This window comes from Haemaphysalis longicornis, unplaced genomic scaffold (genome assembly GCF_048455015.1).
Source record: "Haemaphysalis longicornis isolate Haplotype H1 unplaced genomic scaffold, Haemaphysalis longicornis Haplotype H1 scaffold_10, whole genome shotgun sequence".
Taxonomy (NCBI): domain Eukaryota; kingdom Metazoa; phylum Arthropoda; class Arachnida; order Ixodida; family Ixodidae; genus Haemaphysalis; species Haemaphysalis longicornis.
Genome location: NW_027526204.1, coordinates 74,044,244 through 74,188,422, shown reverse-complemented (window position 1 = coordinate 74,188,422; position 144,179 = coordinate 74,044,244). Strand labels below are relative to the sequence as shown.

The 144,179-nt window shown below is 47.5% G+C and overlaps 3 protein-coding genes across 5 annotated transcripts in view; 2 read left to right on the top strand and 1 right to left on the bottom strand.

Annotated features, from left to right (window-relative positions):
- Window positions 1–8,448: 8,448 nt before the first annotated feature.
- On the bottom strand, window positions 8,449–16,747 carry LOC144158771 (uncharacterized). The gene has a single exon (XM_077689910.1). It carries the CDS (start codon window positions 13,993–13,995, stop codon window positions 13,525–13,527), a length of 471 nt encoding a protein of 156 aa, XP_077546036.1. The 5' UTR covers window positions 13,996–16,747; the 3' UTR covers window positions 8,449–13,524.
- Window positions 16,748–71,067: 54,320 nt separating this feature from the next.
- Window positions 71,068–122,353, top strand: LOC144158769 (uncharacterized). 3 transcript variants are annotated; one of them, XM_077689908.1, is made up of 11 exons: window positions 71,068–71,384; window positions 78,402–78,536; window positions 83,746–83,808; window positions 87,402–87,470; window positions 91,903–91,965; window positions 93,075–93,180; window positions 98,499–98,651; window positions 105,451–105,720; window positions 110,301–110,477; window positions 116,014–116,100; window positions 122,107–122,353. In XM_077689908.1, the coding sequence occupies exons 1-11, from the start codon at window positions 71,204–71,206 to the stop codon at window positions 122,279–122,281; spliced, it is 1,479 nt and encodes a 492-aa protein (XP_077546034.1). In that variant the 5' UTR covers window positions 71,068–71,203; the 3' UTR covers window positions 122,282–122,353. The 3 variants fall into 3 exon arrangements, with proteins under 3 accessions (XP_077546034.1, XP_077546032.1, XP_077546033.1); XM_077689906.1 differs by having other exon boundaries at window positions 83,746–83,820; window positions 87,390–87,470; XM_077689907.1 differs by having other exon boundaries at window positions 87,390–87,470; window positions 122,107–122,352.
- A 19,431-nt stretch (window positions 122,354–141,784) lies between these two features.
- Window positions 141,785–144,179, top strand: part of LOC144158767 (uncharacterized) — a 4,694-nt gene continuing 2,299 nt past the window's right edge. Inside the window, exons 1-2 of the mRNA XM_077689905.1 lie at window positions 141,785–142,177; window positions 144,107–144,179. The exon at window positions 144,107–144,179 is cut by the window's right edge and continues 2,299 nt beyond it. Of these exons, the coding sequence (XP_077546031.1) occupies window positions 144,170–144,179 (10 nt within the window). The 5' untranslated portion in view covers window positions 141,785–142,177; window positions 144,107–144,169. The remainder of the gene's footprint in view (window positions 142,178–144,106) is intronic.

The following is a 144,179-nucleotide window of genomic DNA, read 5'->3' as shown; positions in this document are numbered from 1 at the left end:
GTTGCGGACGGACTGCGGACGCTACATGTTAGTTAAAGAAATGCTCTGCATTTAAAAAAAGGTGAAGTGCCTTCCTTGCAAAAAGGTCCCCCCTCTCCCCTCTTCTACATATTGATTAAGAGCCTTTGTGATCTCATGGACGGTGACAACACGGCTCTTCTCCCAGACGACAGATTAGAGTGCCACAGTAACTGTGCCAGGTTCCATTCAATCTGTTTGCACACTGGTCTGTTTGGTTGATGTACGAGTATGCTAGTATTACCTCAACTGAAGGAAGTTTCGTCAGCTTCCTTTACGAAATGCTAAGGGAACATTTGTTTTATTCACTATTGATGTTTATTGTTGTTTTTTTTTTGTAGCGTAAGCTATAATGGCTGAGGTTGAGCAGTTTCGCGTGTGCCGTCAAGGGCCGTTCTGCGCAAGCGCGAGGAGCAGTGGGTAGGTTTGGATGAAATCGGATCGGATCGGATTGGATTGGCTTGGATTAAATTGGATTGTGTTAGATTGACATCCAATCCAATTGGAGTACGGGTGTGTAGAGTAGTGGGTCTGCACCTTCGCCGGTCTGCGCATTCCAGAGAAGTGACGTCATAGCCGCGGCAGACGCACTGGCGCCGGCGCGTGCCTAGCTGTGCGCCTCTGTTGCGCAGTAGCCAAGTCTGACGCTGCGCCGGAGCCGCTTGATAGCCGTTTCGCGTGGCTCCTTGAGAGACGTGCTGCGCATACGCGAGGAGCTGACTGGAATGGACTGGATTGGATTGGATTAGACTGGATCGGAAGTCGTTTTAGCAGCAGTAAGCATGATTAATCAGCTAATCCCAGACAACCAGGAAACCTAAGAATAACCAGCTGAACCTTAAGCTCACGCTACGTATATCCTGGCATAGCCGAGCTAAGCCACTGCTAATTTTTCCAAAAACAGTGGACGCATGCATGAGCTGGCAAATTTGGTATGCTCCGAGCATTATCGTGAGGACGAAAGAGGACCAACTCGGACATTCTTGCAGGCAAGCTCGATTGGTCTCGTCCTGGGCTTGGCTCCTTTGCTTTGCGCTTACACCTGCCAATGAACCCGGAGAACGTGCGCAACAGTGGTGTTCTATTGGTGGCTATACGCCACCTATAGATTCGGACATGCGTGCTAGGTAGGCCAGTTATATGCTAAAGAAGGGCTCCGGCTCAGGCTAGTTAATATTCTGCATTTGTAGATTTAATATTTGTAACTTCCACCGCAAGTTAAGTGCCCGAGGGTGAAATATATAGGACCAAAAAGGTACACAAAAGGTAAGCATAGAAGACCAACTTGGGGCCACTCGACACGTGCCAGTCAAAAACATCAGGAGTTCGTATTTAAGAACGCTACTTCTTTTTCCGACGAGGCTATGTGTGTCACAGACACACCTGAAATTCCTAGCAACCTTTTAGTCACCTATACTACCTCGCGCGTTCGTTGGTCCAAAGTGTGAAACAATATGGCGGAATTTTTAATGTACAGAGCATACAAACGGATTAACCGCAGTAATTTGAAATGTGCCCAATATTTCCTTTTTGCACGTTGTTTTGATTCTCGAATATCCTAGAGTTGACGCACCGTGCCGTCTGTCCTACATGTACTTTTTCACAGGCCATCGGAACACAGTAGACGAACTCCACTATCACAGTCGACGTACTTCTCTTGGTGCCTCATGCTACAGCCCCTCTTGGCTTTTTTTTTCGACTGGACATTTAGCTTTACAGAGCCGCTCAACTTCAGTGGTGCAGACAAGATGACCCGTATTCCACCTTTCTGCAATATTTTCATTAGCCTATCTGTGGCTACATGCAGGTGCGGTGGAACCGCAGTCTCACCAAGCTAATTACCTACATGATGACAAATTACAACTTTAATTAGACCGAACTAGGCTTCAGTACCTCATTCAACTACATTCCAGCAACGAATTGTTTTTTACGGGAAAAAACTGGGGAAGTGCTTAAAAGCTTTTAAACTTCCGCAACAGTGATGAGTTATGGACAGGAGTGATGTCATATGTGCCAACGCTAAAACCTTTCCAGTCTGTTAACGGCACGTTAGCATTTAAGTGATGCAATAAACAGAATTCGAAGCACACGTTTCATGTGCCTCATTTAATATCTCCATTATTTGTTCAGAGTTTGCGATATAATTAGTGTCATCATCGGAATACAACCACCTTTTTAATGAAGCAAAATTGTATTTTGTCTTCTTGGCCCTGGCCTCAGCCAGGAACCTGTGCCTCTACATCCCTCTGCACACGGTAAACACAGGACTTCACCAGGGCGCTTTTGAAGCACGTTCTCGCTAAGAGCACTTCACTAATTTGTTGTGGGCAGGCTTCTACAGCAAAAGGGGGCCCGGCTACAATCGTTCAGCCATGCGTTTTTGCTATAATTTAGGTGTACGATCACCAATCACTCAAACAAGGTTCTGTGACGTCATTAAGAAATTGTTGGAATGTGGCTATGGCGTTGCCAGGGTTTTACCTGTCTTCTTTAATATCTCCATTATTTGTTCAGAGTTGGCGATGATTGGTGTCATTGTTATCGGGTCACAACCGCCTTTTTAATGAACTAAAATTCTATTCTGTCTTCATGGCCTGGTCTCAGCCGAGGAACCTGAGCCTCTACAGCCCTCGGCACAAGGTGAACACAGGACATCTCCAGGGCGTTACTGAATCACATGATCGCTAGGAGTACTTCACTAATTTCGTGTGGGCAGACCTCTACAGCAACAGAAGCTTCTGGCTGTAAGTGGCATAACTCCAACAACGTGGTGGTCCATAAGCATGAGACTCATGTCGAAAAACTTCAATGTGTTTCAGGAACTTTATGCGTTATTTAAATCAGGTTCAGGCACTCTTGGAGCCCTCCAAGTGTTGATGCATCTGTAAAGCTAGACACCTCCCTCCGCAGCACAACCATCAAATCATAAACAAACCTGTACAGTTTGATGACATTTGTGGACAAACAGATACCCCAGCCAATTCTTGTCACTGCCACTTCCAAGGCTGAAAGCCATTATTCCATTCTGGGTTGTGCACTTCTTAAAGCGCTTTCTTATGGAAGGTGTGGGCATGCAGCAATGCCTGATAAACAACTTTTTCTTCTCAGCTAGCAAAAGCTTTAAAGCTGGCCTTTTAAATTAAATTTCTGAGCTCATTCTGCCCACAGATTGTGTGTGCAAAATTAAACCATTTGAGCAGCATAGAAAAAATATGAGTGCCCAAGCGACAATGGTTGTCTTAGGTTTGCGGGGACATCATGGTTTATCGTTTTTATTGGTTCACACAACGTCTTAAACAAACTTCCGAAGATACGAGAAAATGAGGTATGGTGCTCAGTATAGAATAACACAAACATGAAACACGCAACAGCAGTGGATGACATCCAGAGCCTATCCAATAAAAAGGTTCAAAAGCTGTGAAAAATAGTAAAAGTGTACACAAGTGTTTGCTACCATGGCCTTATCTGGGAGTCTGAGATCGCCGAGTTGTCAGCCGAATAAAGCAAGGATATGCAGTTTAAAACGGAACACAAAACACTCGAACAAAACTTTTCACGAAGGATTACACAGAGAGACAAAAAACATTTAAACCATGGAAAGAAACTTCTTTGAAGCTCGCAAGGGTATCACAATACGAAAAGCTACAACCTATTCATGCATCAGATGCAAAGATAGAACTTTAGTATTTGTAGACCACTAACCTTTACCTGCATAATCACTAAATGCATTTGTGACACTTCCCATTTAAAAACAGAAATGTGAAAATATATAAGCCAGTATAACAAGAGCCGTAGACAAATGACAAGAGTGTGCAGAAACTAGATATGTTCTTGAGATCGTGCTGCGGGAAATGTTCGAAGTGTACGAAAAACACAAGCAATAAGGGGTACAACTACATTAGATTAGCTCCAACTACGAACGAAAGCAGCCCAGATTCACCTCTTGCAAATAATATCATGGATCTGAAAAAATTATTTTAAGCTTACTTTTCTTTGCATTGTTAAATACCCAGTCAAAGAAATCACTCAAGGGACAAAAAGGGCGTTAACCGATAAACCCCTGCAAAGCAGTAAAAGAAAGTTATCTGGGCAAGTTTGACCAAAACAACAAAATTCATTCGTATCACTACAATGATTGAAGTAGCTAAAAAATGCAAGACTGTAGAATATATTTTGGTACGTACTAACGGAAAGTGCTATAGAATACACTTCCAGTTGGGCAACAAGAAACAGCTTTTTTGTTTTTGCTGAAAGAACTTAATTTCCCAATGAATTAAACCCAGAATGCTTTTTATTAACAAGAACCAATAAACATGTGCACTTATCAATAAACTGACTCCTTCTGGATGCATAAATTTACATTCTGACCATTTGATTCAAACATTTGCCCTGGCATACACACTGAAGGTAAGAAAATGATTGACAGTGTGCATCAAAACTCTGGAAGTTTGCACGAAAAATCTCTCCTGTGGTATTAGATGCAGGAACAGAACTCTTAAACACGTTGGGATATTTTGCAAAAAGTGAAAGGCTGGTTGTTGAGTAGAAAACGGTTGTTGTGAGAGCAGCAAACAAACAGCACAGCACGTGATACGCCGAAACAATAAACACAGCAGTTGAATATGGATATAGGTAAAGTAACAGCAGTGCATTTAGAGTATGCATAGATGAATTAGGAAACTTGCACCTGCTTGCTTAATGTACGCCCTGCTCTTCAAATAACTGCCATCCTACTTTTCCACCTAAGTCTGCCTTTCCAGTACATACATCACTAAGCAGAATGCAACAATTACAATTGAAATGTACCGTGTGCCCATATATTGGTGTCACAGACATATATTCGTACCTCAGACAATTATTTTTGTACAAGGGCAAGTTCTAGCCAGGCAAGGAAGCGGATATGTAAAGCATTCTATGCCATGAGTAGTATGCATTTGCATTGTCTGTCTGCTACTGAGAAACATCACATGCACTGTTGATAACACCTAATCACACATTATACCCTCTGTGACAAGAAAACTGCACAACCAAGGTATCTGTATGGACGACGCCATTGCAGATGTATTACCATGAATGCTCTCTTAAAGGGACACTGAAAGCAAAATCCGAGTTGCTCTAGATCGATACATTAGCTCATGGAGAACATGAATGTACCCCCTTACATGAAGCTTTTCTAAAATAAGGCGGAAAGTAGTGAAACTATCAAAACGGGTGTTGCCACCCTGGCTATACCACACCATGTACACCGGAAGTGCTTTAAAATTGCTTACCAAATATTTTAACAATACACCTTCAGAAGTTTATAAATGGAAGTTTTTGTAGTGTCACATTTTAACATGGAAGAACAAAGAGAAAGCTAACAACAATATCATGAAACCACAGCTGCTGGAGCGCGCAGATACCCCAAACGCCAACAAGTTCGTTTCCGTTTTAGTGCAATACATTTTGCAGCGCTCGGCCAGATACTTGCGGAACATTGTACTGTACTGTAGAAGAGCCGCATTTATTATGACTCTCGCCGCTTTTTCTGAATAAAGAAAACAAGGGAACACTTTTAACAGCAGGGATGTTTATGCTTCAGCATGATCTGTTGACAATCGGAAAAAATACCGCGAAAAAACACCTCCCGTGCGATGGCCTGGCACGACCTTCGCCCAGCCGCGTAGGCGGAGCCAAACCTCGCATAGCTGTGACATGGCGCACGCCAGCATGGCTCGATCATCAAGCGCAATCTGCCCAACATTCGTATGATCTCTCATGTGCTCTTCTCCTCGCCAGTTCACGTGCGTTTGCGCCTGAAGTGGGAAGCACATTACAGCTCGCTCTACAGATGCTGAGTTCGCGAAGACGGTTGTTGCCAATGAAGCCGGTTGCCGCCGGTTCTAGCATGTGCTAATGCGGTCCACTTTATGAGATAGGTGAAAGCCTGTGGACAAAACGATGTGGGCCTGCCAGTCAAGAACTTTAAGCAGTAAGTTCGGAAAAATCATGTGAGGTGCAACAGCCACGTTTCTGACGAAAAGAGAGGGGTCGCCAGCTCTGCTCTTTCTCCAGCTGTGCACCAGTAGTGTAGGCGGTGGCAATTTTTTTTCACAAAGGTTAGTATTTCTAAGTGTAGACAACAGCTGGCATGCACAATGTCTTCCACAGCTACCGGTGGCTGGTACTACTTATCCACACTTCCGGGGTGGTTCCACTATGGGAAGAGCCAAGGGTGAACTACGCACGAGCAGTCGGTTCGACGCCACCATTCACATGGCTTAAAAATGACAACATGCTTTTTTTGAACAAAGCATACAGCACTGATCACGGACGCCATAAAGAAATATTTTGTTTAGTGGTAGAAAACAGCAAAAGACATACTTCAGAAAAGCACAACTAATTTGAATGAAACCTAGAGGAAACTAGCGAAACTGCTCGTTATATAGTAGCATTGTATTCCGTTTCTTCCACACCTCTATACGAAACTGCTGCTTGCTTGCTCCCGGTTAACTGCGACGCAAAGTGTGACGGCAGCAGCCACTGTTTGTACGACGAAATTGCTGCAAGAAAAATGCGGAAAGGAAGTGCATTGTTTGATTTCTGATTTCTCAGCAATTAAGGCATCGTTTGGCACCAAATCAATGCTAAAGTGGCTTTCGGAAAATCATTCTTTTGTTTGAAAACCAACTTGCTGGTTGCCTTCAGTGTCCCTTTAATACCCAACCACTCCATTATTACAGTACAGCATGCAACTATAAGAAAAGCGTCATTATTGACTCAATCAGGTCACATGAAACTGCATTACATGACAAAAAGAAAGGCATGTCTTAAAAAGTCACATTAAAAGACTCTTGGGTAGTTTTCCCCATTTGAAAGAGAAACCAGGGCCCATTCAACGAAGGAACTCTTCCTACGGTGACGAGGACTGGAGGAACTTGTTCATTTCACATATTTTTCATCTCTACTTGTCAAGTCCTTGTTTGTGGAGTAGATTGAGTGCCGAACATCTCTAGGCCCAGAATGCTGCTGGTTCTGAAATTTTTTTTTCGGTGAAGCATTCTTCGACAGCCTTTACTCTACATTTCAGAGCTGTCAAGAACTACAGTCAACAAAGCCTTGCCCACAAATCTGGCGGAGCAAGCATGCGGCAAACATTTCAGCAGGCCACCACATTCATAGAAGCACTCGTGCATCACAGAGAACCCCATCGAAAGGGTCACCACACTCTGTGGGAGCTAGACTTCAGCAAATGTTTCTCCAGAAGCATTTTAGGGCACCCACCTCAGCCTCCCCAAAACTTTTGTCACCAGCACATGTCAATGTATGCTCAGGGTTCCAGGGAGTCGCAAAAATTTCCAGCAGGACAGAAGATCCAGCAAACACCACTTGCTGAACATGCTAGGTGAAAGTGTCAGCCACTACCTTTGCCATCCACTGCCCTTGTCACAAAGTTCTCGTGTGTTATGATAGCTATAGCAGTAGAACACATCCAGGTCATTTTCATATCACCTTGAAGTACTGTTGGACAGGAGCTGCATTGGGCCTCTTCTTTGTTACATGTCCAGTTGATGTCCACTTGATGTCCACAGCAGCCTTACACTAAACCTCATCAAGCTCTAGCAGGACACAATCCTTGCGAACAGTGAATGATTCTGCAAGGTCAAGTGGGTCACTAAGTGTAGACTGCAGCCATACACGTCTGCACACCTCTCAGGGTGAAACACCAGCCCCCAAACTTGATAAAACATTTCTCAGGAACACAAACAGTGGCAAATGGCTGCGAAGCATCCGGAAGATCTCTGGACGCCTTCTAAAAAGAGTTCCCCTGGGCGGTCACAACACCGTGCTGTTGGACGTGCTTGACATAAGTGCTCTTCCACGAGAAAGTCATCTGGCAGAACTGGCACCGGTAGGGTTTGTCACCCGTGTGCCTCCGCATGTGGCCGATGAGCGTGTTCTTCTGGTTGAACGCCATCGGGCAGAAGGGGCAGGCGAAAGGTCGGTCGCCGGTGTGGATTCGCACGTGCCGCTTCAGGTGCCACATGTCCGCAAAGGCCTTGCCGCAGTGCGAGCACTTGAAAGGACGGTTGCCACCCACATGGGACACTGCTCCATCACGGTGGTGAAGCGGGTGGTGACGCCGGTGCACCACTTGGCCATTGGCTTGCGAGTTGGTCACAATTTCCAGCCACCCGGATTCATCCACGATTCCATTCCCGGGGTCGAGTTCCGGATCTGTTGGGAGAAGGCGAACATGGGGATGAGTCGGTAAGAGCTCTAAATTGTTTTTCAGCTGAAATATCGCCAGCACTGCCCCACCATGGTTAACAGATGGCAAAACCAGGGGGCATCCTGACAACAGATACAATGCAGTGCTAGCACTCTCTCCTGTTTCATTTCGTTTGCTTTGAACTTTACTGTGCACACACAGTGCACACTGATGCCCCATTGACTGGGCCTTTACTGCACATTTGGAGTTCCACCACCATGTAGTCTTGTGAGTTCGCAAATAATAGCAGGTATAGCAAGTGAAGTAAAGTTATAAGTATTCAGAAGGAAATTTTTGCTTCTAGACTTCTGCAAGAACCCTGGGTCATTTATAAGGCCTAATAAACAGTTTGTTTTACCTTGAACATTTATGTTTTACAATACTCCCCCATAAATTTGTTTTCATGGGGCCTGTTTCACTTTGTTACTGATAAAAGGCTCAAAATGGCCCCCAAAATGTTAACCACCCAGTTTAATTGCATTTGTGTACCACTAAGTTCAGTCGCTTCTGTGTTCAGTTGGATTATGACGACATTGGACTTTACTGGCAGCCGACCTTTCTTAGGCAGCCCTAAAAACAGTTCCACAATTGTTTACGACCACATATTAAACGGAACAAATTGTTTTTATGTCATCGATGCTTCCAGATTCATCAGAAAATATTCTTCTGTACATCACACGGTGCACAACAAAAAATGCTCACGATCGCGCCAATTACACAATTACAACGAAAATTTACCACCCAAATCCAGTTAGGGCAGGTATTAGAGCTGTGCACGGGCCAAAAATTTGGGCCCGGGCCCGGTGCTTATTGCAATAGGCCCGGCCCGACCCGACGAAGAAGGCCGACGGGCCGTCTTGGCCCAGCCCGAGACCTCATCCCTATGGTCCAGGCCTGGCCTGGCCCGGCTGCGTGGTTCCAACCCAAATACCGTAGGGGCCCGCGCCTGATTGGGGCACGTTTGGAAGCAAAAACTACCTCAAGGCTGTAAGATGCATCGTAAGGGAACTGATAACAGGCAAAACGAACATTAAACGGGCAAAACAACCCCAATTAAACATACCAAGTCCTGATCCGTGCTTTTACTGCGTCAGCAACATGTAGTTTCTGTGATATCATAGAAAACTTTAGTACTCCTTCACTGTGCCAGGCCAGCCCGGGCCGTCAGGACGGCCCGGCCCGTCCAAAGCATTTACATTTCGGCCCGAGTCCGGCCCGGGCCCGGGTGAGAAGTAAGTCGGGTGGCCCGAGTCCGGCCCATGGGCCGGGCCAGGCCCGGGCTTTTGGGTAAGCCCGAGCCCGTGCACACCTCTAGCAGGTATTCATCAATCTTGTAAAGCAACATTACAAAACATTTTTTTGAAAAAACAAGCCAAGCAAAACGAGAAGAATTCTTGCACAGATAAGCTAATTTAGATAAAGATATTTCAGCACCAGTTGATGCAGAGACGTTTATTTTGTCTCCTTGTGTTGTTTTTGTACATCGCCACCCACTCCAAGCCTGGCTTTGAAATGGGAGCAGTAGCACATTCACAAGTAATGAACAAATAAAACGAATACCCACAAAAGCCTGTCCTTTCACAGAGAAAAATGAACAGAGAATACCAGTATTGAAATGCCCTTAGATAAAGCTGCATAAAAATAAATTATCAGAAATGCATAATTACAATTTTGAAGATTTCTGGCAACCGTAATGAAAGCCTCCCAAAAAGGCTGAGATAGAAGAAAACGAGCTGTAGGCCTAGCACTAACAAGCACAAAGGCATTCATGTTAGGTTGTCCAGAGCACTGGTTATCTCACCGGAGTAAATATTACAGGTTGTGAACTATGGGGCACTTCTCAACCATAGAAACATAGATGATGCAGAAATCTAAAAAATATTGCTGCAAACACCACTGTGTTTGAATAACTGTAAAATGAATTGCATAAGCGAACACCACCCTTCAATTGAGAGCACATTAGCTGCTTCGATAGGAACATGCAGTTAAACCTGCGGTGGGCTCAAGAACAGTTAATTATATAGGTATTGGCTTCCTGAATTTCGGTACCGATCAGAGTGGATCTACAATAAAAAACATGTAGTACAAATACAGACGCAACAAAATACGCCATCAAACAAAACTATTAGTCAAAAAGTGGCCTTCAAACAATACTCTGTCACAGAAGGAAAACTATCCAACTAGCAATGAATAAACAATTCCACACAAAAAAAAACAATACTAACCACCAAGAAGGCTTAACTCAAGCTAATAATGGTCTTGTAAAATGATGTGCATAAATATGTGTGGAATGTATATTGAAATTAGGATAAACATGGGCCATAATCATTCATTGCTAGCACTTTGTATAGATAATAAAATGTGCATGGATGGGATGCTTGTAATGTGTGCCAAGTCATCCTTCACTCAGTCACAAAAAATTATGAAGCTGCTCTGAGCACAACCACACTCTAGGGCATTCAGCTTTAGGTCGTCCCAATACGAACCACCTTTGTGGGGGCAAGATATATTAAAAACAGCATATGAATTGTAGTGTTTGCATACAAGGAGTATATGGCTTTAAAGGTTTTCTAGAAAATGACAACCACAAACAGGCCCACAAAACACCACTGACAACAGTAGAGCCCTTTGGCTCAAGAAACCTGGATTAGGAATTACGAATACAATACATTTTTTTCTTAAAGAAGTGACCAATATAATTGCACGTACATTGCTGTTATACACCAATTTCCTCATACGACCATCGTTGGAAAAACAAATTCGCCACAAACATTTTTTTCCAGCTGTAAGGTACAACAACGTCATTAAATATTAATGCCGGAGATTGCCAAAAGGGGGAAGAAAACACAAAACAATTAAAATAGTTTCACTGATGCAAATGCTATCAAAGCACAAAATCTGTCCACAAAGACCTAATACACCCATAGCAATGGTGACTACACCAAAGCGTCATGTCAGCATTTTCAGGGTGCTATTGTCCATTATTTACACCCTCTTTACATGGGGAAACATGCATTCCTACAACTAATTCTTTAGTACTAAGGCAAATTAGTTGTTAATTTAAAGTACCTTGAATACAGCACAAATGAACTACCTACTTTTATGCACAATTTGATCAAACAGTTAGTGCAACACGTGGAGCTGCATACACATACAACACACAGGGACTAGCAAGTGAGCATCTCATCTCTCCTCCAAATGTCACCAAATGCCAGTTGAGATTACCCAAGCCGTGTATTGTGCACAACTAGAGATTTGCAGAGAAAGTAGACATTTGCTCCCTCTCGAAATGAAAACCTTGTTTGTATGCAACAGAAATCATTCATTATTGGCCTCCATCCACACTAAAAGTTATATGCAGTGAGACTAACTGAACACCTAAGAATTAGCACGGTCCCTTAACCGTTCGTGGTTCTTAGTCATGCTCCGTGTGGCAATCTAAGCTCAGTCACCACTGACTTTTTCCCCATTTGAATTGCACGCACTTTGCCTTACTCTGCCGAATGTACCATCTCATAGACACTGAAAAAAATATTTCCTTGTGTTTGTGCTTTTGTAAACTATACGGCAGCACATCAGCGCTTTAGAGTAAATATGTTCCGGCCTAGTGCGGTTCTGTTTACACACCGCTGGCCGCAAAGAATGCCACAAATCATATTGAGTGTTCCTGTGAGAAAAGTTACGTACATTTCAGCTCAAGTGTACATTGTTATAGCAAGGATAAGAACCACATGATTCTATCGAATGATGGAGACAGGGAAATGGTGTTTTTCGAGAAAATGTGTCATCGAAATCGCGGACTGCACCCAGGGAAATACTTTAAGCACTTTCCCACGCTTTTCAAATATTGCTAGAACACTTAAACAGGTAGATTAAAACCAAAAATATAGATTCCATCATGTGCTTTTTGCACAACCATAGTTAGCTTTCAAGGTGCCATAAACGGATGAAATTGTTTTGTATTGAAACGGCTGCAAATAGGGTAAATGTTTTAAACTCTTCCCTATGACACTTGAGTTTAAAACAAAAAATTGTTGTATAGGCACAGTAGAACAAGCTAACTAGTGCATAGAAGCAGTTGCTTCAATGTTTAATAAGGTCACAATTTCAATAAGGGCAATACAGTTAACTGGTATAGTAGATGTACAAGAACAAAATAGAAACTAATCCTGCTAATTTTTAAATATAAATATGAACCATTACAGAAGGCAGGAGCTCCCAGGAAGCAGCAGAAACTGTTTGTTTCAGAAATCCAGAACACAAACCCCGTTGCGGGTTTTAAATGCTCACAAGCGAATGAAAAGTACCTCTTGAAAAATGTATGATAAGAATTGACTCAACATATCATTGTGACCGGTTATTACATTTCAAAAAGCAATCCCCGTAGCTAGCTCAATTCGTGCTATCAAAGAAGATCAATACCTCCAACTTCATCTATTTTAATCTTCTAAAATCAACTCCAATTAGTTCTCCAACAATAGTGGCTGGGCAACATTGAACAGATGTGTTCCGGTAGCGACCTGCCTACTGATCCTAGGCCTAGGCTTCGCATATTTACCCACAACTGGCTACCCACTGCACATGTGTATGTATGTCCAGTTTTGTATGCCGCATGATACGCTTTTAAAGCCTTGTTATGATGTACATTCATAGCAGTGTGCTGTGCTGATGGAAGCAGGTGGTGCACAATTTCGTTTTAAGGCTGATAAGGTATTCGTATCAGCTACTTTGTAGACACAAGGGTAAAAGCTTTGCAGCCCTCCACTTTATACAGGGAAGCACGAAATCTTGGCCATCACATAGTTTACCGAAAAGGGCGTACGGCCCTCCCTTGCATTATTCCTGGCAGGTGATGCACTCAAAAGCACCTTAACTTGCAATTTGCATATCTCAGGTGAGGAAAGGGGCCATGTGGACGTATTCACAGAACAATGTACCCTTCGTAAACTGTTGTTCTCTGGCAATGGGCCTGTCATCTACCAAACCTCTGATCACTTGATCCAGAACATCACCAGTGGATTGAAAAATACACATTCTTACTGTAGAATCACAGAAAAGACTTTGCCAGGAAGGAGCAATGAAAAAGCTGGTTCCAACTGCTTAACCAGCCACAACAAACCAGAAGAAGCGTGAGGATGCATTGGGAGTGCAGAAGACCAACAAAACACACCATTTCCCAACGGTACCAACGGCTGCTCTGAGCTTTGCGGCACATCATCAGAATACCAGCAGTGCAGAAGTAAGCGTGTGTGGCACTACTGCCCCGCAGTGTTCTGCAGCGCCAGACCGTGCTGCTGCTGTAGGTGCTTCACGAGGGCGCTCTTCCAGGAGAAGACCATGTGGCAGAGGTTGCACTGGAAGGGCTTGTCGCCCGTGTGTCGCCGTAGGTGTCCCGCCAGGGTGCTTTTCTGGTTGAAGGCCATGGGGCATACGGGGCAGCGGAAGGGCCGGTCTCCCGTGTGGATGCGCACGTGCCGCCCCAGGTGCCACTGCTGCGCGAATGCCTTGCTGCAGAAGGGGCACTTGTGGCGGCCGCTCCCACCACTAACACCACCACCTTGTCGGACGTCTGAATGATGGTGCGGGAGCGAGTTGAGGAGGCGACGCCTGGCCAGCCCCAACGCAGTAGCACTGTTGCTTTTGTGTGATGAGATGGGTACGTGGTGGGTGCCGTCTAGAGAAGCTGCTACCCCATACGCTGGAAGAAAAGAGAATGGAAAGCTCATTCGGGGTGAAATGCCCAAAATTCATTATGGTGTATAAGAGACGGCACTAGACATTAGAGTTTTAGCAGTCCACCTGTTCTGTCGTTTACATGGTTACTGTGTTGACCGGGACCTGCCTGGGCACTTCCGCATTCGTCGCGGTAGGGTGGATTAGTTCCACAGACAGGCCCTCGCCATGGCCGTGCATTCGTCACGGTGGGGTGCGCCTCGTCGCTCTTTCCGCGATCGTAGGCGCAGTCGGGTGCCGGTTAACCCATTAACCACGTAAACGACGGAGCAGACGGACTGCTAAAACTCTCCATTAGTTTAGTAGGCAATGTTCATGCCAAGGAATAAAACATTTAAAAAATGCAATGATAAAGCTCGTTTTAGGTTAGGCCTCACTGAAGTGCTTGAATGGGATGTAAGCGCAGCTTTCAGTTTAATTTCAAGTACTGTTTGTCACTTAGGAACCAAGGCCACTACAAAACAACTTCAAAAAGGCCCCCTAACCTAAGCTGGTAAAACTGACTCTTTGCTCTCCAAATGAGCTTATATACTTTTTACTTCTAAGCTGTCGGTATACATTGTTAGATATAATGAAGCTCAGATTGTATTATGCTTCACAAGTTCTTGCCGTCATCATGACACATTCACTAAAGCACACTTTGAGGCCACCTAAATGTACTGCACACCACACATTATTTGAGAGATAGTGGAGCTGGTTGAGTGACTAGGTCATCATGCAAATATGGCCTACGAAGCACGAGTATCGTTTGTGTGAACTCCAGAAATGCATTGAAATGCAATTCAATATTTCTGGGATATGGTTTAGATTCTTGGATTCCACAAACTACTCTAAATGCGAATTCTTGTCATGAGAAATGGCAAATCCTGATGCATACAGTAACTACAAATTTCAAATGTCACTGAAATGATCTTCGAATCTACAAAAACAAGTTGAAATAAAGGTAAGAGCAATGTCCTAACCACACAAGCATTTGTGTGTATCGTCAAAATGACTTTCTCAAGTAAAAAGTTCATTGAGAAGATTCACTTCATCAGACTCTTTGAGGACATCATAAATCTAACAAGACTCTCCCATACGTCTACAATTAGGCTTCTCCACAAACACTTCCATATATTATGTGGCCAACAGCACATTTAGATGGCACAAGACATTGTCAGACACGGTAGAAGAAATAAAGCATTCAATTTGTAATTTTTAACACCACATATTTTCAGTTTGATGGTGTTAGTACCAAGAAATATAACCAAGGCGCTATCATTTTTGCAAAGCTATAGACAAAACTAAATTGTGCTCCAAAAATGTCTTTCCACGGAAGTGCTTTGAGGACAAGTAGTTTATAATTGACGAAATGTATAGATGAGTAATTTATGTGCGGTTTCAACTATTTAGTAATTTAGCAATTGTTCCCTTTTCTATAGGTCTCAGTCAAATTCCTTTCCATGGTCATTCAGCCATTGCTAAAACTTGTATTATTGTAAGTAAATATATATAAAGGGCAACCCAAGCCATTCATTAAATCATTCATAAAGCTTTAACTGCAGCAACAATTTAGCAAGTGGGTAAAATGGCATCATACCAGTTACTATACTGATCTCAAAAACAGCAGAACTTTGTAGATAGGACCAGTGAGGTTTCATAGTCTGAAAAACTTATTGTCGCTTTACACGTGGGATACAAGGCATCGAACTCAGACCTGCCTATGTTCAAAATGAAGGAATAATAGCACTGGCATTACTCCAGTAACAAATATCTAAGAATTTCCTAGTCATCTTTTGTGGCACGACATTCCCAAAACTGCCTTCTTGGCCCCAGCGTAAAGTGGAATCCACCAGTAAATACAAGTGTGTTTGAGTGAGTGTAGCAAACTTTGAATTCTAAAAAACGAATATGCTCCAACCACAAAATGCTGAAACTGTTAGGACAGTCATTAAAAATAATTTAAACACGGCTTCACAAAGTACATTCACAAGTCTGCAGCCTTGAATAATTGTGACTATTCATGGGTGTCCATGGTGGGAACGAAGGAGCAGCTGCTTTCCCTCAACAACACACAGGCGAACTGAATGTGTTTTCTTCAGAAAAGATTTTAAATTATTTTAATTAGTACATCTGTGTTGCCTATTAACTGGCACTTATTCTGCACACACGCAGAGAAATTTCTGTAGACACCATTTTTACTATTTCAGTCAGTCGCCAGACAGCAGCCGAAACAAGTGCACTAATATTTTGCCATGTTCCAACTACATGCTGTAATTTAAGTACAGCAAGCTAATTTTTTACCTCCATGTTTACCAAGCATATCATTCAACAAAGGCATTTTTATGATCATGTGTCTCCCCATTGCAACAGCAATATGAGAGGCAAGGTAAAAATAGACAAACTTCCATTTTATACATAGGGAAACATCAAAGAAACAAGAATTACCTGGAACAATGTAAAACATGCACAATTTGTATAATTTTGAATGCCAACAAGGTTCACAATAAAGGTACTGAAATTTCCCTCGAAACCACTTCCATAGAACAATTTGAAGCAATAACAATAGCCTGTAGCACTCACAGCTGAAAACACTGAGGAAAACAGTACCTAATAAGTACCTTCAGGCTACAAGATGTTCAGTCAACCACTCAAACTGCTAATACAACCAATTTGAACTCTACGATGCTACAAGTACAGTGTGAAACAATATTGTTCAGAAAAGGGGAAACCAGCGAGCAGAACGCAGGACAAGAAGAGGCACACACACAACACCGCTGGAGTTGTGGAGAGGAGGCACACACACAACACACAGCGGTGTTGTGTGTGTGCCTCCTCTTCTTGTCCTGCGTTCTGCTCGCTGGTTTCCCCTTTTCTGAACATTATGAACCAACTAGCCCAGCCATTCACTCTCTTGAAACAATATTGCACCATTGCACCTTTAGTGCTACATTGCACAGCATTCTCTTAAGACTAACCTAGCAAATTCGTGAAAACTACAACAGTTAAGGTATTTATGACAACTTTTGGATGTCCTGCGAACCCACAATTTCACAAACACTACCACATGCCATCTGAGCTTAAAGAACAACTTTTATCCCTAAATACAAGCACACTTTCCCTTTAGTTCTGGACCTGTAGTGCTAGAGGGGTAACAAACATTACCGTATGCTGGCATACAGGGTTTGACTGCCTTTACTGTCCTGCTTGATTTGTTTTAATGAGTAAAAATACCACCTCACTCAAAAGGGCATCTTCACCGAACTCCTCGCTGTGGGTGTGCCTCAGTTTCCCAACATCTGGGATTTTGGTGATGGCCACATTGCATCTACTGCTTCACGCTTGTCGACGCACAGATGATCTAGCATGACTGCATGACGCACTTTTTTGCAATGACTACATTGCCCTTTCAGAAATGACTGAAAATCCCAACCATGTAGGCATGTACCTTAAAATAAAAGAATCGTGCTGTGGGAGCACTAATAGCTTATATACTGCAATGTTCAGCTGCTTCTTTTAGTTCCTACCACTTTTCTCGAAATCCAGTACTCCCCCCCCCCCCTTGCACCTTCAATAATGGGATGAAGGAACACCGACCCCTGGAGACACAGGATAGTTAGTGACTGTCAAATTGAACCCTCTGCTTGAATGCCTTGCAACACTGTCCGCACTCCAACTATCACCAGATCATACGAGTCAGTCAGTGGCTGCAGCGGTTGTAAGTGGTAATCAAGTCACTGTTGCCACAGAACTTGGCAGAGAAGCACGGGGCAGCCATCAGTGATGAGGACCCTGCCTTGGTCTTCCCCAGCCTTGGTCTTCCCCAGCAAGTCCATGTAATATCCTGAAATCATCACCGCAGGCAGCATTGAGCAGCCAAGTAAGGACGAACACATGCAGTCTTTTCTTTCCTGAATAGGTCGTTAAGTATACAAGGTAAACAGCAGACGCTTAAGCTCCATTTCTATTTGCCCTAAGACATGACAGGAGAAAGCATCAGACAATAACATTAAACTTTTTCTTTACTGAATATTACCTTCCTGCGCAATCACAGGTTTTCCCACTGAATTCAATCCAATCGCCAGCCTATTTATTCCATGCGCCAGCCAATTTAATCCAAGTGCCAACGTTTTTGATGCGGTCAGCAAGCAAATTAATCTGGCTGTCAGAAGGTTCTTCAGGAGTGTTTTTGCGAAATTAGGCACAGCTTTGCGGACTTCGTTGCACGTGGTGTGGTGAAAACGTGGTAGTTCTTCATCCACTATGTGCAAAATATCTTATGCGCACAGTTTCATGGACATTTGCTAACAACCGCAGACCAGAAGAGTGGCCTTTGATCCTCAGGTTCCGTGTGGTGATCGTCTGCGAGATCGTCAGAAGTATCGTCTGCTCGCTTATTGTTACGCCAGCAGACCTTTTAGCGTATTGTTACGTGAGCACACGATGCTTCTGACGCGAGCAGGCGATAATTGTGATGCGAGCAGACGGCATTATAATTTGCAAATAATACTTAATTCCTGAGTGCTGTCAGGCGTACCAAAGAAAATTATGCTAGGGGGGAATTCGAAAAGAGCTGCTAATGGTGCAAAGAGGACTCATCTTCTCTCCATGTATAGTTCTTGTTCTTGAAGCCCTGTTGCAAATTTTAATGTTTTTTCAGCAAAACTCAATGGCACCATGCTTAAAAGTAAATTTACAGAAAGTTTTCATAAGAATTCCGCATCAACTTGAGTGTTTCAATTTAATGTGAGCCAAATCCAAACTTATCACCCCAACATTTCTCAAATTCACGGCTTAATTTTTAATTAGTTGCGGCCATAATCTTCCCTTGCTGATATGTAAAATATATAATAGCTTTGACGGGGTCGCATTTAGGTCCAGTATCAAACTTGTGCTTGTTTCTCAGATTTGCGCTAGGTGGATCTGGCTCATTTCGAAAAAGAACGCCCCATTTGTTTTTGCATTGATTCAAAACAAATGCTGTCGCGCCTTTGCAGATAATTACTTACGCATACACTGGACTGTGCACTGGACCACTGAAATGCGCATTCCTCTGGCAGCGCTGTTCATCAGCATGGCTCTGCAACTTGAAGACAGTGCCACGAAGCAATGCCCTCGGGATCAATGGCAAGCGAGGAAATAATGCCTTCTGAAATATTTTAAGGACAGTCTAGCCTCCAGTCCTGATCACCCTCTGTGTGATTGCGCATTCAAGAGAATGTACTTGGCCACAACGCCATCACCACGAACATCATATTCATCACCACCCTGAAAGGGCAACTGCACTCAAGGTTTAAACCTCTTCAAAGTTTATATCCCTATAATCTGCCTAAAAAGACTGCAAGGTACAAAATATGACAGCTTAAATACATGCATGCAGGGTGCAAACTATTATCAAAAATTGGCGATTTTGAAACGGAAATTGAGGACAGCCGGCCTTTACGGCCAGGCTGAAGTGATGTTGCAGCCGGCAAGCAAGCGGCTGGCTTGACGGAGCAAATTTCAGCATAGCAGCTTTGCAAACGCAGCAGCCCTAGAGGAGCATGCCCAGCGGAGCTTGGTCAGTTCTCCTAGCTGCCCGGAGGACCAAGCACCCACCCGGCCACAACGTCACTTCCACTTCATGGCTGTTTGCGCCATCAGCCGGAAGGAGCAGCGACGCCTGCAACGGAGCTATTGTAAACGTTTCCAACTGATTAACAAAACAAGGCATTGCATGGGGCTACCGGTCACGTCCCAGTTAGTTTGGTGGTACGTACTGTATGCTCAAAATAAATTTGACCGAAGGAAAAATTGAGAACAGTTGGCCTTGAAGATGGTCCCACTCATTTTTAGGATGAGTAGCTGCTACCTCTGGCAGCACATCACAGAGGTAATTAAATTGAGTTGGGCTAAGTTTTCATTGATGCCACAGTGGGTCATTTTCTCTATGAGATAAATGCAGATGACTATAAAAATGTTAGCCTGTAAATGTGTTAGTGTTTGCACAGTCCCAACTACTAATAAAGTTGGCATCTTTTAATAAAAGGAATGCAGTAATCGTTAATACTTAAGTTTTATATGAAATCTTAGTATTGTTTGATACAATGTTTAATAAGTAGTCGTAGGCGCAACATAATGAGAAGTAGGGGACACATATCTTTTCTTCTAAGGCCACGACAACACAAAATCTGTGAACCGGAGCTCCTAATAGCAGCATATTCTCTATACACTCCACAGCTACCTTGTATCAGTTGCAATGAGAGAATTTCTTTTATTATTGCAAAAAAAAATATGTTGTGGTGAAGAAACATTGGGGTGCTGGCACTCGTCACAACACTGGCTTCTTCACACTGCTCTGCCCTTTGCAGTAAAACAAGAGTTCCTCGTTTGGAAAAAATTGTTTCACCGTTTCACCAATTTTTATACGGGAGTGTATGGCGATTCATTCACCGGATGCAACCTGTGATACTGCTTTCATGCGTATTGATGCAGTTTCCCAAATGACGCCCACAACCCCTGAAATACGCGTGAAGGGTGTCACACAAGCATCACAAAGCACGACACTTAGTGCTCTCCGCGCATTCCTGAAAGAAAGAATATTGTAAAGCGTCTGTAAATGTAGCCAAGCTGACTCACTGGTGGATGCAGTGAAACTAGTGTAGCATTAAAACGCACACCTTACCTTTGCCTACAAGCGTCAGATACAAGACTATAAACATGCCTTTCGCTGCGAAAGCTCCCGCTTACGTTGGTTGAATGCATGATTAAATATAGCTGCTGTTAAAACCTTATAGTCTTCGTGACAATATGGCTCTCCAGAGACGTTATAGTTCATCCATTCAAAGAAATCATGTACTGTAACTATATTAGTCATTTTGCCAGGGCTGAAGTGACGCTAAGAGACAGATTGCATTTCTGACACAACGACTAAAACGCCCCAGAGCTATCTCTACCCTACCCTATGCGAGTGCATAGGGTAGGATGGTGATAACAGGTGGTGATAATAGGATAGTGATGGCATAGAGTAGGGTGCAACAACCGTGCAACATATTCACTTAAAGTCCACTCGGTCAAATTAGCTTTCACAGCAGGCAGCATGGCAAATTTTTGTCTGGTTGCAGTATTGGGTACAGTGTTTTTTTTTTTTGACAAAATGGTCGCCGCTGGTAGGACAAATTGTAGTGACCAACGTCAACCGATGAATGAGGGTTAAGCTGTGTTTTAAAAGCTATCATTCTAGCTCCCACTGGTTAAAGGGACACTGAAGTGATTTGTAAACAATGCGGGATTACGAGCGCAAAGTGTAGTCCGGAGTCCCTGGGCCCTGTTTCGACCACTCTGTGCGCGTTTAAGCGAATTTATTTAGTAGAAAAATCAATTCGAAAATGCTGTCCTCCTCTCTTTACGCTCGCCCATTTTCTGTGGCGTTTTCGCGTGACGTCAGCAGGAGAGGAGCTGACAATTGGCTGTGCTACTGCACGGCTCGCCGACCTTCCGTGACCGAGTCAGTCGGCCCACCGTTTAGTCCGCCGGCCGCCGACGGGTCGTCGCAATTCGTTCGATCAGTTGAAACTAAGCCACAACACGTTTGGGAATGGAAGAATGCGCCTTTCTTTACTTCGTTAGTTTGTACACTGTATCTAGCTCCAAGTCAAGGTCGCTCCACACAAGCGCTGCACAAGCGCACATGCGACGCTTCGCTGACTGGTACGCCAGTAGGAAAATATAAGGCCTCTTGAAGGGGGAGAAGAGTGAGCGAAGTCAATATAGGTACTAAGGAAATAAAATCAACAGATATTTTTACCGTACAGCGTAAAACTAGGGTGCGGGAAGCACTTTTTTGCGCTGGGCGAACAAGCAGAGCGGTCAGCAGCACGACTACGCATCTGCGAACGCTTCCCCGTGTACGAAATGCAATTGCTACACGTGAGCTATCTGGAAACTCAGGGGACGCTTACTGCACGAGCGCAATACAACAAATAGTCACCTAAGCTCCTTGAAATACTAAAACTAAATAAAAGTGTAAACTGGTTATACATTATATACCTTATCTTTTCCATCGCCGCCAGCGGCCCCTTGTGGCCTAGTCGTCTGGGGTGCTAGGTATGTCATCGCAAGTGTTTTGCCAGTCACAAGTTCGAATCGCCGCGGGTACATGCTTTTTTTTTATGAGTTAACTTTTTTGTTTTTCGCCGATGTTTTCTATACTGAGTTCACCTTTTTTTGGGCCGCAACGTTCATTGCTCCACGAACTAGTCTACAGAACTCGCGCAGGCTGGCACTGCCACGCTAGCGAGTTCTCGTTGGCGTGCTTTTGCCATAAGCACCGACTGCTTGCGGGGCAATGGGCACAGGCCAGAATCAACAGACCCTTGGCCTGGTGCGAACACGCTTTTTACGATACAGGCATGAGCGAGGCAAGCTCTAAATATGGGGGAAAAGCGCATGCAATGTGCACTGCGTAGGCCTCAGATAGTGAAGGCTACGATTCCAAGCCGTCCTGGGAGGCTTATCTTATGCATTTTACAGCCGACAACATGGCAGAAGCGCGGTACTACGATAACTGGGATATTGAGAATGCCCATCCAACGACGCCATCGAATGTCAAACATGTTGTTTTAAAGACCGAAACCGAAACCGAAACTTGTTTGATTGCTAACCTTGGGCATCGTCCAATCACGGCGCCCCCTCCTCCCAACGTCACAGCTTAGTTTGTGCGGCCGCCGCAAACCGCGCATGGTAGTTTTTCTTCTTTAGCGCTTTGTAAAATAATTACCGATTTGTCAACCGGATAAACGATGAAAAGTTTGCTAATTTGAACAGTCTACACAGTGCAAGCAAAAACGGGAGCTTGACAAATTCACTTCAGTGTCCCTTTAACTATACACTGCTGCAAATTTCAATATGAAACAATGATTCTCTTGGGTGTGCATCATAGCCCCAACACATATTTTTGTTTTATGGAATCACATCAATTATTTGTGGTATTGTGTTGTGGTATTCACATGCAACGTAAGATCAAGCTCGTAAGTTATAAAGCATTCAGTATACCCCGATGAGAATGTTTTAAAAGCAGGCAGGCCTGACCCACAGCCACGTCAAAACATTCCTTCTGCTGTTTCATCTGGGGTGTCACAATAACTCCACGCACTTGTCTACAGCAGCAAACCTGCATAATGCCAGCACCACACATCTCAACTCTCGGTCTCAACGCCAGCCTCTCCCGATTTCTTTTATAGGATGGAAGGTTTCATTTATTCGGCAATTATCCTTGCAATGCCCCATTTACACAACTTTAAAAATAACAGGTTCGTTCTCGCATATAGTTCAAACAATTTCATTTTTCGTGTGAAAGCATGCATGGCGGTAAGCAGGTGTAGATTGTTGTCACTGGCTTACCAAAGGTAGAGCAGTGTCACCCGCCGCAGCTCTCGACCGAGACTCACCCACATATAGGGGTGTGCACCCCGCCAAAGGTAGCAGCAGGAGCTCCTATTCAGCAGGCAACTGCAAGAAAAAAATAACGGAACTATATGAACAGTCCTTACTCTGAAACATACAAGCTTCATTTAGACATAGCAGTCCGAAAATGTTCTAAAGCAAGTAGCACTTGCACAGGACAAAACATCAAATAGGCAAACTCTTCACAGTTCTAAACCACATATTTTCATGATTCACATGTAGGTCATAGTATTAAAAATTGCCAAGCTTTGACAGTGCCTCGCATGCATACCAAATTACTAAGAGATGTGACTGATATATTGCAAAATGTATGGAATGTGTTGCAAAAACGATGCAGTTTACTAAGATTGCCAAAACGGTGGCTCAACCACCACGGTAGCTCAGAGGTTAAGGCATTGCGCTGCTGAGAACAAGGTCGCGGGTTCGATTCCCGGCCACGGCGGGCGCTTTTCTGGTGGAGGCGAAAAGCAAAAACGCCCGTTTGCACGAGATTTCGGCGCACGTTAAAGATCCCCAGGTGGGCAAAATTAACCCGGAGCCCTCCACTACGGCGCGCCTCACCGCCTGCGTTGCGTCGGCGAGTTCAACCCCACAATCAATCAATCAAAACAGTGGCTCAAACATAAACCTGGCGTCAGTTTTGTAGGAAACATATACTCTTTTGAAGAAGAGAACCTCAGGTTATGCCTCATTCAGCAACTTTATTTTCTACCTTCAAGAGAAACAAAGAACGCAATTGGTTTCAGTCCCTTAGCAACGAACTAATGCTTCATTATTTCTTTCATTTTTCTCAAGCAGCTTTACGTCTCAGCTCAACTTCCCCACCAGAGGTACGGCGCTTAAGTGGTATAACCTGACAACGAAAAAAACAATGATATATACAGCTCAGCCGTCTGAAAGATTGCCTCTTCAGAACACTCGCCCATATATTGTAACGCAAACTGGCACGACGCTCGTACTGCCCCGATCGTTCTGCGCTTGCCACAACCCTCGCTCATTTTGCTGCTTCAAACATGATCACAGAGGATGCAAAAAAAATGCGCGCCAATCGACTCTGTGAAGGAGGTTGGAAGGCGACACTGTAAAGAACACTCACAACGATTACCCATGCGACGTCATTTAAATTCACAAACTTGCCTGTAAAAAGAGTAAAACCGGAGACAAGTGAAAAGCACTTAACCACACCCTTTATTACTTGAGTGATTGATTATAGGGTTTAACGCGCCGACGCAGCACAGGCGATGAGGCGCACCGTAGTGGAGGGCTCTCGTATACACGGGCGTTTTTGCTTTTCCTCTCCATCAGAAAAGCGGCCGCCGCGGCCTGGAATCGAACCAGCGACCTCGTGCTCAGCAGCGTAACGCCTTAGCCACTGAGAAAGAGAGAGAAGGCTCTTTATTAGAAAAGACAGCCGAGATGTTTGCCGGAATTGCGACACCGACATGCTACTCGGCGGGGGAAGGGGGAGGGGAAAAGAAAAGGCCCCGTGATTACAGAGCAGAAGAAAGAGGAAGAAAGAGAAGAAATAAAAGAAGACAGAAAAATAACAAGAAAATGACACTCAGTTTGTGAGTAGTGGAATTACAAAGTCTGTCTTCTAAACTCTAAATCACTGCGGTGACGCCAATCTCGTCCAGATAGTCGAACAACGCCTCCAGTACTTTGCGTTGAGCTGGTGAAGATGGCCATGGACCAAGAAGTACTTTCAAGGAGCCACCGCGGAGTGTCCTTTATTACTTCGAAAATATATTATTTGCTAAGGTTAAATAAATGAATGATCCATGCATGGTGATTGGGTGAGTTGTATTGGTGAAGCGCACAAGTGGAAACTATTTTTTTATCAAATTAAAGGAAGCTCAAACCCGGTGCTAGACGATCTCACTTCTCCGTCTCTGTCGCCGCCGACGGAGGAGACGAGATCGGTGGTAGAGACGAAGTAAGATGTTATGTGTTGGTGTGAGCTTCCTTTAATTTTTACTAATTTCTAGCGCATGCGCAAGGTGCGCGCACGGCCCACGTCCCGTGGGCGCAGCGCACAGCGGCGCGAGAGGTCGCGTGACGCTATCACATGGCTTTCCGCAAAAATGCAGGGGGTAAACCCGCAGATGTGCTCGGTGAGTCGCGCAGCGAGAGCCGTCGCAATCGCGGAACCAGTGGTCCGCGACTTCATTGTGCACAAGGGGCATACCGCAGCGGCGGTAGACAGCCTCACCGCAGCCGCAGTCTTCCAGGAAGTGGACCCTCACTTTCCCCATCGTCCCCTTCAAAGGGCGGCCGCGGACGATGTTGAAGCAGCGGGCTTCGAGGCCTAGTATCAGCTTCTTGAAGATCACGGTGACGCGAGTGTCGGTCTTCGGGTCGCAGAAGCCGCCGTCTCTGGACGGACAGGGACTGCTGTTCCGAGAGACCTCCTTGTAGCAGACATCGCACAGAACGTGCCCGCATCCTAGCTTTCTCGTCTCGGGAGACATGATATCGCGGACGCTGCAGGAGAACGCCTTCCCTGGGCGTTTTGAACCGAAGGCGAAGGACATGCGGTCCAAACAGCCGCCGAAGCCGGCCAGCGTAACGGGCCTGCTCGTACACGCGGAGTTGGCAGTGAGTCGCCACTTCCGTTCACGATGACTTTTCTACAGATGGGTCGCGGTTGCAAAGTTAGTGCGGGGTGATTCGCTGCGCACGAGCGCACACGAGTGAACGATGGAAGCCGTGCAACCCGCTTTAAATAAGGTAGACGCGAAAAAGATGCGCCTATTTGGGCGCAGAGGTTTTCACTGACGTCACGTCACCGGATCCACAGAGGGCTCGCAAGATGTCAGTCACTGTGTGAGGCTAGAGAAAGAAACTTTTCGCCCCTTGAAGATTAGCAATCGCACACGATGCTCAGCACGGGAAACGAAAAGATCGCCTGAATTCCGAGTACCATGAGAGCAACCCCGCTGTGTGATTCATAGTCTCTAATGAGAAGGGACAAAATCGCACGAAGAGCTTAAGTCGCGTATGCTTCTCGCATGGAACGGCCTAGCGCACGTACACGCGCGCGCATGGTACAGCAACGTTATTTGCAATTCAATCCGCGGTCGAAAGCATAACGTCACCGCTTACAAAACTTAGCAGGCGCGAAAGTGTATCGCCATATCACAAAGATGACGCGCTTTCGCTCCCTGCAAAATCAATGTCCCAACGCGTTGCACACTTTCGATTCATCGGGCCCTGCATACCTTTATTATGCGATAGCAGCTTTGGTCAGCTAAAGTTTCTGCCACCTTGGATAACCGAGAAAAAAAATGTAACATCCCTTCCTCAAGAAAGTTGAGAGAAGCGCAAATGCCAAAAGTGCATCGGACATCCGCCGAAAATGCGTTCAATCGATCGTGAAAAATTCAAAGACCCAAATCTCAAACGAAAAAAAAAAGCAGTACCCTTGTAGTCAGTGAAAACGGATGACCTGAGAAGGTGCACGCCCTCCATCGAGGGCACGAAACAAAATGCACTTGTTTGCAATTTATGGCTGACCATACTTCCTAAATTACCTTAATGAAATTCGGAAAGTCCCGAGCTTTATCCTAAAACACAAACGTGCAGCCGTCTCTTTCCCTACCGCATCGTAGGCATATTAGTGTGTGTAATACGCCAATTCAATCCACTCTACCACTGAGGACACCGGACCCGACACATTGGGCTGTTCGACGGTCGCGTTTAAACCTTACGCCAACACGACGGACATCATCAGTAAGGGCAAGAAACCTTTAGCAGCGCGTGCCCCCACTCCCCTTCCCTCCACTTCCAACCACTGCACGTATAAACCGGCAAACCGTAATGAGCGGGTGTTTAAAAGTGAAAGACACTGTCAAACACGTCGCTCCTTTAGGCTGAACAAGTGATGTTGGCCCACGTCGGCGTTCCAAGCGGGCCAACTCCTGTTCATCCTGGAGGGATTCGCAGCTAATAGACCAGCTGGAACTTGAAGCGGCAACCACGGTGGCGGCGACTTTCCGATGTTTTTGCGCCCATTCACGCTTCTGTTCGGCTTGACGCTTCTTCAGTTTATGCGCTTCTCCCTCCAAGCGAACGACATGCGTCAGTCCCATAGCGAATTAACACCTCGAAGGCGTTGACCTTTATTCTAGCAGGCACACACGTGGGTGTCCCTTAAAGGGACCCTGCAACACTTGCCATCGACTACTAGTAATGTATTTTGGGATAAAGTCTATTGTCCCAGAAATCTCATCCCGCAAGAATTATGAAAATCCCTTCACAATTAACGAAACTACGCGCGATGAGAAATCGCGCATAATCGTTCCCTCTCCACTCGACCGCGGACAACGCGACAAAAGCTCCGCGCTCTCTCCCGGAGAGGGGGGCGGCTCGCGGCGTTCTCTTCGGCGGCCTTCGATGTATCAGATGCCGGGGAGTTTTCTCCTTTTCTCCGCAACGCGGAGGGGCCAATTTCCGGTCTGGTGCCACAAAAAAAACAGGCATGGGTGCCTGCTCGCAAGTGCGCGCTCGGGCTGGTAGGGCGTTTTTGAAGCAATAAACGTTTGTAGTCGAGTGGTCCCGTTGAAAGGGAAGTATTGAGCTCATCACTCAAGCTCCCCGCGCACTCAAAACACAAAAGAAACGGCAAAACTGTGTCTACAGGTTCAGGCATAGAAGAGGTTCGTACACAGCGATGACGACGACGGAAATGGGAGAATCTAGCCGCGAAGTTGACCAGTGACAGCCGATCGGGCAGCCATGACCTATGTGACGACCCTTAGGCCATACCAGGGGTTGCATAATGAGGACAACTGAAGAGAGAGTGGTTGGTTTTTCCGCGTCTTTCACATCGACTTGCGCGCTCACCGCTTCACGTGCACGTGTAATATTTGGCTCAGGTACTCCTGGCAGTGCAATCTAAACGTCGCGCAGGTTTACCTTCAATGCTCAGAGTGTTGCAGGGTCCCTTTAAAGGGACCCAGAAAAGCCTTCTGTAAACGTTACAAAAGGCCTGTATTGTCGCGTAGCACTAATACAGTCAAACCCGTTTATAGCGAACTGCAATATGCACCGCGATTAGTTCGATATATCCAATAATTCGATATAGCCGAACCCGCCCATAACGAGCTTATTGTTACGAGTTCGCAATCCGCGGGAACCCCCACCCCCTCCCCAACTCCGCCATCCACGTACGCAGAAACGAACACAATACAGTAGCGATTACCAGACCAAAATAATCTATTTATTGCAAGTATCAAAGCTACTTTCCGCCTTAACTGACCAGGTTGCAAAAAAAAACGAAGATTTTTGTTTTCACTTTCGTTTTGGCGGCTTCAACTAGCATAGCATTCTCTACACGAAACATTATTTGCACCAGTTCGAGTCCGTGTCCTCAAAAATCTAAGAAGCATTGGCGGAGCACATCGACTGCCGAAAGCGCTTCATTATAAGCGTCGAACCGATTTCACTGGCGACATCATCGGGAACGTTGGCGAGCTCTTCCCACAGTTCACCGATGCTGCTGTCTTGGTCCGCACTCACTGACTGGGCGGGTTCCGTCGCGAGTCCCGCGCATCAGAAACAGTTCCGGAAAGTATTGGGCGTCACGTCGCTCCGTGCGAGGCGCAATGTATCAGTCGCGGCTCTTGCTCCGTGGTCGCAGCCAATCCACATCTCAATCGCCGCTCCGAGATCATGCATTTCGGCGGCCATACTAGGCGCCCAGAGTTCGATATATCGGATGTGAACTTCGTTATAAGGAATATGTTTCCCATGTATTTCCGTAACTGAATTATTTTTGTTCGATATATAGCATAATTTGCTCTATCCGGGTTCATTATAACCGGGTTTAACTGTATAGCGATGCAATGCCGTCGGAATTATTGATCTACATTCAGTATTAGCTGCGCCGAAAGCAATTAAATGCACCTCTCCCCGCTTGCCGATCGACTCCTCCTCCTCCCTCTCTGCTTCCTTCAAAGAAGCTGGAAACACTGGGAATAGCCATGTGACATCGCGACGCTCGACTTCCGTTGTGCACTAGCTACATTCCTGCGCCTAGGCACGCTTCAATCGCTGCGGACCCGCCTTTGCTGCCTTTGCCTCGGGAGTCGGGATCGCGCAGGAAGGAGGAATCAGCCGGAAGCCAATGGCAGTGACGCCGCCGGCGGCCGACCTCGCCGGCGATTGGACGAAACAGGGGGCGCCTTCGCCGTTGCGTCAGCCGCGGTCGCCGTTGCGTCAACCGCGGTCGGCTCGCTGCGGCGTCGCGCTCATCGGCTGAGAAAGGCGATCTTCAAAAAGTGTTTACAAATTATCCGTACAACGTATGGGGATCACATTTGGCTCAAAAATGCCCCGTTATGTGTTCTACGAACTGAATGCATTTGACTGACACCTTCACAGAGATTTTCGGGGTCCCTTTAATTGCGCGCACGAGGTCGCGGGTTCGATTCCCGGTCGCGGCGGCTGCTTTTCTGATGGAGGCGAAAAGCAAAAACGCCCATGTGTACGACATTTCGGCGTACGTTAAAGATCCCGAGGGGGTCAAAATTAATCCGCAGCCCTCCACAACGGCGCGCCTCATCGCCTGCGTTGCGTCGGCGCGTTAAACCCCACAATCAATCAATCAATCAATCAACCCTTAATTTCGCTGCCCAGTCGGAGGCATCTTATTGTCCCTGCAACACACCAACCCAGACCCAAACCGCTCGATTGCGGAGGACAGCTGAGAGGGCGCATTGAGCCATGAGACTCCCACGTTTAAATCTCCCACCACCACAACTGGTATGTCATCGGTAGCAGCATTAAGCCCTGCTGTGCGTGCATGCCCCCTCCCTCCAACGCCAACCCGTGCCCGCCTAAACCGGAAACCGGGATTGCGCACATAATTAGGTGTGAAATATACCGCCAAAGGGCGAGAGAAAGACTGTATATGCGGCAAGACTAAGAGCACTAATTCTTCCGCCAGAAGAGTTATGACCAGCCCGTCAACAAGGGCCGCCGACGCGACAACGTCGCTCGGAATGGCTTTCAAGCTAGACAAGAATTATGTGCTCACGCTGTTGTTCCGACGGGGCAAGTAGCTTTCAACAGGCACAGACCGGCAGTTTGTGGGGCGAAGTGGAATTTGAGGCGGCAATGGCTGCGGCTACATTCTTGGCGGCGGCGGTGTCGGCGGCTTTCGGGAGTTTTTACGCCCATTCACGCTGCTGATGATCCTCCGCAATAATCTGATAATGGAGCAACGGTCGCTGTCAGCCGACTGCGCAACTTGTGAATGAAGCATCGGTGGTGGCGAGGGGAATAACCATGTGATAACCGTTGGGAAAGGACGTCGGCGATGGCGAGGAGGAGCCCTGAAGCGGCGCCGTGCAACTTCGCCGGAATGAAAACGGATTGGGGGGGAGGCGGGGCGTTGAGACATCATATACTGCTGCGCAGTAAAACGAAACCATGCGACGATTTTTCGCGCACTAAGAGAAACGACTTAAATGTATAGCGATACGTGGTTAGTGAGGCAAAGGTACACTCTTGTACCCCCTCTGTCTTAATTGTCGACGTGTGTATACTGTCTAGTCTACAACCGTTTCTTTTTGGCGACTTTCGAGTAACCGTTTTGACACAATACGAGCCCCGTTTCACGCACGTTCCGGGTGTCCAGAAACCTTATCAGAGCTTTCCGGTCAACCGACCGGACTATGGAGAAATGCATTAGCTGTTTGACAGGACGCCATCAATCCCAGTAAGAAAGCTTTCGCTCTTAAACGGTTCCTTGAGGAGCGACACGGGTCATTTGCATGACGTCACTACAGCCATTTCGCGTACACTGCACTCTCCTCTGTTTGAAAAAAGTGCGGCTTTCAATCGCGTCCGCGTGCACCAACATGACAGCTACAGGAACATGACTGCATGCAAACTAGGGGCTTCGTAATAGAATAAAAACACCAGGTTAAAGACCGCGCTGCTAGGCAACGTAAAGCCACGCGGAAAACAGATTTGGAGCTGCGGCTGGGTGCGAGTGCGCTGTTGGGCAGTCTATCCAAAGCACGTCCCCCGCTGAACCCGAAGGGTGTGCAAAAGCCGCGATTACTGGTAGCGCGAAAGTTCAAGGTGCATTTGCGGCGTTGAATTGGGCAATATTTTCGCATTCACAAGTGATAATTGCTTAATAGTCCTCAGTTTTTTTCAGTGGCCTCGCACAGGTGCGTGCCCGCGTAATTACGAGGCAGGGAGAATAGATGTCGAAGCAGAGGTTTGAAACGTAAAAACTTTATTTGCGCATGCATAATGTAGAGCTAGATACACAACCTTAATGTTTCGGAAAGGCCGCATGCACGAAATAAACGTACAAATACGAAAAATGAATTAACGTGGCCCCACATTATACTACACATTTCGATTATTACGCTCAACGCACTCAATCCGATCGCTTCGCTCAAGGGCGACAGCATTCATTCTAGCCTCACGCAAAAGTGCAGCCTGTCAGCGTCCAGTCGCTGCTCGACCACTTGCCAGTCAACCTTGGTCGTGCACGCGACCACGCTCCAGCCGTCTCCTTCCGGCGCCCCCTCAGGCAACGCGTACGTCGGAAGCGGGTGCTCTTCGCTGCTGCCTGCTCTGCACAAAGACAGGACGAGCGTTCCGTCAAGGAGGGGTTGTGCTTTGGTCTCCTGTTCTGGAGATCTGCGCCCGTTCTTCGCCCTTTCGTGGTCGTCGCCCTCCTGTAGCAGAATTTGGAACAAGAGCACTACGTCACCGTTCCGCTTCTTGCTGTAGGTATACGCAAGCTTCAAGTAATGTTCACCCAGCCGTAGCGCGCCGTCGTCGTTCGAGTTGCTACCATCCTCCACACCTTTCGCCTCGTCTTTGCGCCAGTACTGCGAAATATACAATGTTCCGCGACCGGACAGTACGTCCCGCCGATTAGACGACGACGCGTTCCGTGGAGGCGAAAGGGCCTTGTCCTGCGGCAAGTCTTGAGAAAACGATGTGGGCTGTGCAGAAGATGGCGAGGCCTCGTGATGTAGGGTCACGCTCCCGTTACTCGCTGCCACCGAAGACGTGTCCTCTTCCGTGAGAGTATTTGGCTCACTCTCGTTTCGTATGGTCATGCTCCCGTCGCTAGCAGCCAACAAAGAAGTGTCCTTTTCAGTGAGAGTATTCGGCTCACTCCCGTTTCGGGCGGCGCTGGAGACAAGCAGAGCGCGGAAACGCTCCTCGATGATCTTCTCGAGCGCGGACAGACGGCGCTGGGAGGCGGAGCTATCCCCGTTTTCTACAGACGATGCCGGCGGGACCAAAGGAACGTGCTCTACGCATCCGCTAAAGATGTGCTCCGCCAGAAGCCTCTGCAGGACGTCCTTGGAACAGTTGAGACAGGTAACCTTGTGGTGATTGCAACCATCCGGGAAGTGCAGCTCCAATTCGCGGAGCGTGCCCGTAAAAGGGCAACCGAACGGGAAGTTGAAGCAGCGGGCCTCAACGCGCGATACGGCGACGGCTCCGTGGGCCTTTTCTTCCGGTTCTACCAAGTCCTTCGCGAAAGTGACCTTGTCGAAAGGACACACGTTCCCTCGGAGCAAAACTTCACTCCTGCAGACTCTGCAAGCCTGGTGACCGCAGGGCAGGGGCAAGGGGGTCGCTGAGACGACGTTGCAGAAGACGCAGGACAACTCTTTGGGTGGCGGTTCCAGAAGCACGATGGGTCTCCAGTCAAGTGTTTCGCCGAACCCGGACAGGCAGTAAGTCTTCATACTGACTGCTACGCAACGGGCACTGAACGAAAGCAAACACGGGAGCCGATCTGCGAGTAGAGCACTTTCGATGCGCAGGTCGCCCCTATTATCAGATCGGTGACGTCGCGGCCGCGGCGTTTATATCACACGTGGGTGCTGGAGCGCATGCGCGTTTCCTACTCTCGTACACGTGATGGTGGTATATGTGGCCCGGCACAATTCGCCTTATCGGATTAACCGCTGACCTGGTATTTAAAGGCTTTGGATAAACTTCCACTCTTATCGTAGCAAAAAACCCGCCTATCTTGCTCTGCATCGGCCCGCAACCCAAACATTAGCATACGCTGCAGCCACTGGTGCAATAACTTACGCAGCCCAATCGTACGACCTCAACAAAACGGCCATGAACACGCTTCAAAATCTACACAGAGCCACCCTTCGCATCATCAGCGGGCTAGTTTGGAAAACTTAGAAGCTGCAGTTGCTCTTCCCCCTCGGAAAATATAACTCAAGAACACGTAAATGAATCCCGTCATAAACGCTCAATAACTCATCCAGGTGCCTCTATCATCGCCTCTATCATCGTCAAGCCACTACAACCACACCACATCCCACCTCCTCTGGCTCACTGGAGCCGCCCTTCTGTCCCGGATTCTGCGGCCGCCCCGTCCGCGCTGCCCGCATCAACGATCTCCGAAACAGTAAACACCCCCACGAAATCGACATTTACACCGACGCAAGCTTTCCTCCTCCACTAGTTGGCACCGCATGGACATCACCTGACCTCCGCTTTATACAAGGCGAACGACACCTTAATATTCCACGTGCTACCATCCTGGAGGCGGACTCCATGCTATCATCCAAGCCATAGACTACCTCATGCTTGACTTTCACTCCTCCGTGCCTTCCCAGATACCCACCGTGACAGACTCTTTCGAAGCCCTGCAGATTCTCAAAAATGTCTTACATCACGCAATACCATCGCCAACAAAATCCTTCATTAGATCTCCATCCTGAAATCCAGCAGCATTCATGTTCGCATCGACTGGTCACCTGGACACGAGAAGTCATCACCGGGGAACCACGCACCCCACTTGGCTGCTCGGGTGTGCAGCCAAGTGGGCTAGCCCTCCGCAAGCCGCTAGTCCTCCGGTGCTACCAGACTTGGCTTCTCCACTTTCTGGGACATTACCACCAGCGGTACAGACTCTACGTTACAAAAAGGAAAAAAGAAAGGCCGCCTCAAGGCCCTCACTACAAACTGCTTTTTATCCGCTCTGCCCTCGCTCCCAAGATCAACCGAAATATCCATAAACAAATATTTTGCCAATGCTAGCCTTACCCAGAGACTTTCCATAAATGGTACACCCCATCTCTGCCTCCTCGATGTACCTTCTGCGCCTCCCCCACGCCCGCAAATCTCTAGCACCTAACTTGGCACTCCCCGAAATTCGCGCGCTACAGAAGCTTCAAACCTCCTCCATATACATCCACATTGACCCTCGTGCACTGGAACCCTCCACGATGCCTTTGCCCACTTTTCTCTAAAAAGCGGTCTAGCGCGAGCAGTTTTCAGTTGTGAGCCTGCTCTCCTCACCCCACGCGGCCTCTCCAGCCTTCTCAAGGGGCCCACCTGTTTTAGATCGAGCTGTCCGCCTTTAAAGGGACACTGAAGTAAATTTGTCAAGCTTCCGTTTTTGCTTGCACTGCGTAGACTGGCTCAAATTAGCACACTTTTCATCGTTTATCCGGTTTACAATCAGTAATTATTTTACAAAGCACGAAAGAAGGAAAACTACCATGCGCGGTTTGCGGTGGCCGCACCAACTAAGCTGTGACGTTGGGAGGAGGGGGCACCGTGATCGCACGATGCCCAAGGTTAGCAATCAAACAAGTTTCGGTTTCGGTTTTCGTTCTGTAAAACAACATGTTTGACATCCGATGGCGTCGTTGGATGGGCATTCTCAATATCCCAGTAATCGTAGTACCGCGCTTCTGCCATGTTGTCGGCTGTAAAATGCATAAGATAAGCCTCCCAGGACGGCTTGGAATCGTAGCATTCACTAGCCGACGCCTACGCACTGCATGAACGCCCCCCGCGTCCCCGCAGACGCACAAATGCATGCGCTTCTCCCATATTTGGAGCTTGCCTCACTCATGCCTGTATCGTAAAAAGCGTGTTCGCACCACGCCAAGGGTCTGTTGATTCTGGCCTGTGCCCACTACCTGCAAGCAGTCGGTGCTTATTGCAACAGCACGCCAACGAGAACTCGCTAGCGCGCCAGTGCCAGGCTGCGCGAGTTCTGCAGACTAGTTCGTGGAGCAGTGAACGTTGCGGCCAAAAAAAAAGGTGAACTCAGTATAGAAAACATCGGCGAAAAACAAAAAAGTTACCTTAAAAAAAAAAAAAAAGCTTGCACCCGCGGGGATTCGAACTTGTGACGGGCAAAACACTTGTGGTGATATACCTAGCGCGCCAGAACACACGGCCACGGGCGAGAGCGCTGCTGTGAATGTAAATATAAGGTATATAATGTATAACCAGTTTACACTTTTATTTAGTTTTAGTATTTCAAGCAGCTTAGGTGACTACTTGTTGTATTGCGCTCGTGCAGTAAGCGTCCCCCGAGTTTCCACAATAACTCACGTCTAGCAATTGCATTTCTTAGACGGAAAAGCGTTCGCAGATGCGTAGTCGTGCTGCTGACCGCTGTGCTTGTTCGCCCAGCGCAAAAAAGTGCTTCCCGCACCCTAGTTTACTCTGTACGGTAAAAATCTCAGTTGATTTTATTTCCTTAGTACCTATATTGACTTCGCTAACTCTTCTACCCCTTCAAGAGGCCTTAAAGGGACACTGAAGTGATATGTAAACATTGCGGGATTACTAGCGCAAATTGTAGTCCGGAGTCCCCAGGCCATGTTTCGACCACTCTAGGCGCGTTTACGCGATTTTATTTAGTAGAAAAACTAATTCGAAAACGTTGTCCTCCTCTCTTTACGCTCGCCCATTTTCTGTGGCGTTTTCGTGTGACGTCAGGAGGGGATGAGCTGGCAATTGGCTGCGCCACGGCTGCGCTACTGCACGGCTCCCCGGCCGACAGAGTCAGTCGGCCCAGCGTTTCGTCCGCCGGCCGCCGGCGGGTCGTCGCAATCAAGGAGGTTAAAAAAAATTGCTTGGTCGCAATTCGTTCGCTTAGTTGAAACGAAGCCAGGACACGTTTGTGAATGGAAGAATGTGCCTTTCTTTACTTGGTTTGTTTGTACACTATCTAGCTCCAAGTCAAGGTCGCTTCACACAAGCGCTGCACATGCGACGCTTCGCTGACTGGTACGCCAGTAGGAAAATATAAGGCCTCTTGAAGGCGGGAGAAGAGTCAGCGAAGTCAATATAGGTACTAAGCAAATAAAATCAACTGATATTTTTACCGTACAGCGTAAAACTAGGGCGCGGGAAGCACTTTTTTGCGCTGGGCGAACAAGCACAGCGGTCAGCAGCACGACTACGCATCTGCGAACGCATTTCCGTCTACGAAATGCAATTGCTAGACGTGAGCTACTGTGGAAACTCGGGCGACGCTTACTGCACGATCGCAGTACAACAAATAGTCACCTAAGCGGCTTGAAATGCCAAAACTAAATAAAAGTGTAAACCGGTTATACAATATATACCCTATATTAGCAAGGCTTTCGCGTCCCGCTCCGTAGCCTAGCAGTTTGGGGCGCTAGGAATTCACCGTCAATGTTTTGCGAGTCACGAGTTCGAATCCCCGCGGGTACGTGCTTTTTTTTTTTTTTTTGTAAGCTAACTTTTTTGTTTTCCGCCGATGTTTTCTATATTGAGTTCACCTTTTTTGGGGCCGCAACGTTCATGGCTACACGAACTAGTTCACAAAACGCGCGCAGGCTGGCACTGGCGCGCTAGCGAGTTCTCGTTGGCGTGCTGTTGCCATAAGCACCGACTGCTTGCAGGCAGTGGGCACAGGCCAGAATGAACAGACCCTTGGCCTGGTGCGAGCACGCTTTTTACGATACAGGCATGAGGGAGGCAAGCTCCAAATATGGGGGAAAAGCGCATGACATTTGGGTGTCTGCGGGTACGCGGAGGGCGTTCATGCACTGCGTAGGTCTCGGCTAGTGAATGCTACGACTACAAGCCGTCCTGGGAGGCTTATCTTGTGCATTTTACAGCCGACAACATGGCAGAAGCGCGGTACGATGATTACTGAGAGATTGAGAATGCCCATCCAACAAAGCCATTGGTTATGTTTTACAGAACCGAAACCGAAACTTGTGTGATTGCTAACCTTGGGCATCGTCCAATCACGGCGCCCCTCCTCTCAACGTCACAGCCTTAGTTGGTGCGGCCGCCGCAAACCGCGCATGGTAGTTTTTCTTCTTTCGTGCTTTGAAAATAATTACCGATTTGTCAACCGGATAAACGATGAAAAGTGTGCTAATTTGAGCCAGTCTACGCAGTGCAAGCAAAAACGGGAGCTTGACAAATTCACTTCAGTGTCCCTTTAAATTTTCCTACTGGCGTACCAGTCAGCGAAGCGTCGCATGTGCTCTTGTGTGAAGCGACCTTGACTTGGAGCTAGATACAGAGTACAAACTAACGAAGTAAAGAAAGGCACATTCTTCCATTCACAAACGTGTTGTGGCTTCGTTCCAACTGATCGAGCGAATTGCCATGACCCGTCGGCGGCCGACGGACTAAACGTTGGGCCGACTGACTCGGTCGCGGAAGGTCGCCGAGCCGTGCAGTAGCGCAGCCAATTGCCAGCGCCTCTCCTGCTGACGTCACACGAAAACGCCAAAGAAAATGGGCGAGAGTGCAGAGAGGAGGACAGCATTTTCGAATTGATTTTTATACTAAATAAATTCGCGTAAACACGCTCAGAGTGGTTGAAACAGGGCCTAGGGACTCCGGACTACAGTTTGCGCTCGTAATCCCGCATTGTTTACAAATCACTTCAGTGTCCCTTTAAGATACATCAGACTACAAACACCCCACCTTCTACTCCCGTTCCCCCCCCCCCCTTGACGTAGAGCCCTTGTGCCACAGTAAAGGCTACATCCTCTTCCTCATTTTTTATTTTAAACATTTGTTGCCCCCAGGCCACAAACCACAAAACGAAATAGCGCATCAACGTTCGTTCCAGATGTCAATGTTGTTTATCTCACCTTGACGTCACTCGCTTTCAGTAATACCTACCCCTGTTTATTTCCTGACTATAGCGGCCCGGTGTAGAAGCAGTGACTCAATAGCTTGACAAAAACTATACGGACGCGTACTTTGTAAAAGCGCGTGAAAAAAAAAGGGAACATTATACCATGGAGTAAGATAAATCTTGCTCCGTGCATTGTACCGATAAACCCTGCTTCAATCATTATGTACATTTACCTGCCCTCGCAAACTCGAAAAAGAACAGCAACAACACACGCGAAAGTGTACAGTTGCAAAAAATTACTTGAAAGAAATCGCTGGGGTTGGCACTTTCAAACCAACAGCAAAAAACGCAAAACGGCACAAATATGCTTGCTACACTTTATTAGGGCTAAGAAGTATACGCACGAAAGTAACGTGAACCACGAAATAAAATATTGGGTATTCGTAATATTCTGAAAAACATGGATTTTCGCAGACAAATCAAGTAGGAGGGAAAGACGATTCGCTAAAGTATGCACGATATGTATGTTTTTTCTATGGGTTAGCACACTCCAAGTGTCTATATTGCCGCGTAATTCTGTCGGTTAGAACATTCCACTTATCCATTTCTGCCTGTGAATATTTGTATTCATTGTTCTAGCAGTCTCGTCAGGCAAGCATGTGCTGCCTTTTAGTTTGCGCCCGAAAACAAATAAACCGACGACACTCGCACGTTTGAGCTCCCTTCACCACGTATTCCTCTCAAAATTCGCAGCACGAGTGGAATTGACGAATGATTCAAGTTATTGTATTGGCAAGGGCTTTCAAATAAACTCAGAAATCATGGCCGCTTGCAAACAAACCCCATGCCCATGCAGTTGCCGGGGGAGACAGAAGTATTGTCCAGGAGGTATCTAAGCCGCCGAATTTATATCGAAATTTATCCGTATCAGAAAGCGTAAAGACGACAGTCATTTGCGCACAAGGCAGAACAATCGGGGCCCTGAACAGCTTTCGATGATGACGACCAGCGCCGGCGATCTTTACTCGACCTCGACAGCGACGCACAGGGAGCCGCTCGACAGGAACCCGCGTGCCTTGAGGTCACGCAGTTCCAACTCCTTCGTTGGCGACCAGAAGTCCCAACGACCCAAGTGGGCATGCGGCGGCGTCGGCACGGAGTCCGGGTTGGGGACCAAGGGTAGGCGCATGTTCCCCGACTCGTCCCACGGGTGCACCAGTACCAGGTTCACCACGGTGGACAGCGACCAGTCGGCGATCCTCTGCCAGGTGCCGCCGCACACGCACAGCGCGAAGCTGGCGAGCACCACTCCGTCCTGGTCGCGACGAAGCCTCCCGTGGATCCTGAAGCAACAGTCGGCCATGGGAAAGCTGTCACTCCGCAGGACCACTTCCTCCCCGCAAATCAGCCTGGACTCGACGTCTTCCAGGCCAGTCACGTAGCAGAACGCGAACCCGCGCGGTACAGTGCTGGCCGCAGTCTTGCTTCGTGGTGGTCCCGGGGTCGGCTTCACGGTGGTCGGCGTGCTAGAAGCTCCGGAAGTGGACGGCTGCTGCTCCTTGCTCGTAGCCGCGGTGGACAAGGCCTTGTCGGCATTGCTGATCGCCGAGTCTACCTTCCCCATAAAGTGCTCCTCCTCCGAGGGAACTTTCGAGACGCCCTCCGTTCTCTCCGTCGCCTTCGCCATTTTGTGCTCACAAGGTTTGGCCTTGCTGCTGCTGTGTACCAACGAGTTTTCACGTGACGGCTCTCTGCTGGAGCCACTCGAAACTGAGCGAACGGAACTTCCGGCGTCATCCTGCAAGTAATCCTTTATCATAGCGACAAGCTGATCTTTTCCCACTGCCGCCGCGGAAACGGTTTCAGCGGAAGAGGCTTTGGGTACGCTAGAAGATTTCTTGCCTCTCTTCTTCCTCCTCCTCCTCCTCCTCCTCGAACGGCTGGAGGAACTACCACCGGAGAAGCCGGACGAGTTGTCGCGAGACGATCCGCCGGATGCTGCAGCCTCCGACTCGAGATTCAACGGCGTTGACTTGCGGACCACAGCGGGCATGCCGGCCGGGCTGCCGGAGCAGTGCTGCAGGTTATGGTCAAGCGCCTCCGTCTGTGGCATGGTCATTTCACATTGCGGACACTGGACTTCTCCCAGGCGGCACTGTTCCAGGAAGTGGTGCTTCAGTTTGGACAGCTTATTCACGAAAGTGCAGCCGCGAGCGGAGTTCGGACAGCGGACCCGTAGCTCCTTGAGGCCGGCTCCACTCGAACCAAGGGACTCGACCGCATCACTCAGGAACGGGCGGCGGTCCACGGGGCAGATCCGTTCTCGCTGGGTGATCTTCTCGTAGCAAGCCGGGCAGAATACGTGACAGCAAGGGAGGATCTTCTCTAAGAACCCCGGAATCACGCCGCAGAGCGTGCACACTAAGGCTTGGGGAATTTCGTCGACGAATTCCAGCGGGCGCCAGTCCAGGGATTCGTCGACACCCACGAGTTGCCGCTTGGTGGAACTCATTGGCGGAAGGCGATGATAACCAGCGAGGCTGGCCGGACTGCGGCGGCTGAAGTCAAGCAATACAGCTTCGAAGCGGCGTTCCACCGTTCTGGGCGCGAGCTGCTGGGGTGGCGACACGTGGTGATGGCGGCGCTATGCGCATCTGATGCGTCATAGAGATTGACCATGGAAAAATTGCACATAATGGAAGAACAGAGATTGGGTGGTCCGCATTTATAGACCGAAATTTGTACTTAACCGTCGGTCAGGAGCCTCTAATTACTGGTGCCGGTCGTGACTATGCTGACTTGACGGGTTTAATTTTTTTTATTCGAACCATTTCTTTCATGGCGTATTTTATTTATTTCCTATCGCAAAATTCAAGCATGCTTTTAAAATGATGATGATAAATTCTTTTATTAGGAAGTGGAGGACCCAAGGTCGCTGGAGGGGGGAAGAGGGGGAATAGGGAGAGAGGTACACGCCCACTAAATCACGCTCGCCAGGCAACTATAAAATAAAACTGGAAATATTAGTTATGTAGTGATGTTTTGCCTCAAATATGCCTGAAGTTTTCTTTTTGCCCAACAACATTGAAACTATGAGCATTGCCACCGGATTTAGTGTTTTGGAAATGTGCCTATTTAAACGTCTCGCTCACGCATTCTTTTAGGTTTTCTATGGGAGTGCGGACAAACCCCCGGCCTACCCCCCAACCCTTCCCCCTCTTACGAGCAGTGGGTGGCCTGCCTGAAAAAGAAAAGTCCGGACCCTGGAACCCAGCGCATACTGGTCAAGAGTGCCTGGACTGCCAAGCGTGGACAGGGCATCCCTACAGTTCCTCCATACAGCTCCCGCAGGGAGCTAAGAGTTGCGCGACCCTTTTCCACGCGCCGCCGTGATGACATCACTCCGGTTATCCATGCCGCGCAGAGAAGCCCCCACTGCGGCTGCGCCGCAGCCGCCGATGCGGGTGGCACCACGCCCCGCCCAGGAACAGCAGCAGCAGCAGCCGCGTGAGCGACATCGCAGGAATCCAGCGTTAACTCTATGATCCAGCGTAACCGCCGTAAGGCGCCGCCGACGGAAGCGCCCCCACCGCGCGTCGGCCACCGTTGGAAGCGTGGCGGCGAGGCTCCTACACCCGCGACGGGCGGCTTTCCCGCACCAATCCGGATAACAAGATGGCGGGCGGTCGCGCAACTCTTAGCTCCATGCGGGAGCTATATAGAGGAACTCTATAGGCATCCCGGACTAGGGACGCCCCACACCGGGCAGGTGCCCTAACAACACCACCGGTGCTCGTGAAATAAACATTTATTTCTCCTCCTACCGCCAACTGAATTGAGGGACAGACAGACAGACAGATAGGCAGCCGAAAGTTTTCGCGCTTGAGTGGCCTAATACTAGACTTATTAAACAAAATATTGGGCGATTTCTACATCATTAAAGGGAAACTCTGACAAACGCAAAAGGACGACACACAAGAAGGTGCAAACAGTATCAGCGTTGTGTCTGTTTACCTTCTTGTGTTCCGTCGTTTTGCGCTAATTTTCACTTTAAGAAAAACTGTATGATTTGATTTGTGGTCAATTGCTTCAATTTATATAGGAACGGAGGAGTAACGACGTTACTTTTTCACAGTAACTGCAACAGAGTTACCTTTTTGGCTCAGGAAACTGTAACTGCAACACTGTTACTTTTCGCTGGTAACGTGCCCATGACTGGTTCTCTGTTTGTTTGGGTGGGTCGAGGTTTAAATGAACGTTGTCGTCTGCGATCGTCTGCTCTGATGGTCTGCGATTCTGACGGGCCAAGCCAGCTGTCAGAAAATGCTTTTAACTTTCGCAAAAGCCCTCAAAGACACATTCTTAACCATGCCATTATTCTTTTTTAAAAAAAATTACCAGAACAGTCCGTAAATGCTGTATCCATACGGCGAAACATTTTCACCGCGGTCAATCCATAACCAACCGACGCTACTAGATGAACTGCGTCGTTGTGGTTAACGCATTAGACACGCGTACGGCCTCCAGCGATTTGCATTGACGCTGTCGTCTGTTTCGCCTATAGTGTATGTAGGAAACTCTATGGCGCCCCTAACCTGCTTACTCAAGCCATCTTGGTTGTTTTGCACATTGTTGCCAGACTGCGCCACGAACACTAGAGTATAACCGAAGCCGCGCCCTAAGTGTAACCAACCAGCCGTCTTCTACCATGTAGCACCACGGTGCAACCAAATTCCCAAACGCCCTTCTAACGAAGGAGCAGTGAACTGAATGATATATCTTTGAAGGTGAACATTTTGACAGACTTCTGTCTGGTTGGGAAGTTACTGAACTGAGATTTAATTATGCTCCAACCAATACATAGACAAAAACCCGACGTTTCGAAGCCCGCTCGGCTTCTTCTTCAGGGGTGACTATACAAAACGCAGCTGCAGCGTGGCCCCAGTCACCCCTGAAGAAGAAGCCGAGCGGGCTTCGAAACGTCGGGTTTTTGTCTATGCATTGGTTGGAGCATAATTAAATCTCAGTTCAATGATATATGGTATTTAAGGTGTGAGGCCAAGTGATGGGGTAATTAGTTTTTAAAAAAGATAAACAATGCAGATTTTTGGTCTTCATTATAAAGCAAACTTTTTTTAGGCTCATTAGAGCCTTATAAAGATGTCCTATTTTTGTTTATATTTTTATATGAAAATTGTATTAAACGTGGGTCTCACGCCAACACTCACGTCTAATTACTCTCCATGAAAACACACAATTTTTGGTAGTGTTATAGGGGAGGCTTTGGCCTGTGCAACGAACCAAAAGTAATAAGATCGGATGAATCCCCGAAGCATAGAGTGATGAAATAATAAAAAAATTGAACGTTTCAATTGGGTGTGCCTTGGTGTAAAAGGTAGCCATATCAAAACCTGTGGCTCCATTTTATATCTTGAGGTTCATTGCATACCCAATAATGTGAGGAAGAATCGTGCCAAGTTTCACTAAAAAATACTCATTCGGAAAAAAGTTATGAATGTTATGAATGAAAAAAATGTTATGAATAAAAATAATTTATGAATAAAAGTTATGAATAAAGTTATGAATAAAGTTACGAATAAAAAAGTTATGAATGAATCGCCAAAAAAATAGGTTCTGAGAAAATCAATAAAAAATATTTCAAGCAAGAGCAGCGCTCACATAAGATGATCAGAAGAGCTAAAATTCCCCACAATTGTAGCTACTTCCTTCTTGGATATTGCTCGTGTCTGATTTTGCTCGTATGGCACCTCGCCCTTTTTTTTTTTTTTTTTTTTTTTGTCTAGCATGCTTTGCAGTAACACTGCTCTGACGGGATGCCTTTGCGATGCACTGCCGATCGTTCGTTTTTGGCATTCGGTTTTTCATTTTGTGAGTCTTTGCACTGTAATATTCCCCATACTTTGGCTGCCAGTAAGAAAAAGTCAGCGACACAGAGTAAGCACATTCACCAAACAATCCGGAGCTCCTTTGACGCGCGCACGAAGGCTCCACAACGCATGTATAACAGATTGCGAAACATCACGCATCTGCCTGGTCAGATGTTTAATTTTAACTGATAAATAAAGTGTTGAAAACACTATTAGGCCATCATTACATTTTTGTACGTGATGCGATTGTGAAATAAGAAGCTAAGAACTCCAAAACAGAGAAATGTTTTGTAGCCCACAGAAATCTGGCAGTTTCAGTTTCGGTTTCGGAGATGACTAGTGGGCGCGCATTTTTTTATGTATCTTTTGAAATAAACTGTGTAGGAGGAAACTTTCTTCGGTAAAATGATGCCCAATAAAGTCCACATCTAACAAAAGCGGAAAACAAGAAATTGACATTTGGAAACATTTTGCGATTTCGTGATTGGCCTAATGAAACTGGCGAGATTAGGCCAGCAAGGCGTCTCGCTTGCAACGCCCGAACGCTGCGAAGGAAACGATGACTCGACCAGGGGCCCAACACGTTGCTCATTTGTGGTCTCGCAAAGAGCAGTTGGCTTAAAGGAGCCATAAAGACAAAATACAAATTGGGTTTATTAGAAAGACTGCTTAGTCCCGATAACAACGATACCAATATCATCGCAATCTTCGAACAAATAACGGAGATATGTGATAAAACGCGTGAAGCAGTCGCGACCCCCTAGCTAATTTCCCGCAACTTTTCTATGACGTCACAGAACCTTGTTTGTGCGATTTGCGGCCGCCTAACTGACCTGTCGCGACGACACATGACTGGACGTCTGTAATGGCGCCTCCAGTTCCATTTGACCGCATCACCTGAATGCTAACGTGCAGTTAACGCACTGAAAATTATGTTCTGTTGTTGGCCCGTATGACGTCATTCTTGCTCATAACACGTCACTGTGGCGCAAAATTTGAAAGTTTTTAAATACTTGCTTTTTTTTGTTAAAAAACCATCTTTGGTGGCTGTAATGGAGCTGAGTGAGATACTGAATCCTAGTTCTTTCAAATTAAACGAAGTTGTATTTTCTCTTCATGGCTCCTTTAACTCCAACTCGGATATCTCGAAATATCGGTTAAGTCGAAACTTTTTTTCGACATTCATTTACCTCCAATAGGCGTATGTATCTGGCCTCCTATATCTCGAAACTTTTTTTTTTTTTTTTTTCAGGGGACCGCGGATATCTCGAAATGTTGACAGAGAGGACACAAGGCTAAACAGACAGCTGATAAGGTATCCGTTCTAACGCTTAGCTCCTACTACGCGCCGAACGCGGTCGTGAATGGCAAATTTACGCTGGCGAGGCCGATGTTCCCGTTTACGGGACTGCTATTCGACGCCTACATCATTGAGAGAGTTGTGGACAATGAAGCTGACAATGACGAAGAGGAGCCTCGAGAAGTGCCTACAACGACAGGAACAACACATACAGGGTGTCCGAGCTATCATGCACCAAGATTTAAAAAAAGAGCAATGGCGTAACTCGAAGAAAACCTAGTGCATAACGTTTGCAGTACTGTGGAGAAGCGGACAGTAATGTTTTTCGTTAATGAGACTTAACTAATTAATGGTAATTAATCATCTAACTTTATAATTACTGTCCTAATCTCTAAAGTGTGAATGAGGCACTTGTAGGTACCCACGAGGGGCATCTAACTGCGGTATTTTCAGCGACGAACTAATTGCGTACTCATTTATTCTGACTGATAACGAAAACCCGCGAAATATGAAAAATACCACGTGACGCCGCTTCCGCGCGCATTGAAAAGCAGCTTCCCCAAATAAGCTGATTGAAAGCAACTGCTTCGCCTGCCACCCGTCCGAAGAGACAGCGCATCACCTTGATAATGACATGCATGGAAGGAGCAGCAACAGCAAGGTTCGCGGGGCGCGTGTGCAGATAAGACACAAACTTGGTCGCGATTTCTTCTTTCTTTCTATTGTTTATTTATTCTGGCTAACTCAGAGGCAGCCTGTTTGAGGGCATTGCTTTACGATGCGCGCGGAGGCGCCGTCACGTGGTATTTTTCATATTTCGCGGGTTTTCTTTATAAGTCAGGATAAATGAGTACACAATTAGTGAAAATTGCGCAGTTAGATGGTCCTCGTGGGTAACTACCAGTGCCTCATTGACACTTTAGTGATAAGGGCAGTAATTATCGGGTTTGATGATTAATTACAATTAATTAATTAGTCTCATTAACGGAAAAAATGCTGTTCTCTTCTCTACAGTACTGCAAACATTATGCACTAGGTTTTCTTCGAAATACGCCATTGCTCTTTTTTTTTAAATCGTGGTGCATGATAGCTGGGACACCCCGTATAATGCGCCTGCTTCGCAACACGGTAGAATGTAGCGGCGGCGGAGGCCAACAGTACGATGGAAAGCGCAGCTCGAGAACCCATTTCTGGGATTAGATGCGAACGCAAAACCGGCGAGCATCACACAGCGCTTCCTTCCGAAACAATGAAAATTCTTTTTTCCTGCGAACTTTTCTGCCTTGATTACGAAAGCTCCCCTTGCAGTGGATCATTTCTAACCGGCATTAGCTCTTATTTCAGCGACATCGCCACAAACTTTCCGCATTTCGCTAAAATCGAAACTCCGCTTATCTCTAAATTTTCAGCGGGTTTCACGGCTTCGAGTTAACGAGGGATTACTGTGCAGTTGTTTACTTCAATGTTTCTTGCGTTATATTTGTTATACAGTTAAACCTGAATGTAACGAACCTCTATGTCACCAATTCCTGGATTTAACGAAGATTTTCAATTCACCGTTGCCAGCTCCATTGAAACTTATGTTTTGGCGACCTCTGTGTAACGAAGTCGTTGCGACGGCTAACCTGGACATAACGAATCCGATACGCTAATGAGTAATTGTTTTTTTTGGCACTTTTCCCGAAAAATTCGGCTAATTTAGCGAATTTTGCCCGCACCGCAAACATCGCGGTGAGTGCGATGTCGATTGCAGGCCTGTCTATCGGCGTGTAATCGGGCGTCTCGGCTGCTATCTGCGGTGTCGGTTCGTCGATGATGCTTTCTGCTGCCAGAAAACGAAAAGATTTGTCTTTCCAAGACAAACTCGCTTTTTTTTTAGTGTAAGCTACACTGGTTGTGGTTGAGCAGTTTCGCGTGGACCCTGAAGGGCCGTGCTGCGCCCGTGCGGGGAGCATTGGATTGGATTTGATTAAATTGAATTCCAATCCGATTGGAGTACGGGTGTGTAGAGAACTGGGCCTGCGCATTCGCCGGTCTGCGCATTCTAGAGGAGTGACGTCATAGCCGCGGCAGACGCACTGGCGCCGGCGCGTGCCGAGCTGTGCGCCTCCGTTGCGCAGTAGCCAAGTCTGACGCTGCGCCGGAGCCGCTTGATAGCCGTTTCGCGTGGCTCCTGGAGAGCCCCGTGCTGCGCATGCGCGAGGAGCAGTGACTGGACTGGACTGGATTGTATTGGATTTGACTGGATTGAATTGCTGAACCTTAGCTCACGCTACGTATATCCTGGCATAGCCGAGCTAGGCCACTTCTAATTTTTAATGCGCCGTCTCTGCCGGCGAGAAAGAAGAGCGTCGCCGCCCGGTACAGTATCCCAGCTACACCACCCCCATACCGATTAATTTTGAGTTCAGAAAAGAGCATCAAGTTCTTGAAAAGTTATCCTTTTAGCATGAGTTTGGTCCTTGAAACGCGTTAACGCACCGCTAAAGTGTCAAAAGCAAAAGTGATACTTAACGTATGTTTGTGAATGCAGGGCTAAGTGACCTTGCTTCTTTAAAGTGTCATGTAGTGGCAAAGCTCTGTAGTGGGGAAAGCACGCGGGAAAGCATAAGGCGGAGATCACGTTTTTCACTCTTCAATAAATTTTTGAAGGGCGAGTTCACCGTCACTGATGCCTAGAATTTTGGTTTCGTTTCTACTGCATTCACGCGAACCTTAACTCGAAACCTGCGTGTAAGGAAAACCTGCATGTAACCAAAAATTGCGCGAGTTTTTGTCAACGTCGTCATATCCAGGTTTACCTGCATTTGTTAACATTTGTTCATTTCCACATTTCTCTATCCGCTATACTTCTACTTACGTCGACAAAACAAAATTGCAAGCAGTGATAGCAATTTTGCCACAATTCTTGGAACGTGCGAATAAACATTTATGAAATATATTATTTCCCTTGTTCGTGACAATAATAGTTCTGTATTGTCAGTTAATAGTTATAAAGTTCAGTTAATAGTTATGCATATTACCAGTTAGTTATGTATTTGTTACATATTCTTACAAATTATATGGAGGAGGTCGAGGTGCAATCTCAGCCCCCCTCCCCTCCCGCAAAAAAAATTCTGGCTGGCTCAGTGGCTAATGCGTTGGGCTGCTGAGCACGAGGACCCGGGTTCGATTCCCGGCCGCGGCGGCCGCTTTTCTGATGAAGGCAGAAAGCAAAAAAAGCCCGTGTGTTCGAGATTTCGGCGCAGCACGTTAAAGATCCCCATGTGGTCAAAATTAATCCGGATCCCTCCACTACGCCGCGCCTCATCGAGCTGCGTTGCGTCGCCGCGTTAAACCCTACAATCAATCAATCAAAAAAAAATTTCCCGCATTTCCCCGAGGGGAAGAATGTGCAAGTGCGAATGCAGGAGTTGAATTTGCGCGGTTCGGTAATGTTTGCGAAAGAGAGATCACACACACACACACAACTACAAAGAAAGGAAGATGCATTTATTCACAGACACCTATTTGTGTTGTCGTTGTACTTGATTGCTAGAGCGGATCTCAGCTTTGAAATTTCGTGTCAGTACTCCTTTAAGCGGGTGCATTAGCTCTTCTCACGCCCGATTCCTGGCCAATCCCCCACGAGGGTATGTGCCATGCACAGACACCTATTTGTGTTGTCGTTGTACTTGATTGCTAGAGCGGATCTCAGCTTTGAAATTTCGTGTCAGTACTCCTTTAAGCGGGTGCATTAGCTCTTCTCACGCCCGATTCCTGGCCAATCCCCCACGTGGGTATGTGCCATGCACAGACACCTATTTGTGTTGTCGTTGTACGTGATTGCTAGAGCGGATCTCAGCTTTGAAATTTCGTGTCAGTACTCCTTTAAGCGGGTGCATTAGCCCTTCTCACGCCCGATTCTTGGCCAATCCCCCACGTGGGTATGTGCCATGTCAGCGGCCAGGCAGCGCGCGGCCATCTCCCCCCGTTGCCAAGGAAGACGAGGAGATTCCTGGCAAATCCCCCACGTGGGTATGTGCCATGTCAGCGGCCAGGCAGCGCGCGCCCATCTCCCCCCGTTGCCAAGGAAGACGAGGAGCGCGCGCACCCGCAGCTGTTGCTATGTGGACGGACGGCGGTCAACGGAATTCAGGGTCGCTTATAAAGTGCATTCGCACTTAAAAAATTTCCAACTACGCCCCTGCCCACTAAGTCGCAACAATAAATCAAATTTTATTTGGCAGTGGCTCGTTAAAAATGTCGCCTTCAGCCGAGCGACGATAAGACACTCACGGATTCAATTTTCCGTTAAAGGTGTTAAACTGTTTATTAATCGCACAAGACCATGACGTCGCCTCACATTTGGCGATAGCTCTAATAGTTAACGCACCAATCGTTTTCGCGCAGACGTACAGAGATTTCCTTGTTGACATAGGAACGAAAATGCTACCCAGTAAGTGTTTAAGCCCCCGAATTTATATCCGAATTTATCCATACATCATCAAACATGCCGGCGACGCTCCTTCGCGCACAAGGCAGATCGGCGCCTTGAGCAGACCTTCACGGAGATGACCGACGCCGGCGATCGTCACTCGACCTCGACAGCGACGCACAGGGAGCCGCTCGACAGGAACCCGCGCGCTTTGACGTCACCCAGCTTCAGCTCGCTCGTCGGCGACCAGAAGTCCCAACGACCCAAGTGGGCTCCCGGAGGCACCGGCACGGAGTCCGGGTTGGGGACCAGCGGCAGGCGCACGTTCCGCGACTGGTCCCACGGATGCACCAGCACCAGGTTCGTTGCGGTGGACAGGGACCACTCGGCGATCTTCTGCCAGGTGCCGCCGCACACGCAGAGCGCGAAGCTGGCGAGCACCTCCCCGTCCTTGTCGCGGCGCAGCCTCGCGTGGATCCTGAAGGAACCGTCGGTCATGGGAAAGCTATCGCTCCGCAAGACCACCTCCTCCCCGCAGGCGAGCCGGGACTGGGCGTCTTCGATAGCAGTCAGGTAGGCGAACGCGAACCCGGCCGGTACGGCGGTGGCCGCGGTCTTGCTTCGGGGTGACCCCGGAGAACAGCTCCGCGGTGACCGCGCGGTCAGCTTCACTGCGGTTGGCGTCGTACTACAAGCTCCGGTACTGGACGGCGACTGCTGCTTGCTCGCAGACGCGATGGACAAGGCCGGCGGAGCGCTGTTGACTACCGAAGCTCCAGCACTGACCGGAGGCTGCTGCTTTCCCGTAGACGCGACGGACAAGGCCGGCGGAGCGCTGTTGACCCCGGAGTCCACTTTCCTCGCAAATTGGTCTTTTTGTGACGGAACCTTGGGGACGCCGGTGTCCGTGCTCTTCGGCGACTTGGAGCTCTTCTTCCGGTTCGACTTGGCATCGCTGCTGGTCTTTATTAGCGAGCTTTCATGCGACGGGGTTCTGCTGGAGCCACCCGAACCTGAACGGGTGGAACTTCCGGCGTCGTGGTACTTGAGCAGGGCGACAAGCGGATGTTTCGCAGCTGCGGCAGTCGAGGCGGTTTCGGCGGAAGACACCGTGCGCACGAAGGAAGATTTGGTGCCGCTATGCGTCTTCTTTCGACGGCTGCCGGAGCTACCACGGGAGCTGCTGGAGGAGTTCTCGCGAGACGGCCCGGCGGATGTCGCCGCCACCACCCCGAAATCGAACGACGTTGACTTACGGAGCCCACCGGACATGGCGGCCGACCTCCCGGAGCAGCGGCCGAGGTAGTGGTCGACAGCCTCCCCCTGAGGCATCTCTGTTTCGCACCGAGGACACTGGACTTCTCCCAAGCGGCACTCTTCCAGGAAGTGATGCTGGAGCTTGTACACCTTACCGATGAACGTGCAACCACGGGGAGAGTTGGGACAGAGAACCCGCAGTTCCCTGAGGCCGGCTCGGCTCGAGTCCAGGGTCTCGACTTTTTCCCTCTGGAACGCGCCGCCGTCCACGGGACAGATCCGCTCTCGCCCGGCGATCTTCTCATAGCAGGCCGGGCAGAATACGTGGCAGCAGGCGAGGATTCTCTTCGGGGACGCCGCCATGACGCCACACGTCGTGCATACGAACGCTTCGGGAATTTCGTCGACAAATTCCAGCGGGCGCCAGTCCAGGAATTCGTCGACGCCCGTCAGCTGTCGCTTGGTGGAACTCATTGGCGGAAGGCGATGACGACCAGCGAGGCTGGCTGAACTGCGGCGGCAGAAGTCGAGCGAATAGACCTTCGATGTGGCGCCGTTCCACCGCCTCGCTCGAGCTGCTCGGGTGGCGGCGCGTGAGGGTGCCGTGCGCGCACTGCACACTCGTCGTTCAAAGGGATTGGTCAAGGCAAAATAGCAGCTATCAGTGGCGTCGCCAGAAATGTCTCTGGGGGTGTTATGCGCCAACGGTAAAATAAAAACAATAAAAATAAAGAGCGACTGCGCCGGACTCCAAACAATACATTAGCAGAAAAATTCATAACGCAAACGGGCAGCGACTAAAATAGAACGGTGATGATGATGATAACTTTATTTTGCCCAAAAGTGGGTGAAAGGAGGAAAGGGAAGTTGGAACTTTCCTAAATCCCTCCCCCTCAGACTCAGATGGCGGCCTGCAACCATTGGACGACCAGTTGGACGACCTTGACCTGTATTTCGGGGTCGGAGCAAAGCAAACAGGTCTCCCACTGCTCCGCACTGGTGATTCGAAGGCATGCTCGCATAATTCGTGGCTGAGCATCACAAGCCCAAATCACGTTGCCTGCTTTACCTCCCACATCGTGACTCAACAACCCGGCAACTTATAATGATGAACATGCACACATGATAATTATAATGGTTATATACAGGTGAGAGATTGACCATAAAGGTGCACGGTGGATGGGCATTGTCTAGCGTAGTTCGACGACGCACTGAAATCGAAGAGTGCGCGAGTAAGCATACACCGAAGACTAGTAGTACACGACGTTGAAAACAGCATTGCATTTGGTCAACGGCCACAGAAAAATAGTGTCAATAAACCGGACCCCGCATCATTTATTACTCTGTTGTTGCTTTTTTTATAAATTTCCCCAACACATCATCCGATTTGCGTTCAAATTTACGCAGTCGTGTTACCGCAAAAAGCATCCACGACCTCTTCCAATCCAGTTCATAAAACACGACGGAGCATAGAGGAAAGAAGTGAGAACGAGCTAGTAAAGCGTGAAGTGGTGGCGGCTGAAGGGCTGAAGCATGTTCGCATGTATTCCTGCGCAATGTAAAAAAAAATGGCATTTTGGATGTCGCTTAGTCCCCGTTCTAGCAGTCAACAACCGATGGGCTAGCAGATCCGGCGTTGAGCAAAAATCATCTTGATTACCCAACTATGCATTTCTTTTTCAAAAGGGCAGTTTAAACTTGGAACTTTAGCATGCAAAGTAAGCATGCTGTTTGACACAAAGCGCGAATACATAGTCAAAGGCTGCTGAGCGGCATGTGTAATGGAATTTAGTCCCCAATGAAACTGATTCTCTGAGCGGCGCCTGCGTCCGGAAGGCTACGTAAAGTAGACATTAGGTGGCGTTGGCTAACGCCGAAGACCGAACAGGAATTCACGCAAAGATCTATCAGGTGCAGAAAGAGAACGCAGTGAGTTCTTAAGAAATCTGCGGGGAGAATATGCTAAACATAGGGAATTTCTGAACCGAGAAATGGGAATTTTCCTCCCCCGTACGGAACATCACTGCACTAGTTCACAGTGCGCGTCGTCGTGTATCGCAGGGAGGAACAAGCCCCATGCAGTTATACACATCTGCCTAATTGGAATTGCGAAGTACTTGCCGTTATACTTTGATGTTTCTCGTTATGCTGACGATATCTGAAAATTATGTAAACGATCCACTCGATCGATCGAGTCTGTTCAGGAAGCGATTCCTTGAACTGGGTGTTTTCTTTTAAGTGCGAATGCACTTCTTAAGCGAGCCTGAATCGTCCGCCGCCGTCGTCCGCATAGCAACAGCTGCGGGTGCGCGCGCTCCTCGTCTTCCCTAGCAACGGGGGGAGATGGGCGCGCGCTACTCTCCTCCTCCTCTCTCCGCTCAGTGACTGCGGGTGTTGGGCGCCTCCTCTCCACTTCGGGCGGGAGAGCTCTCGCTCGCGTAGCGGGCGCTCCGCATTCCGACGCGTGAGGTCGCTCGTGTAGCCCTCGCCGTAACGGCGGGCGCTACTCTCCGCCTCCTCTCTCCGCTCAGTGACTGCGGGTGTTGGGCGCCTCCTCTCCACTCCAAGATCACGATATCCACCGTAATCGCGCAATCAACAACCGTGCATTCGCACTTACACACTCTCCCCCTCGGGGAAGTGCGAGGGAATTTTTTTTCGGGATAAAAGTCATTCATAAAGATGCTTCATGTACGGTTCACTAGGTTATCATTCGGCTGCCGCTTGCGAATTCATTACCGCTACCAGATCCTTACCCTGATCTACGCTCGCGACACGGTGTTTAGGAATAAAAGGTCATTTTCGCAGCCACTGCCATATGCGCATCAGAACTGTGCCTGTGTTTCTGTGGAGAAACTATTTAGCAGCTCTACGCCGTGGGGCAAATGGCGCAGAGCGGCAAAGGGTAGCTGCCTTGCGGCACTGAAATCTATGGTCCACTATTCCTCTCCCAAGCATGCGTGCACAGACAAATCCACGTCACATCATTGATATCCACGAAAACGCCATCCGGCGTCCACCATCTTTAATTCACTTTACGTTTTCGGCAGGGATACGCCAATGTGGGGACTAAATATTTTGGCATATAACTCGCTTGCTGGCTGCAGCATTCGCTGAAAAACCTTACTGCTTTGTCCACTTCAGGACGAGGGTCCTTCCATCAGACCTCCAACCAAACCGGTTCTGCGCTGCCCAGTCTATGGTTCCCTATTCGGTCACTACATCGAGTCAATGGTCTTCGATGATGATGATTAGAGCCCCCCCCCCCCACTTTGTATTGGGACGTCGGTTGTCACCAACCGACTTGCCTGCGTTATTCTACTTGTTTGCCCTACCCTTCTCTAACTTAATGGGTTATCTCCCCCCCCAGTTTTAAACTCCCATCGCTTCCTGCCCTTGCACCCCTGTTTACCTCCCCCCTTCTGATTCTATTTCTGTATATCACTCATCCTACGTCCCACTCTCTACCCTACTTTTCTTCCACCACCACTCCAGCCCCCTCTTCGTCACCTCTATGGCCCTGAAGTTGAGGCTCCCCCTCACATCAAATCCCAAAGCCTCCGTCAACGACACTTCCCCATCGCGGTCGTATCTCTGTGCAGTCTATGACAATATGCCCTACGGTTTCCCGATCCCTGCCGCAGCATACACAAGTTTCGTCCTGTTGCCTGTAGTTAGCCGTGTATGCCTGTGTTCTCAGACACCCCGCCCGTGCTTCAAAAAGCAATGCACTGCCTCAGTGACCGGCGGCACTGCTATAAGCGCTGCCTGTCGGTAGCCACTCCGTCACTCTGTTGGTCCACCGGATGTCATTTCGTGGCACTACACCAGCCCAAGTCAATTTCTTTCTCTTCCCAAAGGGCCCAAGGAGGACTTCCCAAAGGGCCCAAGTCCTGGTGCGTAAAAAATTACTCCCACCTCCCCTCGCGGGAACCCCTGTTTAGATGCGACGCATAGGGGGTTCCGTTGTTGTTTCCGTTAGGTTGATTCTCCCATCGCGTGAAACGTGCCGTGAACCCCCTGCCGCGGCTATGACGCAACACAATCCACTTTAATCCAATCCAAGCCAAAACAATCGAATCCAATCCAATGACCCTTGCGAGAGAGTGTTCGCTATCGGAGAGGAGAGGGGGTGAGCGGCGGAGAGCGCAGCTCGCGCGGCGAGGAGAATGGAGGAGGGGTGTGGACGGACAACAACAACGCCGTATGGAGGGACAAGGCGAGTGAATGAGATGCAGTCGCATCTAATAAGAGCCCGGAGCCGTTCTTACGGAGGACGTGCTCGCAAAGTGGCGGGCGTACGTTCCCCGCCGCTCAAGACACATGAGAGCGAGAGTAAAACACGTCTTATTCCCGGCCAGGCTTAGTACAGACGGTTGAGCCGCGGAAGCGCAGCTCTATAGGCCCGAGCCCTGTCGACCAGGGCGCACTGGGACTGGGCGTTCGAGCGCGCTAAGGGGAAGAGGAAGCAGGGCGGGGCAGTGCCAAATGGCATAGTCCCCAGATCTGGTATGCCAGATGTTAGTAGTCCCCGCAGTGTGGACAAGCGGGGTGGCGATATGTGGGTGAGGATGTCTCGAGTGGAGAGGGAATGGGTAGAACCCCCCCGACAACTAAAGGGGATTACCATCGTGACCCGCTCCTCGCGTCACGCGCCAACGACGCCCACAATGCACCACATGCTGTGGGAGTGCTAGGAGCTCGCGGCGGAAAGACATTCCAATCTTCTGTCGAACATCAAGACCTCCCCATGCTTTTTTCTTTTAAGACGTTATCCGTAGAATTCGCTACCCGCTCCTCACATGGCCCTTAAAGCCCACGATGCACAAACACTGAGAAGAATACAAACAAACACATTCCCACACAAAACAAGGCTGGCGTTTATGTTCCCAGACAGATTTAGTGAGGACTGCTTTCAATGTAACAAAAAAGCCAACCTTTTCCACACCATACGGAACTGCCCAGTAATATGGCAAACCGTGAACAATACGCCTCATTCACTAGAAAAGTGGGAGGCGACTTGGCCTGCGAGGCCTTGGAAGACCTGCGCCAGCTGATCGACAGCGCCTGGGCCGGGGCACAAGCTTTCTGAGGCCCTGGAACGGGGCCTCTATGCACGTTTCTCCCTTTAATCCCTTCCCCAACCTCAATGAAGTTGTAGTGAACGTAATTGATCAATACCCTCCAGGGCAACGCCTCCTCTGGGCCGGACTCAACCAAAAGAGACTGTCATGTCGCTGTGGTCTTTCGCAAGTACCGTGGGGCCACACGAGATGATGTAGATGTCCTCACATCTTACACCGCCTCCCAGCCTTAACTACAAAACTTGAGTCACCCCTTATAAATAAACTAATGAATTAATAATAATAATAATAATAATAATAATAACAAATTGAGTAATAGTGTGCTCAACCGAGTAAAATTTGAAACTAATACGAGAACTTTACAACCTCGCGTTGTTCGGGCTGTTTGAGTTCGTCGGACAAAATTGACACCCCATTTCCCTCAAGCCAACCGACGTCCTTCACCCTTCAGGCGATGTAGGTTACCAAGAACGCACTGACAGCTACTCCCCGACGCGAAGTCGCGCCAGCGTCTAAACGTCTCTCAAGCATTTCATTTCGTCTTCTTTCTTCGTTCCTTTTGAAAGGTCCATTAAAGCGGCCGGCCCGCCGGTGGATGCCGGACGGCAGTGCGGAACGCACGGGCGACAACAAAAAGAACCAGACCACGTCCTCTGCGCACACACATGCACGCTCTCAAAAGGGCGCGCGCCGGCTACGCTGCGCCGCTTCCGACAGGCATCACGAACTTCGCTTCCTCGTCCGTCGACGTGAGCGCTGATGATCTCCCCTCCTTCCACGACCGGCAAAGGAAAAAAGAATCGACAGGCTCCGCGCCGTCCTGCGCCCTAAACCTTTCTTTTTTGTATGAGCGCCGACCATTTTTCTTTTTTCTTTTGAGCAAGGCGCTCCTTTAAACTACATTTCGCAGCGTAAATAACGATCTTCTAGCTTCTTTCTCACTGGCCGCGGCGGACTCTACTTCAGTTGCGCCTTTTCTGAAATTAAATTAAACGTGATGAGCGAAATCTGGCGCGAAGGAGGAAGATAGCAGTGACATCCGTTCGCTTTATGTCTCTCCGACGCTTACCTTTCCGGTGAAGCCGTTCGCGCACCCGCCGAGTGTCTTTGTTGTCCGTCGGGAGAACGCTGGAAACGCTCCGGGGCACTCTCACAAGGCACGGGAAGTGGAGACGCACAAGCTTTTTGGGCGACGTAGACGTAGAAAAGCACAGAAAACGACGCGCGGGGACGCAAGCCGACGAGGCACCAAAATATTATTCGCGTTCAAGTTGACGGGAGACGCGCAGGAGAAACAAAAACAAAAACAAAGTGTGCGCGAACGCTTGTTGCCAGACGAAGTTACTGGCGCCCGCCAGATGACCCAGGTAAACGTTTTGCGTAAAAGCGTTAGCTTGGAAACCAGTAGCGAACTTTGAGCCTCAATTTATAGAAAGTATAGTTTCTTTTGCTTTAAACAAGGCTTAACGTAAAACTGTTTTTCAAATGTAACAAAAAACTAACGAATAAGAAACCGAAACTTGTTTTCGTTTTTGCTCGCGCGATTGTAGATGTAAGCGCAGGTCGGGAACTTTGACCTTTTTTTTTATGTGCCTTGCCAAAATAAGTAAGTTTGCGATGTGCTGAACAAGGAAACGAGCGTAATTCTCCGAGAGACAGCGCGGTTACACCAGTTACCTGCAGTAAGGCTTTTTTTCCGTTCGACGAACAATGGAATATTCGCTTCGCACAGATACGACGCGGCGGGTGTGCGCACCACAGAGTTGTGCACAGTCATTCTCCTATCATATACGGCACGATCTGATATCTAAATTCACTGGGTTCCAGTTCCGTAGCATTCGATGATCCTAATATTTATTATTTATTTTAACGAAACCGTGCACATATGCACACTACCGTGCATAGCGTCCAGGGTTTGCGGTGAAGCACACCTCGCGATAATGGGGAGACATGGAGGAAGGAATTCTTTTTTCCATGTTGGGAGGTGCCAGCCGGATGGTGGCCAGTGTTATGAGGGATTTTAAACTTGGCGATAATCTAACTGGCTTTTTCTTTTTGGACATTCCCAAAAAATTTGAGTGGTGCTATACAAAGATTTGCCGGCTTTAGAGTGGCCTAAGAACAGTATTCAGTGGTTATTTATCGACTAACCCTATCGTGTACCGTTTTGTACGAGGCATCAATTCGCTAGTAAGCTAAAATCATGGTTTGATATAACTTTAATTAATCTTTGAGTAAAAAAATTACTGATGCCACTACCTAAGCATGTCTGCATTCACAATGCCATTAACAAGCCAGTGGAATTTATAAACGAGCACTTTGGTAAGAACTTAACGGGCTCAGGTTTAATTGAAGGAAATCAACTGAAACTTTCATCGCAACAAATTACGCTTTCTTTTTCAGACAAGTTTATTGTCTCAAATCAAAAACCTCAACGTAGAAGCAAGAATAACACTCAACGTTTTCAACAGGATGCACATGTTTTTATTCGAAACGAAACCAGTACTGTTATGAACACATTGAAAGACGTCATGAGATAATTAGGTCACATCATGTATACCTCTGACAAGAAAGTTGCAGCAATTTGAAGGCAACTGCACATGGCATAGTAAAAATAAATGGAATAAACTCAAGTACATGAAGCTGACAACTGGCTACCAAAAAACTAGAAACAAAACAAACTAAGTGTGTCATTCTTCTTAAGTAACAAGTGTTTTATAAGCAGTTTAAAAAAAAAAAAGAAAAAGTAATCGAGATTCCTGAGGTTGCTATCCTTGGAAAAATTAGATCTATCTTGTTTTTAAATGTCAGGAATGTGAGAGTATACTATGGCGGGAAGTGAAACAACATAAACACACATGCACGTTATGATGCAATCACAGACCATGACAAAGGCTGTTGATCAAATAGGTGCAGATCACAGGGGTGTGCAGGCCTTAGCAGCAGAATACGAGTGCGTTTTCACATTGTTGAAACAGCTGTTTCTTTTTTTTTACGGAACATGTATAGCAATAATTTGCATAATCAGTAAGTTAGGGTGAACAACTTCGGGCTTTTAGTTCTGAGGACAAACAAAATGAGAGGGCCTCCAACATCTAGCTGCACTATGAAATGCTTCGCAATCCCGGTGGTATAGTTTCCACTTACCTAGCTACACCTATTTCCAATGGCATATGGAAAACGGTAGCATGTAAACAGTAGCATGCTTAACAATAACATGACCACAGCAACAAGCTTCGCAAAGGCATGAAGATTTCACATTAACACAGTGTGGCTAATAATCCCTAATAGCCATGATCAGGTACGCTTGTCTCATTATTATCGCTGCAAGTAGATTATACTTTCCAAAAAGGAGGGGCCCTGAAATCATTATTAAAATTTTCACATTAGATAAATACAATTAATTAATGCAAAATTAATGCAGATCTCATCACAGAAGACAAATCAATATCAACTAACTCCCACCCCAAACTTAGACACATGGGATACTTCCAATAAAACTGTGTTCTGAATACACACAGAGCAGCAGCAGTGGCAAATAATACTGGCACTATGCCCATGAAAATGAAACGCACATATGCATTAAGCACAATGAGATGCATGAAAGAAAAAAAAAAGAGTGCGCTCGGAAAGTTTGATTGATTGATTGATTGATTGTAGGGTTTAACGCACCGATGCAACGCAGCGATGAGGCGCGCCATAGTAGAGGGCTGTTCCGGATTAATTTTGACCACCGGGGGATCTCGTACACACGGGCGTTTTTGCTTTTCGCCTCCATCGGAAAAGCGGCTGCCGTGGCCGGGAATCGAACCCGCGACCTCGTGCTCAGCAGTGCAACGCCTTAGCCACTAAGTCAGCGCGGCCAGTCACTCGGAAAGTTTGAACCCACCACAACGTTACTTCAGGACACACAAACCTTCTTACCCTTTCTAAACTACACTTTGTTGTTGAATACATTCTCTAACATTCTGCCGCATCAACATGAAGTTCACGCAAACCTGCACACCTATAGCAAACGCTTGCCAAGCGGTTTGAACAAAGAACACGCTAACACTGATCCAAGAACCCACATTAAGTCGTCCGCAGTAGCCATGCGACTTGGCTTATCACATATCGTCTCTGACGACGGCAAACTTCTTACACACATCCCCACACACATGTCGGCACCACTTCTTCACAGTCACAGTTCACTGGACATGTCAAGAAAAGACTACTTCATACCTGAATCTGATAAGACGTGTCTTTTTGCATTTTTGCGACACGAATGCAGACAAAGTTCCAACCATGCTCACTCGACACGCCTACATAAAATCCACACCGTAGCTTTGCTGTTTGTCATACAGGCACCCTTCAAGGTGCCAAAGAATTGAGTGAACCTGATGTCCTGCCGCAACATGACCTCACACTTCATCAGCTTTGTGGTTCTAGAACATTTCAGTGCTGCACAGTGTTCCAAACTGAAATAGCATTGACGAGCACCATTTGGACACTCCAGAATCTTAAACTATGTATAGTTGTACATATATTGATTGTTTCTACAACAAAAACTTTAGCTGCTAGCTGTGCAACCTACCCCCCCCCCTTCCCTTCCACCCCTTCCACCCAATCCTTGCTTCTTACCACCACACTTTTCGTATTCTTCAAACAGTGCTAAAATGACGGCAACAAAGAAAGAAAGACGACAAATACGACACGATACTATGCAAAAACAGCAATTAAACAACCAGAAAAGTGGTGGAAGCTTTCCACGTTAAGAAATTGGAAAAGGGCTGCATAAGCCACCCATCCTTATCACCGCCAGATAAGGAAGTTAGTTTGGTGGTGTCGGGGTTGTGAGAGGGAAACGGCGAGCGAAAAATCTTGCAGCTGTTTTTATCGATGCACAGAGTCATTGCAAATGACCCGATGTATGTGTATAAAGTGTCGTTTCCCTTTGAATAAATTTTAGTTGATATTTGGTGCCTGTGCTTCGTCTTTCTTTCTTTGTCCCCGTCATTTTAGCGCTGCTAGAAGAATGAAACAATGCCAACTAGCTCGACATTCGTTACTACTTCTTTTTAAAACACAAAGCTTCCCCAATTCACCCACCTCTTTTCTCACTAACCTTCCTCTGACAAAAAAAGTGACGCATTCCTCGACGAGAAACGATGCACAGGCTGGTGAATACCAGTAAGGGAATTGAGAAGGAGAACAGTAAGGTTGTGCTGACGAGCACATCAGAAAATGCAACATGGGGTGAGGTGCTCAACAAGCATGAGCAAGAGTGCGACTGGTGACATGAGGCCACGGTGGCCTCATGTCACCACCCGCCATGGTGGCTCAGTGGCTAAGGCGTTGTGCTGCTGAGCACGAGGTCACGGGTTCAATTCCCGGCCGCGGCTGCCTCTTGTCTGATAGAGGTGAAAAGCAAAAATGCTTGTGTACAAGATTTATGCACACGTTAAAGGTCCCCAGGTGGTCAAAATTAATCCGAAGCCCTCCACTACGGCGCACCTCATCGCCTGCGCTGCATCGGCGCGTTAAACCCTACAATCACATGAATCAAATCAACTCATGGTGAATGAACGAGGGTGATGAAAAGTGCAAAGAGTCCGGCGAAAACTATCCCAACGCCAGTTTCATGTCACGGCACTGTAAGCTGTTCTGCCCCTTTCCCCCCCTCCATGTTCCTCTCATCCTGCTACTACTCTCCAATTTGACACCTCACGGCGTCGCTATTGTGTCGCCGCACGTGTGCTCGGAGGTTGTCCTTGCGCGAGAATTTGCTGGGGCAGAGGGGGCAGCGGAAGGCCTCCGAGTTGCGGTGCTTCGTCTTGTAGTGCCTCACCAAATTCTGCTCACTGGAGAATTTGCCGGGGCAGAGGAAGCACTCTACCGGTGAGCCTGGCGCGCCTATGTGGCACTGCATGTGCAAGAGTAGCCGCTCGTGCCACCCAAACACCACATTGCACAGCTCGCACTCAAACCGGATCGGATTGTCTTGGATTAGAGCCTGCTGCTGGTGCTGCTGGTGCCGGTGGTCAGACATCAGTACCATGCTGCGGCTCGTGAAGTCACACTGATCACACTGGATTGGCACACTGGATTGATCCGGCTCGGCTGTGGCTGCGGCTTCGTGCTTGACTTCGGCTGCGTCTTGGCTTGTTGTGTTGGGAGCTGCTTCTGGGGTTACCGGGCTGGGGTCTTCGAAACTGTAGCTGGCTTTGTTGAGGCATGGGATGAAAAGAGGGAATGAAACCGTTTAATTAAACATTCAAAGTCTGTTATCAGTTGGAAGAGCTCTTTTGATGTTCAGCCAGTTCTTGCAAAACTGCTTTGATAGACTTCATTTTCTGCTTGATTCTGCTTAACGCAAGGAATTTTTGTGGTTCCGTGGAAAGAACATTATCAAGGGATTGGTAAACATAACAGTAAATCGAAGAAAAAGGAACCAGAGAAATAGTACGTCATGACTGCCTCGAGTGAAAATAGAACAATTTACAATGTTATTCCAGCAACTGCACTTGAAGTGTTGCAAACTACTATGAGCCCACAGGCATGCTCAACTATACCAGTCTACCACACATTTAAGCAGCAACACTCACAAAGAACAATGGCACAAAGAAAAAAGACATCTACAGGCACAAAAAGAAACTCGACTCTTCAAGCAGTGTTTGTCGCAGTGCATTCGTTAAACTGCACGCACTACATCGCCCACATTGAAGCATGAAAATTTCACGGTGTTAAGATGTTGCAACAATACAAAAGCCCATATCATTACACACACTCGAAAACCGCTTGATCACGCTCCATTCAAAGCACATCACACAATGTTGCAACCCAAATCATGTTATGGCGGACTGGTAAGCATAGGAGTCTGAAAGAAAACTACCAAGAAGTGGCTAGCTTAGTTCAAATAATTAGAAAAGCCTAAAATGATCAGTTCCCATGAGCTTTGTAGTGAATCATAGAAGCTTTCCTTCTCTCCTTTGACCTACACTTCGAGCGTTGACGACAGTACACTAGGAAAGTGCTTCGTCCTCTCAGAAAATTCTCAATTCAAAAGACGCCGCTTTATCGTCAGTCATATCGTCATACCAAGATTACCAAAGCAGGAACAAGGACGATCTGCAAATTACCCGCTCTCATCCTCCACCAAAGCTCTATAATTTGCCTTCTTCTCTGCGCCTTTCAGCCTTTGTTTTGTAACGCTGCGAACTGAAATTAGTTCATGACAACAACTAAAAGTTCTGGTTGCAGCAGACGTGCAAGAACCACAGGGACCAGATGTGCGTGAAGAACACGACGACCAGACAGAAAAAAAAGAGTCCGGCGAAAACTACCACAACTCCAGTTTCACGTCACGCCACTATAAGCTGTTCTGCCCCTTTCCCCTCCCCCCTTGTGTTTCTCTCATCCTGCTACTACTCTCCAATTTGATACCTCGCGCCGTCGCTACCGTGTCGTCGCACGTGCACTCGGAGGGTGTCCTTGCGCGAGAATTTGCTGGGGCAGAGGGGGCAGCGGAAGGCCTCTGAGTTGCGGTGCTTCGTCTTGTAGTGCCTCACCAAATTCTGCTCACTGGAGAATTTGCCGGGGCAGAGGTAGCACTCGACCGGCGAGCCTGGTGCGCCTATGTGGCACTGCATGTGCAAGAGTAGCCGCTCGTGCCACCGAAACACCACATTGCACAACTCGCACTCAAACCGGATCGGATTTTCTTGGATTAGAGCCTGCTGCTGGTGCCGGTGGTCAGACATCAGTACCATGCTGCGGCTCGTGAAGTCACACTGATCACACTGGATTGGCACACTGGATTGATACGGCTCGGCTGTGGCTGCGGCTTCGTGCTTGACTTTGGCTGCGTTTTGGCTTGTTGTGTTGGGAGCTGTTTCTGGGGTTCCCGGGCGGGGGTCTTCGAAACTGTAGCTGGCTTTGTTGAGGCATGGGATGAAAAGAGGAAATGAAAATTAAACATTGAACGTTTGTTACCAGCTGAAGCAGCTCTTTCAACGTTCACCCAGTTCTTGTAAAACTGCTTTGATAGACGTGATTTTATGCTTAAAACAAGAAATTTTTGCGGTTCCATGGAAGAAACATTATTAAGAGACTGGTAAACATCCCAGTAAATCAAAGAAAAAGTAACCAGAGAAATAGTACATCATGACCGCCTAGAGTGAAAACGGAACAATTTACAATGTTATCTTGGCAACTGCACTTGAAGTGTTGCCCACTAAATCCACAGGCATAGTCAACCATTAATTACGATATACCAGTCTAGCAGACATTTAGTAACAACACTCACAAATAACAACGGCACAAAAGACATCTACAGGCATGAAGCCACATTTTATCTGTCGCATTCTTGGACTGACAAAGAAAAAAAGCAAAGTGTTTGTTGCAGTGCGTTCCTTAAACTGCATGCGCTACATCACCCACATCTCATGTATGAAACTTTCATGGTGTTGAGATACTGTAACAATCAAACAATGCACAACACAAAAGCCCATGTTTTTACACGCTCAAAAACCGTTTGATCACACTCCCCTGAGAGCACATCATGAATGTTGCAACACAAGCAGTGCTATGGCAGACTGGTAAACACAGGAGTCTGAAAGAAAACTACCAAAAAGTGGCTAGCTTAGTTCAAATCCTTAGAGGAGCCATGAAGACAAAATACATTTGCGTTATTCGAAAGATTCCGTGTTTTTATAGTGCCCCCAGCGCTTGTCCGAATGCAAATGATGCTTTATTCACCGAGAAATTAATTCTTTAAGTTAAAATTTTGATTTCACCACTAAATCGCATGTTTTCGTGGTCTGCAATGACATCACCGGAACCGACCGCTCTGCAACTAATCAGGAAGCCTTGTTTACCACGAGTGAACATAGGTGGCACCACCATACCGTGGCAAGCGGTTTTCTGCCTTTGGTTAGTTTGTGACCGTATTTAAACCTGGCTTGTTTTTGTTCAGGAAGAAAATAATCGTTTCGTGAAACACAGTGTTCGCTCGACAAATACGGTCGCGTAAGACATCGTCGCTTGCATCAATCGGCCAGTGTCGTCTGAGACAACCCAAAAGCCCCGCAGTCCTGTGCAGCTAAACCAAGCATACTGCACACAGTACCAACAGCAGTACGCATCGGCACTTCTATGTTTACGTGTGCTTTCGTAACTTCCCCTGTTTGTCCCACCATTCTTACGGCTTTATAAAGAATGTGCCCTAAATTTAAGCGCAAATGGCTCGTTCGGCAAGCTTATAAGCTCTGCGTAATTTGCGTTTGCTTTTGCCGCCCTCCGCCACTCGTAGAGCTGTCACATGTGACATCATTGGTTCTGTTGCGGGAAATGAGCTAGTGGGTCGCATGGCCATTCCCTTTTTTCCTCATTATGTAGCTTATTTGAGCGAAGTTTACAATAAAAGTGGTGTCAGTATGATTCTAACGAGGCAATCTTTTGAATGAACCAAAGTTGTGTTTTCTCTTCACGGCTCCTTCAAAAAAGCCTAAAATCATCAGTTCTTATGAGCTTTGCAATGCACTGTAGAAGCTTTCCTTCTCTCCTCCAAGCCGAAATAGTACGGTTTCAAACGTGAAAAGCGGCGCAATGCACAGAAACCATCACTTTCGTTTCAGCTGCACCAATCAAAAAGCATAAGAACAAGAAAAACAGCGAATTTCTAAACATATAATGCACGTCCATAAAAAAATGGCCGAGAGACAATTCCCATGCGTTGAGGTGCAAAATGTCTGGATTTTCACACACCAGTTGGCTCTGAAAAAGAAGTAATAAAAGCAACATCAGATACCGAATACTCCAAAATTCGACCAAGTTGCCCAGAGTCGAATCTTGCATTTTTTTTTTATTCGACAAAATTGTAAGTCCAAGGAGCTCTTTGTAAAGTTCAACTTCTGCCAACTCTGATGTAACTTTCACTGTTTTGCAAGGGTCAAAGCAAACCAACGCTAGCCGCATAAAGAAAAAAAAAGAAGAAAAAACGGGAGTAAGAGCAACAGAAAACAAATTTCAGACAAAGAGAAACATTACAATTGCGTAAATCATGCGTGTTGATTTCGAATTAAGGATAGTTTAGCAAACGTGAGCACAATTCCGTTAAAAAAATTGCAGTTCAATGGGCCAATCATAAGAGGCCATGACAACGACCCTCCTGCCAAGTAATGCTATTCCTCCTTTCCTGTAACAGGGGCCCTGAAAACAAAATACAACATTGTCTAATTTGAAAGAACTGGGCTTCAATACGTTCCTTAGCCCTAATCCAGCCACGAAAGGCATTTTTTAAACGAAAAAAAGACGCCTGTTAAGAAAAATAATCTTTTTAACAATCTTTTTAATAAACAATATTCTTTTATAGAAATAAACATTTTAATAAGACATTTTTAATAGAAAGACATCTTTTAATAGACGAAAATTCAAAAAGCATTGAAAAACTTCCAAATTTCACGCTAAAGTGACCTTTTATGGGCAGGAGTGACCTCAGATGGGCCGGCACTAAAGACATAATTTTCAGAGTGTTAACTGCACGTTAGCATTCAAGTGATGTGATCAAATGGAACTAGAGTCTTCACTACAATCGTCCAGTCATGTGTCTTGATTGATTGATTGTGGGGGTTTAACGCGCCGACGCAACGCAGGCGATGAGGCGCGCCGTAGTGGAGGGCTCCGGATTAATTTTGACCACCTGGGGATCTTTAACGTGCGCCGAAATCTCGTACACACGGGCGTTTTTGCTTTTCGCCTCCATCAGAAAAGCGGCCGCCGCGGCCGGGAATCGAACCCGCGACCTCGTGCTCAGCAGCGCAACGCCTTAGCCACTGAGCCACCGCGGCGGGTCAGTCATGTGTCTTATACCCCTGCTCCACTGGTGTCTGAACGTCATTCGAGCCGAATGTCATTCAACTCAAATGAGGGGCGTCGAATGCCAAATACACCGAGCTCTGCTACAATTTCGATGGCATTTGAAAGCTTTAACAATCGCTCACCGTGATGCATAGCACGACTCCTATCGAGTTCTGTTTTCACACAATAATGCAACCATTAAATTTAGCAGCAGTCTTTGACGACAATAAAATGACATAAATAGCGTAAGCTCTGACATGGTTTTTTCTTAATTCTGAATCGCAAGTGAGGTTTTTTTGTGCTGTCTGGCCACACTGGTTTGTCGCTCGCTGGCACTGGTATGGAGAGTAAGGAATTATGTAGATATCGTGATTTAAGTGAAAGAGAAGTAAACAAAGTCCCACAATTAAGAATATTTTGTTTGTTTTATGCACGCCAGTGTTGTATTTGTTTATGCTGACTTGGAGTGCTGTGCGCGAGGGTGATAGAAATGGCATTCGAGAGCCCCAAACGTCTCTCTGGGTGTTCGTTTGATGCGAATGTCATTTCAGCTGAGTGGCATTTCAAAACCCAGTGGAGCAGCACAACATCGCAGTTGAGTCAAATGACATTCGGACACTAGTGTAGCAGGGGTATTAGCGTTCCGTTAGTTCGCCGGCCAATATTCTGTGACGTCATAGAAAAGTTGCCAGAAAGTGGCCCACTGATTCACACGCTTCCTTTTAATATCGGTTTTAAGTATGCGAAAGAATTGGTTCCATTCTTGTTGGGACAAAGCAATCTTTCTAATGAACCAAACTTGTAGTTTGTCTTCATGGCCCCTTTAAAGCGAGGCATCTAAAGTCCTCCCCCCAAGATGGGAAAATGTCAAGTGCACTTCAAGCATACAAGAAAGCACTGCAATATTTCCTTCTGGCCACATCGACGATAAACATGGCAACTGACACTGAACATTCTGGCCCACGTATCGTCCACAGCTCAGCCATATAAAACAGGGGGCTAAATAAAGTTATCATCATCACAGGGGGCTCTATTGCAATCTTGTAAGCCCGAAAGGTAGAATTTGGCAGACTGCAAACACATTTAACCAGTACAAACTCGCGTGCACAGACGCAAAGTTTATGTTAACCATGAAGTAAGTGGAAATTGAAATTATAGGGAGTTAGACAGCACCAAATTACAATGCAAACTAATGTGTCGTCACTGCAGTAGCTAGTAAGGCACAAAGCAGAGTGCACAATTCTACCGTCTTTGTCTGTGCTTTACATACAAGCTTACACAGTAAAACAGTGAATTGAATAAGCCCAGCTACACAGCACATTCACAAACAAGAGTTTGCTGCTGGAAAAGGCCTTTTTTGTTGGCTAGAGTGGTGTTGCCGGAGGTAGAACGCTAGAATTGGGTGTCCACATTAATGAAGACCAGCGAGGGTTGTCGACTCTGTAGAGGGAAGAGTTGGGCTACTTAGTGATCACATAAGGCAGTAAAACAGCACAGTTAAGACACAGGCGGAAGTCATGTGATACACATTCTGCACGTACCGTACACTTCTTATGACACTCGTTATCAAACTCCTTATCACAACCCTTGTCCAATTCCTCTCCCTTGCTCCACTCACCAAGCTCCATCCAGAACTTTATCGTGCTCTTGTGCAACTTCTAGGTGGACCCCTCACCAAAATTTCAATGTGGCACTCATTATCAAACTACCGCATCTATTCGAATATAAGGCGAGGTTTTTTTCCAAAATCCGTAGTCTCAAAGCCATACCCCGCCTTATATTCAAAGCTTAGTATATGCATATGGCAATTTTTTTAACTCTCTAAAGTGCACCCTCGCCATATAATTGTGACCGCCTCATAATCGAATTAAAAACGGTATACTCATCCCCCTCCTAGCTGAGCTTGAATCTACAACTCCTATGGAACCCCACATCACACTCCTTATCTCCTCGTCATCTGTGCATTTATGTTTGGACGGCTGATGTCTGCATGACGAAGTGTCAAAGCTGAGATGTGTTATCTACTCGTCACGAGTGATCCAGACAGACCTCTGGAAGCTCACGTTGCTTCTCGTGCCTTGAAGATGCATTTTTCAACTTACAGTCGCTTGTTTGCCGGCTTTGTTGAGATCATTTACTAGATGCTGTGCACCGTATTATTGATAAGAGCATCTAAGTTGGAAAGTTGGCTGTTGCAATTCAGACTTGCAGAAAAAGCACATGAACAGTACCGAAGAAAAATGACCAGATGAAGCACTGTTCTGTCACTGCGCTGTTTCCGCAAGTTCGAAATGTGCCAACCAGCCAATATTTCCACGTAGCAGACGTTTCACATTTCACACACTCGACGAGTTCCTTTCTAGGGAAGGTTCTATCGCTGCTTTGTGACGACTATGTCCCCATTTCCAATTCGTGATTGCAGCTTGCACTGTGGCAGTGCAAGCTTGCACTGTCCAATCAGAACGCTCAAGACGTGCTCTCGACCAATGATGTCAAAACAATGCAACAACTAAAGGTTTCTATATCCCTAACTGTAAACGATTCCTGAAACTCTGGCTTGCTTAAAAGACCCCATGAAGAATTCTGGAATTCTTCGTTTTTTGCAAAACAGGCTTTCAAGGTAAGTTACTGAGTGGTGGGCTACGCTCTTAATTCCCATTAAGGCAGATTGCTTGCTCCCATTTTCACAACTTAAATAATTTTATGTGGATGATTTTACAATATTCATGTTCTTCAGCTACAAGTACGACAGAAATAATAACTTAGTTCGCTTGCAGTTGAAACCACCCTTTGCCTGGTAAACGCATATTCGGTCTACGACAAGTTTATCATAGCACGTAGCACTCTCCCAAAGCATTTGCGAGTGCTGCACGCGGGACCTCCTCAATGTGGTGACAGTGCGGGCGCTGCAGATGAATGTCCATACTCTCTCCATGCACAGTTCCGCACCCACATACTCCTGCACAGTAACTAAAAAAGGCATTTAACAATGTTGAACTGGTCCAGCAGGCGAGTGACCATACGTCCTATGGATGTCAAATTTGTGTTAGAAAGACCTATGAGCTAAGATTCAACAAGAACAAAAACCCACGCGAAATCTCCCAGTACTACAAAAGGAAAAGACCACTGCACTACGCGGATGAGCCGTACGCATTGACTGCTCAAATTGTCAAGAGGGCATGCAAACTATGTCATGCTGTTATGTTTTGCAAAATGAAACGTAACTGGAGAAGGATCTGCAGCGGCGGCACATAACTTCAATAAACAAAATTACGCACATTTCTCAGACCTGACAGATAAGAACAAGAACTTACCGACGGCAGCGCCTAAGAAACTAAAGGTAACGCTAACAGAAACGTCGGATAGGTTACAGCGTCGTTCGGAGTGACATCCTGTACGGTTCTGTAGATCGTGCTTGCTCGTACACTTCGAGCGTTGACGACAGTACGCTAGTGAAGTGCTTCGTTCTTTCAGAAAATTGTCAATTCAAAAGACGCCGCTTTACCGTCAGTCATTGCGTCATACCAAGATTACCAAAACAAGACCCATAGAGTTTCTTACAGTATACTTACTAAGAAACTCTATGACAAGACCAAGGACGATCTGCAAATTACCCGCTCTCACCCTCCACCAAAGCTCTATAATTTGCATTCTTGTCTGCGCCTTTCAGACTTTGTTTTGCAACGCTGCGAACGGAAATTAGCTCATGACAACAACCAAAAGTTATGGTTGCAGCAGACGCGCAAGAACAACCACCACAGGCACCATTGGGCTCAAGAGAACACGACGTACAAACAAAAAGCTGTTTTTGACTGGGGACATTGCTTATAAAGTTTCTATATTTATTTAGTTTTTACCACACAAATAAAACACCGTTTCGGCTTCTGTGGCTGTTTTACGTATTTATGTTTTTATGATGAAAACTCCAGAAATGTGGCTATGGCAGCAGCTGTGGCTTCTTAAAAGGTCACGTGATCATTGTGTAGGCAGTCATTGTGGGCAAACAAGTAGCAGAATTTGCCACCGCGGGACATCAATTAGCAAACTTTCCAGAGTTCTTTGAGAGTTCGTTGTTGTTAAATGTAGCCACAACACTCGCGTGGCTCAACATGGTGACAACGTGCTGCGTTGTCGGCTGCAAAACGCGCGCCAAGAAAGGCAACGGCATCGGCTTCTACAAGTTCCCGAAGCGGGACCTCGAGCGACGCAAGTTGTGGATTCGCGCGGTGAAAAGGCCAAACTGGGCGCCGACTGAAGCCGATCGCATTTGCAGCCTCCACTTCGTCGAAGGTGCGAGCTCATTCTTGCGTGCTGTTTAGAACCGCGCTATTCAGCGACCGAGCAGCGTCTAGTTGCATGTGTACGCGTTCTCTACCCACGCGAAAGTGCCAAGGCCGGATGAATTTTCTCGTCGTGCTTTCCAGCGTAACGTTTAATCAAGGAAACCGTCGCTGAGATTAAAATCGGAGCGCAAAAACCTTCTCTGCTCACCGGGATCTGGGATTGTGCACAAGTTTAGTTTATAGTTTTCTTTTCCTATTTTTCCTTCATTCTCATTATCCATTTTTTTTTCCTTTCCCACTGCAGAGTAGCCAGTGGGAAAACGTTTAGCTAAACTGTCATTTGTTTTTTTGTTTGTGTTTTTTTTTGCCTCCCGCACCTTACCATTTGACATGACGGTAGGGTGGCTAGAATGGGAAGGTGTGATGACCGCGGCGCCTTTCCCGTAGAGCGGGTGTTCCCCCGGCGCGTGCCTGCCGCTAGGGCAAAACAGAGCGCTGTTGTCAGGGGCGCCGTCAGCGTTTCCGCGGGGGAAAGCCAGTCCAGCGGCCAGCCTCTGTATCAGCGCCTGGGCGCGGACTAGTCGCTGATTGATTGTTGGGTTTAACGAGCCGAGGCAACGGAGGCGATGAGGCGCGCCGTAGTGGAGGGCTCCGGATTAATTTTGACCACCTGGGGATCTTTAACGTGCGCCGAAATCTCGTACACACGGGCGTTTTTGCTTTTCGCTTCCATCAGAAAAGCGGCCACGGCGGCCAGGAATCGAACTTGCGACCTTGTGCTCAGTAGCGCAACGCCTTAGCCACTGAGCCACCGCGGCGGGTAGGAATAGTCGCTCTGTGTTTTGCTGCATATTATTGCATATTTCGTGTATGACGGCACTGCTGTGCGGTGGCGAATGTGCCTTCTACTTCAAAGAAAAAACTCAGAGATGGTGCTTCGTGCTAGGGTGCAATTTCGGATACAAACCTTGTTCCGAAAAAGGGTCCCTCTTTCGTGCACCCGCTTGTCAAGACCTGATTTTGAAGTGGTCGCGTGCTATTCCGAAGGCCGGCAAGACGCTTCAGGACAATTGGGCTGTTTGCGCAAAGCGCTTTGACGCGACATGAACAGTTCTAGCATGTCATACATTGAAAACCCGATCTAACGCAGCCACCGAAAACCGCGTATTTCGTTAAATCGGGAACTTCTTAAAATCATGACTGTCAGCAGTTGATTTCATAAATTCCGTGTCTAAAGGGAGTCGCATATCCCAGCAGCTACCATGATATGGTAATTGTGGCGGCTACGGCGCACGCACGACGATAATTAAGCGATGCACTAAAAGTGCACGGTGAAAATAATGAGCCAGCTGGGGCTTGCCTTGAAGTCGTCGCACCCCAGCAGTCACGAGAAACACAGCGCTTTCTGTTGTACCACCTCCCCGCTGAGCGGACCGTTCTTGGCTCTTATATCCTTGAACCACGTAAAGCGGGCTTGCTCGAGTTTCTCGTGTAAGATATATGTGTCCTTGAGGTTATTTTTTCTTCGACGCAATTCCAGAAGAATTGGCATGGATGATGGCGTCATTTCCCTTCAAGATTGTAGGAAGCATGCTGGCCAGGACGTCATGCACCACGGGATTGTTGAGTAATTTATCACGTAAAGTTCCCTGCAAACAAATGCCTCTTTTTTTCTGACGTGGCGCAATCATCTTCGTGGTGTTCTGTTCGAACACATTCGAAATTTCTCATTTTTAGATCTATGCCTGTTGCTCGAAATTCTTCGTTAAATCGGAGGTGGCGGGGAATCTATTTCTTTAGTTCGAGCTCGTAAAAGCATTAATCAGAATTTGTTCGTTAGATCGAATTTTGAATGTACTATTTTACTGCGAATAAATCTATAGTACGTGGTACAACTACAAACAATCCACCTCCACAGCTGAAGCAGCAGCGCTTATTGTGTGCTAAACATCGTTCATTTTTATTTGCATTTTGATTACAAAACAAACGAGAGCAAAGGCAAAAAAAAAAAAAAGGCTTGCGGTAACGTGAAAGAAGCAGCAGAACTGAACTGCATTCTGCTCCACGCAATAATGTTTGCTCGGCTAGGAACATGTTGCATCTTTTTGTTTGGTTTTCGAACTATATATGTATACATTGGGAATGAAATGACTCCAAGACGTTGCATTAGATCGTATGCAACAATTTCATGTTGCTTTGGCTGGTGTAAACGAAGTTACCTACTTTCGTACGTAATTATACGCCCACCACCAACAAAAAAATACGAGTGGCAAGAATAAACATGCCGCGTGATCCTAGTAATTAATATAGCACTCACCCCGAAGAAGAAAAAAACAATATTTCACATAAACCCTGCAAAAAGCACTGTACCCCACATAAGCTCCCGCTCAGCGGCTTTATGTGGCATTTCTCAAACGCCTGCTTGCTTTCTGGCAGCTTAAAACTCCGACGTATTTAGCCGTGTCGCAAACCCCATGTTAGCGGTAGCGCAACACAAGCCTTGCTTGTCTAAGGAACTGCGGTATTAGCTACAATTTCCATAGCTCAGTAACGCGTCCCCGCCGGGTCGTGGCAGAGACGCGTAGCACGGAGAACGGGCAGAACGGCCGCGCGAGCTGACGGCGCCCCTGACGGCAGCGCCGCCGCGCGGCATTCACGCGAACGGGGGCCAGCTTTTCCTGGCCGGTCATCACACCTTCCCATTCTAGCCACCCTAATGACGGTGTTCTAGCGGCTCTGATGATGACGATGATCAGTGGTCCTCTCTCTGTATCGGGGCGTGGGTTGTCAGCAACGTTTTGATCTACTTGCTTGGTGTACTCTTACTAACCTAATAGATCTGTCTCCCTCCATCACCCCCTCCCCACGCCTGTTTTAAACTCCCATTGCTTTCTCCCCTCGCTGTTCTAAATTCTCATCCGTATGATTACTCACCCTGCGTACCCATCTCTTCCCTGCTTTTACTCCACCACCATTCCAGCCACTCTTCGTCACCTTTATGGCCCTGAAGTTGAGGCTCCCCCCACACCAAATCCCAAAGCCTCCGTCAACGTCGCTTTTCCATCGTCTTGCCCTGGTTGCATCTCTGTGCAGTCTATGACAATATGCTCTACGGCTTCCCTATCCCTGCCACAGCATACGCACGTTTCATCCTGCTGCTTGTTGACAATCGTGTATGCCCGAGTTCTCAGGCACCCGCCCGTGCATCAAAGATCAATGCACTGCCTCGCGTACTGCCATAAATTTCCGTCCTGTTTTCTACTTTCCCTGTCCTGTAAGTCTCCAGGGTTTTCTTAGCTTCCATTCTTTGTTCCCACTTCGTCGCCTCTGCTGCCTTGACCTGCTTTTTAACTGTTGCGTATACCCCACTTTCCCTACAAACTTTCCGTACCACTTGGTCAGCTCTCTGGTCGTCCGCCTCCACCGGGTGTCCATGCTCCTTATAAACAGGTACCTAAACACTCTCGCGGCCCATTTTTCATCATCCATTTTGTCCATGTTGTTCTGGCTGCCTAGTTGAGGGATCCCAGTGCTGCAGTCGCCTTGATTTCGCTTCAGACATTTAGTAATGGCGACATCAATATCTCATGCTGTGAAAAACTGTCAGCGCAAAGTTTTTTTTTTTTCTCCACGAGTGCATTTTTAGCATTATTATTTTATATTGTTCTCTGTATTTTATAATGAGTGTTCATGTTGCTGCTACTGATTCCCTGATAGCATTTTGCTTCATTACAATTAAGTTTATCCTGCACTCAGTATGAACCTAATAGCATCCTCGATAAACATGCACTGAGGTTGCCCCCAAAACCGGTGCGGTGCACAGTGCCCCACGACGGTGCGCACCGGCACCAAGTACAAACCGAGCAGTTCTACATTAGCGCCATCTCTTGGGCTATGAGAGCAACTCGTGAAAGTACCCGCCGCGGTGGCTCAGTGGCTAAGGCGTTGCGCTGCTGAGCACGAGGTCGCGGGTTCGATTCCTGGCCGCGGCGGCCGCTTTTCTGATGGAGGCGAAAAGCAAAAACGCCCGTGTGTACGAGATTTCGGCGCACGTTAAAGATCCCCAGGTGGTCGAAATTAATCCGGAGCCCTCCACTACGGCGCGCCTCATCGCCTGCGTTGCGTCGGCGCGTTAAACCCCACAATCAATCAATCAAACTCGTGAAAGCGTTGACAAGTTCCAGCAGAGCAGCTCGATATGACGCAGCGCTGCTAAAAACTGCTATTTATTGAAAGCCACCGCGCAACCTACATCCGTCGCACATGCGCGGCAACTTACTCCTACTAGACCGCTGCCTACAAGTTCCTTCTCGTCGTCTGAGAACCACATTAACGCGACTGCTGCAGTCACATCCTTTCGTTCAGCTACAGCAAAATATGTAGACCCTTGGTGGTCTAGGCACTCCAGTGAACGTGCGTGATACCACATTCAAACAAAACAAATGCGGAGATCCAATATTTGCTTCTACTGGCTGGCCATGCAGCCTTCTTTGCAGTAAGCAAAGTTCTTATGCCGCACATAATGCTTGTGTGTGCTCATATGCAATCCCTGGCCATTATGAGCACCTGTTCTGAGCCCATGAAATCACTGTCTGATGAATTCGCAAGTGACCTATCCTTGTCAGCAACTATGTACAGCCCTTTCTGCCTTCACACGAGTCTGTCAACGTGCCTTTGCTGCAGCAGACAGCGGAGGAAGCTGCTTCCGCAGCGGTGTTCACGATGCACCAAATTACCGGTCAACGAAACTTATATGGACTCCTGCACACAAAGGGTTACAGGGCAACGAATGGGCCCACACAGCTGCTTGCGAGATCGTCACCCGAGCAGCAGTTAACCCCCCTGCAGTAGCAACAGATCACTCAGAGAAATTCGACAGCGTCAACTCGTACAAAGAGATAACAAATTACTACAAACACAGCAGGTGCGAATTTCCAGCCGCCCACCTCACACTCAACGCTGCGCAGGCCAAAGCATGGAGGCAACTTCAAACCAATACTACCCGCTGGCCTATAGTCACTTCCATCCAGAGATCTTCTCGGATAAGTGCAAGCACTGTGGCCACCGCGCATACCTCACGCACATTATGTGGAAGTGCCAAAAGAAACCACGGAGCAAGACCCCTCTACCCCGCATAGATATCAACCACCTAGAGCACTGGGAAACCCTGCTGTGCAGCTCTGATCCTCTAACGCAGCTACGCCTTGTCCAGATGGCCGAAGAAGCCGCCAGGGACCAAGATCATCTGGCTGACTAACGCGGCAAAGAGAGTCCAAGCTCTCTACTTCTGGGCAAATAAAGTTCTTTCTCTCTCTCTCTCTCTCACGATGCATCGCACCCCGGTACTTCGTCGACTCTCTCGGTGTGTGACAGGGCAACCAAAATTTGCCCCGCGACAGTGCGGCCCGGTTTGTTGAGGACAGATGCTGTGCACCAGAGCAATTTATTGAGGATGAAAAGGCGCACTGGTGCACCCCGGTTTGCACTAGTGTGGTTTATCACGGATGCTGTAACATACGTGATGTGCAGTGAAAGCTTTATTGTCATTGGCATTTTCAGATGAGCATTCATTTTATGTAGGTACATTTTTCTTTCTTCCAGGTCGACTTTTGTTGCTCTTCTACTTTAACTCTCTTTACACCTAAATAAATCACATTTAATGATCCCGTTCAGTGCACAGTTGTGCATTTAGACTTCTAAATTAAAGGAAATCAACCAAACTTCAGGTTTGCCTTGGTCAATAATTGGCTGAATGTATGTGCATGAACTAAAACTCTCCGCCATAGAGAGAAATTGCGACCACTGGCGTTGCTTTCACATAGTGGCCGTTTTTAGCTCCTCAGGTGAGCATTTCAAACTAGTCAGTCGGAGTAGTGGGCAGCATTTTCACCACCAATCACTGTGGGGAGAACCCTAATACCTACATTGGCTACACTGGTGCAACTAGTGTAGATTTGCGCAATGTCCCTGCTACGGCTACACTAAGCTTACACTCAGTGCGGCCAGTGTAGGCTGAAAAAAAAAATCCCTTGCGAACGGTCAGTGGGCGGAGGAGTAGAATGACATGCTGCTGTACGTCTTGAGGAATAAGATTATCATAATCTGTCTTCTAAAGAAGAGGGGACAGTAACATTTCGGTCAACTGCTCACTTACTGAATGGGCAAATTGAAAATAAGTGCATGCAATTGTGCATAAATAGGCACACCTACCTCCTGTCTCTCTCTCTCTTTTTCTTTTTTATATGACAGAAAGTACCCTTAAGAGCCCAGAAAAAGGGTATTACATGAGGGGGGATAAAGTCGAAACAAAATAGTAGAGCATTGTGTAACAAGACACAAAAAAAAAGCTACAAATATGCACAGCGATAGAGAAAGCGCATAAACAGAGATAGCATTTGTACGAATCAAGCAGTACAAGAGTGAAGAGCAGTGGGAAAAAAAATCCCGGGCCATCTCCACTAATAGTGAAACCTGGGGAGAGGTGAAGCATGCAGTGTATAAGTGAATTCTTGGTGCCTTGGCGTTTTTTCCAACAGAGAAGAAACCGTTGGGGGGTAGAGGTATACAGCTTTGCTTTAAAAGTCTCTTGTCTTTGAAGCACGAAGCTCTCTAGCGCGAGGCATGAACGAGTGTCCCAGTGTTTTTTTAGTACGCGTTACGTTCTAGTGCGAGGTGTAAACAAGTTTCCCGGTGTTTTAGTACCGTGACTACATGATACAAACAATAACAACAGCGGCGACAGGAGACGCCAACAGCCCTAGTCCCTGAGGGGCTCCACCCCTAAAAAGAAAACAGCAGTAAGCAGCAGTGTCACCACATTGTATCCCTACCCATTCCTTCCAGGAAGGAATTAACCTGGAATTGTTCACCCCAAATAACCTTAGTCTTCTACATTCGAGCTACATGTCTGGGGTCGCTGGTTCCCACATTTGAAAAATTCTGACTGTGCGCAGACTTCCACTTTGTGACAAATTTTCTGAGAATTTGTGACGGAGGCCTTACGCACTTTTTTGTTGCAACTCAGGAAGGCCGTGCCACAACCTCACGAACCATCCGGACTGGGTGCCGTCCATCTTTTACTTCAACAAAAAGAGCCCGGAGACAGTCGCCCGAAACTACGGTCGCTTTAAGAGGAGTCACAAGCGGCTGAAGCGTTTCAGTAAGTTTCTGTGTGGTGCGTGAGCATGTCTTTTTGGCACTTGTTGTTGTTGTGGTTGTTTAGGGGGTTGCAGCTTGGGGGAAAATTATTTAGGCACTCGGAGCTACTAGACCATGGACAAAAGCATTATTGATGGGAGGGCCTTCGATTGTATTGGCAACGGTCTCATCTCTCACTGCTTTTTAAGGGCAGAGGACTTTAGGGGCTCACCTTGTCGTCGTGGCTCGCCCCACGGCGTACCGTTGTCACGGTGTCCCACACAAGCTCCGAAAAACAAGCGGTTTATAAGTCATAACTGCTCGAAACTCGTGTACTGCTGGTGCGTGTCATACATCTCCCCGTTGTTTAGTGCAAAAAAAAACTGCAGGTATATTTGGGGCAAAATCTGTGTATATAACTGGTAGCCCATGCCTTCATTTAGTTAGGAATGCTCATTGAGTTGGTTTTTTTGATAGTAAGCAAAAAAAAGTGGCAGTGCAAGAAAAAAATGGCGTGTTACTGCACAGTAAGGCGCCAGCACATGCGGAATGAAAATCAAGCTCAAAAGAACAAAGAACTCGCGCTCGCGTTGTTTCATGCAGGGGGCGCGCAAGCACTGCGAAGGCGGGAAATGCGAAATGCGTTGGACAAACCTCCGTTGAATTCATCAGGAGAGAAGTGAGACAGGGCGGCGAAGAGTGTGATGGGTGGTAGCAGTGAGCGGATAACAGCGCCACAACCCATTATGGCGAATTACTGCTCTGCACTTCCGACAGCTTTCACGTTGAGTGGAACGGCTTTATTTTTATTTTTTTATTTTTTTTCCAGCTTGCATAGTGATGTTTCAGAACTTTTTTTGTGTCTCGTATTTTGAGGTTTTGTAAGCGTACACTGGAGTTGCAAGTCTTATTTGAAGCACAGCACCATTACTTGGGGTATAGCCTATCAGCTTCAATGCTTCGTTGCTTTTAAAGTCGTAGTGTTGAGAATCATTACTGTAAGGCATGAACAAAAATTCCTCCAGTGTAGATTTGAACCCATTCTTTTTTGCGCTCACTACGGACACACTACCCACTGCTGTATGGAAAGCATGGGTAACTGTGGCACTAGTGGCCCATTCTGTTCTGGGAAGGCCTTGCGAAATAGAAAAATAGTTGTGTATTGTGTATGCCTGCTTGAATATCATCTGGCTAGAGGCACAGTTGTCACCATCTCTTACAGACCTAACACTGCGCCGCCCAAAAGCAGTGCGACCAGTGAGGAGAAACAGCTGTGCTTTGCAATGCAGTAGGGCATGAAATAAGAGGTGACTTCTTGGCATGACAACATGCTTGGCCCACACGCTGTTACGTACTTGGCGGCGGAAGGACCGACAGCTACCAAGGAATAAATGATCCACACACTGTCAGGAAGACAGTCCCTTTCTATTCACTCTGAGAGGCAACTTTAGGGGCGAAGTCCCTTAGGGGCTGGGGCTATTGGCGTCTCCTGTCGCCGTCGTCGTAATCGTCATTCATCTCATGATGTAGTCACGGTACTAAAACACCGGGAAACTCGTTTACGCCTTGCGCTGGAGGGCTTTGTAACGCGTACTAAAAAAACACCCGGACAGTCACTCACGCCTCGCGCTACAGAGCTTCATGCTTCAAAGACAAGATACTTTTATAGCAAAGCTGTATACCTGTACCCCCCAATGGTTTCATCTCCATTGGCAGAAACGCCAAGGCGCCAAGAATACACTTATACACTGCATGTTTCACCCCTCCCCAGATTTCACGTCAGTGAAGGTGGCCCGGGATTTTTTTACGTCCTGCGTCACCAGTCATAGGGTGGCAAATAAAAATAAGACTAAAGATAGATTTTTAGAATTGGGGCCGACGTGGTCGCATCTTTGAATTGTTCAGGTCGTATGTGTCGTTCAAACCTCATAGAAGGCAGATACTTTGTAAAGCTACAGAACTTCATTAGGGGACGGGAAGTTAGAAATGCCTTCACTTGAGAGCACAAATTTGTCTCAGCAGAGGCAGTCAAATTCCAATACAGTCGAACCCCGCTACAACGAACGCCGCTTCAACGAAATTTCCGCTTCAACGAAATACAGTGGAATCTCGGTCATACGAATCTCAAGGGGCGGCAAAAATATTCGTATCACCCGAAAATTCGTATCATCAGAAAACGAGAAAAAATGGAATTGTGCCGCGCATGTGACAGGCGGCGGCAACATGGCGTCGGCTGTTGCCGTGAAGAGGCGCAAGTAGCTTCAGCGACCGCTTGTAACCTTTTGTTAAAACGCAGCTCAAGGTGTAAACTAAGTTGCTCATGCGGGGAAGAGCTCATAAAGTGGGAGAAAACTGCGCTATAAAATATCATCCGCGCCAAATATGCGCCGCGGAGGTGGCCCGGCCAGCTCCTGCGAGCGCTTCGAAATTGCCGCCATGAGGCACACGTCTCCCCATTGGCGCAAGTCATGAGGCTCCTCCCACTGCCGTTCGCGGCAACGTTGGCGGCAACCAAGGCTGAGCACGGCCGCGCTAGGGCGGCGACGCGCGCTGTGTCGATACCAACGTGCGCACGCGGTCGCTCTAGCCCGGCCGTGGGCAGAAACCACCCCAGCAGAGGCTGGCGCCAAGGTGCCGGCCCGAATCGTCAACGCGGGAGTCAAAAGAACGCGTGCTCACCTTCGACGCGACGTGCGCACGCGAACCGCATGCGATTTGTGCGCGTCGGCGTTGAACGCGCATTATTTTCACGCCCGCGTTGACGATTTCGCCCCCGCGACAGATGCTACCTCGCTCGGAAAATGACGGCCGACGCGCGCGGCAGTGGGAGGAGCCTGCCAACTTGCGCCAATGGCGAGGTGCGCTCTTCATGGCGGCAGTTCGAAAACGCTCCGGACAGCCCGGTGGCCCCGCCGGAAATGTTTAGGCCTAACACCCCAGCAGATATTGAATGGGCGCTTTCACTACCGGCGCGGATGATGTTTTATAGTACCGTTTTCTTCTACATTATAAGCTCCTTTACCGCTCAAGCAACTTCGTGCGTGCCTTGAGCGATATTTTAGAGAGCGCTTAGAAGCGGTCGCTCGAGCTCCCGACGCCACTTCGCGGCCGAAGCCGCCGCCATGTTGCCGCCGCCGGCCGCGGCGCGTGCAGGTGGTTACGCGGCAGGGTCAGCGCGCCTGTGGCGTGCGCAGCGCGTTTTCGCGAGCAGAAAACGCTCCATGCGATTCACGCTCCATGCTTTTGTGCCCGCGCGCAACCAAGGCCGCACGGCCATACTAACTCTCCCGCCTCCCGTCCACGCCGCTGTCGTCTGCTCACGGCTCCCGTGTTCGTATCACCCGCACCAGGGGATAAATGCGTACGGATCATCCGAATTTTTTTACATTGCATACAATGCATTTTCGCCGGGGAATTTTAAAAATTCGTATCACAACGAAATTCGTATCAAACGAATTCGTATCACCGAGATTCCACTGTATTTCCAATTCCCCGTCAGCCAGCCATAGAAGTCCATGCAACAAAGTCCTCGCCACAACGAACCATTTGTCAGGCTTGCTTTCGCTTCAACGAAATTTTCAATGATTTGGGCTGGGTTTGAACAATTATTTTACAATAAAATAAGCATAGCGCCAGCTATATGTAACTTTTTATACATTCAGGACGCTTAGTTTCACCGAAAACATGCGCGGTGCGGCCACACCGCTACAAAAAAAAAAAAAAACTCATAGGCGGACGCCATTGTTTGATGGTGATAACGATGTGGCTGGCCGTCTTTACATGAGGCGCACGCCCGGTTCGCCAAGCCGGAGCTACAGCCAATCCGTATCCAGTTGAAATCGCACAAATGTGCTCCGCTGCTGGCGCGGCACCGTCATGTATGCGTTGTGAGCAGCTGTCCTTGCCGTTTTCCGTCTACCATTCTTCATAGCCAAGAGCAAAAATCATGTTTGCGTGTTTGGTCTTGAAGCCAAGTCATCCTATCTTAGTCATGAGCACGCAGTTGTGTTAAATGCAAGCGCGCGCGTCTAACCTGCCAAGGTCAGTAGCTGCCGCGCCGTGTCAGATGATAAGATAACGGCACTGCTCCTGCTACAAGTGAGAGGGGGGCTTCCGACGGCCTAGCAGCTATCTGCAAGTAATCAGCTCGGTGGACACGCCTTGTTGTACAGCAATACGTTTTGCGCCTGCATTTCTTCACCCCACTCCACAACACGTTCTTCGCGTGCAGTGAAAGAACAGATAATCATTGGTATCTTTGTTATCCGAATAAACATGACGTTATTGCGCGTCACTCTTTTTTCTAAACATTGTATTATGCTGCCAGTGATGCGGAAGCATACGGGGCTTTTTTTCTGGCCTTTCTGTGGTGTGTTGGGGCAGATTTCGCCTCAACGAATTTTCGCTTCAACGAAATTTTTCGCACGTCCCGTCAATTTCGTTGTAGCGGGATTCGACTGTAGTACAACTCTCTCTGAATGAGTTAGAAAGAAAGAATTGGTGCTGCCTGAAAAATAAGCTGTATGAAACGAATCATGTCAGTGCAGTAGCATATAGAAAATAAAAACGGCCTCGTCTATTCTACATTCGGCCTCGTCTATTCTACAGAAACGGCCTCATAAAAACGGCCTCGTCTATTCTACATAAAAACGGCCTCGTCTATTCTATTCTATATAAAAACGGCCTCGTCTATTCTACAGAAGTCCCCAATTGATGGGTCATCAATTGGGGACTTCTGCAATGTCCGAAAGCGTCTGCTGCGATGCTGTTCTTAAGAAATTTTGCTTCAAGAAATTTGGGGGAAGGGGGGCGTGTTGCAGGGTATACGCACAGACAAGCGTTTGGTTGTTACCATGACCTACATTGCGTGCATATCGCTGTAATTTTGTGCTCCTCCCTTCGCAATATTGCCTCTGTATATGCTACATAGTGTTGCGTGTGTAACCAGCAACAGAGCGCGGATGCCAATCGTCCGGAGCCGGTGTGCGCCATTCTGGCGTGTCTCCATCATCCTCATCCTCATCATGGAAATCACAAGCATGATCATCACTGCCTAAGCCGCAAAGAAGGCGAGAACGTGCCCCTTCGTGAGCGCATGTTCTTGGTGTGACCGCTACCAGGCATCAGGCACAAGTTTCCCGAAATACACCCTCTTTTCTCTCTCCTACTGGCCTTCATCAATTGTTCCGCCGTGACAATATAAACCTGAACTATCGCTGTTTCTTTCACAGACCCTGCGCAAGACAGCGCAACCTGCAATGTTCCAGCGGCTACACCTACTGCAAACAGCCAAGGTGATGCTGTGTGTATGTATGTGTCTCTGTGCATATGTGGGTACGTGCTTGCACTAATTCGGTCTCAAGGTCTACAAGATATACGCGAGCTACGCGAGCATTGTGAAACTCGTCTACTAATGTACTTTTTTATTTAAATATCTGTAGGTTGCCTTCTTGATGAGCTTTACTTGAAAAACTTCCATTTCAGAGTGAGTGCATTCAATCAATGTGTAGATATTTATGTGGCCGCCCCGAAGAAAAATGCCTTGAATTACCTGCACAGTCAGGTGACATTTGAATCATGCGATGGGTCCGAGTTAGCTGGTATGTCTTTTAAAAGAAAGGTTGCACTTTAAAATTCCTAAAAGAGTGGAGAACAGGGTTAAGGAAGTGTGCAACAAAGTGCATATTGACCCTGCCGTCTTCAAGGGTTGTAACTGAGCTATAAATTGTAACAACATTTTGCTGTAACGCAATTGTGGGACGTATTTAGAGTTGCAATTCAACCAGGTTGCGTAAACTACCTACTGTACGCAGTGCTGTCGCAATTTCATCCCGAAATACGACAGAGCACTTCTGTTCAGAATTCAGGCAACGTGAATGCACTAAATATTCTAAAAAAAGTAACTTTTTGTTTGGAAACTGTTAAGCAGGTTCTACTTTGCGCAGACATTCAAGGGCTTATCGGACTGGGCATTCAGTATTGCCTCCCCAATTACAGGCTTTCACTGCTAAGTGTGGCTTTTGTCTCTGTATTTACTACGCCTTGCAGCTACTAGCAGTAAGGCGCAGTTGTCACATGAAACATCAAGAAGTTAAGTGCAATTGTCCTCACCAAACCAGTTTAAAGGTTGCAGTGTATTGATCCTGATTTTGAAACACCATCATTATATCACGGCGCCTAGACTTCATGTGATACCCATTGAATGAGCATAGACAGTGCAGTTTTTTTTTATTTTAAAGGGACACCCGTCACTGTGACAAGTAACAGGGCGGGGATTGTTTGAATAACCAGCCAACGAGGCACTAGAGACAGAGCAGTGAGGCGAACAAGACAGGCTACAATTTCGCAAATGAGCATTCTAACAGCATGGTCTCACCACATTACGGTGAGCCAATCTTGTTTTCAAGGCTCAATTGTGAGGCCAACAGCAATTTACGTCGTTCCTTATGGCACTCCTTTTAAGTCAGTCAGCAAGTGAACAATGTTCCACTGTTTTGAATGGGCAGAATTGTGGTACTACACTACTAAAAAACATAAAGGGGAATCTTTAAACTTTCTTCTCTCGTTTTTATTTATTTATTTATTTATTTTCATGTAGAGCACATTAATGATAGTAGCTTTCCTGTCTGAAGCTTAGTAAAAACTTGTGTATCAAACATGACAAAGCATTGATAAATGTTTTTCCAGCGAAGGTGTTTTGCGCTAGGTTCTGACCGCAATTGCGTGTGCCTATCGAGTTTCATCGATTAAGAATTGCACGCACTCCCTCTGAAGCTAGAGTGAAATACTCTGTAGCTCTTAACCTAATGTAGATGTCTTGGAAAAAAATTAGAATCGTACTGAAATTGGCCCGTGTCATTCGCGGAGTTTTATTTACTTGTTGTATTGAGTTAGTTCACAGTGAAGATGCAGAAGTTGCAGGATTCTCGCCTGCTGTCAATATGTATATGGCTACCTACGGAGGGAGTGGGGTTGAAAGAATGGCTGTACTTTTTGTTGAATTGAAACTACTATCCCGAAAAATGTATTGCAACAAAATTCTGTGCCCCTCGTCGTTTTTATCGCACTGTTACATTTCAAAATGAATACCGGAAAAAATTATATGACCATTAATTTAAATATAAACCTGATGGAGTCCTGTGTATGCGGCTTTATTCAATGAACATAGTAAGTCGCCACGCATACCTGAATGTAGTTATTCACCAGTACAGCTTCACTGGTCTTCCACGTTCACAATACAGTTGAACCTCATTTTAATGAAGACTGGTATAGCGAATTATTGGCTGTAGTGAACTAAATTCAAAATTTGGTTGGTCGCGCTTCATTTCAGTGACGGTCATTCATTTATGTATAATGAAACTGAAACCACCAGAGCTGCGCTATATCGGCTCCAACAAAAAAATGTTTGGCTCGCGCAAGGCTCCAAACTCGAAAGTTAGCATAAAGAAAGCAAGATAAAAGAATTTAAATTCAACAGAATAACTTTTATCGTTAAAACGGCAGAAAGTTTGGTCGTCTGATGCAAAAACACATGTGACTGGTTTTATTTCACGTTCTCATGTTCGGGTCCATTTAGTTTAAAATGCCACGGACAGACAGGTGAGGATTACCTCGTTTATGGTGGGGTCAAGCGTAGAATAAGTCATTTTTGCATGTGGGATTTTCGCACGGTGCGCCAGATTGCCGATTTGTTAGAGCTGATTTTTACTACTACTACTGTTACAACAACTATTGGATATAACAGACTAATTTACTGCACTGATATGGCTTCGACTCTGAGGTGAGGTACGACTAGTGCGAATGAGGTGCGACTCTAGTGGAAAGGCTCTAAATTTTTTGATCAACTAGTCAAAGCGAGAGCTTTCTTTCTCTGATGGCGCCCTGTCAAAAAACTGATGCATTTCCCCAAAGCGTAGTTCTGATATGATCTCTGATATGATCTCTGGACACACAGCGTGTGCGTGCAACCGGGCTTCCCTGACTGTGTCAAAACGGTCACTTGAAAATCGTGGAAAAGGAACTGTTCTAGATGAGACAGTACATGGTATCAATCATGAAGAAGGAGTACAATAGTACCGCATTCTTGCACGTATAACCAGCACCAAACATGCGAAGATTTCAGTGGCAAAGTAGGCGTCAAACAGTACGCAGCGTTTTTCCTTCAGAGCAGCTTCACGGCAATTTGCATTGTGCCGTGAAGCTCCTACGCAGTAAAACTGACTAAGCCTTCCATGGCAATGATTTCGCAAAACATGCAAGGACAAGGAAGAAAAAACAAGGACAAGCACACTGTAACAACTTAATTTTATTAGTGAATTGTGACTATCGCCTTGCAGTCAGCACTTTCTACTTGCTAAATATAAGCTTTTTCTGTCTACATCGTAAGTGATGTGTTGCTTGAGCAGTAGCTTTGGTGCAGCCTTTCCTGTATCAAATGTGCGTGCAATACGCGAGGATTTTTTTTTTTTTTTCTTTTCCGGCGGGCTGAAAATGGGGGCGGGTTATACGTGCGAAAATACGGTATACTGTCATCTCATGAACCACGTTTTGGTGTGCGCCTAGATCATTCGTAGATGCGTTTACCTGGTGCGCAAAAAATTATCGCATCGGTTGGTTCTTTGTTTGCATTTTGGGTCTTTGAACGTTTGGCAATCAATTGTATGCAGTTTCAACGAAGGCTGGATGCATCTTTGCTGAAGGTTTTGATGCACTTTTGATTTGAAATAGCCTTTGCGTTTCTTTCAACTTTCTTTTGGAAGGGATGGTGAATGTTTAACGATCGATTGGACACGCTTTCAGTGAAAGTCGGATGCACCCTTAGCGAAGGTTCTGATGCCCTTTTGTTCAACCTTTTGAGGTGTTTTGTCATGTGCAGCTTCTGTTGCAGGTAGCAGCAGCAGCAGCCCTGTCACCACCAGCACAGCTACTACCATTGGCCAACATGTGGATCAGCTGGGTAAGCAGATGCTGCAGTTTGGCAGTAAACGCTTGTGCCGTTTCTGTAAATGAACAACGTGTACTGTTGGGCGAGTTGGTAGTTAATTTTGAAAAATAGGTACAGCGCGAATAGAAACAAGGACACAGAAAGATGACGGGGCGACGGTGCTAACATGAAGAGTGCGTATAAAATGTGCAAGGTTTCTCTTATTAAATTCAATTAGAAGGCAGCCCTCGTCTTATCATGTTTCTGTGTCCTTGTTTCTATTTGCGCTGTAGCTATTTAAAAAAAAAATTCTATAAATTGTTTCGTTGCTTAAAAACAGCCCTGTGGCCCTGTTGACTTTTGTGGGGTGTTCCAGTCGTCGGCCTGGACCAGCTTTTAGGTTCCCTTTGAAAATATTGACAAAATGACCGAATTTTCGACAAATGACCGAATTTTTGACAAAATCGGCATAGTTGAGTCATTGAATCTAGTAAGGGGAATGTTAAAAAGGCAATGAAGGCAAAATGCAACTTTTGCTCTTTAAAATAAACTGCTTTGTAGCAATAACAATGATGTATTTTATTGCAAATTTCAAACAAATAATGTAGATATTAAGGAAAACAGATAAGGCTGCGAAGACTCCCCCACCCCCTTTTTTCAGGCGATTTCTTTCTCACGTCTCAGAATCTTGTCTCTGTGATTGGCCTCCTGTTCCATTTGATCATATCACTGGAATGCTAAGCTTAAGTTCACACATCAATAACCATGTTTTCACCGCTGGCCTCTAAAGTGTCACTCCTGCCCATAGCACATCACTAAGTTCAAAATTTGAAACTTTTTCAACACTTCTTGCGCTTTTTTTGTTAGGGAAACGGCCTTCATGGCTGTAATCAAGCTGAGTGAGTCACCAAAGGCTAGTTCTCTCACATTGAACAAACATGGCCATTTTCTTCATCTCGATGTGCATTCAACGTGAAAACCCACCTGGCCATTTGTAGCGTTTTATGTGTGTCGCGCTTTCACTGTATAAGGAAATTCTGAAGTGAAAAAAATTAAAGCCGTTCCACTCACCGTGAAAGCTGTCGGGAGTGCAGAGCAGTGATTCGCCATAATGGGCTGTAGCGCCGTTATCCGCTCACTGCTACCACCCAACCCATTTCAAATTTCCCACCTTTGCAGTGCTTGCGCGCCCCATGCCTGAAACTGCGCCAGTGGGAGTTCTGTTCATTTTGTGCTTGTTTTTACTCCCGCACGTGCCGGCGTTGCACTGCCACTTTTTCCCGGTTACTATCGCAAAAACCAACCCAGTGAGCGTTCCTAAGTAAATGAACGCGGGCACTGGCGTTTAATTACGCATATTTTGCCTCAAATGTACCTTCAATTTTTTTTGCGCTAAACAACAGGGGATGTATGGTAAGCACCAGCAGTTCACGAGTTTTGAACGCTTGTGACTGTATAAACCGCTTGTCTTTCAAAGTCTTTGGGTTACGCTGCGACGACAGCGGCTACGACGGAACGCCCTGTGGCCCTACTTGGGTACAACGAGCAAGCTACGACGACAAGGCGCGGCCCTGAAGTGCTCTGCACTTAAAAATGCCCTGGGGCCTTGATATTTTTATATATAGTGTGATCGTTCATATAGTATTGCCCCTGAAGTAACTTTTTCCAAGCAACGCATTTGTGTGTAGTTGTGAAACAGACTTTAAAGGGTCTGTTGTATAGCGCTTTATACAGATACACAGGGTTCTGTGGAGGTATTTATCGTAAGGCCCGAAGGCCTTCATATTCCTAAATAGGACCTCTTGCAAGCCCCTGATAGAATCTCTTCTCAGCAAAGCGTCTCTGTATGGTAGTGAAGCTGATTTTAAAGGACCTCAGAATACAGTGTTTCATTAAATACGTGCAGTCTTATAGACATATTCGCAAAAAAATTTGGGTTTTTCCTACTTTTGCATCAGACTGCTTACCATATTTTCACGATTCTAACAGACACCCTTTTTTGCTGAAAGTAGCCTTCAAATTTGTGTGCGCATTACAAGCGGGCTCAAAACCAAAGTCACTTTTAAAGTGGCGAACAGCATTGCCATAGACACAAACCCCTCTCAGAATCTGTCAGTTTAATCTGAAACAATCCACAAACATCACATGAGTGAATTTTGGCGTACCTTAGTCAGTTGTTGCAGATATTTATGCCGCTGCAATTAGCACCTCGTTTCGCTCGTTACGGCTCCTAAGAGGTAACACTATGAAGTGTCCATCAAATGCAAGGTAATTTCACTTGCCGAAAGTAAGCGGAACCAGGCGACATCATGCGCGCTGGGCGTTTTGGAGAAGTGAGTGCACGATTCATGTAAACGAAGCGGAGCCATATTTCCATGCAAGGCTTTACAAGCCCTGAGTGAGGCCGTTTTCGAGAACGTGAAGACGTCCAAGTGGAATTCATAAATTAGCAGCGAAGAAACCAACAGCCCGTCACGTCTGAAATTATGATGGTCAAGGCACTTGAAATTGGAAACACTTTCAAACTTCCCCCATCCAGTTTTAATGTCAGCAAAAGCTGGATAACCAAGTTTTTATTATAAAGCAAAGGGAATTTTTGCTGCTGCAGTTGCGCGCATCAAATAAAATGTCTCCTGCCGGGTACATGGTGTTGGGTCTTTTACATCTATCAGTAGAATTGGCATAAAATTATTTAATCGAATCTCCGTATGTGAACTTACCTGTGCATTACAGTCGGGGGCGCATTATTCATTCATCCATTCATCTTTATTGGTACGTGCCCACCGACAGTGCGTGGCCTTAGACGGTGGTACACAAAATAAAAAAATAGAGAAAATAGAAGAAACCACCCTTTCAAAGAGAAATAACATCCCAGGAGAAAATGTAGCTGGCCCCAGCTGGTTTATGGTTAAATTCTCAGCTTGGACCAGCTGGTTCCATCTGGGACCAGCGAAGACCAGCTCGGCCCAGCTGGTAACATAACCATAAACCAGCTGGGACCAGCTACCATTTTCTCCTGGGATGAATACCAATACATGAGACACTCTCACGTCGCGAGAGCTAGTTTCAATGCCGACATAATATTGTCTATTATAATCGTGCAAACACAGTATATGGCACCTGGACAAATGTCTTTCCAGCATATGTGTGTATAGTAGTGAAGCAGACTTCAAAAAGAGTAAGGTGCATAACAGAACGCGTTTTATTTTATGTATTTTTTTAAGTAGGGTAGAAAACAGTGAAATCATGAAGACTGGTGCCGCTGCCGCTGGTACACCATGTAACTTGCACCAGAAGTGGTTAAAATATCTGCCATGCACGTCTTTCTTGGTTGCTGCTGGATGGCAACGAGCGTGCGAGGTACGCAAGTTGTTGGTTCGACGGCAACATTCGCACGGCCTCAAAAGGACAACAAGGCGTCAATACGGATCACGGGTCCCATGGTCCAACATTTTGCTTAGTGGTTCAGAGCTGCAAAGGACATCCGAGTTCGGGAAAGCACGACTTATTTGACCAAAACTGGTCAAACTGCTCGGTACATGGTAGTGTTGTATTCGGTTGCTTCTGTACCAGTGTACATCGCTGCTGTATTGCCTGCTTCTGGTTTATCGTAGTGCAAACAGTGACTTCTGTCGCTTCGCCATAGAATCAGCACTAACATGGCTATGGGAAAGGACAGACTTTCGTTCCTTACCAACTCGCTGGTTGCCTTCCGTGTACCTTTCAAGTCTTTGCTTCTTCTTCTTCTTTTTTCTTTTTTAATGCAGTCTGGTATCACACAATAGCTGCTGGAAGTGTGTGTATGTAGTACGGTATCTGAGCATGAAAACTGGCCATACACTGCTTCGAAGCACGTTTTTGAATTCCTCGAGCAAGGCAGCTATGGTGGGGGCAAGGTTGATGTTGTATCAAGGAAACACCCAGGCAGAGGTGTACCTCGCATGGCTGGCATACTCCTGAACATGGTTCAGTCCTCTTTTTCAGTTTGCGGGAAAAAGACGCTTTTGTTATGAAAGCGAACATGGTATTTGACTGTACTCGGTGACAACCTAAGAACGGCACCGGAAGTTGCCGCTGTGCCTTATCACCGTAGCCGGATGTTTCTCCGCGCGGCGCAAGTAGGGCGTTACTGGGAATATTTTGAACATGGCGTGAGCCGTTCCCGTGATTTTTTGTACTTAATATGCTTATAAACGACTCCAGTGACGACAAACAAACTGCGTGAGACAAGGCAGACGATATCACGCATTCATAGCAAACCCCTTTCAAAACACGCGCGCACTGACGTCATGGGTCCGGCGCTTTGGCGGAGTGATACACTACATGAGGTGGTGCCGTTCTTGAGTTGTAACCGAGTATACCACTGGCTTTCTCAAACCCACAGATCAAATGTTGATGCAGTTGTGTGCAGCGCTCTTCAGCACCTCCGGTCCCTTACTGTGTGTCATCTTTTTCACTTTTCCAGGCTCCTGGATGACGCCGGTTGTTTCCCAGGCGGTGAATCAAGCGATCCAGGCTTACAATCAAGGTGGGGTAACGATTGCTGCAAATGGGCCGGTAGCGCGAATGTGCCTGCCAGTCGCTGATAATGTTCTCTGATATGATGGACAAATGATTGGGAAGCGTTGGAGGAATGTGCCCTTACAGACTAGTTAATGAGTTACAGGCCTGAAGAATGACTTGTACAACTAGCTTTGAGGGCTATCGTATTTCTAATTTAACTTAATATTGCTAACTTAACAATTTTAATCTAACTTCAGTGGAGCTTTTTACCTAGTGCTGTCAAGAAAGGTATTCCTTGAGAGCTGGTATTGTTGTTGGCTGAGAAGCTGAAAATGGAGCCAAGTAACACAATGACCAGTGGGAATTTTATTTTTTATTTTTTTGGAGGAGGCCGATATAATACGAGTATTATAATTCACAATATGTTAACAGATATCAGCACAGTGCTTAGGCTCATAGCTTGTAACTTATTTCAACACAAAAAGCCAATTCTGAGAATTTGATTTTTTGATCAAAATCTAATGTTTTGATAAATCAAGATCAAGTCTAATTTTTTGATTGATTGATTGATTGATTGATTGACGCGCCGACACAATGCAGGCAATGAGGCACACTGTAGTGGAGGGCTCCAGATTAATTTTGACCACCTGGGAATCTTTAGCGTGCGCCGAAATCTCGTACACACGCGTTTTTGCTTTTCACCTCCATCAGAAAAGCAGCCACCGCGACCGGGAATTCAACCCGCGACCTTGTGCAAGTCTAATTTTTTGATGGAGCAAAAGTTGGTGGGGCTCTCATGACTTAGAACATAATATTAGCCATACTTGATCTACCCAGCTGGCTTTGAAAGGGATCAAGAAGCACACTCGTCATTCCTGAGTAAAGTGCCTTTCTGCATCGACTTAATTCACTTTTCTTGCTACCAAAATGAAACGGCTCTCTCTTATTTCAACCCTAGAGTATAATCCGCTTCTGTCTTCGATCAGAAATATGTCCATATCCATGTTACAACACATCACCGTGGCCCACACCTTATTCAGAGTATGCTGACCACCTCCCATCATATTCGGTCTCCTTCTCGGTACCTTTGAAAGAAAAAGTAATGCCAAATTTCTTTCGCTTGATGCTTTCCAGGTGCACTCGGTGGAAGTATCAACAATGCCGGGGACGCACCAGCATTTTTTGTGTGCTACCAGGACGGTGTCGGCATTAGAACAGCGCCAAGTTTCCCGGTAGACAGGTACGAAAACCGAAGAACTCTGTTTCACCGTTTCACCCTGTCCTTCTCAGTGGTGGGCTACCTTAATAAATCGGAGGGTATAGATTCGTGGGCCTTTTCAGTCCTCATGTCCTCATGCTTTATGTGAATCATCTGGAAAGTGTGGCCTGTTAACAGGAGAGCTAAGGTACACCCAAGAGCAGAAGTTTACGGATCACGAAAGCAGCACTTCTGAGTTATTTCTCTGCCGCACGGCAGCCCGGAGTACTATGTGTGGTAGTTTTTATTAGTTCAGTACTTATACGACATCTCACATGCATTGGAAAGTTTGTTGGGCTACTATAGGAAGAGAAATAACCTGAAATTGCCTATTCCGTGGTCCGTAAACTTTTGATCGCGGCTGTGAAGCCTTCCAAATTTCTAGTAATATAGCGGGAGCGACGACCGACCGGCATGTCAGCGCCTTATCACGATGCTCAGCAGCGAAATAGACGAGAGTACGCGCAAGCGCTTAGGCCTATCTGCTGTACGAGTGTCGTCTGCTACGCTGTTTCCTTGAGAGTGGTACACCCCCTGCCACTGCATCTGGATGACTTTGTGCCCCACACTTTAGGTACCTTTGGTAAGCGAAACGGCGTTGCAAGATAAGAAAAACAGGGGGTGGGTTGCCCCGAGAAGAAAAGCGGAGCAGACAACGCTCCACACAGCAGATAGTTCTATGCAGCGTGCACGTACCCTCGCTTGTTTTGCCGGTGCACACCGTGATAAGGCGCTGACATGCCGATCGGTCATCGCTCCCGCTATATTATTAAAAATTTGGGAGGCTGTACCTTGTGATTCTGGCAAAGAAGTTGAGGTTCGGAGTAACAGCTTACAGCTTTGTTCGGTTTAATAGGAACTAGCCTTCGATTGCTCAGCTTCATTCGAGCCAAAAACACAAGCATAATTGAAATTGCAGAGCACTGATTTGCCATAGGGGGCTCTTTTGAGTAGTTTCAGTATCAGCCTGGCGTTGATACCGAAGGTAGTCAAGGAAGGGTGCCGGAGCTCCTGAAAAGACCTGTAAAGAGACACTGGATTAAGCTTGCACTAATTTGGGGCAATTAATTAGTTCATTCATATTTTTCTTTTTTTATATTACTTAGGGATGGGCGAATATAGATTTTGAGGTTTGAAGCGAATTCGAAGCGAATAGTGATTTGGTCGAATAATTTCGAATCGAATAGTTCGAATAGTGCACATTGCAAATCACAAAGACAAATGAGCAACTTGTGACCTGACTAATGTACACATTTTTTTCTAATAATTAGAACTCACGTAGGCACAGCATTGTGTAAAACTATTACCAGTTGAACATTTATTGCGAAATCTTACACACAGCTTTCCTTTGCTGTATTCACAAGTTTTCATGAAGAAATGCCTGTTGCGCCACATGCTCTAGGTGCAGCAGTTTCAGCCGGCTGCTCATTCACAAGTTTAAGCGCCGCCTAGAAACTCGCAGAGTTAAGCGCCGCCTAGAAGTAAGGGGGCACAAGGGTCTTTGATCAAAAACTTTATTTTTGCAGTTATGATGATGAAAATTGGGGGGGGGGGGGCACATGTAGTTTCTCATTCTAATTGTAGATATCAAATTTGTTTTTGAGTAAAATGATTATGTTCAAATTTATTTGGATTTTTATATTCAATTTTTTGACAGCCTTTGTAAAAGAACTGCTGGAGGGATGCAGCTAAACAGGGAACCAGTAAACTGCGCACAAATCAAAGAGTGCAATAAGACTAACATTATAATTATATCTGGTCTGTAGCAGAAGTTACGACCACTTGAAGTTTGGGCCTGGAAGGCAAAACCGGTTTTTCTGGTTGCCATCTTCCAGGCCCAAACTTCAAATGGTCGTAACTTCTGCTACAGACCAGATAGAATGATAATGTTAGTCTTATTGCACTCTTTGATTTGTGCGCAGTTCACTGGTTCCCTGTTTAGCTGCATCCCTCCAGCAGTTTTTTTACAAAGGCTGTCATAAAATTGAATATAAAAATCCAAATAAATTTGAATATAATCATTTTACTCAAAAACAAGCTTGATATCTACAATCAGAATGAGAAACTACATGTGCCCCCCAATTTTCATCATCATAACTGCAAAAATAAACTTTTTTGGTTTAAGACCAGTGAGCCCCCTTAAAAAAAGAAGTATTGTAGCCACTAGTATCCTCGGCCGTAGCCAAGCAAAGCGCAAGTGGCTGGTCGCCATTTTGAATAGGCTCGCTTAGTGCGGCGTACTGCCGCGCTGTGCGAGCCTATTCAAAATGGCGGCATGCCTATTCAAAATGGCGGCCTGTACAAGTCTGCTGGCTTGGTGCCGCGATGTTCGGAGCGGTGTCGTTTCAGTGCCGCCTTTTTTTTTTTAACCTAAAGTGTGCTGGCGGCCGAGAGCTTCGTCGAACCTCTAGGCAAGGCAGCAACTCGGCAGTGCCGGCACTGATAATAGAAATGTCCGCGTCGGTGGGTCTTGAGCCAAGCCTGGGGTAACTCTCGGAAAGCTTGACCGAAAAGCTTGGCTTTCAGCTGCCTATTCGGGAGCATCGAATAATTCGAAAATATCGAATACCTGCATTCGGATCGAAGCGAATAACGAATAGAGAGCTATTCGATCGAATATTCGACAATACCGAATATTCGCCCATCCCTAATATTACTGTGTACTGACTTGCGGTCTAGCAATGGCAGCCTCCGTGCAACGGCGCAGTGCAAAGATCACACCCAACAATTTGCGTACGATAACGTGTGCCTCAGGTGCAACAGGTTTGACATCGGCTTTGTAACGCAAAGGACCCAAGTTAGATCCCGTTTAAGGGAAGGGGTGTCTTTTCAAAGCCTCTGTTTGGGTACGTGACACCGCGTGACAACGGTAGTTACACACCGTGACTGCGGACGAGTTATGGCGACAAGGCGGGCCCCGAAAGTGCCCTGCACTTAAACCTTTCAAATTTCCCACCACATAATGTGAGCAGGAGGCATGCAGTAAGGGCCAGCGCTAAAAACATAGTTATGAGTGTGTTTAACTGCACGTTTGTCATTCAGGCAATGACATCAAACAACTACAGGTTTTCCCGCTCAGTTTAATCCAATTGCCATGCAATTTAATCTAGGTGCCTGCCAACTTAATCCAAGCGCCATCTAATTTAATCCAGCTGGCAGTGAATTTAATCCAAGTGCCTACAAATTTAATCTGGTCACCAACCAAATTAATCCAGCTATCAGAAGGTTGTCCAGAAGTGTTTTGTGTGAAATTAAGCACTGCTTTGCGGGCTTTGTTGAGCACGGTGGGTTGAAAACATGGTGTTTCTCGATCCATTATGTGCAAAATATGTTATGTGCACAGCTTAATGGACGTTTACTAACACGCGCAGACCACGAGAGCATCATTTTTTGATCCGTCGGTGCCGCGTGCTGCGAGTTGATCATCTGCGAGAGCACCGTCGATAACTCACATCGGAAGTATCGTTTGCTCCTCGCGTAACAATGGCTTCAGAAGTTCCTTTTATAGAAACACATTACCTAAATGCCCTTTGCATTCTGATTTTCATGTTAAGTGTTATGTATTTCCAAATTAAAATATCGTCTGCTCGCGTATTGTTATGCCAGTAGAGTTGCCAGCGTATTGTTACACGAGCAGGCGATACTTCTCACGATCTTGCAGACAATCAGCACACGACACCAACGGCTCAAACAAGACCACTCTTCTGGTCTGCGTGTCTTAGTAAATGTCCATTAAACTGCGCATAAGATATTACCACGTGAGGGATCAAGAAACACCACGTTTTCACCACACCACGTGCAACAAAGCACGCAAAGCTCCGCCAAATTTCCAACAACCTCCTAACAGCTGGATAAATTTGGTTGGTGACCGGATTAAATTGGTTGGCACTTGGATTAAATTCGCTGGCACCGGGATTGAATTAGATGGCATTCGGAATAAATTAGGTGGTGCTTGGAATAAATTGGCTGGCACCTGGATTAAATTGGATAGCGATTGGATTGAATTGAGCGGGAAAACCTGTAGAGGCCCCACTGCAATCGCCTAGTCATGTTTTCTGACGGTGGCTTAGGCCTGTGGAGGCCAGTCACACAAACAAGATTCCGTGGCGCCTTGAGGATGTTGCTGAAAAACTGGCTGGAGAGTCGCCACCGCTTCACTTGTTTTCCTCAACATCTCAGTTATTTCTATGAAGTTCGCAATAAAATTGACGTCGTTGTTATCGGGACGGAGCCGTCTTTTTAATGAACCAACTTATAGTATTTTGCCTTCCTGGCCCTTTCGATTAACCGCACCCGCATGACGTTCCCAGGAAGTTGGCAACCATAAGGGCTCAAAGTAGTGCTTGATGTCATTTGTTAATTTGAATTTTTTTTTTTTTTCATTCTGTGTTGGACAAGAATGTTTGCAGTACAAGGTTACAGGCGGAGGTCTCAGAGCCAGAGACTGAAGGGGGACCTCCTGTTCTTAAAGAAATGGAAATGATTGATTAACTGTAGGGTTTAATGCGCCGACGCAACGCAGGCGATGAGGCGCACCATAGTGGAGGGCTCCGGATTAATTTTGACCACCTGGGGATGTTTAATGTGCGCCGAGATGTCGTACACATGGGCGTTTTTGCTTTTCGCCTCCATCAGAAAAGTGGCAGCCGCAGCCGGGAATCGAACCCGCGACCTCGTGCTCAGCAGCACAACGCCTTAGCCACTGAGGCAGTGCGGCGGATAAATTGAAATAAGGAGGAATATATCACTTCTATGCATATCACATATTGTATGCAGATGTACAGGTACCTAGAACAAGAAAAGTACCTGTTACAAAACATGCACTATTGAAAATGAGAAACAAAAAAATAATATGGGGAACGCAAAGTGCGGTATGCATACAAGAACATCGTAAGCAAGAAACGTTTTACTTAGCAATACACGGAGAGAAAAAAAAAACTTAATACATAACAACTTTTTTTGTTCAGAGATATTTTTTTTAATTTATTTATTTATCATATACTGCGAACCCTTTAAGGTTCAAGCAGGAAAGGTACAGCAAGTTCGAAGGTAAAACAAAGGTGCAACAAAATTGTTACTAGGATACATCAAATGTAAGAAAAACTTGGAAATCACCATGAAATTTTACTCGTTTCCATAGGGCTGAGTACACCCACTGCAACACAATCCATAAGCAAGCACCACACTCTTAGGCACACAACATGTTAAATCAAAGAAGTATTGTTAAAGTCAAGAAACAAGGTGCGTTTTATGGTGTAATGGAAATAAGAGTAGAGTTTCAATATGAATTTTTATTGCAGCAAGAAGAAAGTGCTGTTGCTGCTGGATACCAGGGCGCAGGCTGCCCCTGCAACATCTGAGCAGGCGACAGGGGTGGCTGGCACAGTTGCAGGCACGGCGACACCTCACAGTGGAAACACTGAATCGCTGTCCATGAACCCGTCACTGTTGAGGTATCGTCTCTTGCATTTTATTTCCTTGTCGGGAACGCTTTGTTGTCACTCAAGAACTTTTATTCTGCCGTGTGTTTTGCTGCAAACTGTTTTAGAAGCTTCAGCGGGAAGCAGTTCTGCATATTTGCTCGCAATTCTCCTTGGTGGCTACCGTGCCATTTTTGTTTGTATCCAATGCCTGCAAAAGCTGGCATGCATGCCCTTGCAGTTGTATCCACAACAGTGCATTGTTCTTTAAAGGGAAAACTTCCTTAGCGGGTCCAATGGCGCCCTGCCGAAAAACTAATGCATTTATTTCCCTGTTTGGTTCCAGTTGGTTGATTGGTTTGGTTAGTAAAATTGGTTTGGGTAGTTGCTTTGGTTTGGATGGTCAGTTTGGTTTGGTTGGTTGGTTTGGTTTGGTTGGTTAGTTGCTTGCTTTGGTTTGGTTGGTTGGTTTTGTTGCTCGACCTATAAACTCTGACAAGATGTCTGGGCACACGGCAGGGGCTTGAAAGCCGGCTTCTCTATTGCGTCAAAAAGATACTGCAAAAAATGCAAAAAAGCAATACTTCTGAGTAAGATAATACACACGTCGGTCATGAAGAAGGAGTACAATAAGAAACCTCTGTCTCATAAACCACACATCGGTGTACACATAGATCGTTCGTAGATGCGTTTATTTAGGGCTCGAAAAATCGTCGCATGAGTTCGTTTGTCGTTTGCTGTTTTGGCCTCTGAAGATTTGATTATTGATTGGATGCACTTTTAGCGAAGGTTCTGGTGCACTTCTGCTGCAGTATTGATCTGAGAAAGCTTTTTCGTTTCTCTCAGCTTTCTTTAGGAAGAGATAGGTGAAGTTTTAACAGAGGCATATGGGATAATAAATAGGGGTGTGCAAATACCCAATAGTAACATTCGAATCGAATATCGAATCAAGTTCGCAAAGAAAGCCGAACATTGAATATCAATTTTTTTTTTTTGCGGGCCTTAATATTTCATAAGTTTTTGTGCAAAAGCAGAAGCTACTTTGCATGTTCAAGAGACATGACGTTCTTTTTCAACCCGAAAAATGCACTTTTCAACTCGCATTGGCGGTACTCCAGGAATCCAGAGCAGACACGATACGCATTTAAAAAAAAAGAAAAATAAAACCCTACCTGCATTGGAGTTGCTGTACTGCAATCATAGGCAACGGCTATTCAGCTACTCGTAACCCAGAAGCGAGCACTTTGCAGACATGAACAATAAGACACGTTAACACTGAACGATGACAATCATGGACCACGATGAGGCACTTCCAACGCACATGGGCAGCGCGAACAATACGTAGCGGAAAGAAAAATCCCACTACAGTCACCGTGTGCAAGCCTGCGCTATCCACTGTGGTTTAAAAAAACAAGTAGACACGCCTTAATCATACACCAACTGCATTAAGAACAGCCAGAACCACTTTTGATGTTAAATTAACGGAAGCGCCGTCAAAACGGCAGCTCTCTTTACCCGCAGCTGCCCTAACATGTAAACATCCGGTCACAGAATTCAAAATGGCGGCCAGAGTCGACGGTGACGGCACGAAAGAGAGATCTTATCGACGCAATCACAGTTTACTCCATGCAGCAGGGTAAAATTCACAGCCTCTGCAAAGCGCGTTCGTCAAAAGCACAATTTGGATGAAACTTGCCGAGCAGACGGTGTAGCAGCAGTGCGTTAGTGTGCGCCAACGTCGATCACTTTCGCAAAGCCAAGAACATTCGGAAACCCTACTCGACTATTCGAAAAGTCGAATGTAGATATTTTGATTCGCAGAGGTAATATTCGATTCGTATTCGCACACCCCTAACAATGAATATACTAGTTGAACCTCGATATAACGAACCTCGATTTAACGAAATTCGCGATATAACGAATTTTTTCCAGTTTTCTACCAAAATTTTGCCAAATCCATGTATTTTTATCTCGATTTTACGAAGTAATTTTGTGCGGCGCTTTCGATTTAACGAAGTCACGGCGAGAAAGGAAGAACGAAATTCCGGTCGAGGCATGTTTTATTTTGCCTCTCAGAGCCTACATTGAAAAGATTAAGTACTCACATTTACTCTTAAAAGGCTAAAATGAAAGAAAAGCGGTGAATTATGCGGTTCACAACAATTAAAAGCGATAAAAGAAGCTGCTCAAAACCCGCTAGCGGTCATGGACGGTTTAATAGTGCCGCCACCATTTTGACGTCTCCATCGTTGCCTACGCCAGCGCCCTCTATGCTTAGGCTGCCGAAGCCTACTTCAAGTGTTTTTTTTTCTACGCGTCTTTGCTCTCACGGTCTCACGGTGCTGCCAGTGCTGCTGCTCTAGGTTGTGCTCGCTGATAACCACATTAATATTTTGTTCGTCCATCATTAGATGAGTCTTATAAGCAGCATGAGCACTCCAAGGGAAAGAAAAGTGTTCCGAACTGTAGAAGTGTCAGTGAAACCGACGGCCACCGAAGTGATGGATGCCATCGACGTTCTGCGGAGGCACGCAGGCGCACGCGAATGTTTAAGAGCAAGCCTTGTTAGCGCTGTCAGCATACGAGCGTCACGTAAAGCCCACCCTGGTCAAGAAACGCCAAGCACTGCTTACGGACTTCTTCACTACGGCTTGAACATCGAGTGCTGGTGGCAATAAATTGCTCTCCGAACGTGGTCAAAACGTGTTCATTAGACAGCTGCGATGCGGAGAAATCGGTTTCTTTAGGGCTCAGCGTCCATACAAGTAATTGCTTAATCAAATTTGGCCAGAAGATATTTAATGTAAGCTTTCCACTTTAGCGGGAGCACGTAAGCGCTGCTCCACAAAGTGAAGCGGTCCGTGTGTACTCCGCTCAATTCTCAATCGTGGCTTTATCTCGAGTGTCGTAGTTGCATCACGCGCCCATACTGCAGAGCCTTTGAGCATGAAAAAAGTCTTTAGAAAGCTTTACAGCACCCTTCCGCTGTTGGCCCGCCGCACACCTCAACGCCGCGGCTAAGCCTACTACTGAACGGACGAAAAGAGGCGTAACTTTGAACCAGCACCTCGCCGGGGTGAAGTTCACGGGGCACGGACGCGGGTTCAATGGACTAACAGCGGCGTTTAGTCAGTTTAGTAGTGACCGAAATGAAAAAAAGAAAAAGTGAAAACCTAGTCTGCTATCATATTTAATGAGGTGTTGCGGAAAAAGCTCCGGTTTTACGACGACACAAAGTACAGTCGGCTATCCGAATTCCATTGCCTAAGTGTTGAGGCTCTTAATTCACACAATTTTCGCGGCCAGTTTTAGTACAAATTTCGCTTTAAGTGGAGAGGTAACTACATAGCAGTTGTTTCTGAGCGATGGGCAAGGTTTTGAAACCTCAATAACTGGTTTAATTAACTGTAAAATCGAAACCTCGATTTTACGAAATTCTCGATTTAACGAAATTTTCGCCCGCAAGTACGACTTCGTTATATCGAGGTTTAACTGACCACGATGAGGCACTTCCAACGCACATGGGCAGCGCGAACAATACGTAGCGGAAAGAAAAATCCCACTACAGTCACCGTGTGCAAGCCTGCGCTATCCACTGTGGTTTAAAAAAACAAGTAGACACGCCTTAATCATACACCAACTGCATTAAGAACAGCCAGAACCACTTTTGATGTTAAATTAACGGAAGCGCCGTCAAAATGGCAGCTCTCTTTACCCGCAGCTGCCCTAACATGTAAACATCCGGTCACAGAATTCAAAATGGCGGCCAGAGTCGACGGTGACGGCACGAAAGAGAGATCTTATCGACGCAATCACAGTTTACTCCGTGCAGCAGGGTAAAATTCACAGCCTCTGCAAAGCGCGTTCGTCAAAAGCACAATTTGGATGAAACTTGCCGAGCAGACGGTGTAGCAGCAGTGCGTTAGTGTGCGCCAACGTCGATCACTTTCGCAAAGCCAAGAACATTCAGAAACCCTACTCGACTATTCGAAAAGTCGAATGTAGATATTTTGATTCGCAGAGGTAATATTCGATTCGTATTCGCACACCCCTAACAATGAATATACTATTGGGAGCAACAGTCTGTATTCCACGCGAGCAGTTTCCCAAAGGCAGCACATCCCTACGTCATGAGAAGAGGCCTACTTAAATGTGCATCTGAGTAACAAGACATTTTAACTGTACACCCATTCATTTTTTTTCCCAAGCCGAACCACACTTGGTCATCAGAAAGACAGAATGCTGGCCAACGTGAATACAGACTTTTGCTCCCGATTTTACCTTCGTAAAAAACCCTCTTCACGTGGGGTGGCAAAAACACTTAAAAAAAAAAATGTGCTGATTTGTCTCTAATATCATCGTTGTCGTCATCACCAGCCTGTTTTATGTTTACAGCAAGATGGAGGGCTCTGAGATTGACTTTCAACTGCTCCTCTCCAGTACTGTTGGAATCCATTCCTTGTCATCAAACTTTATCTCATCCCTCATTCTTTTTGTGTGTTTTTTGTCCCTTTAATGAGGGGCTTATGAATTGTGAGTAGTAAGCTGGCTACTATACATGCGTGCTTTTGTGCTAGCTGAGTACTGTTTACCGAAGGACTGCAGTTTATTTCTCACTTCAGTCTTTTCATCTGGTTTCACACTTCAACGAAGTAAACCCTTTTGCACGATAAGGGAACCGAATACACCACGCCTTGAGCGACTTTTGTGCGGTGCTGCGTGCGACAAAGGCCTTTCTTGGGCTCCATTCTCCACTTTTGTTGATGTGAGCACTCGAGCCTGAAAGCCTTCTAGGGGCCGTGAATACTAAAGGTGCTAAGTGCTACCCCTTTTAACTTGCGTGACAGAGCATGGTAGTTAGGAATTACAACGGTTTCCTTTCGCACATTTTCACATGTTAAGTGTTCTTGGGATTCTGGGGCATTGTTTTAACTTTCTAGACAATGTTTCTGCCACTGCTTGCAAAATCTGGGTGGGAAAGCCGGCAGATACCAGGCATTCCACCCGATAACCAAAGCTCTGCTCAACTGAGTGAACACAGCTTTTTTTCAGAGCATTGTAAAAGCATGTGTTGGCAACACTGCACTTTACAAGTTTCAAGTGGGAAGAATCGAATGGCGAAACGCCTTTCTTCGAATATGGTTCATACATAAAACAAAGTGTTATTGACAACAGTTAGTCTTCATTGCCGAAAGTTAGCCTTAAATCTGGAAACTGTGTAGGGTTTTCGAGGGTTAGTTCACATGGGAAGTTCCTTAGAGCACTCTTTAGAAATGGACACTCTATTATCTACAACAGGAAAAAGCATTTCATTACGGCTGAGTTTTAAAATAATCACAAGATGATCGACGTGCCTAAAAACTGCGATAGCACATGCGTCCTGAAGCGCATCTTGCGGCATGCAGTCAAATCTGCGTAAAAAAAAATTGTGACACAGAACAAACGCAAGACAAGAACCTATACATATGCCTCTTTTGCAAGAACAGTTCGTTATTGAAATTGACAACTGTGGTTGAAAGGTACACCGTCAAAAGTTCGAGAAATGTTTCCATGGTATTGCCACAAAATTCTGAAAGGCAACCGTTTCTCAAATTTATTTCAGTTCACGCACAGCCACAAAAAGTTCACGGTGGAACAGAGTTCGCGTAGAACAAATCTTCAGTGGACACTGGGAACGCAGCATTTCAATTGCCAAGTCCTTTGTTCAAAACTTCCACAAGGCTTAGGGAGCTTTTCAGAGAAAAAGGGTAATTGGGTTCAAAAAGGCCGAGAGAGCACTTTAAAAATATGCTGACCTGTTTTTGCCGGCAACCTTGTTCCATCGCAGTGTCCCTGAACGGGCTTTCTGACTTGTAGGTCTTCACATTGAAGAAAACTTCTAGAACGTTTTCCCTACACTTTCTTACTTCCTTTTCAAGCATTGAACGATTCTGTTCACTGGGAACTTTCAGGGCAATTTCCTTGTGCCTTCTGCAGTGTGACATCAGCTGCTTTGAAATGTTTTTTTATCACCTCCGTTGCATTTTTGTAAACAAAGTTGATGGCAAAAAAACAAACCCACCTTTTTTAACGGCTTGTACTAGGCGGAGGTGGTGATCTTGGAAATACCACTGGATCACAGGACGTAGGTCCATTTTCTGTCCGCGTCTCGTTCCATGTCTCTTCAGGCATTCAACCCCTTCTGAAACGCACCAAATTCACCAAATGCGCAGAAGGTGCGGTGTACTTGATTCCCTCGTCATGCAAACAGGTCTTCACCAGCCAGATAGGGTTGTTTATTAACAGCCATATCCGCAAGCACTGTACGAGCCTCAGGAGTGGTGCAGGCAGTGCGTGAATGGAAGTGCACTCCGTATTTGGAAAGTGTGTCCGTTGTGGGGTGGGGTGCATCGATGCACAAACGAGAGCTGATAGAGGCATTTTTTTTCTTCAGAAAGGAGGAGAGAAATGCGTCAGTGGGCCTTCAGTGGGAGTAAATGATAAAGAAATCTTGGTGCCGTCCCTAGGATGACACGTGTGTGAACGCAGAGGGTTTTTGAGGGAGAGGGGGTGTCCCATGTGCGCTTGCATCGTGTGGAGGGAAAAGTATTTCATGGGAGGGCTTCCAATAACACACTTTGGTGCAATTCCAGTGACTGCCCTTCCACCTTTGTTTCTCCTCTTCGTGTAGCATTTTCTCTCTCTCTCTCTCTCTCTCTCTCTCTCTCTCTCTCTCTCTCTCTCTCTCTCTCTCTCTCTCTCTCTCTCTCTCCCCCCCACCAGTTTGTTTATTGAGCAATCATGAACCATTAGGCCCAGACTTCTACCTTACACACGCATTACTTCCCCACAGCGCTAATCTGACCACGGCGAGCGTGGGACGAGAAATGGCCGCGAAAGCTCCACCGAAGCCGGGCGATAGCCGAACTTGCAGCCGAGCTTCTGAATCGACCTTGTCTGCGAGTGAAGCGGAAGGTGAAGCCTCGAGGCAGGGAACAAGCACCCCTCCCAAATATGCGGGGCCATCGCAATCCAAAGGCAGCCAAGCCAAAGCCAAGAGCGCTCTCAAAAAGCAAGTTTCTGTGCCAAGCATACTCCGTCGCGGCACTTCCCACGCCACGCTGTGAGTAACCGCAGGCCATATTAAACAAAAAGCTGTTATTTTTCTGCGCTGTTGTCTGTACGTGTCATATGTAGCTCTGCGTCTAATTTTAAGGCTTACGTGACGTACTTCAAATGCAGTCACGATTCAAGGTTAACCCTGGCATACAAAAAGTGGGTAGTGATAAAGAAAAAAGGCCAGTTCTACGAAGCAGGATTTCAACTGACAACAGTGCGAAATGTATGATCACTAGCAATCACTAGCAATCATGCCCGTCTCACTCATTGTTGTAATACTGGCTACACAGGAGGCATGCGTCTAACCCGCTGTCGAGTATTCCGCAAAATTTATATGGTTTCAGCGTTTCTAGTGGCTAATCGAGTAGTGCTGCTGGACATTTGTCTTAAAGGGAAAGCTTTCTTAGTGAGACCGATGGCGTCCTGTCGAAAAACTAATGCATGTCCCCATAAACCGGTTGGTCAACCGAAGACCTCTGATAAGATCTCTGGACACAAGGCACGTGCGTGAAACCGTGCTTCTATTGTGTCAAAACGGTCACTTGGAAATTGCGGGAAAGGAATGGTTCTACATAAGGCAATACATGCCTCGATCATGAAGGAGGAGTACAGTAGCATACCTCTATATCATAAACCACGTATCAGTATACATTTAGATTGTTCATATATGCATTTACTCAGTGCACGAAGAATTGTCGCGAGGGTTTGTTTTTTGTTTGCGATTTGGGTCTTTTAAGGTTTGACAGTCGATTGGACGCACTTTCAGCAAAGGTTGGATGCACTTTTAGCTTTCACGCTTCTCTCAGCTGTCTTTAGGGAAGGATTTTTTTTTCTCTTTCTTTCTTTTCTTGAGCAGGGCTGAAGTACTCAGTGAGTCTCAAAAGTGAGTACAGTCAAGTCCACTTATAACAATATCATCCAAGTGCTAAGGAAATCCCATTGTTGTAACCGATAATTGTCATAAGCGGGTTGCGCAAAAAAAAAAAAAAAAAGACGGAACAGAGCTCAAAACGTTTTATTCGCGTGCAAGCAAGGTTATACTACTACTGATTTGCCGAAGAGAAGCCATAGGGGCTCTTCGATTTACAATCCTGAGTTCACTGCGGCCTCCCCAAGAAGCAGTCCTGCATGCGATTTTCCCACGTAATCTTATGGCTTTGGGGAATTCTCGGACTACCCGCAAAATATCCACGGTGAGTCCTAAACTGTAAATCAAAGAGCACCATAGTTGGTCAGCTTTTCGTTTACAGCACATGAAGTTAGCACACATCTCTTTCAAGAGCATCTATAGGTGCTTGACCTAGTTGAGCGAAAGGTCCTTGGCGGAAACGAAGCCCCCAAGGGACTGTATCATGCGTAGGGCCCCCTGTGAAGACACTACCCGAGTAGGCTGCACAACTGCATCGTCAGAGTCGTCTCTGTCCCCACAATCCGCAGCGCGTATCTGCACAATGATTGCCTCTTCAGTGAGGCACTTGGACGTTTCCAAAACATCATCCCTGACGTCCCCTCTGTAAAAGAAGGAAGGCAGTTTGAAGAGGCCAGAATATAGCCGGTCGTGAAAGAGGCGCCCAGTCAAATTCAAAGCAGTGTGCATGTGACACAGCAAGCGAACGTGCGAATGCGCAGTCATGCCATTGGCACGGAGAGCCGGCGGCAGCTCGCATTTTGGGCGCACGCTGGAACCGGATTCAATCGCTATATCCGATATCGCGGCACCGGAGCATTGTAGTTAGCGGTTTATTTTACCATAAAAAGCCTACAAAAGTGGATGGTGCCTTAGTTGTTCATGGTTATATCCGATATATTGTTATAAACGGTATCGTTATAAGTGGACTCGACTGTTCATGTGAGGGAAGATGGGGGAAATTGAGGGGGGGCTCTGAAAAGGGGTGATGCAATGTGAAGATGATAGGGGTAACATTAAGGGACAAGAAGAGAGCGGAGTGGATCAGGGAACAAACGCGTGGTAAGGACACATTTGCAGAAATTAAGAAGAAGAAATGGACGTGGGCAGGGCATGCAATGCGAAGGCAAGATAACCGCTGGTCATTAAGGGTAACAGAGTGGATCCCCAGAGAAGGCAAGCGTTGCAGGGGGCGGCAGAAAGTTAGATGGGCGGATGAGATCAAGAAGTTTGCGGGGATAAATTGGTCACAGTTAGCACAGGACCGGGATGATTGGAGATCGATAGGAGAGGCCTTTGCCCTGCAGTGGGCGTAGATAGGCTGGTGATGCAATGTGAGGCAGAGGAAGGTAGGCTACCGCCACACATGCAGCACAAGCCACCTTCAGAGGTGAAGGTGGCTCCTGGCGATGGTGAGTGAGCAGAATGAGCTTCGGAGGGGGCTGTCCAGGGGGGCTGGTCAAGTGGTGACGAGCTCGGGGGCAAAGTTCGACAAAGTCTAACAGCAGAGCAACAGAAGGTGCAGCTAGGTTTTCGCCTTCACGTTCTTAGAAAGGTCTAAGCATACCCCGTAATTTTTAGCTGTGTGGTCGAGGCGCTCGTGAGTATGCTGTTCACATCAGGAGTGCTAGACTTCATCTCTCATTGTTCTGTGTGAGATGAATAAGCATCGAGTTTACGTCAGTCGTGTACCTTTTTCCGCATTTGCTGTCCTGACACGCGACACAAAATCACAGAGAGATTGAGAGAATAGTAGGGCTGTAAGCGGAAGCTTTCAGGCAAGCTAAGACCATATGTGCCTGTGAGTCACAGTGGCACTCAATGCGTCATGGACATCCCCTTGGAAGTTTCACAAATTCCTTTTGCTTCACTGCTGTCAGCGGTGTATTGCAAGAAAGCTCACTGCCGCCTCAAAGATAGGCGTCATCCAGAACTGCAGAGTTCAATATAGGTAGTCAATGTATGGTTGAGCAAGTTCAATCTATGAAATTCAAAATACAAGAAAGGTTGTGCAACAATTCAGCTGCAGGGTGTGCTCAGATAAGGACGGTCAAGCTGGTGCCTTGACCATTTTTTGTTTGAGATGAAACTTTAATATTGTGTAGACCTCTGTATCCTCACCATGGAACTGGCAATATTTTAGTGAGAAACGCCATAGTTGGTCTAATAAAAAGTATTTAGAACGCAGTCGGGCTGGAATTCTTTTCACATTGCTTGGTGGGGCAACTTTGGGGACCTGTAAAATGAAGCAACAATTTTTCTAAATCTTCCTACTTTTCTGGCCAATTATTTGCAAACTTTTCTGCTAGATTCTGAAAAATTGAATTTGTGATATGTATATTTTCTGAGAAAACATTTCTTAAACTTTGTAGCGAGAGCAAATGTCATTCAAAAGTTTCACTTCTAAAAATTATTTTTACTCATTAGCCTTAAGGCTAGGCTGTCAAGTTTTTTTAGAATCTTCCACCAGGGGCTGCTGAACACTTCATACCCTGTTCATTGTTCTAGAACAGAACAATTTTAAAATATGCTTCATAAAGTGCAACAAAAAATGAAAATTTAGAAAAAATGGCCGCCTTTCGAAATCATTTTAAAAAAAGTGTGCCTCAATTTTCACGATATTTGCATGAATTTACACCCAATAACTGAGTATTCTATAAAGCTAAAAATGTATTGCATTATTTTTGTTTAAACGTGGAAAAATGAGGTCACATTCAACACATTTTTTAACATCCGACCAACGGTTGAGTAGCAGTTCGGAGCGAAAAAAAAAAGGAAATAATTATGACTGTTTTTACAGATTTTAGAAAAATACAGCGACCGCTACAAAGAAAACTGATCAGAGTAGCCATACTTACCCATTGTTCAACTTGTCAGTTGCGGAAAGCGCTAAAATAATTGTGAGGTTTTTCAGCTTATGTCTTCCACCAGAGTAAGGTTGCCATTTTAACAATATTTCGTTGTCACCTTGCCTTGGCTGTGTCACAAACCCAGATTTTCCGTTTCTGATCCTGCTTTATTGCACATTACTAGATTTTATCCCATTTACGAGCAAGTAACCACGCTGCTGGTACGGAGAATGTTTGACATGCGACTGTCGTGGTCAAGGGTGAATATTTTCGTTCTACCTGGCATACGCGAACTTCTAACTGAAAAAAAACTTGGTCTTTTCAACTGTCCACCTTTTTGGCTGCCGGAGATGTTACATTGATTTACTTTTTGAAAGAATTCCTTTTTAGTTCTACAAAAGATAAACTGTTATCCCACTTTTCAAAATCTCTTATCCTGTACTTTGGACACTTCAATGTTAATGGGAAGGTGCAGCTCGCAGAAAAGGAACGTTCCTAGATAAGACAATACACGCATGCACCATGAAGAAGCAGCACAATAGTTTACTGTTATCGCATAAACTGCATACCAGTGTACAGTTAGGTTGTCCATAGATGCGTTTCCTTGGTGCGCAAAAAACGGCCGCATGGGTTTGTTTTTTGTTTGCAATTTGGGTCTTGAACGGGTTGACGATCGATTGGACTCACTTTCAGTGATGGTGGGACGTACTTTTAGCGAAGGTTTTAATGTGACAAAGCTGAGAGCAGCGCTTTCGCGCTGCTCTCAGCTTTCTTCAGAAAGACGTGGTAAATGTTCTTCACCAGTAAATTTTGTCATTTTTCTCTCAGGAACAACAAGAAGGTGTTTCTGGTCCTCAAGAGCGGCGTTACAAAGGCCCCACCAAGCGCTGGACAGACAACACCTGCCGTAGCTTCCACTGCTGCCACCACCACCACCACCACTGTCCACATCATCCCTCCTGTCGAAGATGCCTCCTTATACAGAAGCGACCCACCTCAACTAAGGTTGGTGCGTCCCGTGTACTCCGTTCTTCCTCAATCATCACCTCAGCATCACAAGGAGTTGCAAAAGCGGTAGTTAAGGAGGCTCACTGGTCTTAAACCAAAAAAGTTTAGTTTTGCAGTTATGATGATGAAAATTGGGGGCCATATGTAATTTTTCATTCTGATTGTAGGTGTACAATTTGTTTTTGTGTCAAACGACTGTTTTCAAATTTATTCGGATTTGTATATTTGATTTTTTAACAGCCTTTGTAAAAAAACTGCTGGAGGGAATGCAGCTAAACAAGGTACCAAAGAAGTTTTCACAGATCAAGGAGTGCAGTAAGACTAACATCATCATTCTATATGGTCTGTAGCAGAAGTTACGACTGTTTGAAGTTTGGGCTTGAAAGGTGGCAACCAGAAAAAACGGTTTTGCCTTCCAGGCCCAAACTTCAAACAGTCGTAACTTCTGCTACAGACCAGATAGAATGATACTGTTAGTCTTATTGCACTCCTTGGTTTGTGCACAGTTCACTGGTACCTTGTTCAGCTGCATCCCTCCAGCAGTTTTTTTACAAAGGCTGTTGAAAAATCAAATATAAAAATCCGAATAAATTTGAAAACAGTCGCTTTACACAAAAACAAACTTTAAATCTACAATTAGAATGAAAAACTGCGTATGTCCCCCAATTTTTATCATCATAACTGTAAAAATAATGTTTTTGATCTAAGACCCATGTTCTGCCCGTGTCCCGTGCCGGTGCGAGCTGCCTCTTTATTATAATCATCAACAGTCGTGACCACTGTTGGTCTCTTCTGCCAAACAACCTCTGATCATTGCGAGAGAACATTGCATCGTAAGTGAAATATGAAATGCCACAAGCAGGTAACACTTTTCCCCGCCTTGGTCAGTTAGAGAACTGGTACAGTGCATTAGCTTTCTTCACTGTGTGTGGGTATAAAAATTGAAATGGCCTTCTGCAGCTCTCTTATGCAAGTGCACAGTTCGTGTTTGTTGTGATGAAAGGCCTTGCTGTAAAAAATTTACCAGCTAATGAAACCTTTCGTAACTGTTGCCATTTGATTTCTTAAAATGCCGCCAGGAGCTATAGTGGCACAGGCGGCAGCAGGCGGCAAAGTGAATTCAGGGAATGTAGTATTTCATTTGCTATTGCAAAAATCAAGCATCCATAAATTTTTTTGTAAAGGAACATCGCAGATATCACTTATGTATTGATTTTCTGCCTTACATTTGCATAATGTTTTGTTCTTGTTCAACAATGTCGACAAGTATGAACATTGCCACCAAACCTAGACATTTGGATTTGGCTGTGGGTACATAAACCTATTGTGCAAATTCTGCTTCACTTTGGCCGGGTGGCTGAATCAAGTCACAGACAGGCAGACAGACAAGCAAACGAGTGGGTGAGCGTTTGCTTGCCTGCTTGCCTGCCTGCCTGCCTGTCTGTCTGTCTGTCTGTCTGTCTGTCGGTGTGTCTGTCTGTAACTCGATTAATAACTGTGATTTGGCGAGGTAGCGGAGGTTGTCGTGTAGCTGGAAAAAAATATCAGTGTTCCTCAAGGTGCCGGCGGAACAAAGCCATCCCCCATTGTCTATTTTTAATTTTCCCGTGTTAGAGCCATGTTTTAGCTAAGTGTAACAAATTTAGCCTTCGAGGCAAGTTGATGTTAGTGTTCACATACGCATAGGCATAGTCAGAATACACAGGCAACTTCATGATTGAAAATGCGTCTAGGCTGGACACACACCTTTATACTATAAACTGTTTTGCTTCGGGCGAAGCACCTTTTATTCAAACTCCATAGGGAATGTGCTGCAGAATCCAGTAAGTTTCATTATGCCCAGTTTGTGCCGCTATATAGTTTTGCTGTTTGCAGCCTGACAGGGTTTCTTTTCTTTTTAGGGGCGAAGCCCCTTTGAGGCTGGGTTTGTTTGTGTCTCCTGTCGTCGTTGTAATCATCGTCTCATGTAGTCACGGTACTAAAACACCGCGAAACTTGTTTACACCTCGCGCTAGACAGTTTCGTGCTTCAAAGACAAGAGACTTTTACAGCAAAGCTGTATGCCTCTACCCCCCAAGGGTTTCATATCCATGGTCAAAAATGCCAAGGCACCAAGAATACACTTATACACTGCATGCTTCGCCCCTCCCCAAGTTTCAGCTTAGTGGAGATGGCCAGGGATTTTTTTTTTTTTCTCAGTGCACCATCCTGTTTAAAAATTCAAACTCATTGCTGCACAAAGTAGCAATATAGTTGTGTGTCTACATCCGTCCCGTCTCCTTCATCCCGGTCCTGTCTTTTATGCGCAGTTTTTCTACTTACAAGATGCAACAACATGCTGTATTAGACAACCCCCACCATGCTGTCCGACTCTAGCTTCGCCAACCCGCCGTGGTGGCTCAGCAGCTAAGGCGTTGTGCTGCTGAGCCCAAGGTCACGGGTTCGCTTCCCGGCCGCGGCGGCCGCTTTTCTGATGGAGGCGAAAAGCAAAAACGCCCGTGTGTACAAGATTTCGGCGCACGTTAAAGATCCCCAGGTGGCCAAAATTAGTCCGGAGCCCTCCACTACGGCGCGCCTCATCGTCTGCGTTGCATCAGTGCGTTAAACCCTACAGTCAATCAATCTAGCTACGCAAGCCGTGTGCTGCACGCCACACGAGATAAGCTGGCAAGGCCGATGTAGCCAAGCAAATTGAAAGGGGAAACGGTGAGGGCATGCAAAGTGGCAACGGAAGGGGGAGCAAAACAAACGACAGTATGAGGCAGCAATGAAACAAAGCAGCGAAGCAACAACATGGCTTTGAAAGACACTGATAAGCAGAGATCGGGTGGCAAGAGTGGCAAGGGCCGCAATTAAATGACGGTGAGGCCGTGTGGAGGTTGAAACAGCTCACGCAGTCATCTTGTTTCTCTTCGTGCAGCAGCAGTAGCAGCATCATCATGTCCGGACACGGCAAGGGCGGAAAGGAGGGGGAGCGAGGTTGTCGTTGTAGGAAGAAACTTGGATGAGCAGTCGAGGAAAGCGGGTGTTCGGTCATCGCCGTGGAGTTGCAGGGTACCATATTTTCGCGCGTATAACCCACAGCAACAATGCGAAAATTTTGGTGGCAAAGTAGGGGGTGGATAATACGCGGGGTTTTTCCTTTAGCGCAGCTTCACGGCAATTTTCATTGTGCCGTGAAGCTCCTACACAGTAACACTGTAAGCCTTCCATGGAAGCCATTGCGCAAAACATAGAAGGACAAGGAAGAAAAAAACAATTACAAGCGCACTGTAACATCTTAATTTTATTAGTGAATTGTGATTATCACCTCACAGCCAGCGCATTCTATTTGCTAAATATACGCTTTTTCTGTCTACGTAGTATGCGATGTGTTGCTTGAGCAGTAGCTTTGGTGCAGCCTTTCCTGTATCAAATGTGCGGGCCATATGCGAGGATTTTTTTTTTCTGGTGGTCTTATATGCAGGGGCGGGTTATAGGGTTATACGTGCGAAAATACGGTATGTGTTTTCACATTTGTCAGCTCGATGGGAGCTCTAAATTGGCAGTCTGCGAGCCATCTGGACTTTGACTTCTCACGGTTGGCTTGTTGGCATTCTGCTGCCACATTGGGCCGGCAAAGCCTCCCACCTGGCAGTACCGGCCCGCTTGCTTAAGTCTGTTCAGCCACTGGTTGGAAGCACCGCGAACTTTTTACCTTTGCAAATTTAAGCAGCATCAAACGGGGGTTGAGAAATAAAAGTTGGAAGGAGGCGGCGAAGTGGCGTCGAAGGTAGGAAGAGCACCAGTTTATCCCCGTCAGCATCCGTAGTTGAATGGAGTGTACCACGTGCACCCGAGCATTGTATAATCGGGGCTTTTAATGCGCTGTTTCTATGGGGAGTTTTCCGAGACCACAGTGGTCCCTTGTAAGAAGCAGGTTGTCGTAAAAACGTATAACAGGGGTTCCACTGTATATATGTGCATGTGTTGTGGCTGCACATGCGTTAGGATGAGTGTGTATATGTGTGTGCGCTTGTGCATGTGTGTCTATCTTTGTGTTCCTTGTACTTACGATGTTTTCTGCCAGAGTTTCGCAGTGGTTAAAGGAGTACTTACACAACATTTTCGTGTTACTTTTTTTTTTCACTTTTATGGGTGCCTACCAGCCCGCTAATCTTAGAATGGCACGTTATATGGTCGGTTGCAGCGTAAATAAATATTGGCAGCCTTGTTTATTTGTCTCAGTTTTGGTTTCAATTAAACGAAAACCAAGGCGGCCACCATGACAGGGGGGTGCTCATGACGTCACCGATCTTGGTGCATTACTGCCGGTCTGGATGCGCGCGCGCGTTTGGTCTGGCCGTAGTTGCCACCATCTCTATGTGCCTGGCAGTATGACATCAGTCCGGAAACTCTGACATGATGCACAGGCGAGAGCAGCGTGCGCCAATTGTGGATAGCGCGTTGGTCTTGTCATGGGGGCCCTCACATCAGCAGTTTGAGGTCAGGAGGAGAAGATGGTGTTATGCCGATGCCGATTGTGAAAGGGTATCCATTTTGAGCTTTCTCATGCTTGCAAAGATTAAAAGAGTACTGACACAAAAATTTTATGCTCCACTTTTATTGCTTTTATCGATGCTTATTGGTCTGCCGAACCCGAAACAGCACTTCAAATACTTCAGCGCGCGATAATTAATTACATTGAGCGGCCTGAAAATCGTTTGTTTCAAATTCCCGCGCTTTCATCCCGAAAGGCACATATGACAGAATCCCGGCATGACCTCACCGCTTCGTGCGGACGTCAAAACACTGCGGAGGCCGGTGGGGGTGTTGTTTCGACCGCGCTGCCGCCGGAGCTGAATGGCTGAGGTGCCTGTAGGTGCTAGGCCTACCATTGTGGCGGAAATTCAATGACCGCTTTCAATAAAAGTCCCGATGGCGACTTCTATTGCAATTCCGGGCTATATTATCGCTTCCTTTCCCGTGTGTAGAACTTTATTTTTGCCGACAGTGCTTTTCTGGGCAGCGGTAATGCCTGTAGCTCTGGCTACGTGCACTCGTTTGTGAATGCATCGACGCCCGCTCGCCGCTTGCGGGGCCGCGCGCATGAAGTGACGTCACGAGTTTCTGACGAGAGCTGTCGTGTCACTTCTTTTGGCTATCACGGGGTGATGTCACGCTGATGTCAATTTGCTGAGTGCCGCTCTGCATGCTGCTCTGTCGGCGCGATAAATGAGATCCAATTGAAGTATGTTCTTCGTGTCGCAGGCTGCTCATATTTCAGCCAGGGTATTCTGTTGAGTAAAGGAAGCGAACTGTGCAATAATATTAACGCCGAAAATGGGTGTCAGTACTCCTTTAAAACGGATTTAAAATGTGGTACACTGAACCGCTACTGTTGAAACTTGCTGGGAGGTATCTCCATGTACAAAGGAAGCCTCCTACATAGTTATCTCAGCTTTGAAATTTCGTGTCAGCACTCCTTTAAAGCTGAACGAGAAGAAGCAATGATGAGTTTGCCCTCACCGCTTTTATCTATTGGTTTTTGCAGCAACATTGACTCTGAGGCGACCTTGTCGGCGAGCGAAGGTGAAGGTGACGACGAGGTGCCCGCGCCGTGCCCCAAAGAACGTTTGGCGTGAGCATTTTCTTTCCCCTCATGGGTTTCTGTGTGTGGTTCACTGCTCTTTCGACACATTCTCAGTAGTTTTACAGGCATGACTGGAAGGTTGGGGATGCAGTGGCGTCGCTAAGGGGGGGGGTCGGAAACTCGAAGACGACTGTAACAAGAACACAGCTTTGGCCTGTTCAATTTACGTCCCCACCAGTCTATTCAAGTTTATTTCCTGGTACAATGGAAGAAAGCGAGTAGAATTCTGGCATCCAGGAATGTCGCGGTAGCTGAGGATGGGCGTGGCTTGAGGAGTTAATTGGCTGCAGGGTGAGTGGAGGCGAACAAGTAACGATTCCTGGAAAGGGGGTGTCGTCGGTATGACTGCGCCGCTCGGAGGGGTGTAGCGAGCGAGCTTGTTTTTCAATGGGACTACAGGGGGCTAACAAAGCCCCTTCATCACGTCCACGACCACTGTTGGAGCGGGGGACGAGAACAGTACGGGGTGGTGGTGGAGGGGTGAAGGGGGGAGGCATCAGGGCCAACGAGACTTTGGTCATGTGTCCTCGGCGGCTTTCCACGTGGCTGTTTTTACGCACATGAGATGTTGTGTAGGGGCTCATGGTGAATGTTTAGCATTTTCTGGAGTTTTCGCGGTGGCACGTCGGAGACCCCGGTCCGCTAGTCATACATTCAGAAGGAAACCAAGGTGAAAATGACTTGAAAAACAAAATGTGGAGAAGATTGAATCTTGAGGAAGCAGGGACTGAGAATTGAAACGAAATGAAAGCAAGTGTGAAACATGCAATGAAGGCTGGTGCGGAGGAGCTAATGGTACAAGTTAAGCCTGTGCTGGGAGGAGGGGCGCTAGTGGAGGCGGGGAAGGGAGGGGGAGGGGGGGGAGCTAAGGTGTCCAACAATGGCCGAGACAAATGGGTCGTCGCCATTTGCCTTCGTTGCACCAGATTCCTTCAGCGCTTGCACTAACCAACCAATTCGCGATCCAAGCAATCGCAAAGGATCTAAAATCGGGTGTTGATAGCTCATATTTTTTAAGTCGTTGACTTTCGTTCATTCTGCCCAGCGACGCAGCCAGCACATGGCGATTGCACAAGGATGGCGATATATGGAAAGGGCGTATCCCATGTGGCCCTCGTGTAATTAAACTAAAAGAACAAAAACGAGTAGCTTTCTGAACAAGTTATGCTAGAAATAGAACAGTTATGTAGGTAGGCATTTATTTTATTCACCTAACTGTTAATCAGGTAAATCTACATTTTTTATTTCATTCTCCTGTAAGTTAAAAGCAATATAAATGAGTATTTGCATTGTGCACTTAAATAAGCGGATGACCCTGTGTTCATTTTCTTTCTATTTTATCGTGGTTTTCGTGTGGGCGTCCCACGGAGTTCTAAGTAAAGAAATATTTGAAGCTGATGACTTAAATATTTTGCATTGGTAGGTTCCTCTTTCAAGGTGGAGGATGAGTTAAAAAAGGGCAGGGCAACAAAATTAACTGCATAACAAAAAGATAAACACCTGGTACGTCACCCACTTTCTATCATTAGGCATTCAATCCGCTGAGTGCTCCCATCCCGGTAGATGGTTGGGGGCCACACAATTATTGCGGTGGGCGAGAGGGGCAGTTTCTGTGCTAGTTAAAGCGTTCTTCTAAATGCTTTGTGAACATTACTAGAACAAAAATGTCAAAGACTGTGCGACAGAGGACAGGACGCTTGGTGTCGTATGCAAGATTTTTGAGCTGAGTGCCCCTCCCCATGCATTGGGGAGAGGAAAAATCTACTGGAACGAGTCAGGCAGTGCAACGACGACGTCCGGCTGCAAAACCGTCGCCCAGTACTGCGAAACATCAGACCATAGAAGAGACTTCGGTGAAACATTTCGGAAGGGTGTGTCATGATTAAGGGGGCAATCCCCCCTTGGGAATAAAGATGACGAGTCATAGTGGAGCCAGATGCCGACGAAAAGGAAGACAAAGAAAGAGAACGCAAATGTCCCGCGAAGAGAGCGGACTAATGATGAGGTGACGCGAGGGAGGCACGTGGAGAAATGACCAATTTGGTGGTGACCCGTGCGGCGGACGCGGGCACAGCGAATGCAAGAGTGCCGCGACGGCCGGGCAAAGACTATTTAATCTCGGGGCACAGGCCGGGAGAGAGAGAGATCAGAAGAATGCCACAGCAGGAACGTCAGGTGGCACGAGTCCGAGGAACAAGCCGGAGGTACGAGGCCACGCCATCGACCAGAGCCGACGTGGCACCGACGTGGCATCGGCTCCCACTTCCGCGTCGTACCACCAACCTGTGCTTTGGTGGCCCCAGCGGCGACGGTCGGGCGCCTGTGTACAGCGAGCACGCACTGTCAACTAACGCCTTGGCGGTCCCCACGCGGCAACGTTCCCGGAGCTCCCCGGTGCTACCTGCTACCACGGCGACAGCCCCGAGGCTAGGGGTTGCTTCCTGCTACGAGGGCTACCTCGAGGGGTAGCTGAAAAGGAGTCCACCGGGTGACCACCACGCACAACTACGTCAGTACCACTACCACCGGCACCGCGGCAAAAGACAACTACGACTACCAGCGTGTCACGGCCACGCTACGGGTACGACACATCAGCACCGGAGACAGCGGTAGGCGTGGGGATTATATGACTGTGGCTGTTAGGATCTTTAACATGGACGTGGTATAAACTGGAACTAGGACGGGTTGCTTTATTAGGGACTTCATTGTAGCGACTTCTGGTTGGGTTTGTTTGTTAGGGATTAGTATTTAGGAATTTCTTTGGTTGCGCGCTTTGCTTGCTTTGTTGTTTATTTTGCTTAGGGGTTGTAGTTGTGTATAATAAAGGTGGGCTGTGATGAACGTGCGAACGATTCTCCCGTGTCCATTCTTCTGAGCTGGTCGAGACGTGCCACAAAACGTTACAGGGTGACCAACTGGAGAAAAAGATGCAAAGATAAATCCTTCCCTCCGAACTGCTCCACTTGTGTACACGCGGGCACCGCACTCCACAGCGAGGCGCTTTGTGAGTGACCGGCGCTACAACGTAAACCCAGTCACCCCTGAAGAGGGAATCGAATCCCAAACGTCTTGTTATTGGTTATTACTTTTGGCTGGAGTGGACGATATTATTTCCTCAGCTACTGGAAAAACGTTGATTCATCTAGGAGTCGTCTTGAGCTAGTCGACTGCGCAACGACATGAATGAAATTGTTGTCACCAACATATCGGGATGGGCACGACCGAACGGTTGTGAGCCAGCGTGTGGCGCCGATACACTCAGGCCCATACGAATCTGACATTTTACTCAAGAGTTCCTTCTTTATGGGTTCGTAACCTCCTTCGATTCGGATTTCTTCATTGCCTGGTGGCTGCTTCACTGGTAATCCCGAACCTCACATTTTATACTAGGTTCATTTCTCCAGAACCAAATGTCAATTAACTTAGTTGCAAATGTGCGATGGAATACTTGTTATGACTTACCTACTAAAGGAAACGACGACATCGTCGCCGACAAACATCCACACGACCAGCCGTGCACTAGCCGCAAATACGACTTGTGTACGGCCAGTCGTCTCTTTCCCAGCTAAATGCCCCCTTTCTATCTGCTTCCATTGTCAGTAACCAGATAACCATTGAAATAAAGAGATCCAACAATGTATCTATTTCAAACGTACTGAAATTCTCACCTAGAGAAATTTCCTGCGTGCAGTTGCTGCCACAGAGCCTGCCTTTAGTGACAAACCGGTAGGCGCAGGTGGTTTTTCCGAATTTCTAAGGCAGTCATTTGCTTTCACATTTTATAATACTTTTCTTGCACAATGTTTGGGAATAGCCTTTTTTCAAGCCAGTCCGACTTTTGATTATTTCTCCCGCAGCCTTCCTTCCCCAAGCTCTGCCTGTGGTCCTTCAAGCTTCATTTGTTTAAGGTGTGTTCCTAGACACACGAAAATTGATCTGAATGAAGCGACTATATGTCTTGCATGTGTTGCCTTTAAACAGCCAGATCATTTCTGGCCACCCTCCTCCAGGCCCACGTGACGTCTGCACGATTTAGTCAGCACAGCGGGCTGCAAAGCTTTCCGAACACCTCTGCCGACTACCTTAGTGTCTTTGTCTGACGAGGCCTGAGGCCCTCTCACACCTCCAGTGCTCTTGCAAGCATCCATTCGCTTGGTATCGCCTGTAAGATGTGGTACTCCCACGCCGCCGCGTATCAGCCTTCACTTTTCCCCTACCCCTCTTTGGTTTGGCGCATTACACTCTGTGCTGCCACTAGTAGTTCTTGGAAACTCCTTTCTCGGCTGCTAACGGTGCTTTCGTGCTCTCGAGCGACACACCACGATGCTCCTTAGTGTTGGGATTTTTATCGATGCCTAATTCACTGAAAAGGTCGGTGTTGTGTATTCGAGACCTGCACCCGAGTTGGCGTGTGGGGCTCTTTAAACCAAGCATTATGGTTTAGTTTGCCTAAATAACACACGGCTTCTTATCTTGCTGCTTACTTTTCTGATTATTGCCAGTTCCTTATAAATCACATCAATTATCCTGTGGCTTCATTTCGCATCGCATGTTGCATATTATGCATGCTTGCATTGACATTTCGTAGCCCACGCATTCAGTATCTGTGAAAAGATTTTTTTTTTTATACTATCGGTATATAAATGAAAGATACAAAATTTGTCGAGACCAATGGCTCTTGTCGTGCGACGAGACTGATGCCGAGCGGCAAGAGGGACAGAAATCGCTTTTGTTTGGTAGCTCCAGTCGCAAGTGTGAACCAGCCTTAATATGGCAAGAATGGAAGACATTAATATTATTCATAATAACAATACCACTAGTTTTATTATTAATAATTGTTTCGTACAAATTTTTTGGGCCCCGGGTCCAGGTTTACCCAGCAACGCCACTGGTTGGGGAGTTACGCCTCACTGGTAGCAAACATACCACCGAACGGTATGAACCAAACGGCTGCTCTCGATCCATTGTTTGAAAGTGAGCCACAGTGCTTGCTTTGCTCGGTGCATAACAGTGCACGGTTGATTGAGTACTCTGTGCAGTCAACTTGCAACAGATGAAGCAGCAGCTGTGGCCATGGAATTCATAGGCATTTATGTCCTCTGCTGTGTTCCTATCGTTGAACGAAGTAGTACAGGCTTACTTCTGGCTTTGCTACTAGTTTTTTGGTAAACGTCGGTAGCATCTGTGCAAGATGTTAACACTTCTGGGATGAAGTTGTTCCCAGTAAGACGATAAAAAGAGCCTATTTGCTGTTCCTTCATAATGGATGCGTACAGCATTGCACGGTTGGGTGTATAGTATGTTATACAGGTAAATTTGCTGCATTAAACGTGCAAAGGCGATTGGATGAGCACGGAGATGAGTGCAGGCATCTCACACGATCGCCTGAGCAGCTGCCAGAGCAGACGTGCATTGCCGCAACGGACCTTTTTTAATGAAAGTGGATATATTCCAGCGCGTGGCATTGACTAAAAACAATGTTTTACTAATAATGTATCCATAAGAATGCTTGGTCACCCCTGAACGTGTGTGTGTGTGTGCAGTGCTTATGCTCTCATGCAAGCTTGTCTCTGTTTCTTTTTTGTCAGCATTTTTTTTTTCTTTTTACCAAGCATTGGAAGGACCAACTTCCCAAGCTGTTGGTTTTTTGCAAAGATATACGCTTGTTGGTGCAAATGTGCAGTATGAATTATGTGTTTGTTTATTTCATTAAAAATAGTTAAATGATGTTGTCTCAAAAATCAAGGCATTGCAGAAGTGGGTGCAAAAAAAGCTAACACAGCGAAAAAATATCAGGAGGTATAATTGGGTAGTTTAACGCTGTAGTGTTCCAGTGCAATTTCTGAAAAAAATTGCAAGAATTGCTGAATAGAGTGACAAGGAATTGTACAAGGAAGCATTTGAACTTTTCTGAAATAAATTGCAAAAATTGCTCAAAGAAGAGGCAAGGAATTGCTAAAACATTGACAATTTTTCTTCTTTTTCTTTCTTCAGGCTTCTCAGCACGTCTGCGCAGACCGAAGAAAACAAGAGCCCATGCAAGTCGTGTCAGCGTCTGCAAAAGGAGAACAAGCGGCTTCGGAGGGAACTCGCCTTGCTGAAACAAAAGCACGCAGCCTGCACTCCTGCCAATTCAGGAAAAGCGGGCAACAACAGCGAACAACTGTGACGCGCTGTCGAAAGACATGCTCTTGTAAATACATCATTAATGTACAGTTCACAAACAGTCATCTTCACCAAAGGAGTAATAAATATAATTACTCAGCTTGCAGCATTTCTTCGGTTGCTTTTCTTTAGAGTTGTGCGAACATAGAACGTCTGACTTGCAATTTTAATACCAGTACACTCTGCACTCATCACAACAGGCCATCATTATGTGATGTTCTCTGTGCACTCAGCATCGCCAGTCGTGGCTTCGTTAACTGCTCATGGTAAAAATACGGCTGCTCTGTCCTATAACTTTAGTGGTTCATAATCATCTATGCAGCGAAGCAATTTGCTTTTGCAGTTAAAATCACCCGTACATACACACAGAGAGAGAAATAACTTTATTGTGTGACACCCAGTGATCCTAGATGCCGGCCAAGAGCTCCTGGGCTTCTAGCAGCGTCTTTGGCCCGCTGAATGGCCTAGACATGATCCGCTGGGTCAGAGCTGAGCAACACGGTCTCTCAATGCCCTACACTAGTGATGTTGCAAGCTAACGTTGCCGTCTGTGGACAGGCCAACAGCATGTGTGCTAGGTCTGCCCTGTCCTTGCGCCGGTGGCACTTGTCGGAATACTGCAGGTGGTAGCAGTGACTGTAGCAACCGTGATAAGATTTTCAAGTGCCAAATGTTTAGACAGGGGACTCTGTCTAAATATTTGGCGCTTGAAAGTCTTATCATGGATTACTAACCAGCTCGAACCCACACGTTGTGTAGCAACCGGGTTCGGGTGCAAGTTTGTTTGCAGATGTCACCAAGCCACGGATTGCCATTTACTGAGGGTAGCAATGTTCCTGTAGGACACGAGCCAGTCAGTACCTGAACAGCATAGCAAGTGAGCGCTGTGGTTGTCACCAGCTCAGTCAAAATCCTCGAACAGTGTCGTGCGCGAATTCGTTCCCAGCCAGGCTGAAGTGGAAGGGGCCCATGTTAGGCATATCTTGCCAGACTGCTGAATATTTTGGAGTCCAGTGCTCAGCTTCAAGAAAAAGAGCGCTAAAAACCCTGACAGAAAAACGAAGAGCGACGAGACAGATGCAGACACCAAGTAGAAAACTTTAAATAAATTAATGAAATGAATAAATTATGGAGAATGGCAAACTCTGTAACACCCTTCATTTGCACAATAATGCAGGTTTCACGAAAGTTCCAAATGTAATCATATAAAAGCGTAAATGGAGATAATTGGTCGGACAAAATTTTGAGAAACTAAAAAATAGGATAAATTTTAAAAAATTATGGAAAATGGCTAGCCATGTAATTCGTTGCATTTCCACAAATGCAGATTTCGTGAAAGTTCTACGTGCAATCGTCGTGATAGCGTAAACGGATATAATTGGTCAGACAGGATTCAGAAAAACCAAAAATGCACCCGAAAAAGCCATTGTAGAACGATGTGTTTATGGGGAATTGCCGCAAAATGAAAATGACGTTTAGTGAGGGGGTCTGTTGGAAGAAAAGGAAGAGGTTCGGTGATCCATTTTCAATGCTAGTGGCAGCCCAGCCTTTTCTCTTAACTAGCCTAAAATACATATTCTCTACCGCATCCTCGTAACTTAAAATTATTTTTTATTGGCTCAAATAAATGTATTTACAGCAACAACCGAGCTGCACTTGTCAGATGACACTTCACATACCCATTTAGGGGAATTGACGAAAGGAATGTGTGTAGTCATCGAATCCAGTTAGATAAGAATAAATTAGGGTAGCTATGGTAAGGAGAGAAAAAAAATTAAGGAAGCTCACACCAATGCGTAAGAATTCAGGGTGGCGAAGGCGTACACAACCTTCACAACCATCACAAAGGTTTAAGTCCACGATTTCTGCCGATGTGCTTCTTTGCTGCCGCAACGACCTTTACTCCATCGTTGTTGCTATAAGTGTGAGCTTCCTTCAATTCTTTAGAAGTGATAAAGAATGTTGTCATAGGATAAAGTGCTGTCATTGGACAGAACCTTGGAGGTGTACGCTATGACGTGTCTCTCTCTCGTTCTGAGAAAGTGCTGCCCCGATTACGCCAAACGCTGGAGTTTTTTTTTTTTTTTGCAAATCTTGGCCAATCTCGCGCCGTGGGTATGCTTGGGTTGACAAACGTACGTGCGCCGGGGACGCTGGGCAGTCGCCGTGAGGCACCCACTCACGAGCGCTAGGCATTTTCTTGTTTCTTTTAACTGTCGGGCGGTCGCCGCAGTCGTGGCCAATCTACCGAAGTGGGTAAATATGGCTTGACAGACGTGCGCAGGGGGCGCTGGGCAGTCGCCGTGAGGCACCCACTCACGAGCGCTCGCCATTTTCTTGTTTCTTTTAACTGTCGGGCGGTCGCCGCAGTCGTGGCCAATCTACCGAAGTGGGTAAATATGGCTTGACAGACGTGCGCCGGGGACGCTGGGCAGTCGCCGTGAGGCACCCACTCACGAGCGCTCGCCATTTTCTTGTTTCTTTTAACTGTCGGGCGGTCGCCGCAGTCGTGGCCAATCTACCGAAGTGGGTAAATATGGCTTGACAGACGTGCGCAGGGGGCGCTGGGCAGTCGCCGTGAGGCACCCACTCACGAGCGCTCGCCATTTTCTTGTTTCTTTTAACTGTCGGGCGGTCGCCGCAGTCGTGGCCAATCTACCGAAGTGGGTAAATATGGCTTGACAGACGTGCGCCGGGGACGCTGGGCAGTCGCCGTGAGGCACCCACTCACGAGCGCTCGCCATTTTCTTGTTTCTTTTAACTGTCGGGCGGTCGCCGCAGTCGTGGCCAATCTACCGAAGTGGGTAAATATGGCTTGACAGACGTGCGCCGGGGACGCTGGGCAGTCGCCGTGAGGCACCCACTCACGAGCGCTCGCCATTTTCTTGTTTCTTTTAACTGTCGGGCGGTCGCCGCAGTCGTGGCCAATCTACCGAAGTGGGTAAATATGGCTTGACAGACGTGCGCCGGGGACGCTGGGCAGTCGCCGTGAGGCACCCACTCACGAGCGCTCGCCATTTTCTTGTTTCTTTTAACTGTCGGGCGGTCGCCGCAGTCGTGGCCAATCTACCGAAGTGGGTAAATATGGCTTGACAGACGTGCGCCGGGGACGCTGGGCAGTCGCCGTGAGGCACCCACTCACGAGCGCTCGCCATTTTCTTGTTTCTTTTAACTGTCGGGCGGTCGCCGCAGTCGTGGCCAATCTACCGAAGTGGGTAAATATGGCTTGACAGACGTGCGCCGGGGACGCTGGGCAGTCGCCGTGAGGCACCCACTCACGAGCGCTCGCCATTTTCTTGTTTCTTTTAACTGTCGGGCGGTCGCCGCAGTCGTGGCCAATCTACCGAAGTGGGTAAATATGGCTTGACAGACGTGCGCCGGGGACGCTGGGCAGTCGCCGTGAGGCACCCACTCACGAGCGCTCGCCATTTTCTTGTTTCTTTTAACTGTCGGGCGGTCGCCGCAGTCGTGGCCAATCTACCGAAGTGGGTAAATATGGCTTGACAGACGTGCGCCGGGGACGCTGGGCAGTCGCCGTGAGGCACCCACTCACGAGCGCTCGCCATTTTCTTGTTTCTTTTAACTGTCGGGCGGTCGCCGCAGTCGTGGCCAATCTACCGAAGTGGGTAAATATGGCTTGACAGACGTGCGCCGGGGACGCTGGGCAGTCGCCGTGAGGCACCCACTCACGAGCGCTCGCCATTTTCTTGTTTCTTTTAACTGTCGGGCGGTCGCCGCAGTCGTGGCCAATCTACCGAAGTGGGTAAATATGGCTTGACAGACGTGCGCCGGGGACGCTGGGCAGTCGCCGTGAGGCACCCACTCACGAGCGCTCGCCATTTTCTTGTTTCTTTTAACTGTCGGGCGGTCGCCGCAGTCGTGGCCAATCTACCGAAGTGGGTAAATATGGCTTGACAGACGTGCGCCGGGGACGCTGGGCAGTCGCCGTGAGGCACCCACTCACGAGCGCTCGCCATTTTCTTGTTTCTTTTAACTGTCGGGCGGTCGCCGCAGTCGTGGCCAATCTACCGAAGTGGGTAAATATGGCTTGACAGACGTGCGCCGGGGACGCTGGGCAGTCGCCGTGAGGCACCCACTCACGAGCGCTCGCCATTTTCTTGTTTCTTTTAACTGTCGGGCGGTCGCCGCAGTCGTGGCCAATCTACCGAAGTGGGTAAATATGGCTTGACAGACGTGCGCCGGGGACGCTGGGCAGTCGCCGTGAGGCACCCACTCACGAGCGCTCGCCATTTTCTTGTTTCTTTTAACTGTCGGGCGGTCGCCGCAGTCGTGGCCAATCTACCGAAGTGGGTAAATATGGCTTGACAGACGTGCGCCGGGGACGCTGGGCAGTCGCCGTGAGGCACCCACTCACGAGCGCTCGCCATTTTCTTGTTTCTTTTAACTGTCGGGCGGTCGCCGCAGTCGTGGCCAATCTACCGAAGTGGGTAAATATGGCTTGACAGACGTGCGCCGGGGACGCTGGGCAGTCGCCGTGAGGCACCCACTCACGAGCGCTCGCCATTTTCTTGTTTCTTTTAACTGTCGGGCGGTCGCCGCAGTCGTGGCCAATCTACCGAAGTGGGTAAATATGGCTTGACAGACGTGCGCCGGGGACGCTGGGCAGTCGCCGTGAGGCACCCACTCACGAGCGCTCGCCATTTTCTTGTTTCTTTTAACTGTCGGGCGGTCGCCGCAGTCGTGGCCAATCTACCGAAGTGGGTAAATATGGCTTGACAGACGTGCGCCGGGGACGCTGGGCAGTCGCCGTGAGGCACCCACTCACGAGCGCTCGCCATTTTCTTGTTTCTTTTAACTGTCGGGCGGTCGCCGCAGTCGTGGCCAATCTACCGAAGTGGGTAAATATGGCTTGACAGACGTGCGCCGGGGACGCTGGGCAGTCGCCGTGAGGCACCCACTCACGAGCGCTCGCCATTTTCTTGTTTCTTTTAACTGTCGGGCGGTCGCCGCAGTCGTGGCCAATCTACCGAAGTGGGTAAATATGGCTTGACAGACGTGCGCCGGGGACGCTGGGCAGTCGCCGTGAGGCACCCACTCACGAGCGCTCGCCATTTTCTTGTTTCTTTTAACTGTCGGGCGGTCGCCGCAGTCGTGGCCAATCTACCGAAGTGGGTAAATATGGCTTGACAGACGTGCGCCGGGGACGCTGGGCAGTCGCCGTGAGGCACCCACTCACGAGCGCTCGCCATTTTCTTGTTTCTTTTAACTGTCGGGCGGTCGCCGCAGTCGTGGCCAATCTACCGAAGTGGGTAAATATGGCTTGACAGACGTGCGCCGGGGACGCTGGGCAGTCGCCGTGAGGCACCCACTCACGAGCGCTCGCCATTTTCTTGTTTCTTTTAACTGTCGGGCGGTCGCCGCAGTCGTGGCCAATCTACCGAAGTGGGTAAATATGGCTTGACAGACGTGCGCCGGGGACGCTGGGCAGTCGCCGTGAGGCACCCACTCACGAGCGCTCGCCATTTTCTTGTTTCTTTTAACTGTCGGGCGGTCGCCGCAGTCGTGGCCAATCTACCGAAGTGGGTAAATATGGCTTGACAGACGTGCGCCGGGGACGCTGGGCAGTCGCCGTGAGGCACCCACTCACGAGCGCTCGCCATTTTCTTGTTTCTTTTAACTGTCGGGCGGTCGCCGCAGTCGTGGCCAATCTACCGAAGTGGGTAAATATGGCTTGACAGACGTGCGCCGGGGACGCTGGGCAGTCGCCGTGAGGCACCCACTCACGAGCGCTCGCCATTTTCTTGTTTCTTTTAACTGTCGGGCGGTCGCCGCAGTCGTGGCCAATCTACCGAAGTGGGTAAATATGGCTTGACAGACGTGCGCCGGGGACGCTGGGCAGTCGCCGTGAGGCACCCACTCACGAGCGCTCGCCATTTTCTTGTTTCTTTTAACTGTCGGGCGGTCGCCGCAGTCGTGGCCAATCTACCGAAGTGGGTAAATATGGCTTGACAGACGTGCGCAGGGGGCGCTGGGCGGTCGTCGCGAGGCACCCACTCACGAGCGCTAGGCATTTTCTTGGTTTTGTTAACTGCCGGGCGGTCGCCGCGAGGCACGCGCTCACGTGTGCGCGCTCGGCAGTTTCTTGGTATTTTTAACTGCGGACACGAAAAATTTCGATTTGATAAACAGCTTGGTTGTTAAACGGGAATAGATAATAAAAGGTAATCCTGATCTGAATAGCTCGACAGGGCAGACGATCCCTCTCCGAGATGAATACGTGAACGGGCACATGCACATCCCTATGGCATTGCCCCAGCTTCATGCCGCCGAAATACGATAGCAGAGGAAGAGACAATGACAGTTCCAGGCGTCACAGGGGAGTAACGTTGGAGGCTCCCACGCCTTTTCGTTTAATCCTCGAAGAAGGCTGTGCAGCTTTCTTCGAGGATTAAAGGAAAGGCGAAACGTGTCAAGGCGTTGTTTTCCTTTTCTACAGTAGCGGGGCTCAGTGTTTTATTTCTGCTCTAGCATGCACACATAACCCCCGAAGCAAGACACATATATACCACGTCCTTTCCGAATGACGACCGCCACTTCGCAGAATTCGACCCCAGAGAGCCACTTCACCTTCTTCATCCCTGAAGCTTCTTTAACCAACATACCCTCAACAGGTCAGATCAATCGGGGAGATTCCTCGTTTCCCGAATTCAGGCCATACTCGCTCTCCACACTTCATCCGAAGACCGAGCTCCAGTCGTTGAGACTTCCACTTTTCTATCAGAAAGTAAGGCTGCCGAAAACTCTGACTTAAATAGCTTTAATAGTCACATCTGGTCTGAACTGCGGTTGTGCGACCTCACTGACAATCCCCCACGTCCTCTCCGAGTGCCACCATTATCATCATTACCAAATCGAACCTTTAGAGCAGTGATTCTCAAATGGGGCTCCGCGGACTTCAGGGGGTCCGCGAGAGCATTTGAGGGGTCCGCAAAGCCTCCCTCGAAACTTTCCCCCCGCCATTCTTTTCTTGATTTTGCCAGCACCAGCTTGCAATTCAAAAAAGGTGGCTTCGTCGCATTACATGTACGTTTAGTTTCTCCCCGTAGCAGATATTTGAACATCTGATTTTTGCACAACTCACTAGCTATGAGAAGCAAAAATACAGACCTAGAAAAGGCAGCGTATAGGTGTTTAGAAGAATTTAAATTCAAGAGGAAATTGTTTGACATTATGGCCCGCATAGTCATTAACGTCAAGCAGAAAAGGCGGGCATTGGATAAGTCTGTGGGTGACGTGAGCTGCAGGCGCAAATTGTTTGACATTATGACACCGATCAACGTATGCTTCATCGTAGGGTCCCCCATCACTTTCGGAAGACCGGAAGGGGTCCCCGGAGCAGTCATGGCTGAGAACCACTGCTTTAGAGGAAGAAGAGGAGCTGGCACGGGCGTCTCTGTCATAGAAAGAAGGGTATGCGCAGAGAGAGAGAGAGAGAGAGAATAAACTCTATTTAATGAGAGGAGTCAAGCGGGCGGTTTCCTCAGTTCAGGACCCCGTTGAAGCGCCCAGCCGCCTCAGCCCGGTGGATCAGCTGAAGCTGCTCCTCGAGGCTAGAGCTGGCCAGCACTTTCTCCCACTGCTCAATCGAGGGATTAGATATCGGGGAAAGTGAGGGGTTAAGCTGGCATTCCCACACCATGTGATGCAGGGTGCAGGGCGCGTTGCAGAATTGGCACTGTGAGTAGTATAATGTTGGCCAGAATAAATGGAGTTTGGTCGGGTGGGGGAACGTGTTCGTTTGGAGGAGACGCCAGGCGCGCTCCCCTGCCTTGCTGAAGGAGGGGTGGCCAGCGGCATAAGCCTGGTGAGCCTGTAGAATTGGGTCACCTCCTGTTATGAAGTTACGGGGATCGCTGTCTAGCCAACTTTCTCGCGGCGCTCGGCTGGTCAGACCTCGAGCAGTCTCATGAGCAAAGACGTTACCGCAGAGGGAAGCGTGAGCTGGTGTCCAGACAATCGACACCCTTTTCTTCGGAGGGTTCTGGCCGAGGATCTTGATGGCGATGCACGAGATGCGGCCTTGGAGGTAGCTCCTACACGCTGACTGTGAATCCGTGATTATCACTTCCGCTGGGGTCTGCGTTATTGCCAGCGCAATAGCTTCGGCCTGTAGCGTCGAGACTTTGTTGAGTGGCGTGGCTATCCTTCTTCGTCACAGTCGCCATGGCTCTTCGTCTTGCATAATCTGCGGCGTCCGTATAATAAACCATATCATTTGAGCCGTGGTTTTTCTCCAGGGCTCTAACTCGCGCCTCTCTCCGACCCTCGTGGAACTGCGGGTGCATGTTTCCGGGCAACGGGGCCACTCTGATGTTTCGGCGTAGTTCGCGGGGGATGTCTACTGTGGTTTCAAGAGGGCGATCAGGGATGTTTATGCCTAGTCTTAGCAGAAGGGCCTTGCCTGCATCCGTCCCTGCTAGCCGGTAGCGCTGACTGAGCAGGTGGCCCTCAATCAGCTCGTCCACAGTGTTGTGCACCCCAAGCTTGAGGAGACGATCCGTGGAGGTGTAGGGGGGCAGGCCCAGGGCTTGTTTATACGCCTTTCGCAAGAGCGTATCTAACTTGTTCTTCCCTGCCTTGTTTAGTAGTGCATAGGGCGTCACATCGCAGATTCTCGACACGACGAACGCTTGGACGAGGCGAAGCGTATCCGCCTCCTTCATGCCTCTTCCCTTGGTCGAGATCCGACGGCGCATGTGGGCAATCTGACAAGTCGTGTGTTCCAATTTCCTTATCATCGTGGTGTTTGCGCAATCTGCTTGAATTGTCATACCTAGAATCTTCACTTGCGGAGACGGGGTGATGGTAGCACCGTCCAGCGTTCAAAACAGGCGTTCAAAAGAATAGCGCGCGCAGTGACATCACAGGCGTTCAAAAAGTTTTAACAGGCGTTCAAAAGAATAGCGCGCGCAGTGACATCACACACGTCACGTGGGTGCTCTGTGCAGCGAAGCATTTGGAATCACGCTCCCGGGTGTAGCGCAACTGGCCCGCTTGGAATGCCAGTGTGAGCCCATAATTGTTCTTCAGATTGAAAGGCTTTCGGAACAAAAAATCCAGAATGGCGGCCAAGAAACGTGGCCAGCTTCAGGCACACGATGAGCCCGGTGGGCCACCGCGCTGGGACAATGCCAAGACAGACAAGCAAGCTCCCTTTACCGGAGCAGTCGGGAAGCAGCCGACGGTGCAGTCCTGCAGTGGTGGGAGCCAGGCCTGGGCCAACGCCGTCAAATGTTATTTCGAAGCTGTTATTTTAGGGCGCAGCCCTTTGGCGGCCGTTTCTGGGCTCAGCAGCGTCACCGTCCTAACTGAGTGAATGATGACAAGACGACGGGTGGAAGAAATGCTGTGCCCGAGGACGCGGGTTCGATTCCCGCCAGCGGTAGCCGTTTCCCTGATGGAAGAAACATCCCCCTCGCGAGGGGCACGATCAAATGCAGAGCATTTCCGGGGGCGCACGACGTTAAGTAGTTTGCGTTACGTTAATGTTGTTGCACTTGTGGCAACTGCTGACGAGAGAGCGCGGCGATGAGTGCGTTCCAGCCTCGCCGACAGCCGCCTTTATCACGCCACGATCGCGCCACGCGCGCGCGATGCTGACGTCACGATCACGCCACAGATGTTGTTGATCCCGCGACGCGCGCGCCCCCACCTGTTGGGCGCGAACCGACCGCGGAGAGAGCGCGCGATGCGAGCGGAGAGTAGGCGAGGAGGAGCGGGGCTGACGAGAGAGCGCGGCGATGAGTGCGTTCTAGCCTCGCCGACAGCCGCCTTTATCACGCCACGATCGCGCCACGCGCGCGCGATGCTGACGTCACGATCACGCCACAGATGTTGTTGATCCCGCGACGCGCGCGCCCCCACCTGTTGGGCGCGAACCGACCGCGGAGAGAGCGCGCGATGCGAGCGGAGAGTAGGCGAGGAGGAGCGGGGCTGACGAGAGAGCGCGGCGATGAGCGTGTTCAGCCTCGCCGACAGCCGCCTTTATCACGCCACGATCGCGCCACGCGCGCGCGATGCTGACGTCACGATCACGCCACAGATGTTGTTGATCCCGCGACGCGCGCGCCCCCACCTGTTGGGCGCGAACCGACCGCGGAGAGAGCGCGCGATGCGAGCGGAGAGTAGGCGAGGAGGAGCGGGGCTGACGAGAGAGCGCGGCGATGAGTGCGTTCCAGCCTCGCCGACAGCCGCCTTTATCACGCCACGATCGCTCCACGCGCGCGCGATGCTGACGTCACGATCACGCCACAGATGTTGTTGATCCCGCGACGCGCGCGCCCCCACCTGTTGGGCGCGAACCGACCGCGGAGAGAGCGCGCGATGCGAGCGGAGAGTAGGCGAGGAGGAGCGGGGCTGACGAGAGAGCGCGGCGATGAGCGTGTTCAGCCTCGCCGACAGCCGCCTTTATCACGCCACGATCGCGCCACGCGCGCGCGATGCTGACGTCACGATCACGCCACAGATGTTGTTGATCCCGCGACGCGCGCGCCCCCACCTGTTGGGCGCGAACCGACCGCGGAGAGAGCGCGCGATGCGAGCGGAGAGTAGGCGAGGAGGAGCGGGGCTGACGAGAGAGCGCGGCGATGAGTGCGTTCCAGCCTCGCCGACAGCCGCCTTTATCACGCCACGATCGCGCCACGCGCGCGCGATGCTGACGTCACGATCACGCCACAGATGTTGTTGATCCCGCGACGCGCGCGCCCCCACCTGTTGGGCGCGAACCGACCGCGGAGAGAGCGCGCGATGCGAGCGGAGAGTAGGCGAGGAGGAGCAGGGCTGACGAGATAGCGCGGCGATGAGCGTGTTCAGCCTCGCCGACAACCGCCTTTATCACGCCACGATCGCGCCGACAGGGCGCACCTGCGAGCGATGCGGACAACTACGGACGCCAAGAACGGGTGACATCGTGAGTTAAAGAAATGCTCTGCATTTAAAATTTCGCCGGCATATTTCGCGCCTAAGCACAAGCTAATCACTGGTTGCCGGATAATGCACACACGGTTTGGGGGTGGAAGAAGGGAGAGTGCACTCACAGCTTTTTTTTTTTTTGAGGTAAGGTATCTTTATTTCATTTTGTCGTTAGTACATCGCATGGCCAACGATAAAAGCTGCATAGAAGCACCTTGACAAGCCCGTCAGCCCAATTCTAACATCAGGCAGTAGACCATGCCCGTACCGACGATACGCCCTTCGTGCTGGTGGGAGATTTAAGCATGGAAGTCACAAGCCTCAATGCGACCTGTCAGTTGTCCTCCGTGGTCGAATGTTTCGGATTTGTGTCAGTGTGCTACAGTGTCCGTAAGATGCCTGCGACGCGACTAAAGGAAACGGACATGTTTTTACCATGAAATAAAGCTCGAGTCCTTCCAGGTTCTAACTCGCTATGGAACGGACGCGTGTCATTTTCTCGGAGGAAGAAGAGCGGGAATTGAAGGAGCGTCGGCCGCACAGAAGCGCGAATGGGCGTGACAACAACGAAAGGCCGCTGCCACCGCCGAGTGTCTGCAAATCCCTACAGCATAGAAAGAAACTTGTCCACTTGGATCGCCGACGTGAACCAATAACATTCTCGAGTGGTACCGCATCAATCGCCGAACTTTTCCACCACCACACCCTAACCTAACTAGACAAGAAGCAGTGATTTATAGACAATTACAGACTTGTTCATTAATGACTCCAGTGGTAGCCAAACACATCTGCCCAGAGGTGTATGTTAGTGATATGTGTACACTATGCAACAGAGAGAGAGCCACCCTGGCCCATATCCTATGGGATTGTGAAAATCACCCGCAGGAAGCCAGAAACACTACAATTCCGCCAAGATTCATGGACGCCATGAAGAATGGAAACTACGAAGACCAACTCCAGGCTGTCCAGCTGGCAATGGCTGGCCTCGAACGCCAACGGCCTGCAAGCGCCGCCTCCACGGAGGTTGTGTGAGCAGGCCTGGCAGGGGCTCAGCTATTGCGACGTACTAGCCGCGTCTTCACAGCAGGCTCTAATAAAGGTTGTTTCTCTCTCTCTCTCTCTTGTTTAGCTTGAATGGTTTTCAGGCCGACACTTTCGCCAGTGTCTTTCACTATAGGCATGCGCACATCACCGATTGCCGGTTGATGCGCGCAACGCTGGGACGTGGAAGAGGGGTGGGCGTCACGCGTAGCTATATGCTTTAGGTCTTCACTGATGACATGACCATTGTGCTGGCGGGAGGTTTAAACTTGGACGCCAAACGGCCCATCTGGCGTCCTTCTTGGTCGAGCGCAGTGGTTTGGTGTGTTACACGGACAGCAAGATGCCTACGATGCGGGATGGAAACAGACAGCCCTATGTTTGTGCGCCAGAGTAATGCTCGAGTCCTTCCAAGTTTCCTTCAGCTAATTTTCTCGGAAGTATCATCATCATCAGCAGCAGCAGCAGCCTATCTACACCCACTGCAGGGCAAAGGCCTCTCCCATATATCTCCAATTATCCGGGTCCTGTGCTAACTGGGACCAATTTATTCCCGCAAACTTCTTGATCTCATCTGTCCATCTAACTTTCTGCCGCCCCCTGCCACGCTTGCCTTCTCTGGGGATCCACTCTGTTACCCTTAGTGATCAACGGTCATCTTGCCTTCGCATGCCCTGCCCACGTCCATTTCTTCTTCTTAATTTCTACTAATATGTCCTTACCACGCGTTTGTTCCCTGATCCACTCCGTTCTCTTCTTGTCCCTTAATGTTACACCTATCATCTTCCGTTGCTCGCTGAGTCGCCCTCAATTTAAGTTGAACCCTCTTAGTGAGCCTCCAAGTTTCTGCCCCCTAGGTGAGTACCGGTAAGATACAGCTGTCATACACTTTCTTCTTCAGGGACAATGGTAGGCTGCCATTCATTATCTGAGAATGCCTGCACTCCACCCCAATCTTATCCTCTACCTCAAGGTTGGGATCGGAAGTACGCTCAATGGAAAATTACAAAGAAACATGTTTTGATTCGTGCACTCCGTGGACTGCGTCCAGCTTTGCAGGTCTTCCTTCTTCACAGAGTTGGTTGTGCTAGAAGACTTCAGTGCACCACATACAGCATGCGGATACTTTAAATGCACGAAAAAAGCAAGAACCTCAGGGATCAAGCGCAAATTCATCACTTTACAATAGAAACAGAACAGAATACCTCGACCAGGATAGGTAACAGCGTACAGAAAGACTCCACCACAGACCTCACTTTCACTCTACACGCCAAACAGGTAAGGTGGAAAACCACGGATGAATCACCTGGAAGTGGCCATTTTTTCATTTTCGCGTTCTCCCTACCCAGATAAAACAGAAAAAAAAATGTTTTGAAGCTCTAAAGCCCATTAAAACATAAATATGCAGGGGAATTCACCAAAAATTTGGTGCTTACATAAAGGCTAATTAATACCCGCCGCGGTGGCTCAGTGACTAAGGCGTTGCGCTGCTGGGCACGAGGTCGCGGGTTCGATTCCCGGCCGCGGCGGCCGCTTTTCTGATGGAGGCGAAAAGCAAAAACGCCCGTGTGCACGAGATTTCGGCGCACGTTAAAGATCCACAGGTGGTCAAAATTAATCCGGAGCCCTCCACTACGGCACGCCTCATCGCCTGCGTTGCGTCAGCGCGTTAAACCCTACAATCAATCAATCAACGATATGATCGCATGTGTATCAATGGCAACGTCCCTTTATTTCGATTCATCGTATCGGAGTGCGTTTGTATGAACGATGATTCCAGCAGGAAAAGACGTGATGTCACGTTTCGTTCTTCAGACAGAACTGCAGCGTTGTCCCAGTGAATATCGTGCTGGTGCTTGTGCGCATGCTCGGCAATGTCATTAGAGGTCACTTTTTGGTTTTAACGCGAAAGCGTTATTAGGCTCATTTTTCGATTTCCCCGTGCCTGCTAGCCGTCCACTATCAGCCTTGCTCATCAAGCGTCCACGGAAGTCCGTCACCCCTTCCAACCGGAAACTCCTACTGGTGCAGCAAGATACGAGCGTTCACCCGAACCTGTAATACGGCGGCAACTGGAATGTGGAAAGAAGGACAATAATATTACAGCAGAGACGAAAGATACGATACGTGATTACAGCGGGGGCCGCGCCTGCGCAGTAAGGGGGGTTGTACGCCGTATCGCTAGTTACATTTACATTCTTACTCCAGCAACTTACTCCATCACCCGAAAGCTGCCAACAGAACTGATGCGGCGCCAACACTGTGTCACCTGACTAAGAAAGGGCGAAATATTGGCGAAAGATTAACGCCAAGCTCCGAAAGCTCCAAGCTCCTATATTAAGACCACAAACTAACCAAAATGTCTGCTAATAAGAAATGAAACCGGGCACAGGGCGCGTAAGAGGCCAATTTTTAGACAACTTTTAAAATTTCTCGCGGCCGTCTCACCGGTGCAAGCTCTGTGCGGAAAACGATGGATGGCACCACGCGGGCGATTTAAAAATTTCCCAAAAAAATTGGTCAGGATATGGTCCGAGAGGACGGTCACGAAAAAAAAAATCAGCGGCATGGCATTGCAGAGAAGCGGCGGAAGTGATCTCACAATCACCAAGAAATGGAAGATATTTACCCATTTGGACCACATTGCAATACACCAAACCAAAAAATATTTAGAAAAGGAGAGCAGAAAATGGCAAAACTGATGCAGACACTCGTCACGCCTGCTGTTCGAGAAATTTACCTCCACTGAATTAAACTAAATTAACACCATCACGAAGGCAGCAGATGAGGCAGCCCGCACCCTTCCCCTTCCCGCGATCACCAAATAGGTCGGTGCCCCGCCCATCAGAACTGCCACATACCACCTTAAGCATCATTACGCACTCTCAAAAGACTTGTTCCTGCAGGCAGAACACCTAAACGCTTGAAAAACATTCTTCCGTCTACAATGATGACAGTTCACATCTCTTTGACACCCGGACACGAGAGTCTGGAAGGTTACGCCGTAGCTGCAGAGCACGCGAACACGCATCATCCTTCTCCATGCCAAATTGGGTGTCTTCGTAGAAGAATCGCGAGCTTGGCGCAGGTTACGAACCAACACATACATCGACAAATCTAGGCGCGCAAAGATGTTTTCTAGGAAATGCCCGACAATACTATAAAACTGCTATCTACGGGAAAACTTACAATTTCTTCCACGCAACCTGGTGATATTTAAACGTATGCACGCGTAAAAACAAGTGAAACATTACATGTTCCACTTCCGTCGAAACAATGGGAAGCATCCCTGACCACCTCGTCACCATATCAGCGTGAGCTTATTCAGAGACAGCCAGGAAAAGAGCCGCCGCGTCTGGGGCCTTGCAATTCGGGCTCAACCTCTGGGCTCCTTATGAGTAGATGAGTATATGATTTTTATTTCTTGGCAAAACCAAGGGGAGGGTAAGACCAGAGTCCTTCGATGCTTCTCTGGTCATGAAACTCCCGGCCAAGTTTCGTACGGGGACAAAGGCTACCGCGAGTGGCGCCACCGCAGATCGGAGAGCATCGGGCGGCCGCCGCTGCTCTGTAGCCAGACCGGCCGGCAGGAACGCAGTAGCAGCGTGCCCAATCGCACCACATTTTTTCGCCACTCACGAAATGATGGGTCCATTTGAGCGGCCCACGACACGTAAAGCGAAAGCGCACTGCTGATAAGGCGTCGACCGTCTGTTTTATCTTACTCCGTGTCCGTTCCCTGCCCAACGAGCTCTGTCCATGCCCCCGGCTGCCCTCCGATCAACACCAGCGCCGCGGCGCGGCAGCGCACGAAGCTCTCCCATAGCGTGACGGCGAAGTTTCATTACCAGAAAGGCATTGAAGGACTCTGCTAAGACTAAAGGCGGACGTGGCCTGACAGGGGCCTCAGCCACCCGATTTACAGAGTACATAATAACACGTCTGTTCACAAATTTAAGCACAATAGCACAATCGTAATAGAGAAATAGCACAAAGCAAGGTCACTACTACATTTCCTATGTATTATACAAAGCATAGGTCTAAAATTCACGGAAGGATCACAGTGTACACATAAACGCAGTGATTCGTACGCATGAAGTTTCATCAGTTACACTACTATGTCACAATTACGTATGAATGTATCTTTGTTTGTAATTGTTTTTAATTTATACCTTTAGGAGAACATGTAGACATATATTTCAAGCCCTTAATTATACAATCTGTTTACCTCCTTTTTCGAAACTCCAACCACATCTTACACAACAAAAGACTTCTCTGTGCCCCCCTTCTGCTTAGAAAGAAATGGAAAAAGTTCAGCCTGGTCCCGGCGTTAGAGAATAAAACTTTAAAGCGCCGGCACTGTAGCCTTCTCGAACAACACCCTGCAGACGCAAATTTTCACGCCGGCTTCTTCGGCTAAACAAGCGCAAGTGTGGCTAAGGGGTTGCGCTGCTGAGCACGAGGTCGCGGTTCGATTACCGGCCGCGGCGGCCGCTTTTTTGATGGAGGCGAAAAGCAAAAACGCCCGTGCGTACGAGATTTCGGCTCACGTTAAAGATCCCCAGGTGGTCCAAATTAACCCGGAGCCCTCCACTACGGCTCGCCTCATCGCCTGCGTTGCGTCGGCGCGTTAAACCCCACAATCAATCAATAAACAAGCGCAAGTCACCTCTGTCCTTCCTGTGCCACGACAAATAAAAGTCGTTGCCGCTAGTTTCGCTCTCTTCACTGAACATTAATGTTTTGTAAGCATGCGTTGTAAACGCAGCAACTCCGTTTCAAAACGCTTCGTCGACGTTTAAGTAACGCTATGGTGGCGTACATCTGAAGACCTAAACGTAGATGTCTTATATGCAACTTTTTTCACGTCGCGTTGGTGCTCTTTCATCCTTCTGGAGAACTTTCCTGTTTCGCCGATGTAAACCTGGTTGCTATCGGTGCAGGGGATGCGATAGACAACGCCGGGGAAAAGATTGTCGCGCAGCGGGTCTTTGACTTTCATGAGCTCATTCCGAAGCTTGCTGGCCGGCACGTGCCCAATGCGTAGGTCATAATCCGCAAAACTACGGGCCAAAACTTCGCTTATACCACGTACACCCGGCGTCAAAATAATCCGGGGCACGCGAGCGCGTGGCAAAATGCATTGCCGCGACACCGGACGTTGCACTTCTGGTGTCGGGACATCGATGTGCGCGTGCGCGTCCAACCACGCTCGCTAGCCTGTCTTTTACTTCGCTTCAAACAGTAGCGCTGATCACATTCAGAGCTTGGCGGCAGGGGTCACTTTCTTTGCTCAACATGTCTTGCTCGTACACGCTCCAGCGGCCGAGGGTGAGAGTGAAGATGCGTTGCTCGCCCTGCCCTGCTATGACACATAACTAATCTTGCCCGTCTCGCGGTGACAAAATTGTGTCCCACATATGTTCTCCTACTTCGGTATTTCTAACAGCGGCGCTGTTCTTGGGCTGGGCTTGACTACAGCCTGTCCTTGTATCGTTTTACGCTCCCTCCGGAGTTCCCAGCAAAGCGTTTGTGTTTGCAGGTAAAGCCGACTTTATGAAGATCGGCGAAAGCTTGGTCTTTGTAAGCTGGCCTTCCGACACTGCCTTTTGCGCAGCGAAGCATGGAAATCTACGGATGGAGTATGATTAAAGAAAACGGCTTTAACTCCTGTCTTACTAAATGTATCTAAAAGAGGTTCTATGAAACTATGGTGATAGGACGATTATACCGCTATGCCGAGTTTGGTTTACTTGTCGTAATTATGTAGTGAAGTTGTAAACGTTGGAGAATTAGTTTGGTGTCATTATAACGCAATCTACGGAGAGAGGTTGCCATGTATTGGAGAAAACGGTCGTAACTGCGGCTCCGCGCTGTTTCAGTAGATATCAATCACACTCGGTGGAACGAGTTTTAATATTTTTTTTCGTAAACCATGCAATTGGTTGTTAACTAAGAATGAGCACACAAACAGAATACGAACTGAAGGGAGAAATAATCTATTTTATGAAGGTGTGATGAGACTTCGCCTTGCACACGTTCTGAAACAATTAAAAAAGGGGAAACGGGAGAAGAGTTCGGCGTGGTCCTGGGTTTGACAAAAAAATTACAAAAAAATCAGTGCCCTTCCACTCTGTGAAGGAGGATGATAATCAAAACTGCGGTGCCGAGCCTCAACGTGAGCTTTGACTGGGTCCAAGGGGTGCACGAAGCAAAACACGTTTGTTTGTAATTTGCGATTCAGCATAGTGCCTGGTTAATTGACTGAACGAACTTTTGATTAACTAGAGTTTTCTTCCGGTGGACAAACATGGGGCTCTCCGTTTCCCTCCTGTAGAATCCTATATGTACTGACAGGGGACGAGAATTACACACAATATTTACAATTTCACTGTGAACCATGCAATTTTGAAAAATATAAAACTCGGCTTTGTGTTAGATTCGTCTTAGCGGCTAATTGTCATATAATTTGTTTCGGTATAGTTTAAATGAACCAAGCGTTAGAGCCGCTTTATGTGATGGTATTCATTCCGAAGATTGACTTGATTAACTATTCAACAGTCGATGTGGGAAAGCCATCTTACAAAGATCAAGCTTACAACGATCCCCTTAATGTCTGCTTCACCTCCTAACACAAATGAATTGCTGGGAAGACATTTTAAGGAACAGTCCTTGGGCGCCCTTCTCTGGGCTCAGCCGCGTCGGCGTCGTCGTCACCGAGCGAACGATGGGAAGACCAACGAGTGAAAAACGGCAAAGGAGGAGAATGTCGTGAAATTGGGAGGGGAGTAGGTTTGCCGTGGTGGCGCCAGCCAGCGCTCTCAGAAAGTGTGCGGTGGGGGAAGGGAAGGGGCAGTATGCTGTGCCCGCACGAGGCGCTCGACGCTGGAGAAAACGTGAGGGGGGCGTTCACGTGACAATGATGTGCGTTCGCTTAATGCTATGTTCAGACTAAATACGTAACAGCCGTATCGTGCGCTATGGACGTAAAGAAACGGCGTTTTACACAGTTCGGTTGGCTGAGACGTCAAATGACGTCATTACTTAAAGATATTACGACAATTGCGACAACACTCTGATCCCGGCCTAAGACGCAGTTCTTGTCTACATCTTGTCTACATTCTTGTCTACGTTGCTCTATTACCGGAGATGATCTGCTGGATCCTAGCCATAGACAGCTTTCCTGTAAAAAAGAATGCAGTATTTAAAACTAAGATAGCAGTCCCGTTTCCATGTCAGAGGACATTCCATGTCCTTTGTCAGAGCAGCGCAGAGCGAGCAACGCATCTTCACCCTCGCCCTCGGCCGCTGAAGCGTGTGCGAGCAAGAGGGTTTGCCCAAAGAAAGTGGCCCCTTGCGCCAAGCGCTGAATGTGACAAGCGTTGCCGTTTGAAGCGAATGAAAAGACAGGCTAGCAAGCGTGGTTGGACGCGCACGCGCACATCGGTGTCTCGACACCAGATGTGCAACGTCAGATGTCGCGGCGATGCATTTTGCCACGCGCTCGCGTGCCCCGGCTTCTTTTGACGCCGGGTGTACATACGGAATGCCGGCAGTAGCGGTGAAGACCTTACGATTGGCAGCCTTTGGTTGTAGTATTTGCTTCTCGATTCTCTCCACAACATGTTGAGGGTAGCCGTTGCCAGAAAGTTCCCGGCGTACTAGCTTCAGTCCTGCTTGCAGATCGTTCCCGTCTTTGCAGATTCTTCTCGCACGTGGTTACCAGCGATGAAACGACGGCACTTTTGTGGGCGACCGGGTGGTTCGATTGGAAGTCCAACTACTTCTCGGTGTGTGTTGGCTTGCGGTACACACTGAAGGAGAGCTCAACGTTCTTCCGTTCCACCGAGACGTCAAGGAATGGCAGACGATCATCTTCGTACTCGACTGTGAACTGAAGTTTGGCTTTCTACTTTTTTTTTACTTGGTCAGTGACTGCATTACTGTTTCTTCTGGCTACATACCTAACGCGTTAGCGTAATTTTCCATTGTATAACTCATTCACACAATATCTTTCCCGTGACTGCTCCTGTAATTGTTTCTGAACTTTGTGCCGTGTTTTCAAATCGACCACCCTGATTCTGCTTAATTTGGGTAAATTCAAATGAAATGGTTAACAAAGGCAGACTTGTGAACTTAATATATATTGCCACCTGAAAATTGACAGTTCAGACTTCTCTCACCAGCGAGAACTGGTAACCAGTGCCCAGCATGCCCGGTGGCTCTACCATCATGCTCCATTGCCTCGTTTCACGAAACGCGCATTCAATCGATAAGAACTTTCCACTACAATTAATTTGGTTTCCAAGAATGTTAGCGCCACATCGGTATCAGAACCGTTTACAAACGCAACATGCTTCAGGGACAAACATTTCCATAAAGTGGACACAGCACGCTACAGTGCACGCTACGCGGCACGTGAACCAGCTTTAAACAACTATATTATACGCACCCCCTTACCTGACTACAACGCTTTTCCGGATCTCGTCTCTTATCGCTTGTTAGTTCTCCGAAGACATGCGGCGAACACAGCACGATCTTCGAGCAGCAGATATGGCCTCGCCAAGTACGGGTGCTCCAAAAATAATACGGAGCACGGGAGCGGTGGCCGGAGCGGTCAAAACTACATGCCAGCGCGATCTATGCGTGATGCGCAGCAGTGATAGCAAGAGCAACGTTACTAGATAGGTTCTAGTAACGTTGAGCAAGAGTGCGTGGGCACATCCGGCTGGCCTCTCTCGATGTTCTTGGGCTCGCCTCATCGCCGGCTCAAGCGAAGCCGCGCTGCTGCAAACCCTGCTCGCCAGGGGCGCTTTCGGAGCTTCATGAAGACCTGTTTACGCAGAGCCAGCGAAGAAAGCTGCGTCTCAGTGGTGTCCGCTTTCTGCCTCGTCATGAATGCCACCGATTTCACTATGGGTGCCTGCCGTGCTTCGCGATCCGCTCGATTTTGAATAATGTGGCTAAAATAAGGTTTGGCTCAAGATAACGCATAAAAATGTGCAAAAAACAAAAATTTCATGCGCGTACTGGCTGCATTGCGTTAACGATACAAATGGGCGCTCAAATAAACTGGGAAGTGATACCATTGGAGTCCCGTTACTTGAATACAAATATACTTTATTACGCGGGAGACACAAACCTACACAAATTCACTTAAAAATGAAGGGCGTTCCGGCTTGAGGCGGAAGCGATTGGGCATATTTTGCGACATTGCTCGGAGAAATGAATCAAGGGTGGTTACCACTGAAGCAAATTCTGAAGCAACCCTTTTTGTTGTCAAGATATGTGCTTAGTAAGCGGTGAAAAAGTTCCTCATTTTATGCGTTAGCTTGAGCCAAGCATTATTCTAGCCACATGATTCAAAATCAAGCGGATCGCGAAGCACGGCAGGCACCCATAGTGAAATCGGTGGCATTCATGACGAGGCAGAAAGCGGACCCCGTTGAAGACGCAGCTTTCTTCGGTGGCTCTGCGTAAACAGGCCTTCATAAAACTCTCAAAGCGCCCCTGGCGAGCAGGAGTGGCAGCGCAGCGCGGCTTCGCTTGAGCCGGCGATAAGGCGAGCCCAAGAACATCGAGAGGGGCCAGCCGGATGTGCCCACGCACTCTGGCAATCTGCGCCGCATCTACGCATAGATCGCGCTGGCATGCAGTTTTGCCCGTTCCGGCCACCGTTCCCGTGCTCCGTGTTATTTTTACTGTAAACAGGATAGGGGCCCTGGACAAGCGAAATACAGGCATGAGAAATACATGAACATGTGGGCGTCAACGTGCAATATCATTGGTCCTTGCGTTTCACCAGGTCACGTGGTCGCTTCTTCTTAAGTCTGAACACGTATTTTGTTGCCTGCAGTGTCTTATCCCGGCTTCCAATACTTCGTCACCTGCTCCAGGACCGGCCCCATCACCGTCGACGATGGCTTTGA

What these genes read in the sequence shown, in the direction of transcription:
- LOC144158771 (XM_077689910.1), bottom strand. Translation starts at nt 13,995, where the DNA reads ATGAGCTTTCCATTCTCTTTTCTTCCAGCGTATGGGGTAGCAGCTTCT.
- LOC144158769 (XM_077689906.1), top strand. Translation starts at nt 71,204, where the DNA reads ATGGTGACAACGTGCTGCGTTGTCGGCTGCAAAACGCGCGCCAAGAAA. An exon ending in GGCACTTCCCACGCCACGCT is followed by an intron (nt 105,721 to 110,300) that starts GTGAGTAACCGC and finishes TTTTTCTCTCAG; the next exon opens with GAACAACAAGAAGGTGTTTC. An exon ending in AGCGACCCACCTCAACTAAG is followed by an intron (nt 110,478 to 116,013) that starts GTTGGTGCGTCC and finishes TGGTTTTTGCAG; the next exon opens with CAACATTGACTCTGAGGCGA.